At 40.5% G+C, this 106,315-nt stretch overlaps 3 protein-coding genes across 10 annotated transcripts; 2 read left to right on the top strand and 1 right to left on the bottom strand.

The window, feature by feature from the left end:
- Positions 1–413: 413 nt before the first annotated feature.
- Dennd2d (DENN domain containing 2D) lies at positions 414–24,126 on the top strand. Of its 2 annotated transcripts, none has more exons than XM_070006272.1 (12): positions 414–561; positions 6,913–7,088; positions 7,917–8,029; positions 9,433–9,502; positions 10,181–10,258; positions 11,392–11,532; positions 13,961–14,109; positions 16,799–16,976; positions 21,304–21,345; positions 21,973–22,057; positions 22,618–22,857; positions 23,620–24,126. In XM_070006272.1, the coding sequence occupies exons 1-12, from the start codon at positions 504–506 to the stop codon at positions 23,694–23,696; spliced, it is 1,407 nt and encodes a 468-aa protein (XP_069862373.1). In that variant the 5' UTR covers positions 414–503; the 3' UTR covers positions 23,697–24,126. The 2 variants fall into 2 exon arrangements, with proteins under 2 accessions (XP_069862373.1, XP_069862372.1); XM_070006271.1 differs by lacking the exon at positions 414–561 and adding an exon at positions 6,064–6,329.
- A 2,617-nt stretch (positions 24,127–26,743) lies between these two features.
- Positions 26,744–75,207, bottom strand: Cept1 (choline/ethanolamine phosphotransferase 1). 2 transcript variants are annotated; one of them, XM_070006274.1, is made up of 9 exons: positions 75,099–75,207; positions 66,404–66,810; positions 57,672–57,819; positions 54,146–54,287; positions 46,064–46,148; positions 30,324–30,455; positions 29,216–29,374; positions 28,360–28,485; positions 26,744–27,514 (listed from the first exon to the last, which is right to left on the bottom strand). In XM_070006274.1, the coding sequence occupies exons 2-9, from the start codon at positions 66,740–66,742 to the stop codon at positions 27,395–27,397; spliced, it is 1,251 nt and encodes a 416-aa protein (XP_069862375.1). In that variant the 5' UTR covers positions 66,743–66,810; positions 75,099–75,207; the 3' UTR covers positions 26,744–27,394. The 2 variants fall into 2 exon arrangements, with proteins under 2 accessions (XP_069862375.1, XP_069862374.1); XM_070006273.1 differs by lacking the exon at positions 46,064–46,148 and adding an exon at positions 38,454–38,538.
- A 22-nt stretch (positions 75,208–75,229) lies between these two features.
- Positions 75,230–104,662, top strand: Dram2 (DNA damage regulated autophagy modulator 2). 6 transcript variants are annotated; one of them, XM_070006278.1, is made up of 10 exons: positions 75,233–75,378; positions 75,729–75,873; positions 77,667–77,736; positions 82,557–82,698; positions 85,178–85,245; positions 87,126–87,265; positions 100,169–100,346; positions 100,841–100,923; positions 102,179–102,271; positions 103,083–104,662. In XM_070006278.1, exons 4-10 carry the CDS (start codon positions 82,568–82,570, stop codon positions 103,188–103,190), a joined length of 801 nt encoding a protein of 266 aa, XP_069862379.1. In that variant the 5' UTR covers positions 75,233–75,378; positions 75,729–75,873; positions 77,667–77,736; positions 82,557–82,567; the 3' UTR covers positions 103,191–104,662. The 6 variants fall into 6 exon arrangements, with proteins under 6 accessions (XP_069862381.1, XP_069862379.1, XP_069862380.1 ...); XM_070006277.1 differs by having other exon boundaries at positions 75,235–75,361; positions 82,554–82,698; XM_070006275.1 differs by having other exon boundaries at positions 75,235–75,378; positions 82,554–82,698.
- The last annotated feature ends 1,653 nt before the right edge of the window (positions 104,663–106,315 follow it).

Genomic DNA, 106,315 nt, shown 5'->3' with positions numbered 1-106,315 from the left:
GAAGACAATCCACTACCGCGAGAGACCGTGGAGACCGCCAGAGGCCAACACAGTTGTAGGGAGAGAGGTAAAGGGAGCAGATGGGTATGGAGGACTGGAAGTTTGCTCGAGCTTCTGGGGTTCGTCTGGGGCTCCCCGGAAAGCGCCTTTGGAGGTGAGGACGCCTTCAGGCACGATCCTGCGCGCTCCGGAACTGTGGGGATCCCGAAAGTGGCGCTTCCTGGAGGGTGGGCGCGTGGTGGCGCCGCCCCTCGCGGACGCGCGTCGAGCGCCCTCTGGCACCGGGCACGGGGCGCAGCCCTGCCAGCGGCTCGGGGCCGAGCGAGCCCTCCCAGGTGCGCCAGGGAGGCTGGGCGGCCGCCCGGAAGGTGCGCTGCCCCGCCCCGGCCCTGTCCCCGCGCCCCATTCCCGCGTGAAAGCGAAAGTCTCCGGGCCCGCGGAGGTCACGGCCGGGGGGCGGGGCGGCGCGGACCGGGGAGCGGGCGCCGGGCACTCGCGGGGCCATGGATGGGTTCGGGCGCCGCCTGCGAGCCAGCCTGAGACTGAAGCGCGGCCACGGGGGTTAGTGCGGGCCTGGGGTTGCCGGGGTGAGGGCGCGGGGACAACGCGGGGTCCCGGGACTGTAGCAGTCTGGAGGGTGTTGGGGACCCGGGCTGGAGTCCCGGGAGGAGTCGGGATCCGCGGGCCTTTTGAGCGTGAGTCCGGTGCGCGCGGGCGATCGCGCAGGTAGAGGTGCAGGGTCGGGCCGGGCGGGGCGGGGTGGAGGTCAGCGGAGAGGCCGGGCCCACTCGAGCCCAGAGGAAACCCTTGTGGGGGGCCCCCGGGCCACGTGTCGTTTCATCCAGGAAGCTTGTGGTGCAACCGCGGGGTGCCTGAAGCGCCTGGGGCCCCGGCGTGCCCTCCAGGAGGCGCCGCCTTAGCCCCACGTCGCTGCCCGGGCTTGCAGCTTGCCTTTGCTGGTCCCGGCCGCACGCAGAGCCCCGGGGCCACGAAAAACGGGTCTCTGGGATGACATTCACACCCTCCCTGGGGGGGTGGGCGGGTTCTGGGCAGGGTGTGGCAGGCGGGTAGCCCTGCTGCGGACACCTGCTGCGCTGCCCTCCCCGTGTGGCCCGGGACCCGGGCGCTCCTCCTACCCCTCATCCCGCAAGGAGAGCCCCCTGTCCACGACGGTGCGGATTCAGTGATAAGAAGAGAGGCACTGCTGGTTGCATTAGTGCGCCCCGCGTTGGACAGACCGCCCTAGGGGAGGCCAGTGTCCTCCCCCCTGCGCCGCGATCTGCTCCTCGCCCTCTCATTCTGCCTGCGTCGCCCCTTTTCCCACCCTGGCTGCTCTTCCCAGCACCGGGCAGATCCACCTGCACCGTGGGGCGGGGCCGGGGAGGGGGGCGCGGAGGCTGGGCTTGCGCAGTGACTGCACCCGAAGGCAGGCAGCCCGTTCTCTCTTCTCCAAGAGCATGACCTGGTTCCCCCCCCCCCCCCCCCCGCCAGCCCCCAGGGAAGTCTGCTCCAGTGCTTGGGGTCGGCTTCCTATGGCTCCTAGGAGACATTCCCGTGGTGTCCCCCGCCCCCACCCACCATAGGTCTGGTGATTGTGTTTGGGGGAGAGTCTCGCAGAGGCTGACAAACTAGGTAGATGAGTTGTTTGTGTTGGCATGTGTCCTCAACCTCCCTGGGGTCTTCCAGCTTCCCCGGGGGATTTTTCCGTTCCTACTTTTGCCTTTCTGCCACCTGGGTATTTGTTTACTGGGGGAGGGGGCAGGGGGGAGGAGAGAGGACTAACTGGGGAGGATTAGAGGTCCTGGGTTGAACACAGCTCAGCTGGAAGAAGAAGCCCTAGCGTATCCGCTCAAGATGCCAGAAAATCCCCATACCTACATTCTAGACAATTCTGGGACTTCAGTCAGGTGGCTATGGGAGGGGCTTCCTGGTAGAGGAACAAGTGTAACCAGACTCCTGGCTTCTCTTGAAAGGGTGGCTCCCTTCTCTGCTCTAAATAAGCATTCCTACCCAGGGCTCTGGGTACTCTCAACACTATCAGGAGAGGAGCTTTTGACTTCGTGTGGACTTTGAAGACTCCCTCTGCCATTGACATAATTATTGGACCAAACTTTAAAAAAAAATCTTTTTTATTTTTTTGGGTCTGGTTGTGGGGCCTGAACTCTGGGCCTGCCTCAGCCCTTCAGCTCAAGGTTAGTGCTCTACCACTTGAGCCACACGCCACTTCCGGATTTTTTTCTTTTTGCTTATGTGGTGCTGAGGAATCGAACCCAGGGCCTCAGGCATGCAAGGCAAGCACTCTACCACTGAGCCACCTTCCCAGACCCCCTCCCCCAAAAAATCTTAATCAGTGCAAGGCAGTGATATCTTGGTGACAGGGAGTATTTGGTCCTGTCCCTCCTTCCTTCCTTCCTTCCTTCCTTCCTTCCTTCCTTCCTTCCTTCCTTCCTTCCTTCCTTTCTCTCTCTCTCTTTCTTTCTTTCTTTCTTTCTCTTTCTTTCTTTTTTCCTTTCTCTTTCTCTCTTTCTCCCTTTCTTTCTTCTCTCCTCTCTCTCCTCTCTGTATACCAGTGCTGAGGTATGAAATACATGAGTTTGATAAATGTGAAGTTTCTTAAGGAAGAGAAAGCAGTCTTTTGTTAAATGTCTTGGGTCTCAGCCCAAAAGTCTAGTTCACTTTTTTTTTTTTTTTTTTTTTTGGTCAAGGATTTCTGACTTTGGCTGTTCCCCTATCTCTTCTGATAAAGCAGGAGGAAACAGGCTAAAAATGCTGCTCCAAGGATTTAGGAAAGGACATGATTTCCTGAGCTTCTGGACCATCATGAGAAGGTTCAGGTTCTCAAGGCCCTTTGCAAACTCTGTGGGATATTTGCTGTGGAAAACTCTCAGAGGCAGGAGCCTGGACAAATCTCACCCTCCACAGATCTGATTAAATGACCTCTTGGTTGCTCTTATGCTTCACTTTCCCCATCTGTATCAGGAAGCTGCTAGTTCCTCAAACAGGCTTCAGTATAGGTTGTAAGACATAGTAATGGCTGTGTGTCCTGACTCACCTGGTGAAATATTCAAAACATACTTCGTTACTGTGACTAGGGCTTCGGGCTTCCCCCTAGAGTCATGACTGGGTCCTTCTTTTTTATGTTGCTTTCTTTTTTGTTTGTTTGTTTTGTTGGTTGTGGGACTTGAACTCTGGACCTGGGTGTTGTCCCTCAGCTCTTCAGCTCAAGGCGAGCACTCTACCACTTGAGCCACAGTGCCACTTCCAGTTTCTGGTGGTTAATTGGAGATAAGAGTCTCATGGACTTCCCTGCCCGGGCTGGCCTTGAATCCTGATCTTTAGCTCTCAGCCTCTTGAGTAGCTAGGATTACAGGTGTGAGCCACTGGCACCTGGCTATTGCTGTTTATAAAGACGGGGAAAGTGGGCTAAACTTAAGTCCTTGTACGTGGCTAGGCAGGTTTGTGTGCCTCTTGAGCCACGCCCCCATCCTTCTAGAATCCTGGCTTTTATTAGTTCCTGTCTACAGTTCTTGCAGGCGAGCTCCCTGTCTTTATCACCCTAAAACCCCTTTCTTATTCTCAAACTCCACTCCTTTCCAAAGGGATGCTAATTCTTTGCAGGAATGGCAGGCACTATTGTCAAATCACTTTGCCTCCTGCCTTTCCTGAGGCAACTTCCTGGCACATCTTACCCTATGGCTTTTCTATTCCAAAAGTGTCTGTGAGCTGAGTGTGCACACCTGTAATCCCTACATTTGGCAGGATTTGTTCCATCATGGTTGGGCTACGTGGGTTTACAGGGTGAGACCCTGCCTCAGCAGAACAAAGGTTTCTGTAGGGATACTAGATGGTTTAGTACTATCTTTTCTCTCTTTTTCAGGCTTCAGACAATGCATTTCAACTTGCTGACCTAGCCCAACAAGGAGAAAGTTAGAGCAGGAGTGGGGGTGGGTTGGCCATGACCCGGATGCTTTGTACTGCTGCTGAGTGACTTCTGGCAGTTAATGCAGCCAGTGCCCAACTTTATGCTGGGATAAGTTCCTGAGTCACTGTTTCCTATTTGGAAAGAGGGAAGCTGCTGGACCCTGGGACAGCCCCAGTATCTGCTTTAGCCCAGGAAATGCTACAGGGAGAGAAAGAGAATTGTTATTGGAGTTGTTCTGGAAGTATCTACAACTCTCAGCGCAGATCTAGGCTTATTCTCTTCTATCAGAAGAGAATCTTTGGAGTCCATACAGACTTCCAAGGATCCCCTCTTCCATTTAGATAATTATGAGGCCAAGCATTTCCCTTTATTAGGGCAAGGTCGTGGCCCCTTAGTGCACGGAGTGTTTGGATCTATACTCTTCTTTTTCTCTTCATGTTCTTGGGACCCATCTGAACATTGTCCTGAGCACTGTCCCTGAGCTTTTGCGCACAAGGCTAGTGTTCTACCACTTGAGTCACAGCTCTACTTCTGGTTTTTTGATAGTTAATTGGAGATAAAATCTCCAGTTCTTTCCTGCTGGGGTTAGCTTGGAACCCTGATCGTCAGACCTCAGCCTTCTGAGTAGCTAGGATTACAGGCATGAGCCACTGTCCTGTGCTTTTGATGGACTGAAGGGTTTGTTGGTTGGTGTCAGTCCTAGGGCTTGAACTCAGGGCCTGGATGCTGTCCCTGAGCTTTTTTGCTCAAGGTAGTACTCTGCCACTTGAGCCACAGCTCCACTTCTGGCTTTTTGGCTGTTAATTGGAGATAATCTCACAAATTTTCTGCAATCCTTAGATCTCAGCCTCCTGAGTACCTAGAATAATAGGCATGAACCATGTGTCCTGTGCTTGTTTTTGTTGTTGTTGTTGTTGGTTGTGGTGCTTGAACTCTGGGCCTGGGCGCTGTCCCTCAGCTCTTCAGCTCAAGGCTAGCACTCTACCACTTGAGCCATAGCACCATTTCTGACTTTTTCTGCATATGTGGTGCTGAGGAATCGAACCCAGGGCCTCATGTATGTGAGGCAAGCACTCTACCACTGAGCCCCCTTCCCAGCCCCTCGCTTTTTTTGTTGTTTTGTTTTAAAATTTACTTCATCATCATTATAGAGATGATGTACGGAGGTAACATTTATGTGAGTCAGGTAATAAGTACATTTCCTCTCATACAGTGTCATCTGTTCCCTCACTCTCCCATTCCCTCCCTCCTATCTCCACCCACAAGTTATATAGTTCACTTTCATCAATGCCCACTGCTGTACTTTGCCATCCTTTTTCTTCAAGTTCTGTGCCCATCCTCCTGCATATGCACATGTGAATACACTGTATATAAAGAATACAGAATCATCAGAAAAAGAAAAAACAAATTTAAAGAAGTCTTTTGTGGGGCTGGGAAGGTGGCTCAGTGGTAGAGTGCTTGCCTTGCATGCATGAGGCCCTGGGTTCAATTCCTCAGCACCACATGAGCAGAAAAAGCCAGAAGTGGTGCTGTGGCTCAAGTGGTAGAACGCTAGCCTCAAGAGCTGAAGAGCTGAGGGACAGCGCCCAGGCCCAGAGTTCAGGCCCCACTACCAACAAAAGAAAAAGAAAAAGAAAAACAAAACAACAACAAAAAAGTCTTTTGTTTCCATATCTTGGGAATTCATTGCAGTATGTATATTATTTTATATAAATAGGAAGAAGTGCTTAGGCATTTCACCTTTGTGGTTCTCTCCTAAGACTAGCCTCTTTCTGTCCTGTGCTCTTAATGGGGATCTGGAAATCTTGGAGTCTCTAGAATTTGGCAGGTGGCTTTGTGGGGGTTTTCAGGCTCTGTTGACCACGGTGAGAAGTGAAATGCTGCCCATTAAGTCCTGAGGATGCAAGGTCCCAGTCCTGAGATTGACCCACAGGTCCAATGCCATTGGGCCTATATTGTAAATAAACTGACAGCTCAGAACTCAAAGCCCAGAGCCCAGAAGCAGTTGAGCCTCTGCGCTGCTTGCTGTTTGCTTATGACCTTTCGTCTCACCACACCCTGGGGCTGTAGGGAGGAGCTGAGAGCTGAGCCGCACTGCCAGGATGCTGGCTGTGTCAGTATCACTATATATGTGCAGTTGCCTGCTGGGCCTGGTTAGATCCTTCTTTCTCAATTACGGAGTGCCCAGGATGGAAACTGCTCTACCCTTTCTGGAAGACAGAGTGTGGCTGTGCTTCACAGAGTTGTGGCTGGAGACAGAAGCGGCAGCCTCCGTAGGCTGCTTGTAGCCAGCCTGGGGGCAAAAAGGAGAGTCTTTCATGCTCCTAAAGGCACGGGAAGATGGAAGGACGGAGGGTAGGCCAAGCCCTCAGGCTCTTCCGAAACCGGTTACCTGGACTCCGAGCAGGTCAGGAACTGGATTGCCCATTTCCTCTTTATCTTAGGGTGACCCTCTCAAATAGGGTTTTGTTTTGTTTTTGTTTTTTTTCTTTTCCCTCTTTCATGTATAGGCCAATTGGTCTCCCACGTGTCTGGGTTCGGTTTGCCTGGTTGCTGTGTTGAGCTGCGTGTTCCTTCTGGGAGGTTGGGGGTGGAGGCTGGTGTGTTCACAGCCTCTCGCCCTGTGGGCCTGTGGGCATGTTCTGATGAGTTAAGATGAGTTTATTCACCTGGAAAACCATTCCAGAACTGGCCAGGTGGGTCGAAATTCCATGGTACCAGCTGCACGTGGCCGCATGGCCTCTCTAGGACCTTTTTTCAGTTTCCACGTCTATGATTTCTTTCTTCCTCTTGGCTCTCCCATGGTTTTCAGTTTCCCAGGGCAGGTGTGGAAACTGCCCACTTGGCCCTGGTAACTGGCAGTACTGGACTGGCTCCAGCTATCTCAGCACAAGCAAGAGAGAGGGGGAGAAGTTGCCCAGATTGACCCAGAAGCCTCCAGCTGGACTGATGGATGACATACTGAAGGGAACCTGGCTTCTCGGTTTCAGGAACCCCCCAGGACAATGCAGGAGACGCTACCAAGGAACCAGAAAGGACCCAGGACCATTCTCTATCCAGCTTTGCTGGGGGACAGCACTTCTTTGAATACCTTCTAGTGGTTTCTCTGAAAAAAAAGCATTCAGGGGATGACTATGAGCCCACCATTACCTACCAGTTTCCTAAGGTAAGGACTTACCGTGGAGAAGTGTTGAAAGGTGATGGGATTTTATACTTCCTCTCCCCACCTGCCTGGGCTTGAGCTCTGAGCTTGCTGCTCTCATTTCTTTTGTAGCCTGAACCTAATGCTCTGCTATCACCCAAGGAATCTAGGTCTGCTTTGTGATGGATGGACTGAGCCTCCCTAGCTGGGAAAGTCGGTGTGTGTTCTTGCCCCTCTAGGGCCTCCTGGTTCTTCCAAATTCTTCCTTCAGTCACTTTTCTCTGCCGAGAAGCTTACTTACTGTCAAACCTCCTAGCCCCATCTCCTCCCTGGTTGTTGGGGAAAGGAGAGGGTGGGGCAGCCCCCAGCCAGCAGGCAGGCCCAGGGCTCAGCTATCACCGAAGCATCAGACTTCTTCATGTTTGATCGTGCAGTGGGTGAAAGGGTGAGAATTGGGCATCTTCCTGTTAACTCCTCTCGTTAGCAACTGCATTAGCTGAAGAGTCTGTTTCTCTTCTCTGATGTGGTATCTCTCTGATGTTACCCTCCCAAGGCCTGGGCCACCACAGGGCCTCTCTGTAATCAGTGGAAGCCCTGAACTCTTTCCTTCCTCTATATATCCCGAAGATATGGAAGTCTACCCAAGTTTATCTTGATGTGGCCCAGAAGGAGCTGTTTTGTCTTAGGGGGCCATTCCAGGCAGACTTGTGTGAAGTGAGCCCAGGAATTCTTTGGTCCCCTGGCTAATGGATAAAGCTTATCCTCTGATAGTTTTACCACCTCAGAAGAAGCCCTATCAGGCTTCCGTTCCTCTTTAATGCCCCAGCAATCCATTGTCTCTTTTCCTTGTAGCGAGAGAACCTGCTTCGGGGTCAGCAGGAGGAGGAAGAGCGACTGCTCAAAGCCATACCTTTGTTCTGTTTCCCAGATGGGAATGAGTGGGCACCACTCACCGAGTATCCCAGGTAACACTCAGCCTTGGGGTGCGGGTGTCAGATTGGGAGAGAAGGAGCAAGTGTGAGCCATCTTGTGGCTCCTGTGTCTCCCTAACGCCATGTACATGATGATTTCCGACCATGGAGTACATACTGGGGTATGAACTCAGAGACTTATACTTGCTAGGCAAGTGCTTTGTGGCTTGAGCCACACCACTAAACCCCCCCCCTTTTTTTTTTAAACTTGAAGTTATTTTTCAGATAGCATCTAGCTTTTTAAAATGTGAACTGCCTGGGATCAGGATCCTTCTGCCTAGACCACCTGCATAACTAGGATTAAAAGCATACACCACCACATCCAGTATGTGTTGCTAAGGCCAAAGATCTTTGCTTCATTTTGACCTATTGCCAGATCACAGTCATGTTCCACCCCATCCCCACCCCCACCTGCCCCAGAGCAACAATCAATGCTTTTGACCCGCAGAAGCTGGGCTCAGCAGAAGGCCTTGCACCTCTAGGAAGATAATATCAGGAATCTTTGAAGTTGACTGCTTGAGTTCACATTCTGACTTTAGCACATAGGTGTGGACTTTGGATAAAAAATATCCTCTGAACTGGGCACTGGTGGCTCAAGTCTATAATCCTAGCTACCCTGAAGGCTGAGATCTGAGGATTGCAGTTTGAGCCAGCTATGGCAAGAAAGTCTGTACACTCATCTCCAATTGAACACCAAAAAAAAAGAGGCAGAAGTGGAACTGTGGCTCAAGTGGTGGAGCACTAGTGAGCCTTGAGTTAACAAGCTCAGGGACAATGCCCAGGCCTCAAGCTCAGGTCCAGAGCGAGAGCAAGAGAGCGAGAGCGAGAGAGAGAGAGAGAGAGAGAGAGAGAGAGAGAGAGAGAGAGAGAGAGAGAGAGAGAGAGAGAGAGAGAGAGAGGTTTTTCAGGCTAACATTGGGGAGTCACATGAGTTCTCATAGCTACTTAAAAGACTAATAGCTGAGAATTGTGGCCCCAAGCCAATCAAGGCAGGAAAGACTCTTATCTCCAATTAACTACCAAAAAAAAAATGCTGGAAGTGGAGCTGAGGCTTGAGTGATAAGAGCATCAGACTTGAGCCAAAAAGCTAAGGAGCAGCACCCTTGAGTTTAAGACCCAGTACAGGTACAAAAAAAGAAAAAAAAAGACCATTCCAGAACCTCTGTTTCTTCCCTTTTAAAATTTGGGTAATAATTGAACCTCTCTTAACTGGTTGTTTTAAGATTTAAGTAAGGTGATACCTTGAGGGCTTACTGCCCTGAATGTGCTCAGACATTACCGGTGTTCTTGCTACCAGGTTAAAAAACAGCTCCTCTGTGTCTTCTTAACACTGACTACTTTCCTGTTACAAAATCTAGTGAGCAAATGCAAACTAAGCACTTTCTTCTCGTTCTTAGGGAGACCTTCTCCTTTGTCCTGACCAACGTGGATGGGAGCAGGAAGATTGGCTACTGCAGGCGCCTCTTGGTCTGTGCTGCTCAGAACTGCCTTCTCCTCTCTGTAGCCTTCTCAGCTCCACAGCTGGGCTTGCTCAAGTCTCAGTTGCAAAAGCCCAGGCTCACCAGCAGTGGTGGTGGTAGGGAGAGTACAGCCCTGCACCTGTTGTCATGTTAGTGCCTCCTCTGCCCGCCCACAAGAATCAAGACAGGGCCCCTCCTCACCTGCCCCTGGGTACCCCAGGCTTTGACCTGTGCCGCCTCCCATTTTCAATAGGTCCATTTGTGAGAGACTCCATGAGAGTTCTCTCTATCTTCACTATCCAAGCCTGCTTGCTTTAGGCTTCTGGAGCCTCCCAAGAAGAGGCTGGGATTTAGACAATTGCTTTCAGCTTTTAGGGTCTCTGGAGGGTTCTCCAAGGCACCTTTACAGTGCCATTTTATCATCTCTAAACTCAGTTGTTCCCCTTTCCTAAACTTTAGATCACAATGGCCCTGAAGGCAAGAGGGTTTGCCTTTGGGACCCCAGCCCCTTCAAGGTAATCTTCTTCCCTGCTGCCATTCCCATGAATGGAACCTTTACGCAGCCAGGCCCTTTCTGCATCTGGCCATTAACCCTCACCCCCACCTTTCTCTGTGTCCGTCAGCCTGGGTGGGAGAAGCCCTTAGGGAGGCTGTGGCCCTGAAGAATCCTCTTGTTTCTCCATAGCCCACAGGCCCTGGTCCTCGCCTTCCCAAAGTATACTGCATCATCAGCTGCATCGGCTCCTTCGGCTTGTTTGCCAAGGTAGGAGTGGAACAAGATTCCTCAGGGCCTGTTGGGCCTGTTCATCTTCCCAGCGCTGTCTGGCTGCTGGCCCTACCTGTGCAACCTGAGCCTTTAGTGAAGCTGCTTCCTGACAGCCCAGTCAGCATCAGGGCATGTGGGCAGACTGAAGAAGAGAGAGGGCTTTGATCTACTTGATTTCAAGTGACTCTAGAGGTCCGTCTTTACCCTCCTCCACCCCCAAAGCCACTGTTTCCATTTCCTTCAAGGAAGAAAGCCTTGGATGCCAGTCAAGGAGAATGGCTTCAGGCCTTTTGAGGTTATTTGGTTTCCTCATCTGTCAAATGGACCTAATGATCACCACCTTCCAGGCTCTGGGGCTTTTTTGTGAGGTCCAAGTGAGATGTAGGGCATGCTGGGCACTGATGGCTCACACCTGTAATCCTAGCTACTCAGGAGGCTGAGATGTGAAGATTTCTCTTTGAAGACAGCCCAAAAGACTCATCCCCAATTAATCAGTAAAAAGTTAGAAGTAGAGCTGTGGCTCCACAGTGATAGAGTGCCAACTTTGAATGGCTAAGTGAGAATGCAAGGCCCTGAGTTCAAGCCCTAGTACTGGTACAAGAAAAAAAAAAGGATAAAGAAGGGATACATCCTGTCTTGGTGGGTAGGAACTGCCCCTTGGCAGGTCTCTTGGAAGAAGAATTCTGTTAGCTTTTGCTTGGGCAGAGCTTTTATCTGTATTGTTCTAAAGGCCAAAGGTAGTGTCTGGCCCTAGAGAGACTCCAGTGGGAGCTGGAGGACAGAGTACCACCCAAGAGGCTACCATTGCAGGCTCTTATTCCAGCCAGTGTCATTGTGGATGATGACTTTGCTTCTGGAATGACTTCCTGGTGACAGTAGTTTTATGTTGGTGTTGTGAGAAGGGAGGGATATGGATTTGTATATGGAATATGAACAGAAGGTGAGGCAAAAGCAAATCTTGTTCAGGATGGAGAAATCAGATTATTGGGCATGAGACCAGTGTCTGTCCAGTATAGCTAGCTGGTGAAGGGACCCAGGAGATCCATGAAAATAAGCCAGACCAGTGTGAGAGCCCCATGATGCTCAGGGGCATCCTCTGGACCAGGCTTCCCACGCTCCTTTCCCTGCAGATCCTGGATGAAGTGGAGAAGAGGCATCAGATCTCTATGGCCGTCATCTACCCGTTCATGCAGGGCCTCCGAGAGGCTGCCTTCCCTGCGCCTGGAAAGACTGTTACCCTCAAGAGCTTTATCCCTGACTCAGGCACAGAGGTAGGTTAACAAATAGGTGAGATCCCATTCTCCACCTGACTGTGGCACCTCTTACCTCTGTTCTTCCATTTATCAGGTTAAGGACAGAGAAACGAAGCCAGGTAGGGACTAGGAATTGATTAGAATTCTAGGCAGAGCTGAGATCAAACACACATTTGCTGAGTGTCTTAATTTGATACCCTTAAGCAACTAAGTACTTACTAGTCCATTTAAGCTTTTCTGAGTGAATCTTTATTGAGAAGTAATTTTTTTTGTTGTTGTTGTTTTTTTGTCGGTCATGGGGCTTGAACTCTGGGCCTGGGCGCTATCCCTCAGCTCTTCAGCTCAAGGCAAGCGCTCTACCACTGGAGCTACAGCGCCACTTCCGGTTTTCTGGTGGTTTATTGGAGATAGGAGTCTCACGGTCTTTCCTGCCCGGGCTGGCTTTGAACCGCGATCCTCAGATCTCAGCCTCCTGAGTAGCTAGGATTACAGGCGTGAGCCACCGGCGCCCAGCTTTTCCATTTAAGCTTTTGTGAGTGTGTGTGTGTGTTTGTGTGCCAGTCCTAGAGCCTGAACTCAGGACCTGGATGCTATTCTAAGTGCTTTATTGCTCAAGGCTAGCAGTTTAACACCTGAGCCACAGTTCCATTTTCAGCTTTTTTGGAGGTTAATTAGAGTTGAGTCTCATAGACTTTCTTGGTCAGGCAGGCTTTGGAACTGTAACACTCAGATCTCAGCCTCCTGAGTAGCCAAGGTTACAGGTATGAGCCACTGGTGCCTGGCTCCTGAAACTTTTGTGTATGTGTGTGTGGCAGTGTTAGACTTGAATCAGGTCCTGGGCTCTATCTCTAAGCTTTTTTTCCTCAAGACTAATGCTATGATCCACATCTCCACTTCTGGCCATTATTATTATTATTATTATTATTATTATTATTATTGGAGGTTAATTGAAGATAACTATCTCTTGGATTTGTCTGCCTGGCTGGCTTCAAACCTCGATCTTTAGATTTCAGCCTCTGGAGTAGCTAGGATTACAGTATCCAATGCCCAGCCACTGAGTCTTTTTGTTGTGATTAATATACCATGCATATTGAGGTTTGGGTGCTGTAAGGGACTTTGCTCCCAGCCCCCAAACTGCCACTTGGCCCCACACTTTATTGTGTACATCTGTCCCATGTACTTACCTCACGTCCTCCATCTGTCTACTTCTTATCACCTGTCCCCCATCCCAAGCCCCACCCATGTTACATGGGTTGGTATTGTTTTAAGTCACCAGACAGACTGTAGCAGCAAGGAGAAGAATGTTGTTGTTTAGAACTTTAGCCTCAACCCTCTGGGAATTGTGGAGAGTCCTTTTGCACCTCCAAGCCTTGGCTTTTCCACAAAGAAATAGGAGAGTGGCTAGAATTTTTCATTAACAGGACAAAAGAAGTACAAAATGCTTTGCTGTTCGCTAAGTGGTACTATTTTCTGTATACACAGTGGTATTCATAAGGAACCCTGACCTCTTGGAGCTAAATGTTTGATGAGGAAAGATACATGAAATAAATAAGCATGTCAATAAATAGGTAATTAAAACTAAGTACATTATGATGAAATCAAAACCATGGCACTCCATGAGGAAAAGCCAGGAAGTATTAGATGACTAAGGGAGGCCTGTGAGGCCTGAAAGATGATGGAATGAGACAGGAGAGCAGAGGAGGAAAGGCCCAACCTATGAGACCTTCAGGCAAACAGCCTTTGCTCAAGAGCAGAAACTCACTGAGGGAGAGGAGTATGCTCAAGACATGAAGACCTCATGTTAAACATTATACTGTGCCATCCTCTCAGTAGAGAAAAGTACTAGCCAACTGCCAGTTGGCTCACACCTGCAATCCTATCTACTCAGGAGGCTGAGATCTGAGGACAACAGTTTGAGGCCATCTTAGATAGAAAAGTCTGTAGACTCTCATCTCCAATTAACCAGCAAAAAGCTGGTAGTAAAGTGGTAGAGCACCTATCTTGCATAAAACAGCCAAGAGAAAGCTTGAGGCCCTGAGTTAAAGTCTCAGTTCTCAGTTCTGGTGCACACATACCACACTACCACACCACATCTCTCTCTCTCTCACACACACACACATACACACAGAGGGAGAGAGAGAGAAAGAAAGAGAAAGAGAAGGAAGGAAGGAAGGAAGGAAGGAAGGAAGGAAGGAAGGAAGGAAGGAAGGGAGGGAGGGAGGGAGGGAGGGAGGGAAGGAGAGAGGAATGAAGGGAGGGAGGGAGGAGGGAAGGAAGGAAGAGAGAAATGAAAGCAGAGGTAAGGAAGGAAAGCACTGGTAAGTTTCAGCATGGGAGATAGACTCTCTCCTATGGGGAGAATGAGTAGGGCTCACCCAGGCCCTGAATTTTGGGGGTCTGTGTGATCGTGCATTGTGATGACCTCTCCCTCTCTGGTTTCCTACAGTTCATCTCACTGACTCGGCCCCTGGATTCCCACCTTGAGCATGTGGATTTTAGTTCTCTGTTGGACTGCCTCAGTTTTGAGCAGATTATTCAGATCTTTGCTTCTGCTGTGCTGGAGAGAAAAATCATCTTCCTGGCAGAAGGTCTCAGGTGGGCCCACTACTGAATGGCCAGCTTGAGCTGTATCTCTGGGCTCAAGGAAGCAGGCTGGATGTTCTCAAGGATGTCAGACTGAAGGACCTAGATGCCTACCCTCTTGTTTCCAGTTCCTGTAGCTATACTTTAGGCCTAGAGAAGCAGTTCTTATAACTACCTTGCCCCTCTTTCTGAACTTGATTGCTGCCTAAACCTGAGGAAGCTTCCAGTCGTAGCTCTGAGAAGGACAAACTATCCCTTGGGCAGCCAGGTGGGTCAGGGTAGGGTGGATGCGAGCTGATTCTGTCCTTGCAAAGCTGAGGGCGGGAAAAGAGGGTGGAGACCAAGACTTGAAGACAGATAATGGAGGGTAAGCCCATCTATGCATTTATTCGCTCATTCAGCAAACATTTATTATGTGTCAACTGCCAGATGCCAAGCATTGGAAAGATACCAATAAGCTCCTTGACCTTAATGGGGAGCAGGATTGTGTAGAGGTGAAAAGCATAGGTATTGATTAAAATCAACAGGAGTTTCAAATCCTCCTCCTCCTTCTCCTCCTCCTTCTCCCTTCTTCCTTCCTCTTCTCTTCTCCCTTCTCTTTCTCTTTTGCTTTCTCCTCCTCTACTTCCTCTACCTCCTCTTCCTCCACCTCCTCCTCTTTTTTTTTTTTTTTTGGTGCTCATACTGAGGTTTGAACTCAGGGGGTGTTGCTCTCATTTGGCTTTTTCCACTCAAAGCTGGATCTCTACCACTTGAGCCACTTCTGGCTTTTTGCTGGTAAATGAGATAAGAGGCTCACAGACTTTCCTGCCCATACTGGCTTCAGATCTTCAGATCTTCAGATGTCAGCCTCTGAGTAGCTAGGATTACAGATGTGAGCCACTAGTCCCCAGCAGTTACTTAACTTCTGAAAGTCATGATCTGATCTGTAGAATGGAAATTATTTTACCTATCTCATTAAGGTCCAGAGATTAGGTGGCTAGTATCCTGCCAGGTACACATGATAAGTCCTAGCTGCTATTCCTACTAAGTTCACAGTGGAGTACATTTGAAGCAGGACATGATCATGACTTTATATTGGGGATGGGAAGAACCAACGATGTTGAGCTGACAACCTTTTAACCTTTAGGGAAGAAAAGGAAATTAGGGAGCCAGACTAATCAGGGAGCTGAGATCTGAGGATCAAGGTTTGAAGCCAGTCCTGGCAGAGAAATCTGTGAGACTCTAATCTCCAATTAACCAGAAGTGGAGATGTGGCTCAAGTGGTAGAGTGTCAGCCTTGAGTGAAAACGCTAAGGGAGAGCAGCCTGGTCCTTAGTTCAAGCCCCAGCACCTACACAGAAAATGAAAAAGGAAAGGGAAAAGGTAGTTAGGGAAATGCCAGAGGTAGAGGAGAGATGAATGTTGTAGGCTCCAGAGGAAAAGAAGCTTTGGTAGGGATTAGGGTCTGTGCATTGAAAATTGGAAGAAAAGCAGTGATAACCACAAAGGAATGAGTCATAGGCTCATCCCTGTGTGAAGAGGTATCATCGTATGCTTTGGAAATAGCTTGTCCACTTCCATCCCTGTGTGGAAGCAGGGGTTTTCTGTGGTGGCCAGGCCTCAGGCTCCGGCCTTTTCCCTCATATCAGCGTTTGGGAAGAAGATTAGAGGATGTACCTCCAGGAAAATATCCTCACTCCCGACTTCCTTCCTACAAAGATTTTTCAGATCCTGAGGCTCATGCTGGGAGGGGACTTCCAGTCAGCCAGGGATTTAACTAGACCTTCAGAGACTCAGTCTTTCTGATACAGGAAGTGCTAGCTTGGTACCAAGAATCGGAACCTAGGTTTCCGCATCTCTGTTTTCATTGGCCTCAGTGAGGTACAATTTGGCTGGAAAAATGAAGAGCCATGAAAGCTAGCAGAGAATAGAGAAGGCAGAAATTGGTGTTCTCTCTCTCTCTCTCTCTCTCTCTCTCTGATCTATCTATCTATCTATCTATCTATCTATCTATCTATCTATCTATCTATCTATCTATCTATCTATGGAACTAAGTGATGACTGTGAAGAATGCTTTGTAGCCAAGTCTAGAGTGGCCACCTCTCTGGGACTTTCCATAAAGGAATCCTTGCATAGAGGTTTCTGGAACCTAGGAATTTCCCAAGTTAACTAAGGCGTTGACTTGGTAGCTTTCAATAATCTCAAATGGTCCCAAGAGAATCATGTGAGGTCACATGGGGTTGAGGGTAGATAGGCACACAGAAGATAAGGCTTTGTCTCTCTGTGGTCATGACCGTTCCTACTCTGTGAGTTCCTTAAAAGCAGGGCCAGAGTCTTACCCTTTCCCAGTAGCCATGTCCTCTGATGTCCTCACATCAGAGAGTCCCAATCATTTCTCTGCTTGAATGAAGACCTCTCTTCTTCCTCTCTTCTTCTGAGCTACTTCTATTTTGGATTAGAAATGAGGAGAGTAACTGGGCAAAGAGATGAAAGGAAGCTCCACCCTGGTGAGCAGAGCCAGGGCTCACTCTGTCTGCCCTTCCCCTCCTGACAACAAGTAGCTACAAGTTCTGTAACCACCATGGCTCTCAGACTTGCCTTTCTACACCAGCACAGGTTGTACTGTCAAGGGCTGCTATATGTATTGGGCTGTGAGGGGGAGTCAAGGGAGGAGGCTTGGGAACCCCTCTGACTCTCACCTCTGTGCTCTGTGCTCCAGCACTCTGTCTCAGTGCATCCACGCTGCTGCTGCGCTGCTCTACCCCTTCAGCTGGGCACACACCTACATCCCTGTCGTCCCAGAGAGTCTTCTGGCCACTGTCTGCTGCCCTACCCCCTTCATGGTTGGAGTACAAATGCGCTTCCGGCAGGAGGTGATGGACAGCCCCATGGAAGAGGTACGCTGCAGCAAGAAGAGTGCGTGAATTTGGAGCCAGGCAGACCTAGATCTGGACCCCAGCTCTGCTGCTAACAGCTGTTTGATTTGGGGCAAGTTACTTCATCTCTTTAAGCCTCGAGATTCCACGTCTATACGATGGAGCTAAGTGTTCAGTTGCGGGGCCTGACACATCCATAGAGTATGGGCTCTCTTCTCTGGGATGATTTCTCTTTGGGCAGTATGTGATATATTCAGGGATCCTGAGGCTCCTACACCAGCCTGCTGTAGGGAGCAGTCTCTGGAGGCATCTCATCTCCCAGCCTAGTGGATGACCATAGCTGGTCTGTACCGCACACCCCCCTTGGAGTCTGTTCAGATCACTTGGAAGTGAGCTGTCCTGCAAACAAAGAGTCTTAAAAAATTTTGATTCTTGGGCTGGGAAGGTGGCTCACTGATAGAGCACTTGTCTTGCATGCATGAGGCCCGGGGTTCGATTCCTCAGCACCATATAAGCAAAAAGAAAAAAGCCGGAAGTGGCGCTGTGGCTCAAGTGGTAGAGCGTTAGCCTTGAGCTGAAGAGCTGAGGGATAGCGCCCAGGCCCAGAGTTCCGGTCCCATGACCGGAACCCCCTCCCCCCGCCCCACAAAAGTTGATTCTTGTAATAAAGTGCCATTTCTTTGAGTAGCTCAAAGCAAATGAAGATAAAAATCCATTCAAATCCTCTTTGATTTTGTTAGCTTTATTATTGATTTATTTAAGTTGTGTGTGTGTGTGTGTGTGTGTGTGTGTGTGTGTGTGTGTGTGTGTGTGTTAGTACTGGGGCTTGAACTCAGGACCTTGTGCTCTTGCTCAGCTTTTTTGTTCAAGGCTGGCACTTGAGCCATATCTCCACTTGAGGCTTTTTGCTGGTTAACTGGAGATACAAGTTTCTTGGATTTGTCTGCCTAGGCTGGCTTTGAACCTTGATTCTCATATCTCAGTCTCCTGAGTAGCTAGGTTTGCAGAGTTGAGCCACCAGTGTCCACCTTTTTCTATTTCTTCTTTTTCTCCCTCCTCCTTTCCTCCTTACCCCCTTTTCTTCTGTGCTGGTACTGGGGGTTTAATTCAGAGCCTTGTGCTCCCCCTGCTTGCTGGCTTATGGTTGGTACTCTACTCTGAGTTGCACCTCTAGCCCAAATTTTTTCAAGTTAATTAGAGATGAAGTCTCATGGACTTTTCTGCCTGGACTGGGGCTTTGAACTGAAACCTTCCTGATTAGCTAGGATTGACAGGCATGAGCCACAAGCACCCAGCCTGTCTTTATTTCTTGTCTGTGACCCTGACCCAGAACAGGGATTCAGTGTGAAAATGACTGTTAGAGAAATCTATCTCCCGTGTAGAAGAACAACATGAAACATGTGCTGTGCTTTCAATTGTTGTAGGATCAATAGGCTAGCATGTTTTGATGTCTGAAGGCAGGAGAGCTACTTGGGCTGTTGGCCCTGGCTAATCACCATTTCATTCCATGCAGAGAAGGCTAGAAGGGCAGAAAGGCTAGCAACTAAAGAGGCCTGCATCAGCCTAGTGGGAGACACTCCATTTTATACAAGACATAGTTGAACTCCAGAGAATCCACTTTCCTTAGCAGAAGTCCACACAGGCCACGTAGAACCAAGTACAAAGTTGAAAAGTCCTGCAGGAGGTATTGCTGGGCCAGGGAGGCAGGCTGAATGGCCCTTCTTTGCTCCCCTAGCTCGCTCACCCTTCCCTGCAGCTGCTGACTTGAATACACACGCCCTTTGAACTGCCCTTAGCACTGTGACTAACTGGGCCAGAGTATTAGCTTTCTGTTTAGCAATTAAACTTCAAATGTCCCAACCCCCAAAGTTATGAAACTTCCTGAACCTCCAGTTCCTCAGAAGTTGGGGCCCTCCCTCAATGGTCAGAGCAGGGGGAAAGTAGAAAGACTCTGGTTCATGCTGTTTCAAAGCCTTGGCTTACTTTGCTCTTAAGCAGCTACTCTGAGAAGCAGACAGGGGGTGAGAATGAAGGAGGGCCATTTGGGCAGAGTGACTGGGGTTGGGGTGGGGGATGAGAATCTCTTGACTCTACTTATAAGCTCTTGGACAGACATTATTCCATAGACCATAATATGCCCAAAGAAGACTTTTGGGAGCAACTTTGAAAAAAAAAATTCTTCATGTGCAATCATTCCTCCCACCCCCTAGATGAGCAGCCTTTCTTTCACGAAAGCATCTGAGCCTATGTATACAAGCTGTTTCAGGCCTGAACTAGTTCAGCTTTTCTCCAAAGATGGATAATTGTAGTGTGTGCTGTTTTGGCATATTTTCAGACCATCTCTTCCATGCAGAGAGGGCTAGAAGGGCAGAAAGGCTAGCTACTAAAGAGGCCTGCACCAGCCTAGTGGGAGACACTAGGCTGTTTTGGAAGAAGGGAACATATAGGAGATTCTTCACTCTCCTGTGAAGACTTAGGTAACAAATTGAAAAAAAAAGAGGCCCAACACAGGATTTGGGGGATTGTGGCACACTGGTGACCCCGTGTGGTGATGCCCCTGCCTAAAAGGGAATGGCTGAATGCTACCCTTGAATTTTTGGCTTGGATTTAGTGCGTTCACTTGGCTTTTTCACTCAAGGCTTGAACTCAACCATTTGAGCCACCCTTGTACTACTGCTTTTTGTGATTAATTGGAGATAAGATTTTCTCAGATTTGTCTAACGGGGCTGGCTTTGAACCTCGATCCTTAGATTTCAGTTTCCTGAGTAGCTAGGATTACAGGTGTGAGCCACCAGCTCCTGATGGAATGCTGCCCTTTAAAATGTGGAATGGGCTGGGCACCAGTGCTCACTCCTGTAATCCTAGCTACTCAGGAGGCTGAGATCTGAGGATCATGGTTTAAAGCCATCCCTGGCAAGGAAAGTCCAGGAGACTCTTATCTCCAATAAGCCACTAGAAAACCGGAAGTGGTGCTGTGGCTCAAGATGTAGAGCACTCTCCTTGAGCTGAAGAGCTGAGGGATAGTGCCCAAGCCCAGAGTTCAAGCCCCACAACCGACCAAAAAGTAAAATAAAGTAAAATATGGAATGGTGTGTGAACTTAGGATGTTTCAGGCAAAGTCTGAAAACCCAAATTTCAGAGAAAAGATTTCAACATAAATATTGGGAACGAATCCAATTCTGAGGAGCAAAGAAACAGATCTTCTGGTTGGTTGTAATTCCTGGTTTTGATGACAGGCCCTGAGGTCAGGATGGTACCCCAGGCTTCTCCTACTTGTCTCCCCAAAACAAATGTCTCTTTATTCTGTCTCCTTCCTCTTCTTGTTGATGCTTATTTTCTTCCCTTACTGAATTTCCTGTGGAAAGCTCCAACTTTCTGATGGGGCTTATTTTATGAGAGTAGTTTTTTTGGTGTAGCCATTGAACCCAGGGTCTCATGCATATTGAGCACACACTCCACCACTGGCTCACTGAAGCAGTTTGCAACAGAATCTCAGCAATTAATTGTATATCAAGTTGGTGCAAGCACCAAGAGGTCAAAACATGTCTGTCTTGATCCTTGAGCAGACAGAGATGAGCTGAGAGAGCAGAACACAATGCCAAGGACAGCTCAATGTAGGCTTGAAAACTGGTTAACTTTTATCAGCATTATGACCTTCAACTTACAATTATTATTATTATTGTTTTTCTGGTGCTTGTATTGAGTCTTAAACTCAGGCCTGGATGCTGTCCCTTGTCTTTTTTGCTCAGGGCTGGCACTCAACCATTTAAGCCACAGCTCCACTTGCAGCTTTTTTGGGTGGTTAATGGCAGTCTCACAGACTTTTCTGCTTTGGTTGGCTTCAAATTATGATCCTCAGATTTCAGATTCCTGAATGATTAGGTTAACAGGTGGGAATCACTGTTGCCAGGCCGCAACTTACCTTCTTGAAGATTGTTTCCTCCTATGCCAAATGTAGATAGCAATTACCTCACAGAAATGTTGCCAGGATTAATGAGATAAATTATGCAGTTTTTACCTTGTGTGCTATGTGTTAGATGTTCAAATAGTGAAATAATTTCTCTGATCAAGGGAGTGACTGGCTATGATTTTCTCATATTACTCCCCTTTTACCTTAGTGAAATTTCCCATCCCCTTTCAATGTACAAACACATATACTTTGACTGGAAGGGAACTCAGGTTTCTAGAGGAAAATAGTGAGGGATGGGGAATGCCAAGCTGGAAATGAGAATTGAATGTGCTGATTTTGTTGTTACCTGGGCCCAAAGGCATAGCTATAGGCAGAAATGGGGATGGTCTGTGAAATACTGAGATTTATGAAGAGGTGATGTCATTCTGTTTACTTCAGGTGCTGCTGGTAGATCTTTGTGAAGGAGTCTTCTTATTGTCGGTAAGTATGTGGGTTCAGAGCCCTCGCAGGCCTACTTTAGTCTCATGTTCCATGAGACTATTAACTTGTGTTAATATAACTTCTCTCCCAAGGAAGACACAGGCAAAGACCAAGAAGACTTCCTTACAAGAAAATCATCAATGGCTTCTTTTATGTGTGTATGTGTGCTGGTACTGAAGATTGAACTTTTGAGTGCTTAGATTGTTTTTAACTCTACTACTTGAGCTACATCTCCACTCCCAGCTCGTTGCTGGTCATTGGAGAGAAGTCTTATAGACTTTTCTGTTAGGGCTGGCTTCAAACCTTAAATCCTCTGATCTCAGCTTGCTGAGTAGCTATGATTACAGGTGTGAGCCACTAGCACCTGGACTAAGATGATCTCTTGCTAATGTTTCAAGGAAAAGTGGAGGCAACAAACTAGTTTGAGCTGCGGTTTATGGTGGTTTAGTGATAAAGTAGGGGTGTGGAATTCATGCTATCTTCAAGTTCTGTTTTTTGGGCAGTACTAAGATTTGAACTTGCTCGTTAAGAGCTTTACCACTTCAGCCATGCCTGTAGCCACTGCTTCATGCTTTCCTGCTCTCCTCTCCAACTGCATGATCTCTGAGCTGACTCGTCTTCTCCTAGGTTGGTGATGAAAAAGACATCTTACCGCCGAAGCTTCAGGATGACATCTTAGCCTCTCTTGGCCAGGGGATCAATGAGTTAAAGAGTAAGTCATAGGCCTCTCCTACTTTGAATTTCTCCAAGGTGATTTGAGGGCATGGTTCCTAATCCTCCTCCCACACCATCTTTCCCCCCAGTACTAGGACTTTAACTCAGGGCTCTGTGCTCTCCCTTGGATTTGTCCGCTCAAGGCTGGTACTCTACCACTTGAGCCACACCTCTACTTCCACCTTATTTTTGCTAGTTAATTCAAGAGGTAAGCTCACAGACTTGCCTGCCTATGTTGGGTTGGATCCATGATCCTCAGATTCCTGCCTTCTGAGTAGCTACGATTACAGGTATGAGCCAACAATGTTGGCCCAACCATTCCCTTTAACTCAAGTGAATTCATTCAAAAGAATCCTAGATCCTGAATATGACATTTTATTTTTCCTAACAGTCACCGAGTACCCACACCCAGACTCCCATTTTAATTAGTCAATCAGTTGTGAGCCCTTCCCAATGCTTTCTCGTGTTTCTGACCTGTAATGGAAGCTGTTCTTGGAGGCTAGTTTGGGTAATTGATCCTTCTGTGACTCTGAGATGGCCTTTCTGTGTTTCCTGTAGCTTCAGAACAAATCAACGAACATGTTTCAGGCCCTTTTGTGCAGTTTTTTGTCAAAACTGTTGGTCACTATGCTTCCTATATCAAGCGGGAGACCAATGGGCAAGGCCACTTCCAAGAACGGTCCTTCTATAAGGCTCTGAATTCCAAGACAAACCGGCGATTTGTGAAGAAGTTTGTGAAGACTCAGCTCTTCTCTCTTTTCATTCAGGAAGCTGAGAAGAGCAGGCATCCTCCTGCAGGTACAGTGACAGTCCCCATCATATGCCAGAGAGGGTCCTCTTTAGGACAAAGCCTGGCTTTTCTCCAGAGACCTAGAACTAACCTGAAACCTAAGAAAATGCCTCATATACGTTGTATAAAAGTCAATGTGTTTGTCCACCAGGACGATTTGCTTTACTTTAGATCTAATAACAGCTAATTGCCCCATTTATATGCCTTTTTTTAGGCCAGAGAGAGCCTGGGGACCCTCGGGAACTGTGTGCACATGGGAGGGCACAAGGGACATGGGTGTAGACAGTTTGTTTTTGTTTTGGTCGGTCGTGGGGCCTGAACTCTGGGCCTGGGTGTTGTCCCTCAGCTCTTCAGCTCAAGGCTAGCGCTCCACCACTTGAGCCACGGCACCACTTCCAGCTTTTTCTGCTTATGCATGCATTCTGCCACTGAGCCACCTTCCCAGCCCTTTTCTGATTTTCTTCTTTTTTTATGGGGGTTGGTCATGGGGCTTGTCCCTGTCCCTGTGCTCTTCAGCTCAAGGCGCAAGCTCCACCACTTGAGGCATAGCACCACTTCTGGTTTTCTGGTGGTTTATTGGAGATAAGAGTTTCACGGACTTTCCTGCCCAGGCTAGCTTTGAACCGTGATCCTCAGATCTCAGCCTCCCAAGCAGCTAGGATTACAGGCGTGAGCCACCAGCTCCCGGCTCTATTTCTGATTCTTATTTCTTAGGTCATCACATTCTGTTTGACTAGGCAAATGCCTCAAACATGTATTTCAACCCACAGGTTATTTCCAACAGAAAATACTTGAATATGAAGAACGAAAGAAACAGAAGAAACCGAGGGAAAAGACTGTGAAGTAACAGCTATGGGGAGGAAGACAAACTAGACCCGCAGGCTTGTTCGACACTTTGGCACTGCCAGTGTGGTAGGATGGTGGAGCTCTCAGCCCCAGAACCCACAGCCTCCTTCCGAGTCCTGGTGACCAGTTCTTGCTGGAACCTGGTGTGTATTTTGGGATCTCTGTTGACAGCTTTGGAAGGACTTTGATGAAGGCCTGACCTCAAGTTCACAGAACTGGACTAAAGCTGCTTTATTTTTTATTTTTGCAGAGGTGACAGTGAGAAACAGTAGTGCAGGTGTTGTAGGTGCTTGGTTAGAAGCTGCTACAACTGCCATCTCCTAGGAACCACTATTAAGAAATTCTCAACAGAAAGAGCTGTTGGGAGCCCAAAGGCTTCAAAAGCCTATAGACATTCAAGATGATAATAAAGATGAAAATTTTATTGTTTACATGTATGTGTGTCAATATCTGAGGCAACACATTTAAATAAACTGAGCTGTAAGTGGAGGATCTGGTCATGGTGTGCTGATTGAGCTCACAGGACCATAGGGGCCTGTAAGAACACAGAGTGCAATCAGCGCTAGTCCCATGGAATATCCTCAATCTAGGGAGGAGAGGCTGCTAGCTGGAAAGAGGCAACTGCAGCCTAGGGTAGTGTGAGGGCAAGAATCTCAGTCCTCAGAGCCTACATGACTATAGTAAGACTGCATGGCTTCTATAAATAGGCTGGCTTGTCCACAACTTAAGTCTGGACTAGTCTTTTTAGTCTTCTGCCTTCCATGTCCAACTGCTTGGATTTTGAGAACCCTTTTAGCTAAACACATTTGTATCAACAAATTCTGAGACAACAGGAATCACAATGTTAAAACTCTGAAGGAATTTAGGTCACCTAATTCTCCTGCCCCCCTATATAACTACTGACAAACTAAACATTGTAAGAGATGGAAACTTTTTTTTTTTTTTTGGTTCTGGTCATGGGGCCTGAACTCTGGGCCTGGGCGCTATCCCTCAGCTCTTCAGCTCAAGGGTAGAGCTCTAACACTTGAGCCACAGCGCCACTTCCGGCTTTTTTCTTTTTGCTTATGTGGTGCTGAGGAATCGAACCTAGGGCCTCAGGCATTCAAGGCAAGCACTCTACCCCTGAGCCACCTTCCCAGCCGATGGAAACGTTTTGAGGCATCTTATTCCGTGTGTGTGTGTGTGTGTGTGATTATTAGGGCTTGAACTCAGGGCTTTATATATATATATAGTTGGTCATGCGGGCTGAACTTTGGGCCTGGGTGCTGTCCTTCAGCTCAAGGCTGGCACTCTACCACTTGAGCCACAGCATCACTTCCAGATTTTTTCTGCTTATGTGGTGTTGAGGAATCGAACCCAGGGCCTCATGCATGCGAGGCAAGCACTCTACCACTGAGCCACCTTCTCAGCCCAGGGCTTTATATTCGTTCTTAGCTTTTTCACTCAAGGCTGGCACTCTGCCACTTGAGCCCCATCTCTACTTCTCACTTTTTGCTTGTTAATAATAATTTCAGACTTTTCTGCCTGGGTTGGCTTTAAACTGCAATCCTCAGATCTTGGCCTTCTGAGTAGCTAGGATTATAGGTGTGAGCCTCCAATTTCCACCTTTTCCACCTAATTAGCTACAGCACCAAGCCAAGCTTGGGAAATCTGTATTTCCTAAAAGTGTCTTTGGGTGACTTTGATGGTTGGCTAGGTAAATGAAGAATCAGGGTTGGTGGAGGTCTTCCATAAATGTACTTTTGATCTGCTGCTGCTGCTGCTATCTAAGGCTAATGAAAGGATATAATGAATACTTCGGTGTTTTTCAGATTCCTTTTATGCTAATAAATTCTAGAACACACATTTCAATTACCCTAACAACTTGGTTTATAACTTCAATTCATAAAAGCCTAGTATTGTGTGGCAGAAAGCAATGGATTAAAACTCAGTAGACAGGATTTTGGGCTCCATTCTGAAAAAACATCAGTATACGTGACACTGGTATTCAGCCTCTTCAGACCTTAATTTCCCCAAATTCCTCAATTTCCAGGTAATTAACACCTGTTGTATTTATTGAAATAATCAAACAAGACAAGAGACATATCAATACTAACAAAAAATTAACTGTCCTTTGCCCTGGTACTTTCTAGTGTATTTCTCTATCCCAGATGCTGAAGAATTTGCTAGCAAGCAAAGCCAGTGAGAGATTGATTTCCTTTCCTGCTATGATCTAGCAAAGAAATTAAATGCTTATGTCTCATTGTTAATCTAGATCTGCAATGATTCGTGGAAAGCTTTAGTGCAAGAGAGCCAGATGCTGGTGCCTCACACTTGCAATCCTTAGATACTCAGGAGGCTGAGCTCTGAGGATCACAGTTCAAAGCCAGCTTGGGTGGAAAAGTCTGTGAAACTATTATCTTCAATTTACACACACACACACACACACACACACACACACGCATGCACGCACGCTGGAAGTGGAGCTGTGGTTCAAGTGGTGGAATTCTAAACTTTAACAGTCCCAGGAGTGACTGAAAAAAAAAAAAAGTACCAGAGAGCACAAGTCTGGCTATTAGGCAAGGAGTTGACACCAGGGTTTATTCTTGATGAAAGAACAAGGTACAAATAGAAGCCAATAATAAGGTACCTTATTTTAGCCCTAAACTTTTCTGCTATCTCTTCATTCAAGCAAGGAACATTTTGTAAACAATGGAAACAGATCTAGTTAAAGGAGGACAGTGGATTCTTATTTTAAACTATAAAGTTCCAAAAAGCAGAGTGCTAGGAAAGTATAAAGTGACCCTCTGGAAAGGCCCAGGAAATTACTGAAGAAGTGGGGTAAAGGTGTGATTGCCCAAATGACTGACATCAGATAATGACTTCAGGAGAAAAGGAACTTGATTTTCTTTTTAAACAATTTCTACCAGACAGGTCATTGGACACATGACAAAACACCTGACAAACTTTCCTTGTTTGTTAAAGAACAACTATTTTGCTTAAATATTTTTAAAAAATGACATAGAGTTTAGTACATTGTTCCACTGAATAAAACTGAGAGAAAAAAACTGGCTTTTAGATCATATATTTATTTAAAAAAATAAAATGGATCGACAAAAGTTAACCACATTATTCTGCATGCTGACAGGATTTCCCACGCCCACAAGAGATATCATTTCTTGAGCAATAAAAAAATTACAACCTCAATATTGTAAACCTTTCAATCCATGTTTGAGATTTGTATTACTCATTTCACCTCACAACCTAGTAGCATGTATCTTTCATAGCTGAGCTCCTTACTAAAGAAAGCTTGAGACAGCAAGAAAACAAAGATGTTACTTAAAGATGATGATTTGTTAAAATTAAAAAATAAGCAACCATATTGAGACCTGCAAATATTCTACAGTAGAAATTTCCACCACTGGGGATCTGCTCCTTATGGTAATATTATTCTGAATCCAGGAAAATCACAAACACATGGCATTTTTTTTCCCTGCATGCTTTCTTGGGGCAAACTCTGCTTGACAACATGTACAATTTATAGGATGAGACTGAAATTCCCATTCTCACACAGGAGAGATAAGGGAGTGTTACCAACAACAAAGAATAAGAGTTATATGACATTGATTATAAATTAGATTTGTTTTTATCCACCCCCATTCTTAATATAGATTCTTTCCTGTAGAAAGTATGAATTTCTATTCAACACCAGCTACATCATTAATGATGATTAGAATGAGCTGCAGAGACCTTGATTCTGAAGACATGTATGTGCAGGTGAGATGCAATCTGATTGCACACACTGACACAGTAGCGGATCAGATCAAAGAAAGAGAAGACCTAGAGAGAAAAAAAGAGATGGTGAGATTCTCAGCATCTGCTCAGGACCTCCTTAAGCTTCCAGAAAGGACAGAGGGGTGATCTCTGATTTTCTTCCAGAGTCACCTTCAGTTTTGTACTAAAAAATAACTCAAAATTCCTCCTGATTTATCAACAACACTTTTTTTTTTGTCTTTTTGTCAGTCATGGTCTTGAACTCTGGGCTTGGGCAATGTCCCTGAGCTCTTTAGCTCAGGGACATTGCCTAGGCCCAGAGTGCAAGCTCTACCACTTGAGCCACTTCCGGTTTTCTGGTGATTACTTGGAGATAAGAGGCTCATGGACTTTCCTGCTCGGGCTGGCTTTCAACTGTGATCTTCAGATCTCAGCCTCTTGAATAGCTAGGATTATAGGTGTGAGCCACTGGTGCCCGGCTGTCAACAACTCTTAGACAGTAAAATACAGCAACTCTTAGAGAGCAAAATATTTTAAGCTTTGCAGGTCTTATTGCCTGTCAAAATGGCTCAACTCTGCCATAATGCAAGAAAGCAGTCACAGACAATACATAAATGGATGGCCATGGCTAGGTAAACAGGCTGTGGGTCCATGTAGTTTGAACGTTTTAAATAATCTTGAAATTTGGAATTTGTGAGCCATCATTTAGATAACATTAGCAAGAACAATGCAAAAAAAAAGGCTAAAATACCAAAATACCAAGTTATAAAGAACATTCCCAGCAGCTCATATATATGGATTACTGACATTTTTAGATATTATAATTCTACTATCTTTCAGAGGCCTGGCCCATTAAAACCAGAAAATTAGCAGCTTCCAAATGTTAAAATAAGACATAGTACAATACCTACCAGAGCAATCCAAAGTACAATATATTCATCAATGAAGCTGTTAAAATACTGGTCCAGAAACAAAAGTGCTGGACCTATGAAGGCTGTGTCATGCAAATGCATTTCACTTTTTGTCATGTGTGCAACCTATAAACAGAACAGAATCTATGAAGCAGGCATTTTCATGTCAGAGCTACTGCAAGTAACAGTAAATCAGTACTATGCTCAAATATCAAAGTTTCAAGAGTTATTGAGCAATGGCTAAATTTCCAAAACTAAAAATACAACCAAATTGTGGCACAGAAAAAGAGATCTATTATCAACTAAGCTTGTATATTTATTTATTACAAGGAGACAATGTGAGCATTCAGGCTAAGACTGATAAGTACAGATAAAATGAGCATTAAATTTATTAGTGGACAGAACGGAGAAAGGTTACACAAGTTCAAACAACGTAGGCAAACTTAATTGTAAATTCACAAGGATAAAAATAGCTCACATGCTGACACCCAGAAAGTTGTGTGTGCTTATCCTGGGGCTTAAACTCAGGGCTTGGGTACTTCCTTGAGCTTTTGTCCTCAAAGCTAGTACTCTAGCACTTGCATCATATCTCCATTTTCAACTTTTTGGTGGTTAATTGGAAATTAAATAGTCTCATGGGCTTTCCAGGAGACTCTTTTCCAATCTGGGCTGGCTTTGAACTGCAATAGTCAGATCTCAGTCTACTAAGTAGCTAGAATTACAGGCATGACCCACTAGCACCTGGCTGCTGCTAAGAGACTTTTGTTGCAAACTTTGCTGGGGAAGTCACAAAATGAAAACAAGGTCCATAAAACAAAACTAAGAAGAATATTAAAACAAAAATTGGTGTGCTTACCACAAGCTTATTAGTGATTTTAGCTGATACAAAACCAAATGTCAGTATATAAAGACAAGGATGCTTTTCAAAAAGCTGAACTGCTGATTTCTTGTAGATCATTACAGCTAGCGTAATCACTGATCCAATATGGAGAAAGGGAGAAAGAACACTTGTCCCCTGTACAGAGTAAAGAATTAACAGCATTCAGTACTTGTCAGATACACCACCTGACTAAATAATAACACATTCCAACCAAGGTTTTTGCTTCTTTTGAGATATTACCTAGCTTAGGCTGGCATTAAACTTTTTTTGGGGGTGTTGGTGTTACTGGGGTTTGAAGTCGGGGCCTCATGCTTGCTAGATACTCAAACCTATCTAAGGAACACTCATTCTTATTTTGCTTTCATAGTCACTTTTCAGGTTGGGTCTCGTGCTTTTTGCCCAATACTGGCCTCAGACCATAATCCCCTACCTATACTTGTGTAGCTGGGTTTACAGGAATGGGCTACCACATCAAGCTGCATCCCCAAATTTCCAGAACCCCTATGGTGTCTGCCAACTATGAACTGTACCTAAGAATAGCTAATGAAAAGCAGTGGTATGAAATGGCTAGGCAGAAACTGAGGATTTCACTTGATAGAGTCATCCTTATCTTTTACACACTAGGTGATTACTTTGCAAAGCACATACATATAGATGTATGTATATGTTTGTGTTCATGCACAAGATATGCCTATATAAGCATATAAAAGCATATATGAAGGGCTGGGAAGGTGGCTCAGTGGTAGAGTGCTTGCCTCACATGCATGAGGCCCTGGGTTCTATTCCTCAGCACCACATAAGCAGAAAAAAGCTGGAAGTGGCACTGTGGCTCAAGTGGTAGGGTGCTAGCCTTGAGCTGAAGAGCTGAGGGACAGTGCCCAGGCCCAGAATTCAGCCCCTATGACCAACCAAAAAACAACAACAACAACAAAAAACTATGTATGAGTGTGTATACTGAGCAATTTTAGATTTAAAAAGCGAATTGGAAATTCTAAACTAACGAATAATTTTATACCTTCCAAATGAAAAAAAGAAGTGATCAAATCTCTGTTGGAAATTGCTGAAAATCTTAGGATATACTCACTGCTATCGTTGATCCATTTTTGCCAACACCACCTGTGAATATTACACGGAAGTAATTTGTACAGGAAAATACGGTCCCTGCCACAGTACACAGTGCAGGAAAAAGTTTCATTTGAATATTCAGCACTGGAATCTTTAATGGGCAAAGAGAAAGAACAATTAAAATATGTATAAACCAAACTAAGAAAGCAGTAACAGTCAAATATTTTATTCATATTTCCAAATATTCTCCATTCTCTCCAATTCAGTTAATAAAGTAATGGAAGCTTTTTTCTTTATTATAAGCAATGTAAGTCTCAATAGATGAGACTCTATTAACTGCCCTTCTAATAACAATTTTAAAACAATTTGACTTAATTTGTGTTAGAAGTGAACTAAGGTTCTGCTAATGCACCCCAGAGGTATGGCAACAGTGAACTATGCTGCTTTCTGGCATTTTTATGGAAGTATTTGCTTGTTTTTTTTTTTATCATTATGTATATTCAAAAATCTTATCTCTAAATATGTAGTGCAAATCCTAGTTGGTAAAAGAAAATATGAAGCATAAAGTAGAAATATTTGTAATTATGGGGCTGGGAAGGTGGCTCAGTGGTAGAGTGTTTGCCTTGCATGCATGAGGCTCTGGTTCGATTTCTCAGCACCACATAAGCAAAATAGCCAGAAATGGAGCTATGGCTCAAGTGTTAGAGCACCAGCCTTGAGCTGAAGATTTGAGGGACAGCACCCAGGCCCAGAGCCCCATGACTGACCAAAAAAAAAAAAAAATTGCAATTAGATTTATTATTTTTTTTCTGCCAGTCCTGGGTCTTGAACTCAGGGCCTGGGTTCTGTCTCTGAGCCTCTCTGTGCTCAAGGCTAGCACTTTACCACTTGAGTCGCAGCGCTACTTCTGCCTTTTTCTGTTTATGTGGTACTGAATAATCAAACCTGGGGCTTCATGCATGCTAGGCAAGCACTCTACCGCTGAGCCACATTTCCAGCCCCTGCAACTAGGTTTTTTAAAATCAGCGAAGTAATCCAAGGTGTGGTGGCACAGCCTGTAAATCTCAGTACTTGGTAGGCTGAGGCTAGAGGATCACAAGTTCTAGGCTAGCCTGGGTTACATAATAAGACTGTGTCTCCAAAAGAAGAAGAAAATCTGTAGAGAATGCAAGAGAAACATTCTACTCAGAATTCCCAGTATCAAGTTGTTAAGGACAAATAAATAGTAAGTATAAGTAGTAAGCATAAGTAAGTATAAGTAAGTATAAGTAGTAAGTATAACAGAGGTGGTATTCATGTTCAGGAAAGAAAAAAATACCTCAAACACAAACAACTACAGCTCTACAACCCTCAATTTTAATATATTAAATTTACTTTTCAGAAAAATGGATAAAAATGCTATAGGGCTATAAATTAAAATGTGCACTGAGTAAAGTGTGTGTGAGGGGGGGATACTAAATGAATTGATAATATTCATGAAGAGACTTTACTAAATTTTAAAAATCTGCATTTTCCTTTGGTTTATCTGGTTTCAAAATCTGTCCAGCATGCATTGAAAAGAAACCTACAGCATGACTATAGGAACAAGACTGCAAAGACCCACAGCAGACTGACATGCAATGAATTCTTTTAACCAAAGCACTTGAAGTAGTACTGCCTATACTGTCCAAATCAGGTTTGTTTTTTGTTTTTCTCTTTTTTTTTTGGTACATAAATAATCTCAGTCCCTGGTGGGTGGTACCAGCACTTTGAAGGTAGAGAAAGGAGGACCACAAGTTTGAAAATAAGGTGGGCTACTGTATAAAATAAGTTCCAGGCCAGTATGAGCTGACAGTAGTGACACTGTCTCATAAAAAGCAGAAAAAAACAAGGACACTAAAATGAACCCAAATGAAATAAAAAACCAGTAAAATTAGCAGAAGTAAATCTTAATATTTGGACATTCCATTTCTTTAATACTCTCAAGAACTCATTTTGTTTATCCAACACTATGACCTCTTGCAAAATTGCAAGCTCTAAGAAGCAAAAAAAAAAAAAATCAACTGTTCAAATTTCAAGTTGTAGTGTAGTAATTACTGTTTAATGACCAAAAAAATGAAACAAGTTAACCTAAGTACAGGATTTCCCCCCACCCCCAACACCGACACAGGGGCCTTGTACTTGTTGGGCTTACTTGAAGCATGCCTCTACCTTGGCTTTTGCTGATTATTTTGGGAGATGGAGTCTTGTGAACTTTGCTTGGTCTGGCTTTGAACCTGGATCCTCTGGATCTCACCACCTGAGTACTAGGATTACAGGCGTGAGCCACCACCTGGTTATAAATCCAAAACTTTACAGAATATACTGTGTGTGTGCGTTGTGTGTGTATCCTTCATTCATAATTGAATCTCTACAGCCCAAACCCAAAACATGTTTTCAATAGAGAAAATAAGTACCACAGTTGCTTTGACCTACAAAAATACATGTACTTTTTTCCTGTTCTCATTCAGAAAACTAGAGATATTACAATCTTAAATTAGATAAATCTAAGCTGCAATTCAATATTCTAGTTACTTTACTACCGCTTGGTCACCTTCCAACCCCTTGTATTTTTCTCTCCATAGAGAAAATGGACTTCTTTGGCAATGAGGAAATGCTATTTCTGTTCATTAAAAAAGCCTAACATACTCCATTTCAGGGGCATCTCTATTATGGCTAGGGTACTAAATAATGTCAAATCTTCGTAAGATGTTTGTGTCATAACTGAACAGCGTAATGTTATAACTACATTTATATTATAGTTAGGCTTTAGGATCATGGAAATTGTTACTTTTTGAACAAGAAATAACAAGCACAAACATTAGAAAAGCTAAGCAAGTTATTATATAGCTTGGGTCACAATGTAAGCAAGCTAGGTTTTTCATGATTTCTGTTATGTATGTTAGCCATATACACCAAAATATAATTTTGAGTTTAAGATTCTGTTTGAAATGATTTTTCTTTTTTTTTTGGTGAGGAGTCGGTCCTGGGGCCTGAACTCTGGGCCTGGGCTCTGTCCCTCAGCTCTTCAGCTCAAGGCTAGTGCTCTACCACTTGAGCCACTGCATCACTTCCGGCTTTTTCTTTTTTTGCGCTTATGTGGTGCTGAGGAATCGAACCCAGGGCCTCAGGCATGCAAGGTGAGCACTCTACCACTGAGCCATCTTCCAGCCCCTCTTCCGGCTTTTTCTGCTTATGTGGTACAGAGGAATCGAACCCAGGGCATCGTGCATGCAAGACAAGCACTCTACCACTGAGCCTCCTGGCCAGCCCTGTTTGAAATGATTTTTTGTATTCTCTCTGGATTCTTGGTTATTGTTGGTGCTCAATATATATTTGCTGAATGAGGATTAGGATCCTTTCCTTTTTCTTGTGTATATGAATTTGTTTGGGAAAGTAGGAAGAAACACCTTACTCTCAACATTATCAGTGAAAAAAAAGTGGTTAGCTATAAGCAAATGTGAAGCAGGTAAAGAGAAAACTGGACTCAGAGGAAATTAAAGTCTTATCAGACAGTCCATTAAAGACCAGCAGCAAATGAACCATTTACAAAAAGTATTCAAAGTGTTACTGTTTTTAATCTACACTCAAGATCAAGAAGAATAGGCACAGTCTAGATTTCTCCATTTTCCTTTTTCTGTCATCATTTTTCAAAGATGGTCAAAGTGCAATTACTCTATAGAAACAGTGAAAGAGCTGTTTAAGAAGCATCTTTATTTCAGGGCTCTCTAGAGTTGCTGGAAGCAGTCTTTAAAAGTTGGGTAGACTAAGAACTCTTGTAGGTTATGGAGTCTTTTCAACAGACAGTGGAAAATCCACTGGATTTGTGACAAGAGTATAATCAACAAATAATAGCAACTTAACACAATTTCTTAAAAAGGTTAGAGGTGAAAAAAATCTTAAATTTGTAGTACCTCTATAAGATTACATAAACAAATATTTTGGACTAACACAAGTGTTGTACATCAATATGTAAATCAACAGGTTTCGTAAGAATAGAAAATATTTTAAGATTAGATATTTTCTTCCAATGTGGAAATGTCTCTTTGTAAGGCACTTTAGTGTAAGTGAAGTCTATGAAAACATAGTAAATGTCAATGTAATTACAGTGTCCACCAAGTTTTCAGAAAAAATCATTATGTCTGAATCATTTAATTGTAAGGATACTTTTTTTTCTTTGTTGGTCATGGGGTTTGAACTCAGGGCCTGGGTGGTGTCCCTGAGCTTTTCTGCTAGCATTCTACCATTCTGAGCCACAGTGTCACTTCATGTAATGGTACTTTTTAATGCCTATTAGTTCAAACACTGGGGTATAACTGAGTGGTAGAAAAGCTGTCTAACATGTCTGAAACACTTAATTTGATTCCCAGCTCTGCAAAAAGAAAACTCATTTATTCAAGAATGTGATTATCCAGTTTATTTAAATTTTATTGCAAAGGTAATTTACAGAGGGGTGAGTTACATAAGATAATATTTCTTTTTGATCAGTGTTCCCTCCTTCATTTTCTCCCACTTTTCCCCAACCCCTCCCTCTCAACTGAGTTTTATATATTAATTATATATTAGTCTTCAGTCCTACCAAATCATCCTGAAACTTCGACTGCTGTAGCACATGAGTAACTGCGTTAACTGAATTCTAAAATATGCCCTGTAGTTATATTTAATCATCACTTACTACACTTAAAAGAATCAAGAATCAATTCTCCAAAGGGAGAATATACTGTTTTTCTTAAACAGTAAGGAGACTAAAAAGAGTTTCAAGACATTTCAAAAGGAAATATTCTTTTGGAGTAAACAAGACAAACACAAACAATATTGTTTTTTGCAATGTGTAAATCATGCACTAATTTTGTGCATGAATGTAAATTTTCCATTAAAAAAAAGTATAAAAACAACCCCCACTTCCAAACAGTAACAACATTAACTACATTCTACTATAGCAGAAATCCATCTTTTTTTTTTGTTGGGGAAAAAATGAATAACCAAGAATAATCAAAATACAATAGATAAATTACTTACCTTTGAAGAATGACTGATCTTCTGGAGTCAACCTTATGAAGATATTTGTTTTTACCATAAATTTGATTTCTAAAAATTAGTAGGAGGCTTTTAATGAAGATTTGGAAAGCAATGCCTACTTATATAGCCTCAGCCTTAAAAGAGCTGAAAAATTTACATCTGATCTGAATCAATATGTTTTTTCCATTTTCACGTATAAACATATGAGACACTATTTGTACCAACTGTTCTTGAACACCATACAGCTGAAAGCAGTATACTGAGCAATAATCCATAGGCAAAAGAAAAAGGAAAAATGAACATAAGTCAAGGGATTCTAATGCTAAAATCAGAAATGCTCCAAAATCCAATTTGATGGTCAACAGTTTCAAATTTTGAATTATTTCAGATACCGGACTTTTAAATTAGGGATATTCAACTGACAAAAGCCAATGCAAAATCCCCAAACCCAAAATGACTCAAATTCTAAAATACCTCTTGTTCCAGGCATTCAATTTACTAATACTGAACCTTATGAGAACTTGTACTGAGAGATGCTCAAAGAATATATACTATTTCCCTAGGTCTCTGTCTCCAGAGAAGTAAGGCTCTGTCATTAGTTTAATGGTGCTTATAGTAGAAACCAACTTGTCTAACCACAGGACAGGGACTGCAAATTGTTTTACTGCTGCAATTCCTTCACTAACTCTGAATGTGGGTTGCTCAGTATAAGAACTCCATTTCAGTTTTATATCTGAGTTTCCCTTGTAATTTGCCAGAGTCTACATGGTGAGACTATACTGCCTCAAACAAAACAAAGCATCCCAACAATTATAAATACCCCAATCAGAAACCAACTCTCCCAAATATAAAAATGAGTGATTACATTAATTAGAATGCTGAAATATCTGACTTAAAAAATTATGCTAACTGTACATGTGTATAGGTTCTATATATAAATCCTAGTGGGAAAGGCAAAAAGTATATGTGATGAAATTCACTCCAGGTACCCTCCAAGAAATAAGGCATAAGTTCATAATGTTTTTTAATTTAAAAGATTTCATGATTTTCTATATTTAAGGATAACTAAGTATATGAATCAACTACTGACTTGTTTTCAAAAGAAAAAATAAAAAATCTCACATTTTGATACCAGTATTCTGAGCTTTTATAAGCAATTTATATGATTAAGACATTCAAACCAGTATTTTAGGGGATATTTCAGCACAAATCAATGAAGTCTATGAAAACAGTAACATAGTTAAATGGGGCTTGGGATACAATTTATGGTTTATGATCTGGTTTTAAAAAAACAGAATCTATTCTTTCTTTCCTATTAGGGTAAATTGTAAAATACAATGAGTCTAGTGTTGGGCAAAGATGACTAAATCTATTTCTACACATCAGTCTCAAAAGCCAATAGTTTTACTCTAGTGACATTTAAAGTATGAGTGATATTATGTGCATGAATGGTTTCAAAATTTTCCTGGTTTGCTGTAAATTATTTTTATTCCCTCATCCCTTCTTTCTTCACAAGCTCATTCTTGCAACAGAAGGCAAATGACTAATGAGTGGTAGTGCTTATGGAAGTTTACCATTCTACCTTTCTGAAACACATCAATTATTTTAATACATAAAGTAACTTATGTAAAGGAAATATTTTCTTCAGTAAATTTCCCTTAGTTTTTTTTTTTCGGTCAGTCGTGGGGCTTGAACTCAGGGCCTGGGCACTGTCCCTGCCCTTCTTTTTGCTCAAGACTAGTGCTCTACCATTTGAGCCACAGCACCACTTCTGGCTTTTTCTGTTTATGTGGTACTGAGGAATGAAACCTGGGGCTTCATGCATGTTAGGCAAGCACTCTTATCACTGAGCCACCTTCCCAACCTCCCTTATACTTTAATCTGAGTTTTAGAAATTACATTCATTGAAGCTCAAGTAAATACTTTTAATAAGATTGCATTGAATAAGGGGTGGAAGTGGTGACCAGGAAGAACACACTACTTTGGCCAAATCTCAAAGAATACATTTGAACTGAGGCTAAGTGTGATGATGCACACCTGTAATTCCAGCACTGGGGAGACTGATGCAAGAAGGTTGTGTTTTTGAGATCCTGTCACAAAAAATCAAAGTTCTAAGAGCAGAACTGGTTTTTGAAGAGTTCTTACTAATTTGATAGGCATTATTCTAACAGTGTTACAAATATTACCTCATTTAAGCCACAAAATTTTATGAATTCTGGCTCAGAAGACTGAGCCAGCAGAATTACCTAACATTTAAGTCCACATAGTTGGCAGTAGCAACTAGAACAAACAAAGGCAGTCTAGTTTTAAAGCATGGGTTCTTTTTTTTTTTTTTTTAAATTTGGCTGGTCTTAAGACTTGAACTCTGGGCCTGGGCATTGTCCCTAAACTCCCTTTGCTGAAGGCTAGTACTCTACTACCCGAGGCACAGCACTTCTGGCTTTTTCAGTGATTTAATTAGGGATAAGCGTCTCAAGGACTTTCATGCCTGGGCTGGCCTTGAACTGTGATCCTCAGCCTCCTGAGCAGCCAGGATTACAGGCATGAGCCACTGATACCTGGCATGTTTTTAGCCCAATATTACATTCCATTTCTCAGGTTCCTGGAAAAAAATTTGTGTTTGTAAAGTTTGCTAAGTTTTAGATGGGCCTCTATTGGTTTCTTAAACAATCCCATGGCACTGACTTCATTAATTAACACTGAATCTTATATTTTTGCATCACAGTTAATTTACAATCTTGAAACTGCTATCTGCCTGAACATATGAGAAGAAAAATTATCAGACTCATAGTTCAAGGAGAGAATAAGAAGTTTAAATATTGTTAACCTGTTAACTTGTTACGTTACCTGTTTTTTCCTCATATGTAAAATGGATGACAGTAATGATTCAGATTCTCAGTGGCCTTCAAAAATAATAGCCCTGGAATAGACCTAATATAACTTCAAATAGTAAAATCCTCTATATTCTAAAGAGAAGTTTGTGTCCTATTGTCTTGTAAATTTTTGCTTTCAGGAAAAAAGTGCACACATTACCCTCTAATTGGATTATCCTATATTAGAAAATATAAGCAAAAACATGCATTACATGGATACACAATGTGAACAAAGTTACCATGGATTGCCAAAAAGGAGGTCCTCCAATCACTGCCAGCAAATGCATGATTATTATGAAGATTTGCACTTCAGTCACATCAATTCTGATTAGGTACAAAAAGCCAAAAAAGCAGAATTACTCAAAACATTTCACATTAATTATTTGCAAGCAAAGCAGCATTCCTCTATCATGCACATAGAAAACAATTTCAAATTCCAAGCCAAGGGGAAAAGGAGGTTTCAAAAACTTGTATGACTAGAATAAAACCCAGACCTTGCAAATTTAATCTGATAAATTTCACAGAGCAATAAAAACCCTTCCTTTCCAAGGGAAATTTCTGCCTTATTCAAAGTAGGCTGTACCTACAACTTAACCTTTCCCACCAAAAAGAAGAAAAAAATAACCATGTGTGTGTATGAGTGTGTGTGTGTGTGTGTGTGTGTGTGTGTGTGTGTGTGTGTGTGTGTGTGTGTGTGTGTGTGTGTGTGTGTGTTAAAATTTGGGTCTATAAAATTTTGAAATGACTTTCTAGTACAGAATGAGAAAAAGTAAACTTTAATTACAGTAATATGAATCACTGAGATCTTGTGAAGCTTACTACCTGTCATGTTATGGATGTGAAAAGTATTTCACTAAATTCTCAATTAAATTCTTGTTCTCATTAGATTCACTACCCTCAAATTTTTCAAAAGATAGTGAAAGCAGCCAAGAATTAACTTTGGGATTGCTGAACATGATCTTACAATCAAGAGACAAACATGGCACAAAAACAAGGCAGTAGAAATTAGAAGCCTGAAAGTCTGAAAGAACAAAAAGAATATGGGCAAAAAGGATTGAGGAGCAAAAGTGTATGCTTGTGTTCCCTTCCTGCTGTGTAGCTATCAGATCATCTGTCTCAGACTACTGGAGATACACTTGCTTATACTACACAACCGTTATTTTTAGTAGCAATTTTTTTAAAAGTCCCCCAAGAAGGGAGTGGTTAATGAACTATAGTATTTCCATGTAACAGAATATATTCTGTAGCTTTAAAAAAGGGAGTGGGGAAGAACAGCTCCCTAACTTAGGATACAGAGAAGTACTAGATTATCTGTCAACTGAAAGAAAAGTTGTAGAATATGTACAAGCAACTTCTTGTGCTAAAACAAGAAGACAAATAGTATTTTCTTTTCTTCCTTTCTTTCTTTTTAACCAGCAATAGCATAACATGTTTCTGGAAGGTTTCATTATACACTATTCAAACTGGCTACACCTAACTGGGAAGATGGGAATTAGGCAGCTAAGAGATAAAAATAAAGAGACTTCTCAAGGTACTCTTTCTAACAATATCATATATATATATGGCAAAGTGAATTGTTAATAGTAATCAAAGAAAAGTACATATCAATAAGAGCAAAGGGGTTCAATTTCCACAGAAAAGAGCCCCTATTTCTAAAATGGATAGTTAAGATAGATTATCTAATTTGTGAGCTTTAGATTTGTAAGATCTCATGCTCATGATAAAACCAGTCTCTTGTAGCTAAAAAATTCATCTTTGTTTGCTTAAGAATATTTTAAAAACTGATGCTTACTTAGCTGTAAACAAATAGTGAGATAGTTATCTTGATACACACATTTATTGAAAAAAAATGGACTGAATTAGGCTAAAAAGAACCTGTAGAGCTGACCTGGTGGGTGGAGTCGCCAATAAAGGGAATTACAATCAGTAGCAGACTCAGGAGACTAAGCAGGTAGGTGTCAAAGATGATCGACTCTGTCGTGGGTGAAGGAGGGTAGACATCTTACAACATTTGGCTGGCATATGAAGTAGCCTTTTGGAAGGGGAAGGGCCAGAAGTATAGAATTACAAAATTAAAAAATGGAGGGAACTTCATGCAATTAACCTTTGTACTGTGGATGAATATAAGACAGGGGAAAAAAAAGGAAACATGAAAGATATTATAAAGTCTCAATTTGGGATTCCTAGGGAAAATTTTTTATGGAATAACCTGTTTGAAACTTTCTGAACTATTCAGATATAGTCATTGTATTTAGACCAAGAATGCTTTAATGTTAAGAAACAGGGTCAGGGAAAACTTACCAGTTGTTAGGTAGTTAGGGATTTTTTTTTCCTATTTGCTCGTCTGATTTAGAATAATCTTCTGAACTCCAGGATGAAAACTGCCTATCATTGCTCCTGAAAGTGTGGCTCTAATTTTTACTGAGAATAAAGAGTACAATGTGAAAATATTCCCAGGCGTGGGAATGAAAGCAAGCAAAGAGGCAGGTGGCAGAAGAGGTTAACGACAGATAAAACAGCTAATGTTGCTTTAGAAGATATCATTTACATGACAGTTCATTTTGCCACTTTTCTACTAAGAAGTCTCTCAGTACAGGTTCAAATTATTCTAACACTCATTAGGAGGGGCTCATTTTAGTATGTTTTGGCCATGAAAGAAGGATATAGTTGCCTAGCAGGTAGAGTATTACTTATAGCAGAAAGTTGGCATGTCTATAACTACTTTTTAAATAATTATTTAAAAAATAAGTGATAATATTCCCAAATGTTGGGAATAGTCTTCAAAAACAGAAAGCAACTAGCCACCACTAATACAAAAACCAAAAACAAAACAACAAAAGGAAGAAGGGAGGAATGGAAGGATGGATGAAGGGAGACAGAGAGGCAGGACAGCAGGAAAGGAAGGAAGAAGACTGGGGGGAAAGAGGTAGGGAGAAGAGAGAAATGACACAAAGACAGAGAATCAGAGAGAGAAACAGAAAGATAGACAGACAAGACAGATAGACAGATACATACACACACACAGAACCCCTTCAGACTGACACGAGACACAAAGAGAAAGAGAGCAAGCCCTTCAAGATATAAGGGATAAATGGTATAAAACACCAAAACACTAGAATGGTTAAAAATATGGAAAAATAATTTTTTATATATCACCTGAAGTTTCAGAGGGAGAAAACAAAATTGCAGTGTCCATGAAGGTATTTGAACATCTTGACTGGTATTGCTTTAAAATAACAACTTCCTGTTTCTACTTTAATGTAAGTTGTCAAAGGACAAAAATAGTATTTCTTCAATTGCTATGGATAACTTATTATGAAAACTGGTCAACACATTTAAATTACTTCAAGCCAGAAACAAATACTGTTTGGATCACTGTCACACTAGCAAGATGGGCAAAAAAAGCAAACCAATGCGGAGCTTAAGCTCTGTGGCAGGCCAAGGTCAAAATGACCTTTGATAACTATACTAAAGCCCAAAGCACCACTGTAATAGATGGTCTGCTGATTATGATGCAAAAAGAACAAGGAAGGCAGAAGTAGGCAAAGTTAATAGAATCACAGTTCAAGATCAGCCTGATCTACATCGCAAGACCTCACCTCAAAAGAAAAAAATGTAAAGAGAATAAACAAAAAGCCCTTTGATGAATATAAATGAATATGAGTAATTTTAACTTTTAAACAAGGGAATAGTCAGAGAGGATCTCAGAGGCCTTGGTCACCACAGATAGGCAGTTTAGAAAACTGATCAGGGCAGTTTTAGTACAAAATAGCTTTTAAAACTGATAAAGGGGGGCTGGGAAGGTAGCTCAGTGGTAGAGCACTTGCCTTGCATGCGTGAGGCCCTGGGTTCGATTCCTCAGCACCACATAAGCAAAAAGAAAAAAAAACCGGAAGTGGCGCTATGGCTCAAGTGGTAGAGTGCTAGCCTTGAGCTGAAGAGCTGAGGGACAGCGCCCAGGCCCAGAGTTCAGGCCCCATGACTGGACCAAAAAAAAAAAAAAAAAAAAAAAAAAAAAAAAAAAAAAAACTGATAAAGGGGTATAATAAGTTCCAACTATCTAAGTTCTTTTAAGATAATATTTTGATCCCCCTCCCCTGCCCCATAGAGCTGGGCATGAACGCAGGGTCCTATACATGGAAGATAAGCACTCTACCACTAAGCAACATCATCAGCCCTGATTTGTTTGCATGTTTGTTTTATTGTAGTGTTCAGAAATATCTAATAAATGCATGTTTGAGTTCTAATTCAATATTCAGTGAGGCTCTTGGAGGGATTTAAATGATACTCTGTAAGAGTTGATAAGCATGATAATCATCTTTTCTAGGAATTTTAATGCCTTTCCTCTCTAAATGAGAAGATAATTTTTCTTCTAAATGTGACATAAGCATTTTAAAGAATATTTGTATTAAATAATATTTGTATTAAATAATATTTGTATTAAATCACAAATATTAAGTATAAGTGGGCTGTAATTAAGAGCTGGCTACTAGTTAACATATAATAGATATAAATACATAGTATGCAAAAATTCACAATGTCTAAGGAACCCTGGTTGGTATAATCTGATTTGAGAATTTATGTTAAAAAGAAAGTTTTAAAGCTATCAGTTTGAAGGCATCAGGAATAACATTCAAGGACTGATACTAGCTATAGATTTACCTCTAAATGGCTCTAAGTTTCTAGGGCACTTTTAAGGCATTCATTATGCACTTTAACAGAACTGTTATAGGTGGGGTGAAGTATTAGTGGGCAGAAATGAAGATTAGCCTAGAAATTCAATGTACTGTATTCCAATATTTTATTCTACCCTTGGTAAGGGGCAAACTGGGAATGACAAATTTTGATTAATGTTAAATGGTTTTAACCATAAGGTTAAATAATAACTTTTAATGTAGATGTATAAAGAGCCAAATGTAACTGAAATAGATGACTTACTCAAAACAGTATTATCTTCTATTATACTACATGGATGCCTGTATAGATGCTTAGGTTTTCTAGAAAGAGAAAGCCCACTGAATATTGGAGAAAATATAGTCAAATAAAGAAAATACAGCCAAAAGTTAGGACAGCTAAAAAGTCCTCTAATGTAAGAAAAACATAGTTCATGTCTCAATTCTATGGGACAGCCTGTCTGTATCACCTTGGGAAAGAGAAGAAATGAGAACCATCTCATCTCACTTAGTAGTAACCTTGAAGTTAAGGAATCAACAATGACTTATTCTTTCTATCAATAAATTCTAGAAAAAACCTGAGAACTATTAGACTTTACTAATGCAAATCTTAAAATTAATATGCTAATAATGTTAAGGAGGACTCATTCCATTCCTTTAAAAAAACCCTTCATCTTCTTCATAACTGCTCTACAAGGTAGGAAATACAACTAACATTTTATACATGAGGGAACTTAGAAAGGTTAAATGACTTCTCTAAAGTTACAGAGAAAATGAGAGCTAGAATCTTGACTGACATTGGGAGTTCTGTCCCAATGCAGGGCTACAACTCTCAATTTTTAGTCTACTAATCACTTGAGGCAAACATTTGCCCTCCATTTTTACTTTCTATTGCTACAATACCTATACATTTTCAGGATCATGCTTCTATATTCTAACACAATTTTACAAAAAATGTTAGAGTATAACAGGTAATACATGGTAACAAAAAAGTTTCAATGTTATAAATTTAATTTTAAAAACAACTTAGAATAACTTTTTTTTTTGGTGCCAGTACTGGGGCTTGAACTTAGGGTTGGGGAACTGTCCTTGAGCTTTTATGCTCAAGGCTAGTGCTCTACCACTTAAGCTTCACTTCTGGCTCTTTGGTGATGACTTGGAGGTAAGAGTCTCATGGACTTTCTTAATGGGCTGGCTTTGAATTGCAATCCTCAGATCTCAGCTTCCTCAGATTTCAGGCATGAGCCATCAGTGCTCGGTAACAGCACTTTTTTTTTTTTTTAATTTTTTTATTGTAAAGATACTATACAGAGGGTTACAGTTACATGAGTGAGGTAATGAGTACACTTCCTCTTGAACATTGTTACCCCCTCCATTGTTTTCCCCCTACCATCCCCTCCCTCCCTCCCTTCCCCAAGGTTCTTTTTTTTTTTTTTTGATTGTGATTAAGTGATTACTTAATTTCCGGAAATTCACAGTATTGTGGAATAATGATGCTCATTTAAAGTCACAAGTTCATTCTAACTTTCCTGGAGCAAATTGTCTATCAGTCTGTAATATATAACGGTGCTCACATGTTATATACCATATAGGTAACAGCACTTTTTAAAAGCTTTTTTTTTTTACTTTTTAAAAGCTTTTTGTTCCTTTTTTTTTTTTTTAAGGGCAATACATCTGAAGATTTAATCAACCAACATCACTGATCACTGATGCAATAATCAAATATGTTAAAGGAAAAATATGAAGAATAAGAGAAAATCTCTCCCAGTTAGCATCTGGAGAAAACAAATGTTCTTCCACTGAGCTACAAAACAAATAAGGAGAAAATAAATATCTTATAGCTTTCATTAATAACAATGGAGGAGTTATGTGGACAATATAAACAACAATGATAAACAAGCTTCCAAAAAATGTAAACCTATGACAATGAGCTTAAAGCTTCAGGACTTTGGAGAAAGTACCAGAAACAGAAGCATAAACAGAAGCAGAGTAAATCCCATAAACAATGTGGATTCACTAAAAAGGGTTTTTGCTTTTCTTCTACTCCTCGAATATGTATGTCTATATACCTACAGTATTTCTTAAGTGTTCTCCATATGTCAAAGTTATTTCAAAAGGAGATATAAAAATGTCTTCAAAGTCGTCAATACCAAGACTGAACAACCTGAATTTATAATACTGCAATATACCTTTCAGAAAGAACACTAACAAAAGACATGCTATTTCTATTGAAACAATACTAAAATGTTTATAATTCTTTTGAGGGAGGCCAAAGGACTTAATGTTGGAAACCTAAGGGAGCCTTGTAATGTTAGACTGATCTGTCAATTTTTCCTAACATTCCTTGAACTGCAAAATAACAGTGACTTTAAATCCTATTTTTCTCTAATAAACTTTCATGTTACAGTTGAAGGACTGAGAATAATTTCACTGGAAAACATTTTCTAAAAAATGTTTGAACTTCTAAGAAATAAAGTCAAATTTACAATTCTAACAGGAAAAGAAAATGATATACAACATGTAATACTTTAGTAAAATATGCATTTATCAAAGAAAGAAAAAAGGAAGATACTCAAAGGATGAGGAGTGTGACTTGGAAAACTAAGGACATTCAATTTAAAAACACAACTACAGTATAGAAATATTGAGGAGAATGAGTAGAAATGAGAACAGCTTTTGCATAAATGTTTTCTGGCATCAGCATCATATTAATTTAAGCAGAACTCTGATGCTTAGAAGGTGTGCTAATAATGTTAGGAAAATAGTAAATATTTCCTATATTAGTTCAAAAACTTTTCTCAACTTACTAAGTAAAAACTGTTTACTGATTTTAAAATAAAGACAGTAAAAAAAAGCCATAAAAAACTAATGGTGGAAAGGTATTCATTTAAAAAATACTATATGGACTGAAAATAATAGGCATAATATGTAAATGTAGGAGGGAATTGGTATTAGATGAAATCATCAGAAATAATGCTTTAAAAAAATGTGTTAACAGGGGGGATTTTTATTGCCCTATAACGAATTGCAATCATTTATTTTCTAGTAACCTGATCAGTAAAATACCACCAGAAAGATTTTTGATTTCTGAAATTAACTCTGTGCATGACAAAGGTGCTGTCTTCATTGAGTTCACACCATTGTTCATTAGACAGCATGAATATTCTAGCAGTTACCGTGAAGTTCCAGAACCAAGGCCCCAGGGTTCCTGTGAGAAGCTGGCATATTATAATTATGATCTGGGACTCTGTAACATCGAATCTATGCATAAGGAAACAAACATTTCAAAATAACTTTACTCAGAGCTTTTGCTAATACAGCCCTAAAACAAGTAGCAAAAACAGATTTACAAGGCAGCATTCTCCTTATAGACACCTAAATTAAAAAATACAATTTGTGTACTATTATCCTATCCTTATTGTATATGAAAATTTTTTATTTAAATCAAATTAATAGAAACCTTTAAAAAACCACAACTAGCACACTGAAAAAAAATATCTGTAAGTAGGCAGCTGGGAACAGTAGAATTAAAAACTGAGTCAACTTGAAATTTCCTAGGAGCAGTGAACACTACTTGCCAAACAACTACATAGGACCTGGGTGTAGGAAACTAGATAGGAAGCTATCCTTGTAGACAGGAGCTGCACTTCCAGTCCTGACTAGTTTATGAGCTTTATTTCTATTTCTCAGTGAGGAATCTCACTAAATACTGAATTGTAATTCAAAAATTAGCGAGGAATATAAAGGTATTTAAATGACATTCTGTGCTGGGAAGGTGGCTCAGTGGTAGAGTGCATGCCTTGCATGCCAGAGGCCCTGGGTTCGATTCCTCAGCACCACATAAGCAAAAAGAAAAAAAGCCGGAAGTGGCGCTGTGGCTCAAGTGGTAGAGCACTAGCCTTGAGCTGAAGAGCTGAGGGATAGCGCCCAGGCCCAGAGTTCAGGCCCCATGACCGGACCCAAAAAAAAAACCAAACAAACTAAATGACATTCTGTGAGAGCTGAGAGCAGCGGTTTGAACCCAGGGCTTGTGGAAGCTAAACAACCATGCCATCATGGAGCTATATCCTCAGCCCCCTTTTCCAGACTTCTAAACATCTTTCCCCTCTAAATTGAAAAGTAAAGTCTATTTTTATTTGCCAAAGCCCTATTTACATATTTCAAAAATCAGTAATCGTCTTATCCTTTACCACTCCAGACCTTATCACATTCCTACTTCCAAAAAACTAGCAGAGGCATATGGAAAGGGTAATGGGGAAAAAAAAAAATCTAGTCTTTTCTCTGTGTATGGACGGAGCAAAAAATCAGATTGGCCCTCTCCTTATCCTATTATCTGATGTCTATTTCAGAATCTTCCTTTTTCCACTTCCTCCTTAATTTCACACCAGCACTACAATTATATATAAATTAGTTTATTAGTGATTTAAAAACAATCTAGTTCAATCACTGAAGAAGTTTCAGAACACAGCTAATAACAGAAAAAAAGGAGTACAGAAAAAGCTTCAAGTAAAAACATATCAGTGGTTCATGCCTGTAATTCTAGCTACTCAAGAGGCTGAGGTTCAGAGAATTTCAGATAGAAGTCAGCCTGGGTAGAAACATCTCAGAGACTTTAACTAAAGGGTGTGCTGGAGGCATGGCTCAAGTGAGAGAGTGCCAGCCAAGCAAGTTTGAGACAATGAATTCAAACTCTGGTACCAACTGAAAACAAAAACCAAATATCCTAAATCAATCACAATTAAGAACTGAAGAATGGCAATGACATAGATGTTTATAATTTTACCTAATTATCCGAGAACTCAAAACTACACTACGTCTTCTATGAAAAAAATGGTTTCAGAATATTAACTGTAACAATTTATAAGGTAAAGTGGTCAAAATTAGAGTCCAAAAGAATTCATCACTGCTAAGAGAGGAAAAAAAACTACACAGAAAAGGTAGAAACAAAAATGAAGATCTCTAGTATTTAATATTCATGTGCTATCTTGAAGAAATGTACAATTTTACATAGGTATTTGACAAAAAATTCCCTAATTTTTAAACAGTAAGAGAATTACACATTAACAAGCAATCTTTTAGTTTTCAGAATGACTTGGTGAAGAAGTGAATTTTTTTTTGGGGGGGGGAAGGGGACAGTTTTGGGGATTTGAATTCAGAGCCTCATTCTAGGCAGAAGCTCTACTGCTAAGTAACATCTCCAGCCTGAAAAACTGGAAATTTGCTTAAACAGAAATGTTCAGTCTTGGTTTTTAGTTAGCGTAAATATAAAACTTCAGATGTCTGAACTAAGAAGAGTAATAAACACGGTGAAGATCAAACTATAAATAAGACTAGAGATAATATCTGTAAAATCAGCAGACTTTATTAGTAAGAAGGAGCTTAAAGATAATCCAGAACAATTAACAAATTAGGAGATAAGGCTCATGAAAGGTATGAGGCTAGCTCAAGCTGATAAGATAATTTGGTGGTAACACTTGAGTCAAGATACACTGGTCTAAGTTCAATTTATCAAAATTTCATTCTTTTCTTTTTCTCCAGGAAAAGACAAAGGGAATTTCCCCCTCTTCTGACATAATTCCTTTTCTGAGGCTGAGGGTATGGATTTTTGAAGCTTGGGTTTGCTATGTAGATGAGGCTGGCCTTGAATTCAGGATCCTACTACCTCAGCTTCCTAAGTGATAGAATTATAGGCATGTCATAACCCCCACATCTAGCCTTAAATAATAATTTAAACATGATTTCTGCCATTATAGTGTGGAAGATTTTTAAAGACCATATGCTTTAAAGATGATGTACTTTCCATAAGTATATCTTAAGATTCCTTAGGATTTAAGCACTTATTTTATAAAAATGATTATACAAAGTTATGAATTTAAGAATTTAAAGTTATAATTTAAGTGTGGAAATATGAACTCTTCCATTCAATATGTTTCATAATCAAATAAAAATCCATAACTATTTACAAGTGAGCTTTGTCTCTTAATACTTTTCTTCTCCTGGCAATTCAAGTTTTCTGTAAGTTCTCTAATCTCTTTCCCTCCCCAGTCTTTACTGTGCAGGCTAGTGAAAATCCCAAAGGCCTAAGCTGGGTTAGGGAAAGTCCTATGAACAGTACTTATCTGTCAGTTTTTTACCTACTTAGCCAAGCAGTACTGTGAGGACAGGGTTTTGTATTAAAATTCTCTATAACCAGTATAAAGCACTGGAAGATACAGATCACAGATGCAGTGAAGATTTGTCCAAAGCATAAATGGATTCTTACAGTACAAGACTTTGAAGGTAAATTATAGTCAGATGAATTAAAATCTTCTACTTACCTTAAAGCTAACTTAAAATAGGAATTCAAAATACTTTATAAAGAACAAGAGAACAATTTTTTTGAAACAGTGTCTCACTTTGTAGCCTAGGAAGGCCTGGAATTTGTTCGTAAAAGTATAAAACCTGAATTTATCATATAGAAAATATGAAACAATTCATACTAGAATACTTTTCTTGCATATTAATTGTATGTGGAGTTTTCATTGTGATAGTTCCTACATTCATATAGTATGTACTGGGATTATATATTCCGCTTCATAAAAATGTTTTAAAGATTCCTAATGTTCTTAACGTTACTTTCACTTTCCTCTAAGATAAATATTTAAAAATTTTGACTCAAATTACAACCAAGTTCACCTCCAGCATTGTTTTTTGCTGGTTATTGTGGAAATGGAATTTCATGGACTTTTCTGGAGTGGTTTCAAATCAGATCATCTGGATCTGTCTTCTGATTAGCCAGGATTACAAGGATAATCCATTGGTGCCAGGCTCTAATCCTATTTATATTCATAGTGTTTCCTATGAATGTTATAGCCTGATTTTAATTTCAAAAAGGAATTCAAAGTTGCTTTAAACTGAATTCCAAATTTCTAAATATTGGGTATAATTTCTCAAATCAAAACTAATTCTTTGGATGTTAAACTAGCCACAGTATTATTATATTTTTATTTTGGGGAGGAAAGGGGTGATCCTGGGGCTTGAACTCATGGTCTGGAGCTATCACTGAGTTGTTTTTTTTTTCTTTTCCCTGATCAGGGGGCATTGAACCAGATCCTCAGATCTCAGCCTCCTGAGTAGCTAGGATAACAGGTGTGAGCCACAGGCACCTGCCCCCTGAGCTTTTTTACTCTGGACTAGCACTCTACAATTTAAGCCCCACATCACTTCTGGCTGTTGGGTGACTTTTGGAGATAAGACTCAACAGACTTTTCTGCTTAGGTCAGCTTTGAGCCATGATCCTCAGATCTCAGTCTCCCAAGTAACTAGGATTACAGGAATGAGCCACTAGTGCTTGGTGCAATTTTTAAATTTTTCAACAGTGTTATATAGAAAGCATGCTAATCTCAGTGGTAGTTTTCTCTTCCCTTATTCTCTACTTGCTACTGTAAAACCCCTCTGGTTTGTGTCATCTTCAGGTGTCCTGCTTAATAAGCCAGTCTCTCAGTCCCTTTTTCTCTTAGCATCTTCAATCTTTGTCCTAGTGGCTTTCTTCTGTATGCTCTATTATTTTTTTCATTAAAAACACAAAACCCCAGGGCTAGAAGCATGGCTCAGCATTATCACACCAGCCCAGTAAGTGAGAAGTCCTAAGTTCAAACTCCAGTGTTACAACAGAAAAGTTCATGAAAATACAGAACACTATTCCCTTTTAGCACGTGTCCTTTCTTTTAACAATGATTCTCTCCTTCCTATCATAGCCACACTTTTTTTTTTTGTCAGTTGTGGGTCTTTAACTATGGGCTGTCCCTCAGCTCTTCAGCTCAAGGCAAGCACTCTACCACTTGAGACACAGCACCATTTCTGGTTTTCTGGTGGTTAATTGGAGATAAATATCTCATAGACATTCCTGCCCAGGCTGGCTTTGAACTGTGATTCTCAGCCTCCTGAGTAGTTAGGATTACAGGCGTCAGCCACAGGTACCTGGCAAGCCACACAGTTTTTAAAGATGTGATGGTGTACACCTGTAATTCTAGCACTCAGGAGACTGAGACAGGAGGATTTTAAGTTCTAGGCCAGCCTGAGCTATATAGTGAGTTCTAGATCAGCCTGAACTACATAGCAAGACCGGGTCTCAAAAAGAAAAAAAAAAAAAAAAGCACCTACTGCACTTACTACAATCTGGCTTCTGACCCACTATTACACAGAAACTACTCTAGATAGCTCATATTGCCAAGTTCAATGTAAACTTCTTTGTTCTCATTTTGAGTCTTGGCAGCATTTAGCAGTTCTCTTTGAATTTTATCATTCTCCTGGTTTTTCTTTCTAGTATGGTTCCTGTTTCGCTGTACAATAATTTTCACAAGTCCTTTCTAAGCTGCCCTTCTAAGTTTTCTACCATCCTTATTCTATTTGGATACCTAATATCCCTGCATACATTTTCTGGGTAGGTTCCTTTTTCCATTCAACCTCCCAAGGGGGGGAACATAGAAGTCATTCTAGCCTCTGTCCTCTCGTTCATTTTATCTCTCTCACCTATCCCCTTTTCTACAAGAGTACTGTCATCATGTTAGTTTGGGCCACAAACTAAGCCTTTCTAACTGGTCTCTTTGCTTCTGTCATAGCCTACTTCAGTTTACTGTTATGCCACATTGCCAGATTAATTTTCCTAAAAGCTCTTTCTGTCATTTCCCAGCTTTGGGTCCGGTAAAGGTTCTCTGAAGATTTAAGATGTAAGCCCACATTTCTTGGCAGAGCACAGAAGGCCCTTGATTTTTCTGGATCTTCACCAGTCTTATCTCTTGCTACTACCCTAAAGGCATCTTATGATTCAACCATATGGGTCCCTTGCAGACATACTGCCTCACTAGGATATTCTTAGACTGGAAGATAGAAAGTTGTGATATCAAATCCCTCCTAAAGATAATGTCTATTTTAATTTTTTCTTACTTCCAAGGTTAATTCTCTGTCCTTTAGTTCCCATACCATTCAACCACATGGTTGCTTCATTATTTAAAAGGGAAAGAGAATACATTAAGACTGTTGATAAGTTCTCAAGATTATTTGAAAATTAACTTTTCAAATTTATTTAATTAATTAATTTATTTTTGTTGGTCATGGGGTTTGAACTTGGCCTGGGCACTGTACTTGAGCCACAGGGCCACTTCTGGTTTTCTGGTGGTTAACTGGAGATAAAAGTCTCATGGACTTTCCTGCCTGGGCTGGCTTTGAACCATGATCCTAGAATCTCAGCCTTCTGGATAGCTAGGATTACAGGCATGAGCCACCAGCACCTGGCTAACTTTTACATATATTCAATTATATCAGAACTCTTTACCATTTTCTGAGAGCATTTGTCTATTTAAAAATTGCTGAATATATATTCACATTAATTTCACATGGTTATTTGTGTCTGCAATGGGCTCTGATAATAAAGATGTCACTTTAAAATGGCCCTTGAACACAGTCTCTATATCCTTTTATTAAAAAAAAAGTTGTTTCTTAAAAAAAGTTAACATGTAAATTATTAATAATTACTCAAATACTGCCATAAGGACTTCTTTAATTTTCTATTAAATTTAGCAAAGATTACCTGAACTGAATTTCTTTGTATCTATACATTTTGCAAAAGGCCTAGAAAACTCACCAGTGATCTAAAGCTTTAAAAAAAGCTCATCAATTAATTATATACTAGATTTACTTTATATACTAGGTTCAGATGGTCTCTTGCCATTTGCCATCAGACATTTTTATTTTGGCATTTCAGGAGGTACAAGTTTTTTTTTCCTCTGTGAATCCTATGCTATGAAAAAAGAATAACTCAAATATTGTAAATTAGATGTGATATTTGATTAAAAATTAGTAAATGCCATGCTTAAAGACATTCCAGGACTAGTTTACTCATTAATCCTTATAGAAAAGTACTTATTAACAGATAGGAAAGCCTTCACGGGGGAGTTTAAATAACATTTGTGGAGACTGTTGGTGATGGGATTCAGTAGGAGGGTAAGTGGGAGAAAGGATAGGCTAAAGGAGGGAGGAAAATATGATCAAAGTACTTTACATGTATGTATGGAATAGAATAATGAAAACTGTTAAAAAATACTTAAACAAGGGAGAACTAAGGATAAGGAGAGTAAAGGAATGGTTGAATTTGATTGAAGCACATAATATGCATACAGAAAAATACCACAATGAAATGCTTTTGTACAAATGATATATGCCAATAAGATATTTCCAAAAGATCTCCGTGAGCTGGTACCGGTGGCTCACATCTATAATCCTAGCTACCAGGAGGCTAAGATCTGAGGATGGTGATTCAAAGCCAGCCTGGGCAGGAAAATCCATGATACTTTCAATTAAGCAACAAAAAGCCAGAAGTGGAGCAGTGGCTTAAGTGTTAAGAGTGCCAGGTTTGAGCAAAAGAACTCAGAGAAAGCGCCTAAGCCCTGAATCAAAGCCTTAGGATTGACACATAAAGAGAGAGAGAGAGAAAAGAGATCTATTTGTATTTTATTTTTAATTCTCAGGCATTTTGCTGGCAACAATAAACTACATGGTGTGCTCATGTCAACTGGATTACTGAGAGCTTAGATTCTTCAAAAATCAATTAATAAAATAATGAGGAAGGGGGCTGGGAAGTTGGCTCAGTGGTAGAGCGCTTGCCTTGCATGCCTGAGGCCCTGGGTTCAATTCCTCAGCACCACATAAGCAAAACGAAAAAAGCCGGAAGTGGTGCTGTGGCTCAAGTGGTAGAACGCTAGCCTTGAGCTAAAGAGCTAAGGGACAGCACCCAGGCCCAGAGTTCAGGCCCCACAACCAGACCCCCAAAAAGAAAAAAAAAAAAACTATGAGGAAAAAGAAACTAAAGAAGCTAGGGTATTTAAGAGATTCAAGTTTCATTTTTTTTTCCTCTCAGAAACTACCTTTTACTTCCTAATATTTTTATCTATCATAATAAAGCATAGAGGGAAGGTGAATAATGGTGTGGGGAAAAAAAATGAATGCATCTGGAAAGATAAATGGAGATGAATGAAAAGAGCTACCACTTTTCATATTGCTATTAAAATATTGGTTGGGAGGTTCTGGTATTTCGTTTCAAAAGAATAATAGATATTTAACAGTCTGAATGACAACAGTTTTAATAAAATATTTTAAATTTTTTGAAAAAAACTTTTATTAAACCAACTCAATGATTTGATCAATTCTTGATAATAAGTACCTGTAAGCTACACTGTTTATAGTTGAAAGCAAAAACAAAATCCCCATGAAGTGTTACTTACATTCCAAATCGCAATGTTCCAGACACGTATGTCTGCCAGTGTGCACAGTAGAACATGAATGTACCAGCAAAACAACAAAAAAACATCCAGTCAGGATTTGTCCCAAGTTGCACTGCAATACAAGTTCCAAGAACCACAAAAACTGCAGAAAAAAAAATCACAATGAAAAATAACAATGAAAAATAACACACATATTAACAAATACATATTAACTGAGCATAATATGATTTTGGATGAGATAAAAAGATTATATGCTGTGAATGTACCATCTACTTCATTATCTACTATAGAAACTTTTACATGTTCTTTTTTTCTTTTTGTCTGTCATAGGGCTTAAACTTAGGGCCTGGATGCTATCCCTGAGCTTTTTCTACTCAAACCTAGTGCTCTACCACTTTGAGGCATAGCACCACTTCCTGTTTTTTGGTGGTTAACCAGAGATGAGAGATGCATGGCTTTTCCTGCCCTGGCTGGCATTGAACTGTGATCCTCAGATTTCAGCATCCTATGCAGCTAGGAGTATATGCATGAGCCACCTGTGGCTGGCTCATATTATCTTTTAATATAATTTCAACCCCTTTTACACTAAAATTTAGTAGAACCAAAGTTCCTGAAAGCAACTAAAATTCACATTTTTATTTTTGCAATAGTCTTCAAACTTAATGAACTGTAAAAAGTTATAGGTCAGCCAAGTGTGCTGTGCAGGTTTGTAATCCCATTATTCCAGAAGCTGAAGTAGGAAAACTGTGAGTTTGAGGCCAGCGTGAGCTACATAGGAAATTCCACGCTAGACTGGGTTACCCAGGAAGACTCTATCTCAAATGTAGAATAGGACTTCCTATGAAAGTTTAAAACTCAGATTATAATGCAAAATGATTTATGTCAAATAAAAAACCAAGATACCTAATATTCTTCAGTCACCTGCTTAAATTATGATAGCCTTTCAACTTACCTGACCAGCTTCTGTTAAGTTTTCAATTTTTCCAGGCTTTTAGAAATTATAAAAGCTTAGCTGCTATTCTCTCTCTAATAAGCAAGCTGCTGTTAGCCTTTAGTGTCATAACTGTACTAGTTCAATGATTACAAAATGCACTTAACTTACATATGAAAATCTAAACTCAGGAATGCACTTAACTTACATATGTAAATCTAAACTCTATAAAGGAATTTTTTGTTCCTTTTTGAAGAAAATATTTAAAATGCCATCTCAAACGATAAAACAATGGTGGGACAAAATTAAAATTAGAGAAGAAGTATACTTGTCAGGAACCCTAGTGAGAAATTCATGTAAGGTGTGTGTGTGTGTGTGTGTGTGTGTGTGTGTGTGTGTGTGCAAAATTAAAATTAGAGAAGAAGCATACTTGTCAGGAAGCCTAGTGAGAAATTCATGTAAGGTGTGTGTGTGTGTGTGTGTGTGTGTGTGTGTGTGCAAAATTAAAATTAGAGAATTATACTTGTCAGGAACCCTAGTGAGAAATTCATGTAAGGTGTGTGTGCAAAATTAAAATTAGAGAAGAAGCATACTTGTCAGGAACCCTTAGTGAGAAATTCATGTAAGGTGTGTGCATGTGTGTGTGTGCGTGCGTGCGTGCGTGTGTGTGTGTGTGTGTGTGTGTGTGTGTGTTCCTAGATCTTGAATTCAGGACCATGGCACTGTCCCTGAGCATTTTGGGCTTACGGCTAGCACTCTTACCACTTGAACCAAAGCTCCACTTCTGGCTTTTTTGGTGTTTAATTGGAGATCTCACATACTTTCCTGTCCAGGCTGACATTGAACCACAATTCTCAGATCTTAATCTCCTGAGAATCCAGGTTTATAGTCATGAGCCAGTTTACCCAACCTCATTCATGTCCTTTAAAAATGTACTAAAATGGGGGCTGGGAAGGTGGCTCAGTGGTAGAGTGCTTGCCTTGCATGCATGTGGCCTTGGGTTTGATTCCTCAGCACCACATAAACAGAAAAAACTGGAAGTAGTGCTGTAACTCAAGTGGTAGAGTACTAGCCTTCAGCTGAAGAGCTAAGGGACAGCGCCCAGGCCCAGGGTTCAAGTCCTACGACTGACAAAAAAATAAAATACTAAAATTATTTGAAAAGTTTTCAACATAGTGCAAATGAGGACATGATCACCTACAATCTAACCACAGGAACAAACACACCTATTGCTAGTACTTTTAAAACTGTTTCCTTGGGCTGGGAAGGTGGCTCAGTGGGTAGAGTGCTTGCCTAGCATGCAGGAAGCCCTGGGTTCAATTCCTCAGTACCACATCCACAGAAAAAACCAGAAGGGGCGCTGTGGCTCAAGTGGTAGAGTACTAGCCTTGAGCAAAAAAAGCCAAAAAAACAAAAAAAACTGTTTCCTTAAATTATATACATTTCAGGTATCCAACATGCTGTTTTGATATACATGTGCACAGTGAAATGATTACTACAATTAAGCACACTAGCCTGTTAATTGTCTTCCATTTACTTTATTCCCTTAGGGAAGTAAGACCTAAAATATACTCTGCAAATTTTCAATATATAAAACAATATTATTAACTGCAGTTCTTATTCATCTTAGTTCTTTTCAAAAACCCAAGTCACCATCACATATTTTTAACCCAACTTTAAAATTTTAAGGGTTACATACATAGGATTGATTTAAATATAAAGACAAAAGCCACAGAATTCATTCAATGCTTCTCTCCAGGCTTGTTTCTATAGAATAATAAACCATTACTTAAGAAGATAATGAAGGAAAAAAAAATAAATATAAAGACCAAGAATTACCAAACTAGTCTCCTACTACTATGTTTGTATTACCATCTGTAATTTATGAGGATTTTTTTTCTTCTTCTGGTGTTAGTTCTACAGCCTTAACTCAGGGCCTCACAATCTTGCTTGGCCTTTTAAGATGAAAAGCTAGTGTTCTACAACTTGAGTCACACCTCCAGTTCTGGCTTCTTGCTGTTAATTGGAGAAAGGAATCTCACAGCCTGGGCTGGCTTTAAATTGAGATTTTCAGATCTGCTTCTTAAATTGTTAGGATTATAAGTGTAAGCCACCACCTCCTGGCTGAGACTTTTGATACTGACAAATATGCCATAAGAATTTAAAAAGAAGATGCTGAAAACAATATTTAACATTAAAAAAAAATAAATGAGGGCTGGGAAGGTGGCTCAGTGGTAAAGTGCTTGCCTTGTATGCATGAGGCCCTGAGTTCAATTCCTCAGCACCACATAAACAGAAAAAGCCGGAAGTGGCGCTGTGGCTGAAGTGGTAGAGCGCTGGCCTTGAGCTGAAGAGCTCAAGGACAGTGCCCAGGACGAGTTCAAGCCCCATGTCAGATCAAAAAAAAAAAAGAAAAGAATTAGTTACTAAATTTGATAATACTGATAATAATACCAACCAGATTCATGGTCCTGCAAAACTAAAATTAACTATAAAACCCCTGTGCTAATAACCAAATCTCTTATTTATCCTAATACTATCTATCATATTTTTCTTATCAGTTAATAATCATTAGTATTAAAAATGTAACAATACCTGTTGATAGCGAATCACAACCATGATCAAAAAGTTCTCCCAAGGGAGAACTACTATTGGTTCTTCTTGCCTGTTTCCCATCTATAGCATCCAAAGATTGGTAAATGAAAAGGCCACATGCACAAGCAACATATGCCCACAGAGGTGCCTGTAAATAAAGTAAGAAAGGCAACAGTGTTCAGACACATCTATCACTATGTTTGGAGAACATTTTTTACTCACAGGTAAGTTTATCTTCACTTTCTAGAGAAGTATTGGTTGGAAGCTATGAAATAGATCAAAGTGTTGCATAAGGATGAACTTATTTAGGATTGTTAGGGGAATTAAATTTCCCACCTTTAGGGGTCAAGCTGATACTGGTTTACTACAACGTGCCATACATTATATTTGGGTGCAGATCTATGGATCCAATTAATCAAGCTTAAACTACTGGGCATAAAAAACTATCAGTCTGAATACGTACAGACTTGATTTCTTGTCATTTCCTTAAGTATGACAATGTAACAACTATTATCACATAGTATTTATAGTGTTTCAAGTATATGAAGGATACATGTAATTTATATGCAAATACCACATATGACTTTACATAAGGGATACAGGCATCTGTGACAAGGTACTAGGACCAACTGCTTGTAACTGTACTTTGCAGACATCTCTGGACACTTATTGGCTAATTCTCCTAATAGACTCTAAGAGTCAATTGATAATACATCAGTTTTCCCCCAAATTGTATCTTTTTACAGGTATATCACATAAAAGAAAAATTCCATGCTAACTTCATGTGGGAAATTCTGGGTTAAACAATGACAAACTACTATAGGACTTCTAGCCCTTTACAATGCTAAACATACTATGAATATTCAAGGAAGGGAAACAAAATACTGACATTTTCCACATTTACTTTAGTAGGTAAATTATTTTTATTTTATATTTTGTGGAGGTCCTGGGGTTCGACCTCAGAGTCTGGGTGCTGTCCTAAGCTTTTGTGCTTAAGGGTAGTGCTCCACTACTTGAGCCATAGCTCTATATCTGGAATTTTTTGGTGGTTAATTGGAGATGAGAATTTCATAGCCTTTCTTGCCTGGCTGGTTTTGAACCACGATTTTCAGATCTCAGCCTTCTGAGTAGCTAGAATTACACGCATGAGCCACCAGTACTCACCAATATTATTTTTAAATAGGCTTCACAGAATAACACTAGAGAAATAATGATCTAGTATAGAGCTTTGTTTTTTAAATATGTTGCATTGTCAAAAAATGAACTTCTGGTATTTGAATTTTGATTGGTCAGGGGGCTTGAACTTGTTGCTGAGCTTTTCAGCTCAAGGTGAGTGCTCTACCACTTGAGCCACAGCGTTACTTCTGGTTTTCTGATAGTTAACTGGAGATAAGAATCTCACGCACTTTCCTGCCTGGGCTGGCTTTGAACTGCAATCCTCAGCTCTCAGCCTCCTGAGTAGCTAGGATTACAGGTGTGAGCCACTGGCAACCGGCCAGAATGTTTTTTTTTTTTTTTTTGTCGGTCGTGGGGCTTGAACTCTGGGCCTGGGCGCTGTCCCTCAGCTCTTCAGCTCAAGGCGAGTGCTCTACCACTTGAGCTACAGCGCCACTTCCGGTTTTCTGGTGGTTTATTGGAGATAGGAGTCTCACAGTCTTTCCTGCCCGGGCTGGCTTTGAACCGTGATCCTCAGATCTCAGCCTCCTGAGTAGCTAGGATTACAGGCGTGAGCCACCAGCGCCCGGCCAGAATGTCTTTTTTTTTTTTTTTTTTTTTGGTCCGGTGGTGGGGCCTGAACTCTGGGCCTGGGCGCTGTCCCTCAGCTCTTCAGCTCAAGGCTAGCGCTCTACCACTTGTGAGCCACAGCGCCACTTCCGGCTTTTTTTTCCTGCTTATGTGGTGCTGAGGAATCGAACTCAGGGCCTCATGCATGCAAGGCAAGCGCTCTACCACTGAGCCACCTTCCCAGCCCAAACATTGATTTCTTTTTTTTGGGTCCGGTCGTGGGGCCTGAACTCTGGGCCTGGGCGCTGTCCCTCAGCTCTTCAGCTTAAGGCTAGCACTCTACCACTTGAGCCACAGCACCACTTCCGGCTTTTTTCTTATGTGGTGCTGAGGAATCGAACCCAGGGCCTTGAGCATGCAAGGCAAGTGCTCTACCACTGAGCCACCTTCCCAGCCAAGAATGTTATATTTTAAAAGAGAGTTCTTACTTGGTTTATTATCCTTAATAGTTAAAAAGTCTCTGGGACTGGGCACTGTCCCTCAGCTCTTCAGCTCAAGGCTAGTGCACTACCACTTGAGCCACAGCGCCACTTCCGGCTTCTTCTGCTTATGTGGTGCTGAGGAATCAAACCCAGGCCTCATGCAGGCAAGGCAAGCGCTCTACCACTGAGCCACCTTCCCAGCCCCCAAAAGTAAAAGTAGATTTTTAAAAATCACTTTTCACTATTTTCCTACCAAGGCCATGGCAATATTTTTTGTTGTTGTTGTTGGTCATGAGGCTTGAACTGTGGGCCTAGGTCCTGTCTCTCAGCTCTTCAGCTCAAGGCTAATTCTCTACCACTTGAGCCACAGAGACACTTACTGTTTTCTATTTATTGGAGATAAGAATCTCATGGACTCTCTTGCCTGGGCTGGCTTTGAACCCTGATCCTCAGATCTCAGCCTCCTCAGTAGCTAGGATTACAGATGTGAGCTACGGGTACCTGGCGACAATTTTTATTATCGTCACAAGACATTTTCTCAGGTATTGGTTTCAGGGTATACTGTATTAACACAGGGCTTCAAATAATATTTAGCATTTTCTTTGCTAAAAATCTGTTTAGAACTGAGCTATGATCTCTTAAATATTTCTTAAACATTTAACAATCATAGTATATTAAGCTAGAGTTACAAACCCTGAAAATGATAATGGTGGTTCAATAAGTACAACGAAATGGGCAAATACTCTTGTGTGACTAAGTACTCTTTCTGGACTTTAGGTTTTCTATTTCTTGCTCCTAAAGGATCTAATACCTCTAGGATTGTACTGTCCTAGACAGTAGTCGCTAGCCACGTGCAACTATTTTAGTTTAAATTAATAAAAATAAGTCAGTTCTTTAGTTACACTGGACACCTTCCAAATAGTTACATGGAGCTATTGTTACTATAGTGTAACATGCAGACATAGCTCTGCCTTTGAGAACTGAAAAAGCTAGGTCCTTCTAAGAGATTAAATTTAGGAATTTAATGGGCAAGAATTACTATGACAACATAGGTAACTTCATCTATTAGTATACACACTATCTCAGAAAATGGCAAAATAATAATTGTATACGTAAAAAGGACTCCAGTTTTCACCTTCATTTTCCTTTTTTACTGTAAATACATGACACTTAGTATTTATAGCCTTCTTCCTGCTTCTATTGTTTTTCTACTCTCAGAGGTATGTTTAAAAGAAATACAGTCTTACTAGGGGCATGGTTCAAGTGGTCAGCACCTGCCTAGAAAGCATAAGCAGTGAGCTCAAATACCAGTACAACAATAAGGATGGCTTCATCTAAATTAAGAGCCTGTAAAATACACATATATATCTACTAATGTAGATATATATGGGTTTGGAAGAAAATCAGTTTGCAGTCTTGGAGAGGCGTTCTAATGTAAGTAAATTATATGAAAAATTTGGAACACAGTTTTGCTGAGCTCCAGAAACAGACTTGGGAGTCACCTAATTCATAAATATACACCTAATGCTAGCAGGAAAGGTTCCCCTACCTCCAGCCCTGCCCCCCTTTGCCCCCCCGCCCTGGCCTCCCCCTGGCCAAGAACATAAGAAAAAATTAATTAAGTATTAGTTTAGAAGGGATTGAGGGAAAAGGTAGGAAGACAAGTAAAAGAATTTTAGTTTTTGTTTTATATATATTTTTTTCTTTTTTTGGGGGGGGGGGTCGGTTGTGGGGCCTGAACTCTGGGCTTGGGCACTGTCCCTCAGCTCTTCAACTCAAGGCTAGCGCTCTACCACTTGAGCCACAGTGCCACTTGCGGCTTTTTTCTTTTTGCTTATGTGGTGCTGAGGAATCAAACCCAGGGCCTCATGCATGCAAGGCAAGCGCTCTACCACTGAGCCACCTTCCCAGCCCGTTTTATATATTTTTGTTTGACTTTTTCTATTTTATTTATTCCATTCCCTCTGACTGAGAGTATAGGCTGTGTTACATCTTAATTTTCTTTTCTTTTTTTTTTTGGGTCCGGTCATGGGGCCTGAACTCTGGGCCTGGGCGCTGTCCCTCAGCTCTTCAGCTCAAGGCTAGCACTCTACCACTTGAGCCACAGCGCCACTTCTGGCTTTTTTCTTATGTGATGCTGAGGAATCGAACCCAGGGCCTTAAGCATGCAAGGCAAGTGCTCTACCACTGAGCCACCTTCCCAGCCCCACATCTTAATTTCCTATGTTAAAAAGGGCCTAATAAGTTGTTTTACAGTGAGTTAAACCAAAGCATTAAACTTAGCAATATAAAAAAAACAGAAACAAGTAAGCATTTAAACTTAGAAGCTCTGTAAGAACTGATAAAATCAACAAAACTCTTATTGGTAATTGCATCACTCAGTTCTGGTTTTCCTATGTGTAAAATAGATAACATCTACTTCATTTGTTTTATGTTGTAAGTGTAACATATTAACATACATCAAGCTACAAAACATAACCCAAATTAGTTACTGGTATTAAAACTTAACCTATTAAGAGGATATTTTGGTACTCCACATGAAAAGGTAAGTCTACAATTCTATCTTCGGAATCTGAAAAATAAGGATTAACACATTTTCTTTAGTGCTAGTTTGCTTTTTCTAATGAAAAACAAGTCATTAAAATGTTGCTGTTGCCCTTGTTTTCTATTAGTAAGAATGGTATCTGAAACTCTGAATCATTAAAAAAATTGAAATATTAAAATATGCATGTATATGAAAGTAAGGATGTATGTACATGAAACTAATGATCACTACTGGTAAAGGGTCACAGGAATTGCGACTATAGTGAATGGAAATTTTCTTGAGTGTTAAGTTCAGAGAACCTTTGAGGTATAAAATGCTCACAAAAGAAAAAAATGTAAAATCCTCAATAATGAGTTAGATGAATTTGTGGTTCTCTATGTTATATATTACTGGAGAAAATTGGGAAAGGGAGGAGGCTATGTGAAAGAACATGGTGTGAGATTAATCTTATTTGATGAATAACCATCTATGATTTACAGAGCATTCTATGCTAGGTATTTTGAATGCTTGGTCCTACTTAATTCTCATAATACCACACAATAAAATCTGGAAAGATAAAATTCAAATTAGAGAATTTGTACACCTTCCTGAAGATCATATAGATAATAAGACTTACAATGGAAGCTAGCCATTATCATTTATGGGAGGGTAGAAGTGGAGTGGGATGAGGGCCTGTGCTTGCTAAGCAGGTGCTCTACCACTTGAGCCACACACCCATCCCAACATCACTTATTTTAATGCATTCTATTCTGAGCCTAGCAAGTTTTTCTACTACTCAGCTATAAATGCATGCAGGCATATCCTGTGTAGGACATATCCTTTCTTTGAAGAGGACCAAACACTGGCTCATTTCCCAGGAACAATTCTGAAAAGGTCCCCTTGACCACAACATTTCCCGTTCTGGAAATCTCAACAGTTTAGCTAATTCGTGTGTTACTTTAGTAATTTCAAGTCACTTAACAACAGTGAAACATAATTACCTGACTTATACTAGGATGTAGAATAAACGAGATTAGTGGCCAAGCTATCTTTGAATCAGTTCTCGCTCCCAGGTTCTCATCCTAAATCTAGTTGAGTGAGGTAAGACTACTGGAAGGCTTCCATTGCAAACAACTGATTTCCCAGATGTTATACTACATCTACAAGGACATGTGGATACTAGATCAAATTCTTCTGGAAGTAGTAAAGGCCTTGGGCAACCACATGTAAAACAGTCCAAAGGACATGTGATAAGATAATACAATCCCCTAGTGGATTTTGTTGTTGTTATTACTGTGGATTTTTTTCTTCTTTAAGAAAAGGTTTTTCTGCATAATTCAGGTGGCCTTTAACTTCGGATCCTCCTGCTTCAGTCTCAAAGTTCTGGAATTGCCATACCTGGGCTCCTGGTTTTTGTGTTTTTTTTAAGGTACAATAAGATAGTTATAAGCAGCTAGACATGGTGACACACGTCTATAATTCCAGTGTCTGGGAGGCTGCACAGTAAAAGAGGAATTAAAATAATTTCAGACTCAACTGTGATATATATATATATATATATATTTGTATACATATATATTTTTAGTAAGACATTTTAAAAAGAGGAAATGAGAGGAAATCAGAAATATATTTATACAATTTGTATGAACTATATTTGCATAGTAAAAGAGGAATCAAAATACAAATATTCAAAGTTTATGAGGGAAATAAGCATCTGGGATCCTCAGATCTCAGCCTCCTGAGTAGCTAGGATTATTGGCGTGAGCCACTGGCGCCCGGCAAAATCACGTATTTTATAGTAACTATGACCTTCATTAGTCAGTCGCTTCAGGAGATACAGATGGAGACAAAAAGCAAATGATGAATACAAGGAAAAGAAAGTTAGATGATGGTAATTGTATCTCAAAGAACAAAGCACTAGAAAGGTTACTTTAATAAAGAAAACCTATTTAAGGTTACTTAAGCTTGTGGCTATTATGATTTCATATAGCACAGAGTGTTTGACATCTAAAGATATCAAAGTTGCAGATCAACTTTTGCTGGTTCAGGATTACCTAAGATGGAACTTTCTGATTAATATGCACAGAATAAATCTTTCTGATTCTCTTTTATCTCATTCATACCTTGGTTTACCTTAACAAAACAAAACAAAAAACAAACAACTAAGACAGGGTCTTACTATGCACCCTATGCTAGCCTTTGAGCCTTGACCCTCCTGCCTCAGCCTCTCAATTACAGCCTATGATTATAGGCTTGGTTTGCCATTTGATAAAGAAATCATAAAACCAAATTTACCCATTCTCATGAAGAGTTTCAGCTCCAATCTCAAGCAGCAGGTACAAACAAAAATAGAAGATAAAAGCTGAGTGCTGGTTGCTCACACCTGTAATCCTAGCTACTCAGGAGCCTGAGATCTGAGGATCACAGTTCAAAGCCAGCCTAGGCAGGAAAAGTCTGAGAGTCTTATCTTCAATTAACTACCAGAAAACTGGAAGTGGCAGCACTGTGGCTCAAGTGGTAGAGTGCTAGCCTGAGCTAAAGCCCTCAAGGATAGTGCCCAGGCCCAGAGTTCAAGCCCCACACCCACAACAAAACAAATAAAAAGAACAGATTAGAGGCAAGGATCAGCAAAGAGTCTTTGTAAGCAATACCACATTTCCTTTCTTAATGGCAGCCAGAGCAAGATATGGAACAGAAAAGTATCACCTTGACTTTTCCTTACTTTCATTTTATCTTTTTAGAATAAGAGTGACATACCAAAGTTTACCAGCCAGACATGTTTACGAGAAAAAAAAATTAAACAATTCTCACTGTAATAAAAGACAACTTTTTTTTTTTTTGGACATAATGCCTTACTATATATCCAATGCTTGTCTAAAATTTGTGATCCTCCTGCCTCAGCCTCCCAAGTGCTAGGATTTCAGTAGAGCACTATACTGAGGCTGAGAAAAACTTTGATTAGCCTGCTTTATAGTCATGCCACCTTAAATACCAGAGATTTTTCTCTTTGATCATTTTAAACTTTGTTAAGACTTACTTAAATTCTTTTATGAGGGCTGGGAAGGTGGCTCAGTGGTAGAGCGCTTGCCTTGCATGCCTGAGGACCCTGGGTTCAATTCCTCAGCACCACATAAGCAAAAAGAAAAAAGCCAGAAGTGGCGCTGTGGCTCAAGTGGTAGAGCACTAGCCTTGAGCTGAAGAGCTGAGGGACAGCGCCCAGGCCCAGAGTTCAAGCCCCACGACCAGACCCCCCCCCCCAAAAAAAAAATTCTTTTATGAAAAGTGTTGAAATTTCACGTGCTTCATGCTAACATGGGACAAAGTGTGTGTGTGTGTATATCTAAATCTATCTCTCTATCTCTCTATCTATCTATATTGCCAGCCAGCATTAGGGCTTCAACATCTAGGTTTTGAGCTCTTTTGCTTGCTTGCTTACTTATAGCTGGGGACTCTGTCACTTGAACCATACTTCTAGCCCAGATTTTTCTGGTTATTATGGAGTCTCCTGGGACTTTTCTGTCCAAGTTGGCTTCAAATCTTGATCATTTAGGTCCTAGCCTTTTGAGCAACTAGTATTACAGGCATGAGATACCAGCACTTGTCTCTTTCTGGTTCTAATATGAAGCAGTATATAAAGTTTGTTGTATAGGTCTGGGAATGTGGCTTAGTGGTAGAGTGCTGGCCTAACATACATGAAGCCCTGAATTCGTTCCTCAGTATTATATAAAGAAAAAGCCAGAAGTGGCACTGTGGTTCAAGTGGTAGAGTACTAGTCTTGAGCACAGAGAGGCTCAGGGACAGGGCCTAGGCCCTGGGTTCAAGACCCAGAACTGGGGGGAAAAAAACCCAAAAAACCTTTGTTATATTAAGTATATAAAATAGGTTATACTTATAACAAATGACTGACATATCTTATCTTTAGTTATGATGAAATAAGAACTCTAATGACCATGTTTCTGGTATATAAAAAATGTCATCTGTTGATAAGAAATCCCTCTTACCTGTTCAGTAGCTGTAGGGCAATAGAAGACTAATAAAATAGTTGTACAGATGTTTATTGATAGTCCAATGATGGTGATGAGATTTGGAGCAATCCACGAGGGAACTCTTCCAACTAACCATTCCCAATACCCTTGCATTAAGGGCTCAAGCAAGGATCGTCCAGCACTCTGATATCTGTGTTCTTCTAGTCGCTTTAGTTGGTGTCTTGACAATGGTGGTGTAGGTAACTGAAACAACTTATTTAATACACAACCTGTAGTACTCATATGCCCCAAGCCCACAGGGGACTCCGGGTGAGAATCTCCACATCGTTTCCTTGTTGACCGGTGCCCACTCATGGATCTTGGTTTTCTTTTATTTGGAGACAGCAATTTATTTGATTTTGTAGCTTTTCACAGCAATGTATCTGGAAAACAAAACAACAAAAAGAGAGATGTTTGTCTAATACTTCTACTATAACCAAACAAGATAAAAACTTAAAGTCATCCTAAAAGAATAATATAAAACAGGAGTGAGAAAACTAGGGACCTGAGAGCTTGGTTCTAGTTCTTACTGAAAGTTTAAGACCTTATCTTTAAGAGAAAACTACTGAGGGACTTTCTTTTTTCTTCTGTTGGTTGTGGGGCTTGAACTCTGGGCCTGGGTGCCGCACCTCAGCTCTTCAACTCAAGGTGAGTGCTCTACCACTTGAGCCACAGTGCCACCTCTGGTTTTGTGAGTGGTTTATTGGAGAGAAGAGTCTCACAGACTTTTCCTGTTGGCTGGCTTTGAACTGTGATCCTCAGATCTCAGCCTCGGAGTAGCTAGGATTACAGATGTGAGCCACTGATGCCTGGCTACTGAGGGACTTTAATAGTCAAATGCTTCTTGTTACTTCATAGTGTAGCTGACTTTGCAGCTCATACTCTTTCTATTCCCTAGTCCTTTAGTTGTATTATGTTACAAATACTTCATTTGCATGGAAACTCAAGCCCCAAGTCTAGCAACTTAGTATTATTTCATAAAAGCTGTTTACTGAACACTTTCATTACATTCCAATCTAAGTACTTCTTAATACGTAACTCAATCCCCACAACTATAGAAGGTAGGAACTATTTATTACTCTCATTTTGTACAGTAAAATAAACTAAGACAAAATGAGACTAATTAACTTGTCCAATTCATAGCTAATAAGTGAAACAGAAGCACAAGGTTTCTATTCAAGCTAAATTTAAAAAATTTTATTGATGGAAAGGATATGGATGGTATTAAGGTGGGGAAAATAACAAAAAAGAAAATTAAGAAACAGTACTGTGCGTGTGTGCGTGTGTGTGCGTGTGTGTGTGTGTGTGTGTATAGGCGGTTGGTAACCTGACAAACTAAAGTAGTAGTAAGAAAACATGAGCAACAATGCTTGACAAGAAATGAAGAAATGTACTCATTACCTTACTTATGTAACCATAACCCCTCTGTACAAAGTCATTACAATAAAATAAAAATAAAAATAAACCAAAATAACACAAGCAAATTGGTTGTTAGCTTTTGTTGGAGGACTTTTGAGTTTAATATCTGAAGAACTTACATTTGATTTAGAAAAGATTAGACATAATACGATTATCAGTAATTAAGCAGAGTAAGAAAATTAACATAGTATTTTCAAGATTAGTAGAGCTGCTATATATACATAATTTACAATGGAGAGTAGTGAGAACTATTAAAAATGAACATATCTCAATGGTTTTAACTGGTGAGAGCCTATCCTAGGGTGGCAAAAATGGAAATATGAAAGACAGTCAAGTTTATGGGTAATTTCTATTTAAAAGAATTAGCAGATAGTTCTTAGAATTCAGTGTAAGAAGAAAAATCAATGAACAGCAATTCTTGCACTTCTGTCAAAGGGAAAGTTAAGAAGTTTGTTACGTTTTCGGCTTTTGGGATACAGGGCAAAAGAGGAACTGGAAAAAAGTGTGGGGAAGAAGCCAAATATTCAACTTTTATTTACTTAGTAGTACTGGTGTTTGAACCAAGGGCCTCATAATTGCTAGGCAGTACTTTAGGCACTTGATTCAGGCTCCCTGCACCCAATTTAAAAAAAGAATATTTATTGTCTTTTTCCTCAGTGTTGGGGAGCAAATCTAGGGCTAGCCATATGCTGGCCATGTGCCACTGAGCTTATAGTCCATCCAGCACCCCATCCTCCCTCCTTTTAGGAAGAGTGAACAAATGTCATAGCATTCAATATACACTATGTAAAAAATATGCAATTTATGGGCAGGGATGGGGAAAAAAAAAGTGAAGGAAGGAGTGGCATTGTCTTTTTTTTTGGGGGGGGGGGTCCATCATGGGGCCTGAACTCTGGGCCTGGGCGCAGGAGTGGCATTGTCTAAGAAAAACTGCACTCATCACCTGACTTATGGAATTGTAACCCTGCTGTATAACTCCTTAATAGTAACAATACAAATTTTCAAAGAGATAGTGTCTTGCTGTGTTCCCCAGGACAGTCTTAGAGCAGATGGGCTCAAGCAGTCTGCCTGCCTCAGCCTCACAACAGTTGGTACTATAGGCCTATTCCAGCACGCCTAGTCTCTACAAGTTCAAAAGACTAAAGTCTGAGCAAAAGATTAAATTTCAATTCACTACTTAGAGCTAACCTCTAGATAAAGACTATAAAGTAGAAAGGTTCTTGAAAGTATTAACTATGGAGAGAAAAGGAAAAGATAAAGAGCCCTGTGGGAAACTCATAGTTATTGAATAGGAGGAGGAACAGAAACACTAAGATTAGAAGGGAAAAAAAAAGATTAATCTTAATAGAACTGAAAGGGTAGTGGCATTAAACTAAGAGAAAGGTATTTGATATTCTACTTGAAAACTATCCAGAAAGCAACAGGAAACTACCAGAAATGGTATACTATGTGACTAAAGAATGTGGTGCAGGGTCTAGGACATCTTAATAGAGGATCTAGTATCAAAACATGACTGTTGTCTCTTATTTTTCCTGTGGTAAGATCTAGCTTATTTTTGTAGAGTGGTTCACAGACTGGTAGCTGTTACCTTATTGATACTGGCTAAAGGGCCAAGGGCTAGTGAAGTTGAGGGAGAGGTGGTGGCATCACCAGAGGAGACACCTAGGCATGTCTAGACTGCACATGAGGATACAATGTTGGTCTCAGATGCAGACCATGACTTTCCCTCTACATCCTCAAAAATATTCTGTTCCAAGATTTTCATGTCACTAATGACCCGAGGTGGTATCCAAAACCTTTGCCAATCATCTTTCTCAACATCTGTTTCAAAAAGTAGTCATTGTAGTCTCATAATCCAAATAACTTGAAGTAGAATTTCAAAAATCCCAAAAGAATAATCAATGACACAATTTAAGCTACTGAGGTCCTCTAAAATAAACGAATATTTAAATTTTTAACCTTTGCTCACAAAAGTGTTGTGTCTCACACAACGAAAGTACTCATTAATCCTTTAAAAATGTTTTATTTATAATCATTTTCTTTTCATTTATTTACTAATCTGTAAGTAGCTGTATAAAAGGTCTTAATTTGACATGCTATTTTTTTGAAACTGGAGATTAAACTCAGCTTTCTAGGCAAGTGCTCTAGCTATACTGCATCACACCCCAAGTCCTAAACCTGTTTTTAAAGTAGTATTTCTACATTGTAAAACAACTAGTGAATGGTATCACTTTAGATCAAATGACAGGCTGGTAATCACCAAAACACTAGCTTTATAATAGTCAAACTTTATGTAGTAAAACAATGCATTTTCATATTTAGTAAGCTCTAATTAGCTTATATGAAACTGCTCGGAGGAAAAAAAAGTTTAGTCAATTCCACTTGTATTTTATTGTTTAAACTTTTATCCTTCTATTATTAAAAAATGGGGTGTTAACTTGCTCTTGGCACTGAACAGTCTGAAGCAACTGATCTGAGTGGTTTTAAGTGCAAATATTTGGCAGGAATGGTTTACAAACTGATACTTTCCTTCTAAGTTTCCCCCCTCATGACCTAGATTTCTTTTAACCTTTTATTTCTCACTTAGAAAAAAACCTACTCTTGGGAAGCCTTTCCACATCTAACTTTTATATATCCAACATAAAAAAATGGGGCTGGGAATGTGGCTTAGTGCTTGCCTAGCCTGCATGAAGCCCTGGGTTCCATTCCTTAGAACCACATGAAACCCTGGGTTCGATTCCTTAGAACCACATAAACAGAAAAAGCTGAAAGTGGTGCTGCGTCTCAAGTGGGGGAGTGCTAGCCTTGAGGAAAAAAGAAAATAAGGGACAGTGCCCAGGCTCTGAGTTCAAGCCCCAAGCAAAAAACAAAAAACAACCAACACCCCCCCCCCAAAAAAAAAAAACGTAAAAAGAGGCAATGAGTTTTTTTTTTTTAAGATTTTTCTTGACAACATTTTAATTTGGAAACTTAGTCTCTGTAAGCTATTAGCAACAATATTGCAAATATAAATTCAGACACACATAGCCCTAGACAGGTATTTTACTTTTAAACACTGCAATAAATAGGTGGGTAGGTCACTGGCAACAGTCACTAACACAGGTCCATTTACACTCTCAACACGTCTATTGTCATGCAAGCCATCTCAGAATAAAACAGGACCTTCTGGATGTTACAATAGATACAACAAACACGTCTATTGTCATGTAAGCCATCTCAGAAAAAAAACAGGACCTTCTGGATGTTACAATAGATACAACAGGAAGATCAGGACAGAAAGGGAACAAGAGGATGTTAGAATGGAAATATGAAAAGGTAGTACAAATATTACAAACACTACTTAACCACTTAAGGTTGTGTATATGTGTGAGGTGCATGCCAGGCCTGGGGCCTGAATAAAAAGCATTTCACTTTCACTTGGCTTTCTTGCTCAAGGCTGGTGCTTTCCCACTTGAGCCACATCTGAGTCTCACAGACTTTCCTTGCCAAGCTAGCTTTGAACTGCAATCCTCAGATTTTAGCCTCCACCAGCACCTGGCTCTGCTTAAAACTTTTATGGTGCCAGACCTATGCCCAAAGGGGTAAGCAGCAGAAAAATGTGCTTTATTTCTATAGTATAGAAACTAAAAATCCTCAGATCTCAGGCTCCAGAGTAGTTAGGATTACAGGTGTAAGCCATCAGCACCCTCCTGAAAATAGTTTTTATGGAAAAATCGTTCCAAGTTCCAATACATTCAAGTAATATTTGACTGTAATGAACCAGACAGATGTTTTTAGCTTCCCCATGGCTAAAAAGCTGGCAAATAAGCAATAATATTACACAGTGTGATGGGCACTATAAGAAAAATAAGTTAATGAGTCAGAAAATAGTTTGGAGTGCATATTTTACATTAAGCGACTGAAATCTTTGAAGACAAAAAACCACTGAGGATTTAAAATACCCCTCCCCCCCCCAAAAAAAAACTGATCTGGGTACTAGGGGCTAGCTACTCTGATATCATGGTTGGAAGCCAGTCCAGGCAGAAAAGTCCATTGAGACTCTCATCTCAAGCTAACCAGTCCCAACTAACCCTCGACCCCCTCAACCACACACACAAAATAAAAAAAAAAAAAGAAAAAAAATACCCAGAAGTGGAGTTGTGGCTCAAGTGCTCAAGTAATGAGCACCAGTCTTGAGAGAAAAAACTAAAAACAAAGCAAACAAACAAATAAAAACCCTACAACACTGGAGCACAGCCTAATTGTTAACCACAGATAGATTTTCATAAATCGTAAGAATAACTGAGTACCTTAAAGTATATTAAAAAAAAGTTCTTGCCACCTGTTGAAGTTCATTTTATAAATATTGGTCACAGTACTTTGGCAACTTTCCCACCTATAATCTGTAAATACCCTCTTCTGTTATAACCTGGCTTTAGCACTTAGCTCCATTGAATGTTTTCTTTATAGACTTTTTTTTTTGGTCTTTCCCCACATTGCTCTGTAAGTTCCACAAGTGCAAAGGCCATGCTTGTTTGCTAACATTCTTTTCCCATAGTCTCATACCAGCCTTAGCACTATGTAAGTAATCACACTTATTGAATGATGAGCAGATATGATTCATCTTATATTTAAGGAACACTTTAGTAGTTCTAGATCTTGTGGAAGCAGAAAAACAGAGATATGTCATTCTATACTGTCCAGAAGCTCCAAAGCTTTGTTGTGTGTGTGTGTGGGAAGGGGGGCAGAGAGAGAGAGAAGTCTTAGTAAGTTCTAACATCCTTCCAATATTAAGTTCTAACCTTCCAACAAACGTTTGGAGAACAAATGGTTTGACAAAACATCGTGTGTGTGTGTGTGTGTGACAAAACATCGTGTGTGTGTGTGTGTGTGTGTGTGTGTGTGTGCGCGCGCGCGCGCGCGCGCTGGCCCTGGGGCTTCAACCCAGGGACTGGGATCTGTTCCTGAGTTCTGTCGCTCAAAGGCTGATGCTCAAACACCTGAGCTACACAACTCCATTTCCAACTTTTTGTTGGTTAACTAGGAATAGAGTCTCAGGAACTTTCCTGCTCAGGCTGGCTTTGAACTTATTCCTCAGATTGCACCCTCCTTCCTTGTACAGGCATGAATATATATCTATGTGAAAAGCTCAGCAAAGACAAAAATATAATCAAATACTTAATAGTCACTAAAACTACATGCAATTTTGGGACTTAAACACCCATCATGTAAGACATTTGTACTTACAGTAGCTGAGGATAAAAGCATCCTTCCTATTCTAGACTTCCGCATGGGGAACACCTGACAAATACCAGTAAAACAAACAACTCCTCCCAACTGCTAGGCAGAGCATAAGGTAAACTTGCACAATATCCAACCTGTTATGTGAAATTCCAGAATTCCACCCCCCCCATGTCTAAGGTGCCAAGTTTTGATCTGCACTGATTCAGCAGTATATTCATAAGCCTTTCACAGGAAACCTGCTCTTTCCCAACTCCATAGCACCATGAAAGTAAAATACCAATGGCTGACACGAAGGGAGAATGATGGGTGGGGAAAATGATAAAACAACAACAACGACAAAAACCAAGAAAGGGAGAAACAAAACTGAATCGCTAGATGAAGTTCAACATTGTTTAGCAAGTGACACATAAAACAAATTTACAACCCAGGGCACCAGTGGCTTGCTCATGCCTGTAATCCTAGTTCCTTAGGAAACTGAGATCTGAAGATCCTGGTTTGAAGCCAGCTGGGGCAGTTAAGCCCATGAAAGCCTTATCTCCAACAAACAGCAAAAGAAAGCTGGAAGCAGAGGTATGGCTGTAGTAAAGCACCAGCCTTTCGTGAAAAAGCTAAGTGATATTGCCCAGCCCACTATGGGTGCAGGAGCCGAGTGTGTGTGCAAATACACATACACAAATTACATATACAAAAGCCTTTTTACCACAAACTTGGAAGAAAAAAAATTACTGTGTAATACAACTTAAATGTAGTGTTTTGCTAAAGTGAAGTCTTGCCTTCCTTAAAACAAAAATAACCCCCCCCCCCCCCGCAAGGACGGACGGTGGGGGGGGGACAGCAAAAGCCTGGCTTTGTCTATTTTTCTAGTTTCTGAAAATGAACATAGAATGACTCTCAAAGAATATCAACAGTACTTTTGGTCAGCTTAAATAACATACAGAAGCCTAGCAAAAGAAGAATCTGCTATGTAATAGAATGTAATTAGCGCTAACGAGGCAGATTTATCTAATATATACTTCTTTTAAGGAAGGGTTGCAATGAAAAATTCTACAAGGAACTTCAATCAGCGCGGGTGGAATACGCAACCAAATAGTGTTAGGACTTGTCTCTGAGATTTCATACGAACAGATAGTTGTCAATGGTAGTGGACCGAGTGCCTCAGCCCAGTGTGGTTTGTGTTTTGAGTCAATTCAACAGGCACGGATTAGAGCATATCCGTCGGAACGGAGTCTTCTGACCACGTACAGATTTAGCCGTGCACTGCAAGACTCCCAAGGCAAAGCCTACAATGCAATGCCACCGATGCCAAACGTCCGGGACGTAACACGGCCAAACTGCGAGGTGCAGAAGGCACCGCTGAGGGTGAAGATCCCATTCACCCCAGGGCTCCTGGCAAACGCGAGCAAGCCTCCCGTCGTTCCTCCTTCTAAGAATACTGCGGAAACACACCCCATTCGCTGGCGTGTCTGCGCTGGTCAGGAGGAGCTGAAATTTCTAGAAAAGTTGCTGACCAAGAAGCGAGGCCCAGCCAGGAAACCTCCACCACCGCCATCACCACCACCACGGCAGGCAATTCCAAAGGGGAAGAAGGCGCAGCCGGCCCGAGATGCTGCCCGGTGTGTGGAGCTGGCAGCGCTGGGGCAGGACGGTGTAGTGCCGACAGGCAGGCTCGGTTCCGCCCGGGCGGCGGCCCAGCCCTCCTGCCGCCCGCCGCCGGCCGGCCGCGCTCCGCGGTCCCCGCTCCCCCAGCCCCGACTCCCGCTTCGGCCCGCGCAGGCGCTCTGCCACCTCCCCGTCTCCCAAGCCCCCCGTAAGGGGCAGTCGGTCGCCCCCCCGGCGCTGCCCGAGCCCCGCGCACGGGCGCGAGAGGCCGCCCTGCATGAGGAAGGGCGGCGTTCGTCTCAGCGAAACCCCACACACCACTCCGCCGAGGAGCCCTCCCCGGAGCCTCCAGGCTCGCCCTCCTTCCCCTCCACGTCCTTCACATCCGGGCCTCTTCCGCTCTCCCGAGACTTTACCCCAGCATCCTTACCCGCACTCCGACAAGCACACCTACGAATAACAACTCCGGGTCCAGCCGCCCGGGTGACTCCAAGCGGCGGCGGCACGTTCACGACACTTTCGCGACTGCCGTAAAGGGCGCGCGCGTCGGGGGTGGGGGGTCGGAAGGAGCGGCAGCGCGTCCCCGAGCTGGCCGGGCGGCTCGGGAGCGCGCCCCAGAGTTCCACCCTGTCTCCTGCTGCGGCCGGGCGGTGAGCACCGGAGCCCTGGGCTGACGCTGGCTGGATCTGCCAGGTTAGGCATTTCAGAAGGTGAGGTGAGGAGGGGAAAATGCTTGATGCCTGGAGCCCGACGTTTGGAAATGCGACAGCGGACTGGGACGTGGCCCCGGGGGTGCTCTGGGGCTCTGCCCGTCTCCCCGGGAGCCGGCCACCCGCCCCCCCCCCATCCCCTGGGCCCCGCCAAGGTCTGTCTGCACCTGGGGGTGCGCGATGCGAAGGCCAGGGCCGGGCTGGGGGGTGTGCAAGGCGGTGGGAGACCTTCGTGGGGACCCAAGAGGGGCTGGGCTGGTGAGTGCAGGTGGGTTCAGACCCCGTACCCCACTTTGCTGTCTCGTTACTTGGTTCTTCCACGGCCCGATTGCCCCCCTCTCCCCCCACAGCGGCGCTTCTTTGTAAACTGTCTCCTGCATCTTCTCCTGGAGGCCCAAGGTGAAGCGAAACAGATCTCTGCTCCAGTGCTGTGGGACCTGGCGGAAAAAAAGAAAAAAGCAGAGATTTAAACACTCTGTTTTTGTTTTTAAGCGGGTAAGAACCCCCCCTCAACACACACACACACACACACACACACTACGGTTTGGGTTGGGTACGTGTTCCCGTTGTCACTGCTGGGCACAGATTCTGGTGGCGCGGGCAGGAGTCAGTTTGAAACTGGGATCCTTGGTGACCTTGTATTTGCTGGAACTCCGTCTACTGCTGCCCACATTGGTGATGCTGGGAGTGGTTCCCACGCGGACAGGAAGTTGCTGGTCTTTTGTTTCCTCAGGACCGGAGTTTTTCATTTGCAAAACAGGAAACGGCTTGGAAAAAAAAAATCTTCCCAGTTCTTTCAAATTTTAGTTCATGAATCAGTAGGCAATGAAACTCAATTTGTGTGGCATTGGCAAATTTTCATTTCTCTTCCATTGTGAGGTTTATCTTCTGTATTCTTTTAGGATTTAAACTACAGGCCCAATACTCTACATTTGTTAAGAGGCCATTATTAGAGTTCAGGGAAATAATCGTTTTCTTTCATGCTTTACTCTCTGCCTGAGTGAAAGAAGCTCAGGGCTTTCCATCTGTTCACTTGAAACATCCACAATTTACTTTCTTTCTTTTCTTTTATTAACAGGTAGCTGGGAGACTTTATTAAAAGTTTTGAATTATTTTTTTTCTTCGTGCATTTTTCTTATTATAAAAGGTGATGTACCAAGGAGTTACAGTTATATAAGTCAGATATAAAGAGTACATATCTTTTTAAACAATGCCATCCCTTCCCTTGCTCTCTCTCAGGTTTTCCCTCCCATCCCCACCCACAAGTTATACAGTTCATTTTCCAGATAGTATCTAGTGAGTACCACTGCTGCATTTGTTCTCCCTTTTTCCCACCCTCCCAAGAAGAGGGTTTTTCCTTTGTTGCTGTTTTTGTTTTCTTTTTCTTTTGTCCTGTTTGTTTCTCCCAGTTTAGTTTCTTCTTATTCCTTAGCATTTGCCACTTGGAGAAGATGTCATTAGAAATCATCTACCAGTGGCTTTGCATATTTGTAAAAATTGGAGCTGCAGTTCTGATTCTTGGAGTTTCAAAGACAGCACAGAAGATAGGTGATAGATGCAAAAATATTTTGTTGAATATTCTTACTGCTGTGTCGAGTTTATCCCTACATATTTTCAAGTCTTTTAAAGGGTTTCGGCAATTATTGACCATTAAACTTCTGATTTTTTTTTTTGCTAGGAATTACTCTGTTAGTTATCTTTCTATCCTAATTTGTGTACTTCAGTTTCTCATGTTAAACTATCTCGTGTTAAACTCATGTTAAAACTATCTCAAATCCTGCTGCAAATTGAGAGAATTTATACATAGCAGTTCAATCTTATAGGATGCTAGTGACTAATCCTAGCTATGCAAGAGGCAAAGATCTGAGAATTCAAAAAGCCAGAAGTGTAGATGTGGACCAAGTGGTAGAGTGCCAGTCTTGAGCAAAAAAGCTAAGCAGGAGCACAAAGCCCTCAGTTCAAGCTCCAGTACATGCACACACTAAAAAAGCAGTTGAGTCTATGAGTGGTTACTTACCATGGTCTATACGATGGTAATAAAAAATAAATACACTGTCATTTCTTACACTTATCCCGTTCCAGTCTAAGGAACAGTCCTTGGAGGGTTTGTCTGTTTTACAAATAAGAATATTGTAGCTCATGAGTTAAATAACCTATCTGAAATCGTATTACTGGATAATTGGTAAGTGAGTTATTTTTCAAGCTACAGAGCGTTTTGGTGCATTTCTAAAAATATACTGTTTAAAAATTACATAGAAACAAGAAATTGGTATATTCTTTCTCTGTAGATTTCAAGATCTGAAAGAAATACAGTTTAGAGAGTTCTGAAGACAGAAACTTTGTGAACTCATAAAACAGGTAATTTCTCTTTCATCTTCTAAAAGAGGAACACATTGTCTACCTATGATGGTACCCTAACCTTACATGCATTATCTCATTTAATTTTTGAATAAACCTCAATGAAGCAGCTATTGTTTTAGACATTTTAACACACAGTACTAACAGTTACTGTTTATTATACATCAGCAATGTGTTAGGTTTTTATTTTCTTGTTCTGTCATGTTAGTATAATCTCTATAATAACTAGTTAGCCCTGCTCAGTGAAACTCCATAATAACAAAATGCACTATGTCTTTATTGGCCTCCTAGCTGTCAATAGACACATGTGGCTTTCAGCATTTGAAATGTGAGAATTTTAACAGAGGAACTGAGATTGTAATTTTTACTTAATTTGAACCAATTGAAAATTTAATTAATATAGCTGCATGTTCCTATTCATTACTTAGTATGTGCTACCTACATAGTAGAAACTGTTTCAAAGAAGTTATGAAGTTTTTTTTTGTTTTTGTTTTTGTTTTGTTTTTTTGGGTCTGGTCTTGGGGCCAGAACTCTGAGCCTGGGTGCTGTCCCTCAGCTCTTCAGCTCAAGGCTAGCGCTCTAGCACTTGAGCCACAGCACTTGAGCTACAGCGCCACTTCCGGCTTTTTTTCTTTTTGCTTATGTGGTGCTGGGGAATCTAACCCAGGTCTTCATGCATGCAAAGCAAGTGCTCTACCACTGAGCCACCTTCCCAGCCCAGAAGTTATGAAGTTTGACCAAGTTTACATAATTTTTGTTGTTGTTGTTGTTGATTGTGGGGCTTGAACTCTGGGTCTGGGTGCTGTCCCTCAGCTCTTCAGCTCAAGGCTGCTCTCTACTACTTGAGCCACAGCATCACTTCTGGTTTTCTGAGTGGTTTATTGGAGATAAGAGTCTCATGGAGCTGGCTTTGAACTGTGATCCTCAGATCTCAGCCTCCTGAGTAGCTAGGATTACAGGCATGTGTCACCAATGCCTGGCTACATTATTTTATTAAAAAAAAATTTTTTTTTTTGGTTAGACATGGGGCTTGAACTCTGGGCCTGGGTACTGTCCCTCAGCTCTTTAGCTCAAGGCTAGAGCCCTACCACTTGAGTTAGAGCACTACTTCCTAGCTTTTTTCTGCTTATGTGGGGCTGAGGAATTGAACCCAGGGCCTCATGCATGCAAGGCAAACACTCTGCCACTGAGCCACCTTCCCAGCCCCTAAAAAAAAAGTTTTAAAACCAGGTAACTTGAGAGAATTGATGGAATAACAAGAGATGGGGAAAATGATGGAAGGGAGGATATTGATCAAGATGCATTGTACTCATAAAACTGACATGTTAAATTGAAAAGCCTTTGGACAAGATTTAAATGATAATTTAAAAAGAAAAATAAAGTTGTTATGATTATTATTTTTGGCCAGTCATGGGGCCTGAACTCCGGGCCTGGGTGCTGTCCCTCAGCTCTTCAGCTCAAGGCTAGGACTCTACCACTTTGAGCCACAGAACCACTTCTGGCTTTTGTTGCTTATGTGGTGCTGAGGAATTGAACCTACGGTCTCATGCATGCAAGGCAAGTGCTCTACCACTGAGCCACCTTCCCAGCCCTAAAATAATTTGTTTTCTATCCGAGGATTGTCTTAGAAAAGTTAACTTAGCATGAAGATAGCCTAGCTGAGGGGAAATGAAGCAGGTCAACAGAGCTGAGAGTCTGAATTATAATGAGAATCTGAATTAAATGTACAGTTGGAGGAATGATAATCTTAAGCAAGTTATAGAAATAGGAGTGCCATTATCACTTGGTATAGCTTATGAGGGCTCTGAAGAAAGTCAGTTTCTCTGCATAGCTTCAAAATCTAGGGAAGAAAATAACACTGTATTCTAAAGTAAACAAAAACAGAACAAAGCAAAAACGATCAATAATGAGAGTTAAAGAGGGTTTAGTTTTGACTGCCTGTTCATTCCACAAATACTGAGTGACTCAGCTAAGTATAGTCAGCAAAGACTTTATCCACTGGAGATACCCTTCTAAATTTTCCTACTGTAAAAGAAAAGATTTGCAACAGATGAACAAGTCAAGTATTCTCAGAAGAATAGACGCTTACTTCCAGATAGGGATGAGGGAAAGTTGTTGGTCCAAGAGAATGATTGAGGTCTGTTTTGAATAGGAATGATCTATATGTGTAAAAAGATAAATTGGAGCAGAAGTAATACTTCTACCAGTGGGATGGACAAAATATTTTGAAATCCTTTTTGCCAAAACATCCAAATACTGAATAAGTAATAGTTTTATCCTTGTAAATAAGTGCATATCAGATCTTACACAGAAATAAAGGGAAATCCTCAAGGCTGAAAAGTAATACAGAGCTGAAGATAGAGTAGCAAGTATGTTTTCTCTGGGGTCATTTGGTTGATAGAATTAAGCACACGGAAGACCATGAGATAGGTTTCCTACGGTCATACCAGCGTAGGCAGATAGCACTCCTATCCATGTGACCTCAAGTATACAACTTCAACAGACACTCTTCATATGGTAGTTTGTGCAAATGGTATCTATACTTCAGTGGGTGACATTTTTAGAAAGTAAAATGTAAAATTTTCCACTTAAAATTATATAACTCATGGCCTTGGAAAACCACTTCTTCCCAAATTTAGTCAGGATCTCAGAAGTCTACACATTCAGTGAAAGGTAAGACAGAAATATATTTCCCTCTTGGCACACAGGATGGTCAAGAAGAAATTTGTCTATTTTCACCACAGTTCTAGGTGGGAGAAGAAAGATACCACTTGGGTACTTGAAGCTGTAGTGTTTGCAATCACTCAGGTTCAAGGTTGGTTCAAGTTTACATTCTACATGATTGGAAAAACTGACAGCCAAAAAATTAATACAAAGTTGGCTCCTGTTAGTAATGTGCCAAAGTACTTGCAAAAGAACATATAGATGCTCCCTAATTTACCCTCAATTAAGTCTTTTTTAATGCTGTCAGATTAAGCTCTTCTAAATTTAGACATCTTTTTGGAAACCATAAAGTACATGCAAGAATGGGCTGAACCAATGAATATGGAGACAGGAAGTGAGAATTGCTGGAAACAGAAATTAAAATAGCACCTAAAGAGATTAGAGAAGAAAAATGAAAGACTTTGGACATGATTAAAAATTCGTACAAATTGAGGATTATTTTTCCAGTAACTGCTCCTGGAAAAAATACCAATGGTGCTTGTGTTCAATTAACTAAGTAGAGGGAGAAAATGAATAATTGATGGGCGGGTAAGGGCTGACAAGAAAAAGAAATAGAGGAGATCATGGTAACTTAGCAGGAAGATCCTCAAATCATGCCTATCATGGTGATTTTAGGGACAAAAGAAAAACTTACAGAGCAAGATGAAAATGTCCTTATTGAGCAAGAAGTCAAATGATTAGCGCACATGACAAGTGAAAACTGTCTGAGAATTCATTTTTTAGAAAGTCCATCTGACATGAGGAAGTTGAGCACCATCAACTGTAGAGAAGAGAAGTGCTAAGGATATTTATGGAGTTTGTGGAGATGACTAAAATTTTTAGGCCATCAAGCTATGAGGAAAAATTTCTTGTAGTTTGAACAGTTTTTTTGGTATGTGTTTGCTTGTTTTTCTGTGCCAGTACTGGGGCTTGAAGGCAGGGCCAGGACATTGTGCCTTAGTTTTTCATGTAAGGCTGGCACTCTACTACTTGAACCATAGGTATACTTGTGTTTTTTGTTGTTGTTATTGGTGAATTGGTTTCAAGGCTTGATCCTCAGATCCTCTTGAGTAGCTAGGATTATAGGCATGAGTCATTGGTTCTCAGTTAAAACTATTTCTGTATTTAAAAAAATTTAAATAAATGTATTAAGATGTAATGGTTTTTAATATACATTATTACTACTATTTTTAGTTTGATTTTGTGCTGGTGGAGATGGAACCCAGGGTCTTACGCATGCTAGGCAAGTGCACAACCACTGAGCCACACTCAGCACTCAAATCGCATGATTGACTCATTATTACATAATAGCTACAGCTATTTGAGTGAATTTAAGACAGAAAGAAATGTGTGATATATGTGTATTTAGGCCCTTTCCCTCCTGACACTTTTAGGTAGGTCCTGGATCACCATTCAAACCCTAAGAGGCCAAGCCCTTAAGGGCCTTAAGCATTTCTATATTTTAGTATTAGTAAGGACCAATTATCCTGATGATGCAGATGACCATATATTTAACATTATGGCAAAGACCAGTTAGGAAGTTATGAAAATAATCTGGTTAAAAATGATGATTAATTGGAGCTGGGAAGGTTGCTCAGTGGTAGTGTGCTTGCCTTGCATGTGTGAGGCCCTGGGTTTGATTCCTCAGTACCACATAAGCAGAAAACGCCAGAAATGGCACTGTGGCTCAAGTGGTAGAGCACTAGCCTTGAGCTGAAGAGCTCAGAGATAGCATCCAGGCCCAGAGTTCAGGCCCCCAGCCGACAACCAAAAAAAAAAAAAAAAAAAAAAAGAAGGAAGAAAGAAAGAATGATGATATTTTAGATAGATTAGTGGCAATGAAGATGGAGAAAAGAGGTAGATTGGAAATTGAGGCGAATAAACAGTATTGGTACTTGGTCATTTGTGGGAAAGACAGAAAGGTTTTTCTATGGCTAGTGTGTGAATGAATCTTTGTTTATTTACTAAAAAGCAAGAATTGGGTTGGCATGAGGGATGCTTTCAGAAAGGAAGCATGTCTGGTTGATAAGTACAAGGCTCTAGGAGTGGATGGCTAATGTAGAATGGAGGAAAGTTATTAATAAATTATTGTGTCTATTTTTTTTCTCTTTCAGAAGACCTGTTTGAAATGTGGTGGTTTCAGCAAGGCCTCTGTTTTTTCCCTTCTGCCCTTGTAATTTGGACATCCACTGCTTTGATATTTTCCTACATTACTGCTATAACTCTCCACCATGTCGACCCCTTTTTGCCTTTTATCAGGTCAGTGAAATGTATTTGTAAGAGAATCTGTATGGCTGGGAATGTGGCTTAGTGTAGCGTGCTTACCTAGCATGCATTAGGCCCTGGGTTTGACATACAGATAGAAAAAGCCAGAAGTGGCATTGTAGTTCAAGTGGCAGAGTACTAGCCTTGAGCACAGAGAGGCTCAGAGACAATGCCCAGGCCCTGAGTTCAAGCCTCAGGACTGGAAAAAAATAAAATAAAAATTCATAAGCTGGGTGCTGGTGGCTATAATCCTAACTACTCAGGAAGCTGAGATCTGAGGATCACAGTTCAAAGCCAGCTTGGGCAGAAAAGTCTCCATGAGACTCTTATCTCCAACTAACCACTCAAAAATGGGAAGTGGAGCTGTGGCTCAAGTGGTAGAGTGCTAGCCTTGAGCACAAAGAGACTTAGGGACAGTGTACAGGCCCTGAGTTCAAGTCACACACCCAACAACAACAAAAAAGGAGAATCTGTACGATTCATTCATAGCTTATGTTGAGGCTGACATTTTATGTCAGTGTTTTAAAATTCCGATTTCTATGTTGGCATTTCAACAATAAAGGGAATATAAATTATAGTTTTTAGTTAATTCCATCTCTGTGATACAGTATTGTGGAGACAAGCCAGGGACCAGTGGCTCATGCCTGTAATCCTAGCTACCCAGGAGGCTGAGATCTGAGAATTGTGATTTGAAGCCAACCTGGGCAGAAAAGTTAGTGAGACTCTTAACTCCAATAATCACCAAAACACACAAGTGGAGCTGTGGCTTAAGAGGTAGAACATTGGACTTAAGTGAAAAAACTAATGGACAGCACCTGACCCTGAGTTCAAGTCCCAGTACTAGCACACACACACAAAAAGTATGGAGACAGAAATATGCTACAGTTAATGAACTGCTTAGTTGTCATTCTTTAGTTCTTTGTCTTCCAAAGAAGTATTTGATGTTTCCTCAGAACAAAAAATTGAAATTATTTTCCCCTTAAAATAAAAAAAAATTGTTAACAATAGTTGTTTTCCAATGATGGTTGGAAAAGATAATAGTATCAACAGGTTTATTGATCTACTTAATGTATTCAAAGCAATGTTCTAGGTAGATAACCAAATCCTTACAGCGTTCATAGGAGGTAGGGACTGTTCTCCTCGTTATGTTACTTAGCTCTCTGTTACTGTAACAAATATCTGAGATAATTAGCTTTTAAGGAAAAAAGGTTTATTTTGGCTCACAGTTTGAGAGGTTTCAGTCCCTGATCAATTTGAACTGTTGCTTTTGGCCTATGACTAAGCAGCATGTCATGCAGTAGCATGAAAGCAGTAGGGAAGTAAAACTTTTGTTCATGACCTAGAATCAGAAAAGAGTAAGGAAAGGGGGATAATTTCCTTCAAGAGCATGCTTCTAATAACTGAAGGCCCTCTAACAAAACCCTACCTCTTAACGGTCCACAACTTCCAGGTGCCTCTCTGGGGATCAGACCTCTAAAACATGGAACACTGGGGGCCATTCAATATCTAAACTATAGCAGAAGAAATGAGAGTCCAGGGTGACTAGGTGATTTCTCTAAAATACAGTGATTCAGTAGGTGTTGAAATCAAGATACAAACCTGGCTTTTTGGCTTTAGGGGCTGTGCTCTTTATGACATGCTGGTTAGATATTTCTAACACATTAAGTATTAACAGTTAATTTTGCATAAATATACAAAGACATATACATACATAGACACTAATACACATAATACATACTATATATTAATGTAGATTGCACATTTATAAATCTATCAACTATCTATATATCTGTCTACTTATTTTTGTTGTTTGTGGGGCTCCAACTCAGGGCCTGGATGCTGTCCTTGAGCATTTTCACTCAAGGCTAGTGCTCTACCACTTTAAGACACTTCTGGTTTTCTGGTGGTTAATTACAGATAAGTGTCTCATGGACTTTCCTACCTAGGCTGGCTTTGAACTGCAGTCCTCACATCTTAGCCTCTTGAGTAGGTTGGATTATAGTCAAGGATAATATTACAAATTTTTATGTTGATTTGTATTATGTAATAATCTTAAGTGATAGGAAAAAGTGAGGTAGGTAAATATTTTTAGGCACTTATTATCCTTGTCTCTTTATAAATTAATTGTAGGAGTGGAGCTCATGAGATTTTTTTTTTTCTGGTCCTGGAACTTGAACTCAGGTCCTGGGCGCTGTCCATGAGCTTTTGTGCTCATGGCTAGTTTTCTACCACTTGAGCCACAGCTTCACTTCTGAATTTTTGGTGGTTAATTGGAGATAAAGAGTCTTATGGATTTCCCTGCCTGGGCTGGCTTTGAACCTGATCTTTGGATCTTAGCCTCCTGGGTAGCTAGGATTACAAGTATGAGCCACCAGCTCCTGGGCTTGCCCATGGGCTTTTAAATGAGAAAGATTTGAAATAATTCCTGTTATCTAATGTGAGAAATCTGCATACTTTCTTTTTTATCTTTCAGTGACACAGGAACAATAGCTCCAGAAAAATGCTTATTTGGGGCAATGCTAAATATTTCTGCAGGTTTATGTAAGTATTAATCAAAATTAATAGCAGAATTTTATTTTTTAAACATTATTATGCATCTTTCTAGTAATATTTGAAAAAATGCTATCACTCAATAATTCATCACAGTTATACTCCTTGTAAGGGAAAAAGGATTTGTACAAATGCCAAATTATGAAAGTAAATCTAGAAGAATATCTATAAGGGTTATTTGACCACTTACCAAGTAGAAGTTCTAAGTAGAACCAAATATTCCATGAGGCCTTAGCTAGACTTCTTCAATAACCATTAGGGACACAAACTATTGATAAAATTGATCAGATCCAAGTTCCTTTGGAAATAAATAATTCAGAAATGTATGAACAGAGATGGAACTATGTTTTTATTTTTATTTATTTATTTGTGTATTTTTTGCCAGTCCTGGGGCTTGACTTCAGGGCTTGTGCACTGTCCCTGAGCGTATTTTGCTCAAGGCCAGCACTCTACCACTTGAGCCACAGTGCCAATTCTGGCTTTTTCTGTTTATGTGGAACTAAGGAATTGAACCCAGGGCGTCATGCATGCTAGCAAGCATTCTACCACTAATCCACATTCCTACCCCCTGTTTTGATTTTCTAAGTGATATTCTAGTGCCAAAGAAATGTTCTATAGTGTTTTACATTAGTACTGTGTGTGAACCAAAGCTTTATAGCTAAAATATTTTTATCCAATGTGATTGTTTTAGGTATTAATTATTTGCATCAAAAGGAAATAGGAAAACAATACAAATTACAGAAAGTTTGTATCTAATTTACATATCAAGTTTATATGTATACTATCTGATATATAATTTATTTATATTTAAGTTCTTCAGATATATCTGTATTATATTTTCTATACGTGTAATGTCGTTGGCACTGTTTCTGCAGTAGAAAGTTTAGAAGTTTGATTCTGCATTTTCTTGAAAAATAAGTATGGCAAATGGGCTTTATTGTTTTGTGCAATGGACTGTGTATCTGATTGAGCCAAGTTGTAATAATTTGAAATGATATGAGAGTAAGGCAGATAAGCTTCTTTTTGCTTATGTACTTTTCATCTACATTCTAGAACTAGTTATTTTTTATGCATATGAAAAAAAGAATTTCTGTTTTTTGTAACTTTTTGTGTGTGTGTGTGTGTGCCAGTACTGGGGCATAAAATTCAGAGTTTGGATGATGTTCTTTACCTTTTTCTCTTAAGGCTGATTCTCTGCTACTTGAGCTACTTGAGCTTTCCCACTTCTGGCTTTTTGGTGGTTAATTAGAGATAACAGTTTCACACACTTTCCTGTGTGGGCTGGCTTCCAATCTTGATCCTCAGAACTCAGTCTCCTGAGTAACTAGGATTATAGGAGTGAGCTACTGGTGCCAGGCTATGTAACTCTTTTTTTTTTCTTTTGGTCTGGTCATGGGGCCTGAATTCTGAGCCTGGGCGCTATCCCTGATCTCTTCAGCTCAATGCTAGCGCTCTACCACTTGAGCTTCAGCGCCACTTCCTGATTTTTTCTTTTTTTGCTTATGTGGTGCTGAGCAATCAAACCCAGGGCCTCATGCATGCAAGGCAAGCGCTCTACCACTGAGCCACCTTCCCAGCCCTGTAACTCTTATTGTGAGAAATTTTCAGAGAAATTTCTCTGAAAACTTTTTACTAAATATTTATAGATATGAGGCCCATAGAGGTCAGGTGAGTTTCTCAGATACATAACAGATGTTCTATGATGCAACCTTAAAATCTATTTTTTTGTGTGTGTATTGTTCTCTCACATGACTTCAAAAAGAAAAAAATCCTGGGATCTGGATAGAAGTGTTATTTGTGAACTCTGCATTGGCAACTTTGATTTTCTGGTTATTTATTACTGTGTTGTTTTTCTGATTATCTCTTCCCAGACATTGCTACTATTTATGTTCGTTATAAGCAAGTTCATGCCCTAAATCCTGAAGAAAACCTTATCATCAAATTAAACAAGGCTGGCCTTGTACTTGGAATGCTGAGTTGTTTAGGACTTTCTATTGTGGCAAATTTCCAGGTTTGTGTTTTAACCTACTGTAGGTATTTTTCTGTGTTAAAAAGGAAACCTGAATGTTAATGTTTAACATTTCCTGCTATTAACCTGGTAAGAAAACCTGAAAGGTTTACCTGCTGTTAATGTTCTTTTTACTTTTACTTTAACAAAATGGCATTTTACTGCCTTTGGTATTTTTGGACTTTCTTAGAACTACTTTGACAACTAGAAAATTTCATATTTAATAATAAAAAAACATAAATCATTATAATTTTTTCTCTGGGATCCACAGGACAGTAGTTGGAGGTAATTTCAAGATTAAAAAAAACACAAACATTACAATAAAAATCTCTTATTTCCATTTCTTGGAGTTCATTTCAATAAGCATCATTTTATATGATCATATATACATAGCTTTTGAGTCCTTGTGATCCTCTCCTAAGAATATCCTCCTTCGGTCTCACTGTGAATGTTTAGAGTCCAGTTTAATTTATCATGTGCAAGTATAATTTTTTGTCTTTCATTATCCATTTTTTTCACTATCCATTTTTTACTTGTAGATTCATAGGCACATTCTAATTATTACAAATGAGGGAAACTGTGCAACTTACATTTCTTAGGGTCTGGCTTCATTTAATATAATTTTTTATAAGTCTCAAAGAATTTTTAATGCTTTTGATTAGTTTTGGCTACTTTTTGTAGATTTTTTTTCTTTTCTAAACAAGGGCCAGGGCTTTTATGTTTGCCAGGCAAGCACTTTTAAGATAAGCCCCTAGTCCTATCCCTGGGTTAGTTTAAACTTAAGATACTCTTGTATCACCTCCCCTATTCTCTGGGATTATAGGCATGCCTCACCATGCCCAATCTTTTTATTTTTTTTTTAAATTAATGGTTAGCACTACAGATGAATATCTTTTATCTGAACTGCTTGGGACCAGAGAGTTTCAGATTTCAGAGTTTTACAAATGGTTTTAGATTTTGGAGCACTTTTAATTTCTGATGTCTGGGATGGGGTACTCAACCTGTAGTAATTTGTATAAGTACTATATAGTCCAAGTGGTTATTGGGTTAATACTTAGCTGGTATAACAAATGGAAATTTTTCAATAGCCTTCCTCCCCACCCCCCAGTGTTAAAGCTCAAGCCCCAGGCCTTGTGCATGCTAGGCATTACTATGTCCCCAGTCCAGTTTATTTCATACATATATGCATTCAGTATAGGTTTTTGGCTGACTGGTGTCTTTTCTCCTAGTCTCTATCCATCTTTATGATTTGCCATTCCTTATGGCCTAATTGTTGACAGGAACAATAAATGAGACGCAAAAGGCATACCTGCTTTTTAAAAGCTTGAACCTGTGTGCATAGAGGCCATGCTCAGAGGTATCACACCAGCTCCATACTGCAGAACAAACTAACAACAGCAAAAAGGAAAAAAAAAACCTGAAACAAAAATTTTCAATGAAACTTATTAAAAAATAGGTTAGGCAGAATTTCTTTTGGCCCAACTTGATCAGTAAAGGGACTGTTCTATGGAGTTTTGCAGTAGAGGAGAGACACTAGGCTTAATTCTATAAGAAAAGGGAATTTGTAGGCAAGAAGTCAAGTGGGAAATAGAGGATGGAAAATTACTAAGAGGAAACATGAGTAAGAAGGGATTCTGGCCAAATCTACTTAATGAGATTCTTGCAGAAGACAAACCAGGGTGATTATACATCACCAGGGTGACAGAGGAGGTTGAGGAACTGTATCAGGATGCTATTTAAGATAGGGGTTCTGGCTAAATTGACCTTCTCTATAGCTGTTCTTTACAGCTGAACTGTTCAGTGCAAAGATGAACATGGAACTCCAGAAGTCAGGCCTGGTTGAGGAGAGTTCAGAAGAACTTGAGAAGAGTTTGGGCAAAGAAACAGATGCCTTGTTACCTTGAATGATGCATGTGATTTTGCTGACTTTTATTTGTGAAAGGTGACTTGAAAATATAGTTCTGCCAGGCATTAGCTTCCAGGAGTAAGTCTGTATTGTGGAAGAGGAACTAACTTTTGAGGACAGCTAGCTGTCTACAACATGGAGTCTTACCTTCCTCAATCAGTTACTGTAACTCAGTGTTTAAAAATTGGATAATTCTAACAGTATAGAGAATCTTTTTTTTGGGGGGGGGGTCTGGTCATGGGGCCTGAACTCTGCGCCTGGGTGCTGTCCCTGAGCTCTTCAGCTCAAGGCTAGTGCTAGAGCCACAGCACCACTTCCGGCTTTTTTTCTTTTTGTTTATGTGGTGCTGAGAATCGAACCAGGGCTTCAGGCATGCAAGGCAAGCACTCTACCACTGAGCCGCCTTCCCAGCCCCTGGTATAGAGAATCTTTATCCTATTTGAAAGGATCCATCACATCTAGCCCAGGGGACCATGTGGAGGCAGGCAGGTACAGGAGGAAGATTATTACAAGGTTTATTAGAGGAGCCATATTTGCCCCCAAGAGAGAGTGCATGGCAGCTTCCACTCTCTAGGTAGCAGCAGGGTGTGTGGGGGGGGGTTAGGAAGTGAAGTAGATGGGAGTTCAGGTGGGTCTAGGTGGAGAGAGGGAGGGGCCAGTTGTTTGGTGGGAACTCCAGGGCAGGGAGAAGCTCAGGTTTGGGTGGAGCTGAGGACCAAAGGTGGGCATAATGCTTACATTACCTATCTGTTGAGCCATTTAACAATATCTCATCTGTGTAGTAAAAATAAATCTGAGATATATATATAGCCCAGTAAATACCAGTGATAAGAAAGGCCCACCTGCATTTATCTCATTTTTCTAAGACTATGAATACATTCTCAAATGTTTTCTTTGTTTTCATTTTAATTTACCTTCATCTCATGAATCCTTTTGGATCAGTTTCCTCTTGCTCAGCTGATTGTATTCTTTCATGCAATGGGACCGATTGAATGTTTACTTCATTTTTCACTGATGTCTTCCTGGCTGGCTCCTGTTTATCATCCAGCACTGTGGCTACAAGTAGTTCTCACTCCCTCCCTTCGTGTGTGTGTGTGTGTGTGTGTGTGTGTGTGTGTGTGTGTGTGTGTGTGTGCACTTTGGGCTATGTCACTCCCTCCCTTCGTGTGTGTGTGTGTGTGTGTGTGTGTGTGTGTGTGTGTGTGTGTGTGTGTGTGTGTGCACTTTGGGCTCCCTCCCTTCGTGTGTGTGTGTGTGTGTGTGTGTGTGTGTGTGTGTGTGTGTGTGTGTGTGTGTGTGTGTGTGTGTGTGTGTGTGTGTGTGTGTGTGTGTGTACGTACTTTGGGCTATGTCCCTGAGCTCTTTTTCCTCGAGGATAGTTCTCTACCACTAGAGCCACAGATCTACTTCTGACTTTTTGGTGGTTAATTGGAGATAAGAACATCACAGATTTTTCCTACCTTGGCTGTTTTGAACCATATTCTTCAGATCTTAGCTAGGATTATAGGTGTAAGCCACTGACTCTCAGCTTCTTCTTCCTGTTGTAAGCTTTTACTGCTTTTTTAAAGTGGGCCCATAACCCAGCTTCAAAATTTACACAAACACACACACACCCAAGTTGTAGTGCTTTAAGCAAGAGTACAGGGGGAAAGGGTGAGAGGTATACACATTTCCAAAAGATTAGTTTGTCTGTAACATGAACTAATTAGAGGAAAGGAAGAGTGAATACAGAGGTGCTACTGAAGAGGCTGGGGTATTGGTCCAGTAAGAGAGATAGAATCTCACTTGGCTCAAAAGGAGATGGTGTGAGAGAAGTAGAAAGAGAAATGGAAATAAGCAGGTAGGCTCAAGAAAGATTTAAGAGAGGGGCTGGGAAGGTGGCTCAGTGGTAGAGCGCTTGCCTTGCATGCCTGAGGCCCTGGGTTTGATTCCTCAGCACCACATAAGCAAAAAGAAAAAAGCCGGAAGTGGTGCTGTGGCTCAAGTGGTAGAGCGCTAGCCTTGAGCTGAAGAGCTGAGGGACAGCGCCCAGGCCCAGAGTTCAGGCCCCACGACCGGACCAAAAAAAAAAAAAAAAGATTTAGGAGATAGATAAACCACAGATAAAGCTATCAAAAACATGGCTCTCGACTCAAGACACAGTATATCATGAAGAGACTTAGTTGGTACCCAGTTTCCCCAGTATAAATCAACTAGTCTGTTTATGCAAAAGAAAAGAGGGAGAGAAGGAGAAGAAATGCATTACCACTTCAAGTAAGCAGTAAAAGCTTACAATAGAAAGGAAGAGGAAGCTGAGCACTAATGGCTTATACCTATACCTATAATGCTAGCTAAGATCTGAGGAATGAGGTGTGACCAACTGGCACCTAGCTCAATGGATAAACTTATTAAGATTAGTTTTATTAAAGGAAATGCAATGCATATACAAATTAAAGGAAATATAATGCATATACAAATTTTGTATATGCATTTGAGATTTTACTTAATTTACTAAGGAAGAAATAACTACAAATTAGTTCAAAAGAATATTTAAAGGACTATACAATTATAGTTAGAGAATGTTGAATTTAGAAAGCCATGCAAAATTAGGAAAGCTTGCCAGAGTTCATAGGGTGAAGATCGGTTTCATTCAAGAGGACATATTTTGCCTTTCTATGGGTAAGGACTATTTACTGTCAGCTTTCTGTAAGTTAACTTCTGGATTTCTTGTGATATTAAAGAAGTTTATAACATAGCTTGTGAAAAATAAATACAAGCTTACTTAGTTAGGGGCAGCTAATTGCCACAGGCTTATCAAAGGATAGTTAGCAGCCTCAAGATCTTTCCCTGTTTTCCTAGTCTCTAAAATGACCAAATTAAATGCACTGGACTCCAGTCTTGTATACTTCCATTTCAATTTTTTTCATCTTTTAAAAAAGTTATATTATTATAATACAAGTGTTGTACAAGGAGTTATTTTATAAGTCAGGTAATGAGTACATTTCTTTTTTTAAAAAATACATTTTTTTATTGTAAAGATACACACAGAGGGGTTACAGTTACATGAGTAAGGTAATGAGTACATTTCCTATGGAGTGTTGTTACCTCCTCCTTTGTTTTTCCCCCTACTATCCATCACTTGCCTCCCCACCTCCCTAGCTCCTCCCTCCTTCCCCCCCACACATTGTAAAGTTCATTTTCAACATAGTATCTTGTACATCTCATTGTTACAATGGGTCAACCTGTATCCCTATTTAAGCATTATGTTTTTTTTCCTTCCCCTCCCCAAATTAGAAAAGTATATATACAAGATGCAGGGCACCAGAATCAAATACAGTGAAAACAGGGGTTATACCATGGGGGAAGAACATACAAAAGAAACAGAACAATCACATAGTACATTATAAGTACGTTAAAAGCAATAGGAAGAAAGAAAAAACCACTTATGTCCCTATCTTGGGGTTCATTTCGCTTAACATCTTATATAGTCATATGTACATAGCTTTTGACCTTTTCTGCTTGTCCTAGACATGTACTAGTTATTGCAAGTAAGGGAAACCATGGGACTTATGTTTTGGGCCTGGTTTACTTCACTTTATATGATTTTTTCCAAGGTTTTCCATTTCCTAACAAATGGGGCAAGATCATCCTTTCTGATTGAGGCATAGAATTCCATTGTGTATGTACATATGTATGTACATATATGTATATATACCACATTTTCTTGATCCATTCATCTATGGAGGGGCATCTGGGTTGGTTCCATAACTTAGCTATGGTAAATAATGCTGCAGTAAACATAGTTGTGCTGGTAGCTTTAATATAGCCTTGTTTGTGACCGTTTGGGTAAATACCCAGAAGTGAGATTGTTGGGTCATAGGGAAGCTCTCTGTGGAGTCTTTTGAGGAACCTCCATACTGCTTGTTCAACCAAAGTGGTTGAACAAGTTTACATTCCCACCAACAATGCAGTAGGGTTCCCTTTTGGTCACATCTCCTCCCGCATCTTTTGTTATTAGAGTTCTTGATTATAGCCATTCTAACTGGGGTGAGGTAGAATCTCAATGTTGTTTTGATTTGCATTTCTTTTATGGCTAGGGAGGTTGAGCATTTCTTTATGTGTCTGTTGGCCATTCTTATTTCCTCTTCAGGGAATTTTTTCTTTAAGTCTTTAGCCCACTTATTTATTGGGCAGTTGTTTCTTTGAGGATTTATTGTTGGGGGATTTAATTTTTTGAGTTCTAAGTATATTTTAGATATGAGACCCTTGTTCGTTGTATGGCTAGTGAAGATCTTCTCCCAATCCGAAAGCTTTCTATTGATCTTGCTATGTCCTTTGCCATGCAGAAACTTTTGAGTTTCATGCAGTCCCATTTGTCCAACCTTTCTTTGATTTGTTGTGCTTCTGGGTCTCTATTAAGAAAATTTTTGCCTATGCCAAGGAGCCCTAAAGTTTCTCCTATTCCTTCCTGTAATGTTTTCAGGGTGTCTGCTTTTACTTCACGGTCTGGTGCAGGGTGATGCATAAGGATCTAGCTTTAGTCTTCTACAGGTGTTTAACTAATTTTGCCAGCACCATTTATTGAAGAGACTGTCTTTGTTCCATTCTATTTTTTTAGCTCCCTTATCGAAGATTAGGTGGCTATAGGTCTATGGGTTCATTTCTGGGTCTTTAGTTCTATTCCATTGGTCCTCAGGTTTGTTCTTGATGAGTACATTTCTTTTTAGACAATGTCACCCCTTCCCTCACTCTCCCAGTTTTTCCCTCCTGTCCTGCCCACAAATTGTAGAGTTCACTTTCAAAATAATGTCTAGTGAGTACCACTACTGCATTTGTTCACCCTTTGTCCCTCCATTTCTGTGCCTCCCTAATGCCTCCCCCCAAACAGATAAATGAACAAACAAGACAATTTTTTAAATACATTCCTGGGATTTATTTAAATATACGATCAAAGGCATAGAAGCATTGCATCTTTGTGTTCCTTTGTGTTCCTCCCCTAAGAGATCCTTTGGTATTGTTATAAGGTGAATCATCCATAAGCCACATTTAGGTAGATGGAATATTGGAGTCTTTATTACACAGTTAGTAGGCTACATGCTTTGTAATAACAAAGGCCTGCATCTTCCAAATACACATAACACGGGAAACAGGCCAGGGAGGAAAGATCCAACAAAAACAATCCAACAAACCAATTCAGCTCCAATGGAGAGGTGAATTGGGACACCATGATGACGGGAGATGAGCCAGGAGACCGGACACAGAACACCATCATGGAGACACACGTGGCATGGCATCCTTGTGCCTATGCTGTTCCATACCTAAAGAGAGTCAGGGTAGGAGGGCAGGGACATAGGAACACTCCCAGTCCCACGCACTGAACTGACAGGTTCAATAGCCTATCAGCCAAGTGCCCACCCCTACCTCCAGGGATCCAACGCCAGACCTTAACTGGATGTACTCAGGTACCAGCAGAACTTTTCCATCCAGGGAAGATAGGCCTTAACCTTCCATATATAACCTTCCTTAGAGGCTACTCCGAGGCTGGTGATTGAAGCCATTTTGGGAGCTAATCAGTGCAGAATCAGAGCATTCTCTATATGTAAAGCTCTCGTAAGGCTATGACATCTGCATTTCTCTAAAGCAGAGGCCTCCTAGCTTAGCCCATTGAGCTAGTAAGGATGGCTTGTCTCACCTCTAGGCCTTGGACCTGGGAGAACAGCCCCAATCTCCTGCCTTGGCACAAGGATGTCTGCAAGAACTTATTTAGGGGCTGGGAAGGTGGCTCAGTGGTAGAGTGCTTGCCTTGCATGCATGAGGCCCTGGGTTTGATTCCTCAGTATCACATAAGCAGAAAAAGCCAGAAGTGGTGCTGTGGCTCAAGTGATAGAGTACTAGCCTTGAGCCGAAGAGCTGAGGGACAGTGCCCAGGCCCAGAGTTCAGGCCCCATGAATGACCAAATAAATAAATAAATAAAAAATAAAAACCAAAGGCTCAGCCACCTTACTTCAGTATCACTGTATATAAATGTCCAGAGAATATCATGTTCCATTGTATTTTATATCTAGCTTCTGCACAGGAAAGAAAACAATGCCATTTCTGTCTCTGAGCTTGGCTTACCTCACTCAGCATGATCTGTTCTAGGTCCATCCATTTCCCTGCAAAGGACATGATTCCATTCTTTCTAATGGCTATGTAAAATTCTATTGTATATAGGTACCACTTGTTCTTTTTTTGATTCACTCATGTATTGTAGAACATCTGGGCTGTTTCCATAACTTGGCTATTGCAGCAATAAGCATGAATGTGCAAATATCCTTATGGTACCTTAGTTTGTGATGTTCTGGGAAGATGCCTAGGAGTGGTATGACTGGGTTGTAGCACAGTGCTGTGTTTCAGTTTTTAAGGAACTTCCAGGCTGCTGTCCAGAGTGGGTGTACTAGTTTACATTTCACCAACAGTACAGTAGAATTCTTTTTTCCCCACTTCCCTGCCATCATTTGTTTTTGTTTGAATTCATGACTATTGGCCAATCTAACTGGGGTGAAATAGAATCTCAGAGTTGTTTTGATTTGCATGTCCTTTATGGCCAGAGATACTGAGCATTTCCTCATCTGTTTCTTTGTCATCCTTACCTCTTCTTCTGAAAAGACTCTTCTTAAGCTCCTTTGTCCATTCAGTGATTGGTTTATTAGTTTGGAGAGGGATTAATTTCTTGTTCTCTTTGTATATTTGGGATAGTAGGCCTTTGTCAGATGTATTGGTGATAAAGATGTTTCCCTAGTCTGTTGGCTGGCTTTCTCGTTAGGTAATTATATATCCTTTGCTATACAGAAGCATTTTATTTTGACATAATCCCATTTGTCAAGTCTTTGTTCTACCAGCTGTGACCCTAGAACTCTTTTCAAAAAGTTTCTGCCTATGACTTTTAAGTTCTAGTATTTCTCCTACTCCTTGTTGCAGTAATTTCAAAGTCTGGTCTGATGTTGAAGTCTTTAACCCACTTTGCGATGGTATTAGTGCATGGTAACAAGTAGGGATCTACTTTTAGTTTTCTGCATATGGATACCCAGTTTTCCCAACACCAATTATTAAAGAGGCTACTTTTTTTCCTGTGTCTTTGGCTTCGTTATCAAATGTCAGATAACTGTAAGTATATAGTTTTGTTTCAAGTGTTCTAGTCTGTCCATTGCTCTTCGTGTCTATTTTTATGCCAATACCAACCTGATTTTTGTTATTATAGATTAGTATTAGAGGTTCAGGTCTATTTCAACTCTAAAAAAATAAATTTCTAGGGGCTGGGAAGGTGGCTCAGTGGTAGAACGCTTGCCTTGCATGCATAAAGCCCTGGGTTTGATTCCTTAGCACCACAAAAGCAGGGGAAAAAAAGCCGGAAGTGGCACTGTGGCTCAAGTGGGAGAGCGCTAGCCTTGAGCTGAAGAGCTGAGGGACAGCGCCCAGGCCCAGAGTTCAGGCCCACGACTGGACCAAAAAAAATAAAATAAAATAAATTTCTAGCTACTGAGGAGGCTGAGATTTTAGGATTGAGGTTCAGCCTTCTAAGTAGCTAGGATTATAGGTATGAACCCCTGGTGCTCAGATGAAAACTTTTTCATTACAGAATTTTGGAGAGAACCTTTTGTCACTTTTAAGCAGAAGTTATCTATCTGTCTCTATATCTATCTGATCTATCAAATGGTAGAAGGTAAAAATAAGTAGACACCTGTAAGACAAAGAAGAAAAGATAATCTCTTCTGTATAATCTAAACCAAACCAGTACAAGAAGGCCTTAAATGACATTGAAATTTAAGTTAGACTTTAATTGAAATTCCCTATTCTAGTGCTGTGCTTACCGTATACTACTCTTTTTCTATTATCTTATCACCATGTTGCATACTGGAGATTTTCCTTACTTTTAAAGCTCATTTTTATTGTTTATGATTTTAGCTAGAATGTAAATTCTGAGGGCTGGGTTTCTGTCATATATCAGAAGACTTATAGCAATGCTTGACACCTACTAGTCACCATCCAAACCATATTTTTTTTTTATTGTGAAAATACCATACAGATGGGTTACAATTACATGGGCAAGATAGTGAGTACATTTCTTATCAAGCATTGTTGCCTCCTCCTTTGTTTCCCCTTCTCATCCCTTCTCCTCTCCACCCCGCCATCCCCCCAAGCCTCCCCTACCCCCATTGCCCCCTCCCGCCAAAGTTGTAAAGTTCGTTTTTCGACATAACATCTTGCACATCTCATTGTTGTAATGGGTCCACGTCTAATCCTGTTTAAACAGTTTGTTTTTTCCCTTCCCCTCTACAAATTACACAAACATCAAATACAGTGAAAGCAGGGATTATACCATGGGGGAGGTACATACAAAGCAATAAAGAAATCATCTTATAAATATGTTGGAAACAATCGCAAGAAAGAAAAAAAAACATTTGGATCCTTTCTTGGGGTTCATTTTGCCTAACATCAACTTGTCTGACAGTTTCTGTTTGTCTCAGATATATACTAGTTATTGCAAATAAGGGAAACTATAGGACCTATGTTTCTTGGGACATGGCTTACTTCATTTAATATAATTTTTTCCAAGTCTTTCTATTTCCTAACATATGGGGCAATGTCATTCTTTCTGATGGAGGCAGAGAATTCCATTGTAGATGAATTCCATTAATCTACTGAGGGGCATCTGGGTTGGTTCCATATCTTAGCTATGGTAAATAATGCTGCAATAAACATAATTGTGCTGGTAGCTTTAGTGTGGTCTTGTTTATGATCATTTGGGTAAATGCCCAAAAGTGGGATTGCTGGGTCATAGGGGAGCTGCTCTACATGGAGTATTTTGAGGAACCTCCATAGTACTTTCCAAAGTGGTTGAACAAGTTTACACTCCCACCAACAATAAAATAAGGTTCCCTTCTGTCCACATCCCCTCCAGCATCAGTTGTTATTAGAGTTCTTGATTATAGCCATTCTAACTGGGGTGAGGTGGAATCTCAATGTTGTTTTGATTTGTATTTCTTTTATGGCTAGAGAGCATTTCTTCCTGTGTCTATTGGCCATCCTTCTTTCCTCTTCAGAGAAGTTTCTCTTTAAGTCTTTAGCCCACTTATTTATTGGGCAGTTGTTTCTTTGAGGATTTGTTGTTGGGGGATTTAATTTTTTGATTTCTAAGTATATTTTATATATGAGACCCTTGTCCATTGTATGGCTAGTGAAGATATTTTCCCAATCTATGGGCTTTCTATTGATCTTGCTAGCTATGTCCTTTGCCATGCAGAAGCTCTGCAACTTCATGCAATCCCATTTGTCCAACCTTCCTTTGATTTGTTGTGTTTCTGGGTCTCTATTAAGAAAATTTCGGCCTGTGCCAAGGAGGGTTTCTCCTATTCCATCCTGTAATGTTTTCAGAGTGTCTGCTTTTACTTCGAGGTCTTTGGTCCATTTGGAGTTGATGCTTGTGCAGGGTGATTTAGAAGGATCTAACTTTAGTTTCTACAAGTGATTAACCAATTTTGCCAGCACCATTTACTGAAGAGGCTTTCTTCCATTCTATTTTTTTTTTAGCTCCCTTATCGAAGATTAGATGACTATATGTCTGTGGGTTCATTTCTGGGTTTTTAATTCTATTCCATTGGTCCTGAGGTCTGTTCTTGTGCCAGTACCAAGCTATTTTGATTACTATGGCTTTGTAGTAGAGTTTGAAATTTGGTATTGATATTCCTCCAACACTGTTCTTTCTGTTAAGGATCGTTTTTGCTATTCGGGGTCTTTTATTGTTCCATATAAATTTTCAGATTGCTTCTTCTATTTCCTTGAAGAATGAGGCTGGAATATTGATAGATATCGCATTGAATTTGTAGATAGCCTTGGGAAGTATTGCCATTTTCATGATGTTGATCCTTCCAATCCAGGAGCATGGGAGTTTTTGCCACTTTTTAAGTTCTGTTTTGATTTCCATTTTCAGGTTTTTAAAGTTTTCATTATAGAGGTCCTTCACTTCTTTGGTTAATTCCTAGGTATTTTATTTTTTGTGGGGCTATTACAAATGGAGTTGCTTTCCTGATTTAAGCCACACTTTTCTCATTGTTGGCATACAGAAAAGCCTTTGGTTTTTGAGGGTTAATTTTATACCCTGTTATTTTGCCAAAGTTTTTAATCAGCTTGAGTAATTTTGCGAGTGGTGTCCGTGGGATTCTTTAGATACAAAATCATGTCATCTGCAAAGAGGGAGAGTTTTACTTCATCTTTCCCTATTTGGATGCCTTTTATGTTTGCATCTTGTCTTATTGCTGTATCTAGGCATTCTAATACTAAATTGAAGAGACGTGGAGAGAATGGACATCCTTGTCTCATTCCTGAGTTAAGAGGCAATGGCTTAGTTTTTCACCATTAAGTATAGTGCTGGCTATAGACCAAACCACGTGTGTGTGTGTGTGTGTGTGTGTGTGTGTGTGTGTGTGTGTGTGTGTGTGTGTGTGTGTGTATATGTATATATATATGTATATGTATATACATATACATATATACATACATATATATATATATATATATTTTTTTTTTTTTTTTTTTTTTTTTTTTGGGTCCGGTCGTGGGGCCTGAACTCTGGGCCTGGGCGCTGTCCCTCAGCTCTTCAGCTCAAGGCTAGCACTCTACCACTTGAGCCACAGTGCCACTTCTGGCTTTTTTCTTTTTTGCTTATGTGGTGCTGAGGAATCGAACCCAGGGCCTCATGCGTGCAAGGCAAGTGCTCTACCACTGAGCCACCTTCCCAGACCCAAGCCATATGTTTAAGTGAGCAAAATTTTGTTCATTTTCAGTGGTAGAATATGAAATCATTAAGGTTTGCTGTAACCTACAGATTTATGTTGAATACTGTGAGCGAAAATGACTGAAGGAAATAATTTAGAATTTTCTGAGCTCCTTGGCTCAATGAATGCCTTGGGTGGGGGGGTGTCTCTTGCATTTAAATGTATTTGCACGAAGTTGTGACGTATTCCTTTTTTCTGCTTCTCAGAAAACAACCATTTTTGTTGTGCATAAAACTGGAGCTGTGGTTGCATTCAGCATGGGCTCGTTGTATATGTTTGTTCAGACCATCCTTTCCTACAAAATGCAGCCCAAAATTCACAGTAAACAAATCTTTTGGATCCGACTACTGCTGGTGATCTGGTGTGGAGTGAGTGCATTGAGCAGTATCCTTCACTGAAAAGTGTGACTACAGTTGGAGGGGAATTGAATCATAGAATTTCAGTGAGCACCCTAGTGGGCAGCAGCTTTTGAGGGGTTAGTAATCATAACCCGAAGGATTTGAAACCTGAAATGCAGATTGAAATGTAGTAAGGGAATCAGGAACAAAGCCAGTATTTAGCCTAATCATATCAGATTCAAAGAAATGAAAGCTGAGTTAATGTCCTCCCTACAAAGTTAGCTAGCCAGAGTCTGTTATGATAGAATTGTTCATTTTCCAACCAAAGTAGTGAGGGATTAGCTGTAAGAACTATTTTTTGGTGATATATTGGGTAGTTGTAGTTTCACTACTGTCATGTGATATTAATTCTTTAAGAAAATGGATGGTTATACATGTCTGAGTTACTCTATTAGACTTTCAAAGTGATTTTTTTGTTTTGGTTCTATGGGTTTAAAACTTAACAAATCTCTGAGATTCTTCCTTGACATTTTTCTATAGTGTTGACTAGCTCAGTCATTTTGTACAGGGGTGATTTTGGCATTGATATAGATCAGAAACTCCACTGGAATTCAGAGGACAAAGTAAGAACTTGGAGAGTATAAAGCTTAGCTTTGAAGATGATTATTTTGGTTTATTTTGATACGTTTTCATTTTGCTACCAACAGTGAGTCCTTTTTAGTAGAATAACTATGTACTGGGAATATTTTTTAGATAGAGTTTATGTAGAATTTATTCGTATTTTCCTGACACCTGAGAAATGTAGATATTTTCAGGAAATGAATGGAACAGTTTCCCAGGATGTTGGCTCTCCAGAATATGGATATAGTATACAATATGCCCAACTGAGGTTTTTCTCTTTCTTTTCTTTCTCTCTCTCCTTTCTTCCTCTCTCTTTCTCTTCTTTTTTTCATTCTTTCTCTCATTTCTTTTTTTAACCTTCCCTTCCTTCCTTTCTTTTCCCTCCTTCCCTTCCCTGTCTTTCCTTCTAAACACTTGTTTTCATAATTAAAAAGATATCTCCTCCAAATTCTTATTGTCTAGTATATATGTGTGTGTGTGTGTGTGTGTGTATATATATATATATATATATATATATATATATATACTAAGTGATAAAGCACGTTTATCTGTTTTCACAAACTGATATTTTATTCCCAAGCTGATATTTATTTAGTTTTATTTTAAACCATTTATTTTTAGAATTTGCCCTAGAATTAGCTTTTAAAACTGAATGAAATAACTTACTAGATTCTCCGAATTATAAAGTACATATTTAAAATTCTACGAATAGACCTTATTAAAAGTTTATGGAGAACATTCCTAATCTTAGTTCCATGATTCTGTTATGCCTTAGTTATTTAGGTGTAAGTTTCATTTGTTCTAAGTAAAAGTAAAATATTTAATGTCTGCTCTTTAGTTCTCAAGGTATTTCCAATAGATCAGAAGGTGGATTGGTGTTTTAAAATTTTGTGCGTGCATGCGTGTGCGTGTGCGTGTGCGCGTGCGTGCGTGTGTGTGTGTGTGTGTGTGTGTGTGTGTATCAGTTCTAGGGCTTGAATTCAGAGCCTGGATGATGTCTCTGAGTTTCTTTTGCTAAAGGCTAGTGCTCTACACTTGAGCCACAGCACTACTTTTTGGTAGTTTTGTGGAGATAAAAGTCTCACAGACTTTCCTGCCTGGGCTGGCTTTGAACCATGATGCTCAGATCTCAGCCTCCTGAGTAGCTAGGCATGAACCACCAATACCTGGTGAGAATTTGAATTTTTTAATTTAAAGAGTATTATGAATTATTTCAATAAAATTTTATAAAACTATGCTTTTTTTCTGTCACTCAAGGGTTATGTACTTCACTTGGTTACTACAGCAGCAGAATGGTCTATGTCATTTTCCTTCTTGGGCTTTTTTCTGACATATGTTCGTGATTTTCAGGTAAGAAAACAGTATTCAGTATATACAGTCTAACTTGTTTCAAGTGGAATAACAGAATATTCCATTATGTCTAATTTTTTTCACAATTAACTTTAAAATTTGACATCACAATCATAAACCATAAACATTGATAGATGCAAGAATAACTTCTCCGTTGAAATGGTTCCTGAGTTGGAGGAAGTAGTAGATTGCTATATTTCCATATACTCAGTTGTGAAAACATTTCATAGCTGGGTGCTGGTGGCTTATGCCTGTAATCATAGCTACCTCAGAAGGTTGAGATCTGAGGATCACAGATCAAAACCAGCCCAGGCAGGAAAGTCTATGAGACTCTCATCTCCAGTTAATCACCACAAAAATCCAGAATTGGAGCTGTGGCTCAAGTGGTAGAGTGCTGGTCTTGAGCAAAAATGCTTAGGGACAGTGCCCAGGTCTTGAGTTACAGTCCCAAGACTGGTGCACATGCACATACATGCACACGTGCGTGTGCACACACACAGGTGAAGAAATTCCTTCATTGAATTTTTGTAATCTGTGTACATTTACATAGGCTACCTTAAACATTTAGTTTTACTAACTTTTCATTTAAAAAAAAACACAAAGAAAAATGGAGAACTTTCTAAATAGAGAACGTTGTTTTTCTTTACATTTGGTCCTGAGGATGATACCTTTGGTGATGCAGTAGCTCTCTTGCTAGCTGTTAGATGAATGTTTATTTCTAATCACATAGGATATTCTAAAGAGTAACTTCACCCAGATCATCTCTCTTGAAGGAGTAAACTTCCCTATATAATTTTCTTTTCTATTCCAGAAAATTTCCTTACGAGTGGAAGCCAATTTACATGGATTAACCCTCTATGACACTGCCCCGTGCCCTGTTGCCAATGAACGAACACCACTACTTTCCAGAAATTTTTGAGGAGAGGATAAAGTATTTCTGTGGTGATCATGATTCTCAGGGATTGGGAAAAGGTTATTGCACTCTGGAAATTTCAACCACTTAATCAAGGTAGACAGTGGCATTGATGAATATTTATGATCAAGAGACATGAAATAAGCCATTTGATTAATTATCTTAAAGGATATCATCAAGCCAGGCTCTGGTGGCTTACGAGGTTGATATCTGAGGATTATGATTCAAAGCCTGCATGGGCAGGAAAAGCCATAGACTCTTACTCTAATCAAGCCAGAGATAGAGCTATGGTTCAAGTGATAGAGGGCTCTATCCTTGAGGGGAAAAAAAAAAAAACAAAAACTCAGGGACAGCACTTAGGCCCTAAGTTCAAGACCCCAAGCCCAGCCTAAAGAAAAAAAAAGACCTATATCATCAAGAAGCCTATTTAAAAACATTTACACCTATACTTTTTTAAAATCTCAAAATAAAACCAAAGAACTACAACATTGTAAGTTTTTTTCCTACTTTAAGAGAAATATCTGAAGTATATCAAGCAGTCTGGACAGCTCACCTTACACATTTTGTAATGCATTGTAAAAGCATCTTTTGTTAAGAGCACTTAGATGAGAGCAATTTCCATGACCCCAAATCATCAGTTTTTGTCAGCAATTAATTTTGAAGGTGGAATTTTAACATGTGAAAAGATTTTTAATAGTATTAAGTGTCTCTCCACCCCAATCTATTATTAAATGGGAGCAGACCTAAATTCATGTGAGTTCTTCTAAAAGCTTAAACTTTGTACAAGAGAGGTGCCAGTTACTATGCTAACTAATTTATCAATTATCTATAGCTGATAGATCAGTACTGAGCTAACTGATCTTAATTAGATATCTGTCTGGTATGAGGATTTTCATTTCTAGTGAAAGATGTTAATTTATTCCCATCCTTCTTTTTACATGAAATAAGGGTTAATATTTATAAACACAGCTGAAAAATTAGTGAAGAACAACAAATATGGTAATACCAAATAAAAATAACACCAAACTGTAGTCAAGAAGCTTTCAGAAATAATTTCTAATAAAAGTATTCTTGAGCAGATAAATGAACCTTTTAATGGAATGTGATCTTTTTAGAACCCAGATTCTGAAGAACAAAACCAAGAACCCAAATTCTGAAGAACAAAACAAAACAAAAAAAAACCCCTACATCCAAAGGAATAGTGAATCCTCTATGTAGCAAAACAGTTTTATTGCCATGTGCTATACTAGTGGTTCACACCTGTAATTCTAGCTACTCAAGAGGCTGAGATTTCAGTATCAAGGTTTGAGGCCAACATGGGCAGACAAAAACCTCTAGATTCTAATCTCCATTTAGCCAGCAAAAAGCTAATCTTGAGATATGGCTCATGTATAGAATGCCACCAATTGAGCAAAAAGCCAACAGAGAGCTTGACACCCTAAGTTTGAGCCCAGTACCAGGACAAAAGACAAACAAAATGCCATTTTGCTTTCTTTTTCTCTTAAGATGCAAATTGATTGTATAATTTTTCCTTGGATCGCTTTGTAAATGAAGAATGTTTCATAGATCTTTAATAAGATTAAAAGGAAGAAATGTTCATCTGGAAATATCCTGTGGCAAACTGGTCTGTAAACAAGGTTTATAGTTTTAGAGAATATATTGAAAGGGTAGAAGAAAAGATGTTGAGGAAAATAATTAAAAATGTAAGGAACAGCTGGGAACCAGTGGCTCACACCTATAATCCAAGCTACTCGGGAGGCTGAGATTAGAGGATCATGGTTCTTCGCCCGGGGAGGAAAGTTTGTGAGATTCTTATCTCCAATAAACTACCCAGAAAAAGCTGAAAATGGTGCTATGGCTAGCTTTGAGCACAGAGAGGCTCAGGGACAGAGCCCAGGCCCTGAGTTCAAGCCTCAGGACTCAAACACAAAAATAGTAAGGAACAATTTAAGGGAAAATACTGAACTGATGGGTCTGAGTACTTAGAAGTAAGTACACAATATTTCCAAAGAAATATTTTGTGCTAATTAGGTAGAAAATGGAGAGGAATACTATTTCCCAATATCAAGCAGCAGTGAACACGGGATATAGTTTAGCAAGTGTTGATTGAATCCTGGCATCACTCAGAACACAGTTAGATGCATAATAGGAAAAAAACATGCCTTTGTAGATCATGGTGCAGCCATACCTGGAAGGGTCATCCAGTTCTGATGTCGAGGAAATTAATTCATATGATGAAACATCCATAGTATGGTGAGAAGCAAATTAAATCGAAGTGTTTAAAACTGCAAATTATGTGTGTGTGTGGCACAGGGAAAAGCCATTGACTTATTAGAATTACTTATTCCTAAATTAGGTATTACTGTCCATTAAAAAGCATTGTATTTGGTGGTACTGGGGTTTGAACTCAAAGCCCTACACTGGATGCTCTAACACTTTGAGCTATGCTCTCAGCTTCTTTTTGCTTTTTATATTATTATTATTATAATTATTATTTATTATTATTAGTTGGTCATTGGGCCTGAGCATTGTCCCTCAGCTCTTCAGCTCAAGGTTAATGCTCTACCACTTGAGCCACAGTGCCACTTCCGGCTTTTCTGCTTATGTGGTGCTGAGGAATCAAACCCAGGGCCTCATGGATGCAAGGCAAGCATTCTACTACTGAGCCACTTTCCCAGCCTTTGCTTTAATTATTTTTGAGATAGGGTTTGAGTGTTTTTATTAGCAACACTAGAGATTGAACAGAAGGCTTTACACTTGCTAGTGCTCTGCTGATTAATCATACTTGCAGTCCTTTTTTTCTCCACTGGTTATTTTTCAGATAGTCTTGTTTTCTGCCTAGGTTACCACCAGGATGACAATTAACCTGCTTTAGGCCTCTTGTCCTAGCTGACATGGCAGGTGTGTGCCATTGTCCCCAGCTTCTTTTTGTTTAAATGGAATCTTTAAAAAGACTCTTCTGCCTAGGCTGGCTTTGAACTTCTGTCCTTCGCATCTCAGTCTCCTATGTGCTTTAATGATAATAGGCATGCACCAGCATTACCAACTATGAAATGAGGAGTCTTATGAACTTTCTTTTTTGGGGGGGAGGGGGCACCCTGGGCTGGCCTCAAACCATGAGCCTCCCTTTC

Source organism: Dipodomys merriami, unplaced genomic scaffold (genome assembly GCF_024711535.1).
Source record: "Dipodomys merriami isolate MVZ:Mamm:240054 unplaced genomic scaffold, mDipMer1.0.p SCAF_7, whole genome shotgun sequence".
NCBI classification, from domain to species: domain Eukaryota; kingdom Metazoa; phylum Chordata; class Mammalia; order Rodentia; family Heteromyidae; genus Dipodomys; species Dipodomys merriami.
The sequence above is the reverse complement of the archived record's forward strand: the minus strand, read 5'-3'. Positions and strand labels throughout refer to the sequence as shown.

What these genes read in the sequence shown, in the direction of transcription:
- Dennd2d (XM_070006271.1), top strand. Translation starts at nt 6,263, where the DNA reads ATGGAAGGACGGAGGGTAGGCCAAGCCCTCAGGCTCTTCCGAAACCGG. An exon ending in GCTACTGCAGGCGCCTCTTG is followed by an intron (nt 9,503 to 10,180) that starts GTCTGTGCTGCT and finishes GTTTCTCCATAG; the next exon opens with CCCACAGGCCCTGGTCCTCG. An exon ending in TGGACAGCCCCATGGAAGAG is followed by an intron (nt 16,977 to 21,303) that starts GTACGCTGCAGC and finishes TGTTTACTTCAG; the next exon opens with GTGCTGCTGGTAGATCTTTG.
- Cept1 (XM_070006274.1), bottom strand. Translation starts at nt 66,742, where the DNA reads ATGAGTGGGCACCGGTCAACAAGGAAACGATGTGGAGATTCTCACCCG. An exon ending in GGAACATTGCGATTTGGAAT is followed by an intron (nt 46,149 to 54,145) that starts GTAAGTAACACT and finishes CCTTATGCATAG; the next exon opens with ATTCGATGTTACAGAGTCCC. An exon ending in TTGTACTTTGGATTGCTCTG is followed by an intron (nt 27,515 to 28,359) that starts GTAGGTATTGTA and finishes TTTTCTCTCTAG; the next exon opens with GTCTTCTCTTTCTTTGATCT.
- Dram2 (XM_070006279.1), top strand. Translation starts at nt 82,568, where the DNA reads ATGTGGTGGTTTCAGCAAGGCCTCTGTTTTTTCCCTTCTGCCCTTGTA. An exon ending in CCCTTTTTGCCTTTTATCAG is followed by an intron (nt 82,699 to 85,177) that starts GTCAGTGAAATG and finishes TTTATCTTTCAG; the next exon opens with TGACACAGGAACAATAGCTC. An exon ending in ACTGGAATTCAGAGGACAAA is followed by an intron (nt 100,924 to 102,178) that starts GTAAGAACTTGG and finishes CTGTCACTCAAG; the next exon opens with GGTTATGTACTTCACTTGGT.